Here is a 144,179-nt window from a genome sequence, read left to right as displayed (position 1 = left end):
TCCGCCAGTCAGTGCCGACTGGCGACTACGCGGAGGAGAGCCTTCTCAGTTGCCGCTCCGACATTATGGAACAACCTCCCCGTGGAGATCCGTACCCTCACCACAGTCCAGGCCTTCCGCATAGCACTTAAGAACTGGCTATCCCGTCAGGCCTGGGGATAGGATTACTCTCACCCCGCCCGAATGTTGAGTGAATGTTGTGTTTTATGACTAATTTTTCTTTAAACCACGATTCTTTTCTTTTAAGTCTTGTCTTGCACTCCCTTCCCTTCATTGTTGTAAGCCGCCCTGAGTCCCCTCAGGGAAAAGGGCGGCATATAAATTTTCAATAAAATCACTAAAAAAAAACCTGCCTAAACAACTATTGTCAGAAACCTGACATTTTGCTATCAAGCCAATACAGTTTATGGCAACAACAAAAGTAAGAACATGTTGAAACTGTTCTTACCTTTGGACTGATTTGGGGTATTTTTCCTACTCTGAAACTATCTTTGATTCCAAAAAAGTTAGAATTTTATTTTTCTCTGTCTCCAGATTTTCAGTGCAAACAAAAAGGCATCACATGGATTCTTATGAAGATTTATTGTGGCAAATTCTTTCTTTTCTCAGATATCTGAAATATAGATGTATATTCTTAGTCCCACATATGTATTTATTCTTATTTTGATTGAATCCTATGTGTATTGTTTTTCATTTTCAACATATGAATAAAGAAGTGGTGTAGTCTGTGGACAGAGGTCCATGTCTATGTTACTGTATATTTAAGTGAGCACCTGTGCTTAATTTATTATTGTGTATAGTGTTTTAGAGGACTTAAATTTCCATTCTTAGCATTGTGGTTGCAAAGCTACACCTGGTTTCAATGCAATATGAAGATGTATCAGTCAGAGATGGACAGGTCACTCTGTTCTATAGCTTGGTGTAGACTGTAATTATCAGCCAAATAGGGAAACCTCGCCAGACTGGACATGATGTGTGATTAAGTGATACTATCTGCAATTCAGTCTGTGATACAGTATTGGGGAATTGCAGCTGTGCACATTGTATTCAACATGGCATATCAACTAACACAAAAATACCACCCTCATTTCAGAATGACATCTGAGGCTGCTTTTAAAGTTCACGGATATTGGGGAAGGCCGGGAAGTAAGCTGATATAACAGTAATAATGCTTTATCTGCATTTTGATCCCAATTGAAAATGTTTGTTTTAATTTTAAAAAACAAACAACCTGCCTTTATCCAAAGCAGCTTGCATTCTGCAAGCCATCATATTGGGCTCCCAGGTAAATGATTAAGGACAAGGAGGAAGCCTTTTAAATAGGGTCCCCCTATCAACGATATGAGCTTTGGTAAGTTTTATGGAAACTTATGAAGATCAAAATGACCTCACTGGCTTTTAAAAAAAATTGGATTGCTTGTTTTACTTGTAATGGGTACTTTGAATTGACTTGTTCTACATCATTAATGTAGGGCACTATCTCTATAGAATGTCTAAAATTTATTTTATGCTTTAAAAATTCAGAAGGCTGTACACACACACATAACTGAAAGTTATGCAAAGTTTGTGTCCATACAAAACTATCATATATACAGAAATGTTCCATACCAGGATTGGAGAGACCAGATGTTTTCTTCAATCATTTTTGTAGCTTTGGATGGTCCCTGTCATTGCTTCAGAATATGCACAACTTCCAATTATGCATAGATTGTTCTGAATATTTAAACTGTAAAATAAGCTTTAGGGCATTTACTATAGATTACTAAAGGAAACAGTACAATGAAAAATCATTTGAGACACCTGCTGTAAGTAAAGCCAGCAATTTTTAAAATGCCCAAGGAAGATGGTGCAAAGAAGAAAAAGAAATAGTGATTCCAGGGTCTGACTTCCCATTTGCATTCAGGGGAATGATTTTTCCCCCAAACCTTGTCCCAGAAGTTGCAGCATAAGAAAAGATCATTTTGCCAATTAAAATACTACTATTTATGTTCTTTGGCTATGAAAATGTCAAGCTAATGAATACAGCTGAGTTAAAATCTTCACAGTTCACTGAAGACCTGGAAGTTCATGAAGTGAATCTAGCTAAGTTTATTGACTGAAGATGTTTATTTTTAATGAAGGTGGGCCTAAATATTCAAATATAACTTTAACTGGGATTGCCTGTTGCAGAAGAAACATTTGAGTTGGTCCTTTGGGTTGCATGGAGCTGTCCAGGGTACTATCTATTTTTGATTGACTTGACCTTGACTTACATTGCTTACTTTTGAATTATTTTGTGGAAACCAGGAACCTAGACTTGCCCAGATCTGCTCCACCTGTCTATGACTTTGCACTCTCCTTCAGTGGGTGGGTCTGGGGATTTACATTTGAAACAGAATATAAGGAAGATATAATATACAGTGTCAGACCTTCAAGGTAGATCAGGACAAGACACAGACTCCTCTGGAATAATTGGAAGTCAACTTTACATTATAGTTAACAGAATTTTGAAAGTGTGACTGTGCTTTTGTTCCCTCTGCTTTATACCTCATGGCATTAAGGCAGAGCCAGTTTGAGTTTCTAAAATTTTCCAGGCTTAAAATATGTTTTTGTAACTGTTGCCACATAGTTTCTCCAAGGTCATCTCTAGAGCTTGCCAAAGATGCACCAGGGAATCATGCAGTGGACAACTTTCCTCATGATAGATACTTCAGGCTCATTCAATCAAGAGTGATTGAATGATTCAGAAATGAATGGCTCAGTGCAGATAAAGGGCAGAATTATCTTCTCAGGAGAGAATTGCAAGGATCCTTGTATTTCAGATGCACAGAATAAAGACTGAGCCCATATACTAAGCAGCTTTATTGTTTCAATAAACCTGAGTAAATTGTAAAATGGCTTACTGTTAAACAGGAACTCAGCCTATGAGGTTGATTTGATACAAAAACTTTACATTGTTTAGGTGGTGAGATTCAGCTTCTTGATCCTGCTGTATCATGCTTTATGGTCTCCTTTCAGCAATACAGCAAGCTTTCAAATGCCCCTTCTTCTCCCCCTCCTATCATTGGCATTTTATGATAGGAGGGCTGTGATTTCCTGGCATTGTTGTTAGCTTGGAAATAATAGTTGCATCCCAACAATACCTTTAGGGATTGGGTCTAAGTATGGTCTATAAGTCAAAACAGCACAGATGGCATAGCACAAGTATGCAAACATTGCTTACTTGAAGACAATGATCTCTGTGTGCCAAAGCCCGAGTCTTGCCAAGCTTTTCATAGGGATCATTGCAAAGACAGAGCTAATGTGCAGAGACTGGCAAGGACAATGTGGAAATCTTGTAGATGTTTACAGGAAATCCACTTCGCTCTATTAAAGGCCAGCAAAGGAAGAATGCGTAGAAGTGGTCATTATTTGCCATTTTGAACAGGTGCTTAGTCAAGCCTGACAAGAGAATCTTATCTTTCATGCTTTTCCTTCTGCTTAGCAACAAAACCATTCTGCCATGCATCCCTTACTGCTAGCAGGAAACAAAAGGAAAGGCCGGGTGTTTCTTAGGCTTTGTCTTGTTATGTGTCACATTTCTCAAGCATCTCTAATATATAAACTCTCATAAAGGCTGGATCTCGTCTAAGGACCTTGAAGAGCCTTGGACAGATCATGCATGGAAGCTTCTTTTGTTTTGGTCAAGAACAGCCAATGTGACATAAGTTACAACAGCTTGGTTGTATCTAGGCAGAATTGGACTTCGTATCAAGGACAGCGCCACCATTAGGCAGAGCGAGAAGAATGCCCGGAGCAGCAGATCTCAGGGTAGCAGTCCCTGGCTCTTTTCTTGCATTGAAGAATAGAGTTGTCTATCCCCAGTCTCTTATCTAAAGTTAGACTATTGTCTCATTTGTGTTAAAGGATACCATCCTATCTTGAGTTCCAAAGTCAGAATCAACTGCTATCAGTTTGCTGTTGTCTATGGAATGAAAAAGCAAAATGTCTCAGGCTTGCTTCACTGGATATATGAAATGCTTGCTGGTGTGATATATTTGGTTGTTCTGTTGTTGAGGCTCACTATTCATTTTTTTGCAAGAACCAACACAAAGTTCTTTTGTGTAGCCAGCAGAGACTCTTAATATTTTTGGGGAGGCAGTTCGGCAGTTTTGCGGTTCAAATCCCTAGTGCCACGTAACAGAGTGAACTCCCATTACTTGTCCCAGCTTTTGCCAACCTAGCAGTTCGAAAGCACATAAAAATGCAAGTAGAAAAATAGGAACCCCCTTTGGTGGGAAGGTAACAGCGTTTGTGCACCTTTGGCATTTAGTCATGCCAGCCATATGACCACGGAGATGTCTTCGGACAGCACTGGTTCTTCGGCTTGGAAATGGAGATGAGCACTGCCCCCTCGAATTGAGAATGATTAGCACATATGTGCGAGGAACCTTTACCTTTATTTATATCTTCAAAAATCTTTGCATGAATCAACCCAAAGCTGACTCTTTTTTGTAGCCAGCAGAGAGTCTTAATATTTTTGCGAAGGTTGAGAACTATGTTGGATGGAATCATATATGGCTAAGAATTTGGGAGAGTTTTTACATTTTGATGTTGCTTATTTTGAAGATTATGTTACTGTCTTCACTTGTTCCCCACTTCAAAATTATCTGTTAGCAAACACAGTTAAAAGGGACTTCATGTGATTGTGTATCTCCTTTTATATATATTGCCAGCATTCCAGCTGTTGCATGTTAAAGATATGTTTTACAAATCATAGATGAGATTGGCAAGCTTGTAAATTGAATTTGTGGAGAGGGAATTTAAGTACAGTTGTTATAGGTTATAGTCCCACAGGTGCTATTTAACATATAGTTATTATCAATGGATGCTTTACAAGTATAATGCTTACTCCTCCTTCATGTGCTTTTTTTAGTTACACTTTTTCCTCACCACTTCTGTTCTGTTATTTTACTTCCCATATTCATATACCATCCTAATCATAGAAGACTCAAAGTGGATAATAATAAATAAAGTTTGAATACAAAAACCTATTTAAAAAATGGCCACATGGCAAGGATCATGAAACAACGAAGGTGTGAAAGTGTGCTTAAGCATGAGCGTTTTCACTTGCTTCAAAATGCATTGAGGCTTGCAGCCATCCCTACCACTGGGGAAAGTGCTGTCCAAACTACCATGAAGTTCTGCTGCCTGGTCCATACCCTACGAACCTCACAAAGAGGTGGAAACTTCAAGAGACCTTTTTATGTCCAGACCAGACAAACAGATTCTCTCCTGGGAAGACATTGCCAGATATATCCTGGTATGGTCTCAATGGGGCATTAAAGCAAGTAACAAAAAATTGTCACTTGCTGTAGATGGTTGAATGGAATCACCCAAAACATCTTCAGTTGAAAATGCAATAAAGACAATGTAAATAAGCTAGAAATAGTTTTCAAGGAAGCAGGGACATGAACATTTCTTATTTTTTCCTATGCAGATCTCCTCAAATTGTTTGCAAGGATTTGTGCAAGCAACAATTCTAACAGAGCGAAGAAGGTCAGATATAAACAGCTCAAAGAAAGTGTCATTCACTAAATGACCAAGGTTGCTTCCAACAATAATTATGTTTTGTTTGACTTTGCTCATCAAAATGCAAAAACAGTCCTGCTGTCCTGTTGTTTGGGAGAGATGCATAGATCACAGCCCTAGGTAGTAACACCTCAGGCCATGTTTCATAGTTAATGCATGCATTATGTTGCCATAATCATATCTTATTATACTAATGACACTGAAAATTTGCAAATTCTTAAAAATGAAAACTCTTGAAAATAGGAGGAATTGTTCTAGTGAGGGGTCTGGGTCCCATAGCACAATTTGTAGGCAGCACGTTGAGCCTGCAGTCATTACAGGCTTAGAGGCACTTTATAACCTGACTGATAAGCTGAAGTTCTGACATCCATGTCCAAGTTGTATTATTACAATTCACATTGAGATAAGAAATAACTGCAATGTTAGTGTTTTGAAGGGTCCTCTTTACCCAGGCCTTTGATAGGGATGACTGAAGTCTCTTTTTAACTTAGGTTGCTTTCTTTTGTTTTCAACCAGTTTGTTATTCTGCTGTCTCTACTCTTTTTTATTTCTTGTTTTTATGGTCATATTTCACTGGAAGTCAGGCAGCTTATACATTTCATCAATCAATCAATCAATCAATCAATCAATCAATCAATCAATCAATCAAAGCTTAAAAATAAAGATGAGGGACCAATCATTCCCCCTACATACATACCGTACAAACAAGGGTCTGATTCATAGACACAATAGAAGCAATTCAAGATTTATCCCAAAGGTGTTTTTTCAGGAGGCAACTGGACTTTCTTGTTTTTTTCTTTGAAGACAAGAAAGTCCAGTTGCCTCCTGAAAAAGCACCCTTGAGACAGCCATGGCCTAGATGACTGAGAATCTCTACAGAGTTCAAGTTTTAAATCAAGACCTGAGAAAGTGGAACCAACTAATCTTAAGATAACCTTTATTGTCATTTTTGTTTCTTCCTGTGGGCACTCTGGCACATATTAAAAATGAAATTCTGCTGCCTGCTCTCAAAAGTGTACACTTACATAACACACATATAGATAGATATTCTATATACATAGGTATATACCTACACCTTAATGTATAAATACATATAAATATTAATCACTGTCCATCTTGAATACATAGCAGAAAGAGAAAGCTTGAGAGTTCGCCAGGTTGAGATTAATGGGTCTGTCCTGCCTAAAGATTCTGATCACTTAGTCTGGGTTTGAATCCAGTGATGTTTAGAATACCGAATTAAGGTTGTTATCTCTTTTCTAATGGCATCACCTACACCTGCATATCAGTGGTGGGATTCAAAATTTTTTACTAGTCTTTCTATGGGTGTGGCTTGGCGAGCATGGCAGGGGAAGGATACTGCAAAATCCTTATTCCCTCCCAATCAGCTGGGAGGAAGAGAATAGATGGGGGGGGGGCAGAGGTGGTATTTATCGGTTCTCCAAACTACTCAAAATTTCCACTACCGGTTCTCCAGAATTGGTCAGAACTTGCTGAATACCACCTCTGCTGCATACACTGCATCTTCTTTTCATGCTAAGAGCGTTTACTCTTGTTGAATATGGCAATGCAAATGAATAAAAATGTTGCTCAACTAAATTCTGGTAAAAGCTTAGCAATTCACATTTTCCCCATATATGAGAATGAAGAACCATACTACACCTGCCTCCTCAAATCAGCCGTGTTATTTATTTAGTAGACATGTGTTCCAATTTTAATTTATACATAGTGCTCCTTCCTTATATTTTTTTCTACAATTCCATCAGATAGGTTGGTCTGGAAAACAGTGACTGGCTCAAAGACATATAGCCCGCTTCCATCCCTAAGGTAGGAGTAGAACTCACATCTTAGTTTTAGTCCAGTATCTTAACCATTATATCTTTTTGCCAATTTAATATATTGATGAACGGCTGAAGCAAACATCTAGTATATAGGCTATTAGCTTCCTACTCTTACCATAGGGTAATCAGAAGACAACGTATAGATATTTATTTCATTGCAGCTCTTATTATTTTTTTCTACAATGTAAAAACAAACTACGCAGATAAAAATTTTGGATTGGAATATTATCACATGAAGAAGTCTAGAAAGCATTTAGGAGTTTTAACAGTAAGCATTTAGGCATGTTAATCATATGCATATTCTGACTTTTGAACCTATTGATTTGTCAAGTTTGAATCAAAACTCCCACTTCAGTTAATGGAAATCCATCTTCTTTCTTAGGCTTCTAAAATTTCCACAGACAGACACCCAGTGGCAGCTTACCTTATCTTCCAATGGTGACACCACTCCAGGAGCCTCAACAGAACTGGTCAGTGCTTTAGAGTTCTATGGTTAGGCATGGAAATGGCAATATTTAATGGAATAGCTTATATTTTGCCTTTCTGGTTTTAACCCATGGTATCCTCCAACTACAGGGAGTCCTCAACTTACAATAGTTAGCAATAGCAATAGCAGTTATATACCACTTCATAGGCTTTCAGCCTTCTTTAAGCGGTTTACAGAGTCAGCATATTTCCCCCAACAATCCGGGTCCTCATTTTACCCACCTTGGAAGGATGGAAGGCTGAGTCAACCCTGAGCTGGTGAGATTTGAACAGCCGAACTGCTGAACTGCAGTCAGCTGAAGTAGCCTGCAGTGCTGCACTCTAACAACTGCGCCACATCAGCTTCATTTAGTGACTAAACTTACAACATCACTGAAAAAGATGACTTATGACTGTTTTTCACACTTCAAGCAAAGTCAATGGGGAAGCCAGATTCACTTAACAACCATGTTATTAACTTAAGAACTGCAGTGATTCACTTAACAAATGCAGGAAAAAAGGTTGGAAAATGGGGCAAAATTTAACAAGTGCCTCAGCAACAGAAATGTTGGGCTCAGTTATGATCGTAAGTCAAGGAGCACCTGTATAGGGATCGAATAGGCAGCAGTAAAAAATGAATTGGTCTTGAGATAACAGAATGCTACTGTGTATCTACAGTGAGAGATGCCGAGACTCAGAATTATGAAAGCGTATTGGTAAAGTTAACCACAGTTTGGGGAAAGGCCATATTCTGGGAAGAATTATGGTTTTTAATTTTCTGCAAAGCCCTTGAAGTGTGCTACTTACAGGGCATTGTGGGAAAACGAAACAGAAGGTTTAAACTCCCTGCCACTGTTTATGAATGCTTTAGAAGCCATAAGATGCTATTTACATACTAATAGGCTACCAGAAGGCACTTTCCTAAACTCTCTCAAAGTAGTGATTCTCCATATTTTAAAATATATTTGTGCTAAATAAAATGGGGGTTAGCACAGGCTTGTTGCTAACAAGAAATTGAATGCTGGATGTTATTTTCTTCTCGATTCTATTGGTTTTGTCATGACATTATCGTAAGTGGCAAATGGAAGAGACTCAGAGTTCCTCTGTCTTGAGTGTTCTTCTGTTAAGCGCATAGAATTACGATTCAAGGTTTGGGATTCTGCTCCCCCCATCCTTTGTTTCTGTCCTTTGCCAATGCTGTGCATAATCACTCTTTGTTTCCATTCTTCTACATTTTCTCCCCATAGACTTATCTCCATAATAGTAAGCAAGGGGAAGTCAAGTCAAAGAAATGGCCTCAGCTGGCTGGAGTTTTCAGCATGTCATCTCTCCGACTTGGAACTCCATTTCAAACATGATTAGCTCATTCACATTTCACATTAGTTTACTTATTTATTCATTTTTTGTGTAGATCTAATTTTTTCCAGTTAAGAACTGTGTAAATAGCCCTAATGAGCCTTGAGGGCTCTCATTTGCTTAGAGAAATTAAAACAAGCTGGGAAATCTCCAAACACTTGGGTCTTTAGGTAAAAATGCATTTTTCTACCTAGAGATGATCATTCTCACTCCCACCCCATATTTTAATCATTTATCTGTAGTAATCAGCTCCTGTTGTTGCTTCAAATTTGTGACATAAAGATCTTATCACACATAAATTACCAAAACTCTTTGCTGTATACTGCCTTTGCTGAATGTTGGCTTTCATCCTTGGTAATTGCTAACCCAAACATAGTATACAAATTCAGTCTAAAACCCATTTTGATTTGGTTTGAGAAATTCATAATTATCATATGAGTCTTCCCTCAACCCCCAATCCAAAATTTGCACTAGTACAACTTAATCCAACTCTTCATAAATTTTCTTAGAGACAGATATATCAGTAATATTCACAGTGTGTACTGCTTATTGACATCTAGCAGTAGATAAAATCTGCCTCCTCCCTTTCCTTCCTTCCTTCCTTCCTTCCTTCCTTCCTTCCTTCCTTCCTTCCTTCCTTCCTTCCTTCCCTTCCTCCTTCCCCCTTCCCTTGCTTCTTTTCTTCTGTCCATCCTCTTACACTATGCTACTACCTGACATAATCATTGTTTTCAGTGGTGGGATTCAAATTTTTTTTACTACCAGTTCTGTGGGGGTGGTTTGGTGGGGGTGGCAGGCTTGGTGGGCATGGTGTTGCTTGGTGGTGTGGCATGGCTTGGTGTGTGTGGCAGGGGAGGAATACTGTAAATTTTCTATTCCCATCCTACTCCAGGGGAAGGATACTGCAAAATGAGTGAGGCCCTCACAACAGTCACTCGGGCCCTTGTGACCTCTAGGCTGGAATACTGCAACGTGCTCTACATGGGGCTGCCCTTGAGGAGCATCCGGCGACTTCAGCTAGTACAGAACGCAGCCGCGCGAGTGATCGCGGGTGCACCCCGATTCACCCGCATTACACCTATCCTCCGCGAGCTGCGCTGGCTACCTGTCGATCTCCGGATGCGCTTCAAGGTGCTATTGATCACCCATAAAGCCCTACATGGCAGTGGATCTGGATACTTGAGAGACCGCCTTCTGCCAATTACCTCCCTACGACCTATACGATCTCATAGATTAGGCCTCCTCCGCATTCCATCGGCCAGCCAGTGTCGGCTGGCAACCACAAGGAGGAGGGCCTTCTCAGCAGTGGCCCCGACCCTTTGGAACGAGCTCCCCGTAGAGATTCGTACCCTCTCCACCGTCCAGGCCTTCCGCACAGCCTTGAAGAACTGGCTCGCCCGTCAGGCCTGGGGATAAGGATTGCTACCCCGCCCGAATGTTGTATGCATGTTGTTCATTATTTTATTATGTGTTGTTGTCTCAACGTTGTATCCCCCCTTCCCTGGTTTTCTGTGCGCCGCCCTGAGTCCCCTCAGGGAAAAGGGCGGCCTACAAATGCAAATAAAACCTAAACCTAAAACCTAAACCTAAAATCTCCATTTCCTCCAGATCGGCTGGGACTTGGGAGGCAGAGAATAGATGGGGAAGGGGCCAGACCAAGGTGGTATTTACCAATTCTTCAAACTACTAAAAATTTCCATTACCTGTTCTCCAGAACTGGTCAGAACCTGCTGAATACCACCTCTGATTGCTTTCCAATGATTGTGGCAATTCTTTTCCTTAGTGAGAGTGACAAAAACACCTTGTTGTGAAGGACTATCTTTTTCTAGATAAATCAAGCTCCTACTCACGTGCATGAGAAAGCTAACAAAACCAAAAATAATAAAAAATAATTGCTAGAAAAAAAACTTTAGTCCAACACATAATGTCTTGATTAAACACACAATTATGAGGTTATTACTATGTGATAGTCTCTGTTGTGTTCCTTCTGTTATTGTTTGTCTTTCACTGCTTCTGCTTCTCTGAACTTGATGCAGCGCTAAATGCTGAAGTGCAATCTTATTACCAGAAATTTATTAGCAATAGACTGAAAGAGAATCTAAACCAGTTTTCCATACAGTTTTATCATTTGATCTGTTCAAAGTCCCCAAATTACTTTTATTTTCCTAGGTCTCTGCATGCTCCGAGAGTTTGAGGTCCATGCTGGATTACTTAAATCTTTCCAAAATAGCTTTCTTCTAAGAAAATTAGTCCCTGGTGTAAGATATGTTAGGTGACACACAGCGTAAAGATAGCAGTCTCTACAGGTCAAAGTAGCAGAACTGATATTCATGGAGTGCAGGCTCATGGATTTGATGAGGGGTAGAGAAATTATGCCATAGGGATATAAAGAGTTACTTGGTGTTAGCCGTATCACTGCAATGACATTTTGTAGTTAAATGTAGTTGAAGCGAAGTTAAGCACAATATTTAATATCAAAATATCTTCTGAGCCACAGAGTGTTATTTATTTTTAATTGAATTAAATTGCTTGAAAATGAAGGAAGCCTGCTTTCATTTATATTTCATTCTAAAGTGTTCAGGAATGATCACAAAAGAAAACTTTGCTTTTGCCTCAGGGGTTCTCACCCCCCCCCCCGGATCCGTGGCCTGGTACAGGTTGCGGCATACCAGAAACAGGACTGCCGAAACAAGTGAAGCCCCATCCAAGGAATGCAGACAGCACACAAAACTACGTCCCCTCCTTTCTCCATGGAACCAGTCCCTGGTGCCCAAAAGGTTGGGGCCTGCTGTTCTAGCTGTCTCATCTTGGCATTCTGGGGAAAAAGTTACTACCCAAGACAACTGATGGCATATGATTATCTCCCTTGGGCCTAGAGCTAGTCTTCCTAATATTACAATTTCTTGTTTCTGACTTCTGATTTCTTCAAAGTCCAGAACCATTTACTTGATTGTTGTACCTGGATGTGGAATTGTTGAAATATTCAATGAGATATGAATTGAAATAGCATTTAAGCTTATAGTATCCCTGTATAGTATGCTGCAGGATTCTGTTATTATGACCAATCTCAATGTGAATAATTTTAGTCGCTCCATGGAATTGGTTTCCTGGTCTGGTCTACCTAGTTAGGCTGATAGTATCAGCCTAGGCAAATCTGCAAAATTCCCCAGAACTTGATGACATTGGAGAGATACATATATAATTCTTTGCTGACAACTATTGGTTATATGGATTTTCAAAACTCAGATTTGATAGTATTGCATTCGGGCAAGGTCAGATGCTAATTCTCCCACAGGGAAGCCAATTTGTAAAAGAGAGTTATTGTGCTTAGTGTCTTCCAATTTCCTTAGAATACCATCCCGACATCTAAATCATTTAAAACTCTTTATGCACATGATTTCCTACATATTAATGTGTGATCTTCTATTTTAAAATCACAGCATGGAATGGCTTCTATATATTTTTTTTTATGTTACACTACACAAACTAGTGATTATTTTCTAACTAATAAAGAAGAAAAGCTAGGAAGAAATGATGAAAATCTGTATAGCTCCTAGGTACTGGTTTTATCACTATCAACAACAGCAACAATGACAATACACAGTATATGTATTTTTCCAGTCAAAGATGCTATAAAACTGATTAAGGTTACTCGGTCTTTGAATGGATTCCCCATCATAACAGTATTTAAAGTGAACTCTCATGGCTAAGAAATTTTATACCTGCCATTTCTTATTGTTTAAATACTTAGGCTTATGACATTTGATTCTTACTCACTCTATATCAACATGTTGCACTCACATTAGATACCATGTGTCATCGCTTACTAGGAATAGATGACATTGAAAATGAAAATGAAAATTCTCAGAATTTTAATGATTTTAATGAGAATTAAAATGAAACAAGGAAGTAGCATGTTTAAAACTGCATAGTACGTTCTAGTGCAAATGATTCAGCTAACCAATATATTAGATTAAACCCACACAAATTCACTTCATTGTCAGGGAATAAAATAGGTGCAATTGCATTTCATTAATCAGTGGATCTAAGAAAAGCTCCTTCATCTAAGAAAAAAAAATCATCCCATTTCAGCCATTAAAAAAAAAATCATATTTAAACTATGTCATGAACTAATGAAAATTAGTGGCTTCTTATGTAACTGAAAAGGAAATTTTATAAGCTGTTTTGAATTGGCCACTTACTATGAAAAAAATATCCCTTAAAAAAAAGCATCTGACCCTTTATCGCAATACAGATTTGTCTTGGCAGTGAGAAGACTGCTCTCTCTCCATTCATTGGTGGATCCCTTCCACAGCCCAGCACAAGGTCCTTGAAGAGAGTGCAGAGTGATTCACAGCCACCTCTCTAACGCTGTGTCCCTGAGTGTGAAATTATCCATCTTTTCTGTCTTCCACTTATGGCATGGCCCAAGGCCCAGGTGGTGCAACCAGCTGCAAGATCTTTAGCTCTTGTTGGCTTTGCCCCAGCAGTCTTAGTCTTTTAGTGTTCTTTCACTTGCATTGAAGAAGGGGGAGTGGCAGGAAGGGACAGCAGGCACTCGACAGCAGCTGTCCCAGGTTGGCAATTTCCCCATGGAACGGTTTCTCAGGACGCATTTATACTGAAATGTCTCCCCAACAAGCTTGCTGGACTCAGAGCAGGACAAATGACAGAGGATTCACATAGTTGTGAAATCCTTTGGACAAACTGATGTCAAACCATCTACATCAGCACTAGGTACTGACCTGGTAGGACTTATTTCTGAATTGACAGGTTTAAGATTATTGTATGAGTAGAGAGGTCTGAGTAGAGAGGTTTTCTTTTCCAGTGAATTATTGTGATGCAATTCCAGGAAAAGGACAATTGTGGTGCTTTCCTTACATCATTAGTGTTTGTGTTCTGTGCCCCTAGGGTGTGGAACCCATTCAGGCACTATTCAGGTGACCCCAAGGACACATATAAATCTCCAATTGGCCTCAATGACTCTCAGAAAGGGTACTAATGACTATATGACTGCAAGCAATAGTCTGATCTGTATATAAGTTTTCACGAGGACAATGAGATGCTCTGAGATTTCCATTTTTGAAGTACAATCCACAGATTAACAAAATTGAAGATCTTCTTATAGTCATATATTGTTTTCTCTCTTTTTTGCCTTTGGGTCTTTTTTTTCAGTTATGCAGTCTGCATCAGCAGTAATGTTTTGTATTCCTCAGTCTTTTCTAAATCCAATCTGAACATCTGGCATCAGCTGTTTTATACAGGATTCTAATCTGCATTGAATGATGCAGCGTGTTAAATTAAAGATTTTATATGATATTTTGTGTACGCTGTTAAATTTCCTTTCTCTAGTACTGTACTGTAGATTAAATTCTTCCAATTTATTGGCCACTCTGTTGTTCTCCAGATTTGCTAGCGTAGCATAACTTTATAGATTCTTCTTCTGTTTCTTGCCATATTTCTGTGGTTATTCCACAATCACTGTAGTCTTCTGTCCTGGTTATGACCAGAGTGCTGACATAACTTGGGCTTCTACCTCTAGAGATGTTAATACATTGCTATTAACTACTACATGTTAATAGATAATATCTTTTAAGGTATCTTGAGTGCTAAACTTCTACTATACAGAATTTCAGTATATTCTTCACTCTTTTTTTATCTTTTAGAATGAGTTATTGTATGTCCATTGATATTTAATTTGAGGCAGGAACCTTCTTCTGAGTTTGGACTATCGTTTTTCCCCATGTCTATTTCTATCTTTGATGTTAGAGGTTGTAAAACTGCTTCTTGTCTCTTCTAATAACCCTCTGAGATGCTTTATTAGATTCTTTTCTAAAATCTTTGTCTTCCTTGGCATTGCTTTCTCTTCTATTTTTGGCAATTTCCACTGTTTGTTCTGATATCCAGTTGACTATTTTTGATTTTTTTAGTCTTTGGCAGTCTCCTTTCACATGTGTCTTTCAAAAGTTGTTTGATTTCATTCCATAATTTTTCTGGTTCTCAACCAATGAGTTTCAGGAACTCAAAGCAGTTCCTGATGTTCTCCTTGAAAATGGTGGTTATGTGGTCATGAGCTCTTTATTTCAGTTTCCTAAGCTATACAGTGCAATTATGTTTTCCTGCTTGATATTTCCAACCACAAGCAATGTATCTTTTTTGCATGTTCTGACAGTTACAATTTCACCATAAAATCTATCAACTTCGTCTTCCTCTGCCTTTTAATTGATATTATTTGGTCACTGATTGTTTTGTAGCCAAGTACTATTATTAAAACTTCACTAACCAGGAAAGCAACTCAGTTCCTACTTTGTTTATCATGTTGTGACTTTGTTGTTGTCGTTGCTTTTGTTGTTGTTGTTAGTTGTGAAGTCATGTCCAATCCATGGCGATCCCATGGACAACGTTCCTCCAGGCCTTCCTGTCCTCTACCATCCTCTGGAGTCCATTTAAGCTTACACCTACTGCTTCAGTGACTACATCCAGCCACTTCATTCTCTGTAATCCCCTTCTTCTTTTGCCCTCACTCTTTCCCAGCATTAGACTCTTCTCCAGTGAGTCCTTCCTTCTCATTAGGTGGCGAAAGTATTTTGAGTTTCATCTTCAGGATCTGGCTTTCTAAACAGCAGTCAGGGTTGATCTCTTCTAGGACTGACCGGTTTGATTGCCTTTCAGTCCAAGGGACTCACAGGGGTATTCTCCAGCACCATAGTTCAAAGGCCTCAATTCTTTGGTGCTCAGCTTTACTTATGGTCCAACCTTCACAGCCATACATTGCAAATGGAAAAACTGGGTTTTTCCAGTTGCAATGTTGTGACTAGTAAACTGTAAAAAATTCTGATTGTTTCTGCTCAATTCCAATCCATTTCCATTCATTTGTGCCTATAATGTCAGTGTGTAGTTGATTCATATCTTATTTCATTGTACTGAGCTTTCCTGAGTTCATTCTTCTCTCATTCCATGTGCCTAACTGTAATTCTGTTTTTGCAGCTTTGGATTTTCTTTTTCTGCATAGCAATATCACAGCTAGATATCCTGAAGGCTTTAATCTAGCCATGTCATAAACACAATTAGTACTCAGAAAGATCCTCAGCTGTTCCTCAGTAGCAAGTTGAGTGCCATCCAACCTGAGGGGCCATCATCCAGCACCACATCATCAATCACTTTATATTGTCTAGCCATGTGATTTTCCTGTTAAAATCCAGGAGTGGTTTACTACTGCCTTCCCCTATGCAGTATGAAATGATTCCTTTGCCATTGTAAGTAAGGTGATTATTTGCCTCCAGCACATTCTGATATCTGTCCTGCCCATTATAGGTGCCTCCCTGCCTTAGCTGGGCAGCTGGGATGACCTGCATGTCTTCATTGAACCTGCTGGGTAAATGTTTGTTTGGCTCCACTCTTGGCTTTTCTTTTCTCATCTCTCCCAAGAACACCTCCTGCCACAATAAGGCAGTACAGCAGGACTTGAGGGGCACCTTTAATAGCTAAGTATAAAAATAAAATATAATGTTGCTGGCAATATAACTGACCACTCTGCATCTGTGTGTAGAGAGGGAAAGGCTCTTTACTGTTTGAAATCTGCCTCTAGTTGCTAGAAAGAAGAAATAGACAAATGCTCCTAGCTAGCAAATGAAGAGCTGCTTGGGCCGGGAGAACCTCAATCTATAAGAGTTAAGGCGTTCAACCTTCATCTTGCAGATATTAATCTCCATAGCTGCATTTTGCAAAACAAGAGGATGTTATGAAGAACTAATCGCACATGACTGAGTAGAATCTGACATTTACGTCTGACCCTCACCTTGATTGATTGATTGAAGACATTGATGGCTGCATAGAATTCACAGATTGGAATATCTCTGTTCTTAATCTTAGAAGATGACCCTTTTATTAGATTCTTTCCTTATCTTTATGTTCTATTCGGTGAACAAGGGGTAAACTGATCAATGACATACCATTCTTTAACTTATAAGAGAAATTTTCCAACATAGAGAAACAGGATAAATTAGACAATTTAAGACCATTCACTTACTGACACTTGGAAATCATTACTTGGGAGTAGACCTTTTTGTCACCAGCTCTGCTTTTGAATACATATTCATAAAGTTAGACTTCTTGGTTTCAGCAAAGATGTTCAGTATGTGAATTTTTACAAGCTATTTTTCCTTGCTCTAGTGAAGGAGTGTCAAACTGGCAGCCCTTGGGCCAGATCTATCATGCACAGGTCACACCCACCCCAGCTCCACGAATGGGAGAAACATCGCGAAATGTCACGTGATGGTAACATAAGACAGTGATTTTGACATCTGTGCTCTAGAGCAAGACTGGCTCAAAATACCACTTCCTGTGATTAAAAAAAAAAGAATGTACAACAAAGCCACATGCCTGAAAGTTGAGTTTTATATCTTGGTGCTGGTATGAGGGAGAATTTTCCTTTAGATTTTCTGGTAATAGCCTCAGCACAAATGGCAAAGCATGTACAAACCCAACTTTCAGTAATTTACTGCACCCCACGTCTGCCAGATGAGGCATCTCACCTCTGAATAAAGTTAGGGTCTGCCCTCAATTCTTCAAAGTTTGACAAAGACCAGATTATACAAATCAATTCTAGATGTAACATTATGCAACATGTTAATATTCATTAATACAATGCAGTAATTCTTTCTCTATTCAGTAATCATTTTCTTGGAAAAAAATAAAGGACAAATCTGAAAAAGGCAAATCTAAAAGGTTTATAAGAATTTTAAAAAGTTTATAACTACAAAGGAAAATTCAAGAGTAAACCCAAGAAAATAAATAATTTAATTAAATAAACATAAAGGCTATCTTTCAGAAATAAAGAATTGTTTCTATTATAAAGAAGATGCACTTATAAGTATTTTAGATATAAAAGCTGGAGGTTTCTTAGGTGGCACTATGCTAGATTAAAAAAGTTATTTGATGTCTTTATTTAATATAGATGAGCACAATAAATGCATAGCATTTCAGGGGCATACATTTACTGTATTGTAGATCTCCCAACCCTGTCCAATTCTAGATGCAAGGATAGTATTTTAGAAAAATGAGAAGGCCTGGCAAACAATACCTTGACCAATTGGGACAGATTGTTGGAGGTTTGGGATCTGATATAATCTAGATATGGGGCTATCAAATCTTGAGATGCAAAACTCCAGATAGCCATTCAATGGCAGCAAAGAGCTATTTATCCATCTATTTGTTTTGAATGCAGTTACAATTGAGATATTTTCAGCCAAAATTATTTTATTATAGAGAAGAAATCTTAAGACAGGAGACATTCCAATAGTGATTTTCCTGCCTCACCCAAGATTCTTGAAAATATTGACTTGAAAATAAGCATCTTAACGGAAATGTGGCAGTAATACAACTTTCGTATAAGCTGGTCATGTTGTAATATCAGGTTTTCAAACCATGCTGTAACCTAAGAACTGAACAAGATCAAAAAAGCAGTGCACCTAGTATTTATATTATAGAACAAAAGGTTTGTATAGTTAGATACGAGATGGGCCATAATTGCAAATCTGAAACACAGATAAATGGAGATGAACAATTTCCTTGGGATTTTTTTTGAAAAAAAATTGGGGAGAAAAAGATATTAGATGGCTATTAATCAGATTTTTTTGTTCATAATATATTATATGATGAATTTGTTTGCATAAAAGTCAATTTAGCTTTGAAAAGGTGGATAATTAACATAAAATGAAGTATATATAAGTAAGTTAAAAACAAGTTAAGCAAAATGGTTGATTTTATGGACATGCCCATTTTGTTGTCTTGACAACAAATATGGTGCTAATTTGTATTCCCCTTTTCCAAGATGATAACAATGATAAAGATGGCAATGATGATCAATCTAGCCTATATTCTTGGAATTTTTTGACAGAACCAATTTCTCAATTATCCTCCAGTTTATGCTTCTGGTAGCCACATCCAGTGCAATGGTCAATGCAATGACATTAAGATAACCACATGTGTAATAGTGCCATTATACAAATATCATAATTGTATACTTGTGTCTTAACAGATATATAAGTTTATATAATAATGTGATCATATGCGTCATTTGCTTTCCTGCTCCCTTTCTCCCTGGTTACCTATAATTCCTGAAGGTTTATCTGGAAACTTCTTCAGATCATTCCTTACCCAATGCCTTCTAGGATCTTCTTGCCATGATAACAACGCACACTATCATTTTCTTGTTTTTTTTCCTGTGCTATTGGTATTCAATTCAAAAGAAAATGAGCACTTGCTAACCAAGTGATGGGATTCAACATTTTTTATTACTAGTTCTGTGGGCGTGGCATTGTGGGCATGACGTGGCTTGGTGGGCGTGGCTTGGTGTGCATGGCAGGGGAAGGATACTATAAAATCTCCATCCCCTCACCATTCCAGGGGAAGATTACTGCAGAATCCCCATTTCCTCTCGATCATCTGGGAGGTAGAGAATTGATGGAGTGGTGCCAATCAGAGGTAGTACCAGTTCTCCGAAGTACTCAAAATGTTACTGGTTCTCCAAAACTGGTCAGAACCTGCTGAATACCACCTCTGTTGCTAACTCAAGAAATCTTTCAAAACAAGGATGTCTGATATATGCTTGATACATCTATATGACAATTTCACAATTAAGTCATATATATCTACATGTGTATGTGTATATATAGTCATATATAATTATATATTTATACAATTTTATTAAATATTTTTGAAAAGGAAGATTCAAAAGTAAACAAAGTAATATAAAAAGAACAAAAGAAAATAAAGAAATCAAAGAGAAAGCTAAAAGTGCAAAAAAGGAAAATAGTAAAAGAAAAATAGAAAGAAAGAAAAAAAACTACAAAGGGGCAGTTGATAATGTTCTTTATAGCAGTTCTAAACACAATTATAAATGTCCCTGTTACGTTATGTTTACAACACAATTCTCTTCTTTCTGTAATCTATCCTATCTAATCTTCAAAACCATAAATGGCAAATTCATTTTTTCCCTATTTCACCCCAAACGGTCCATAAGGGGTGTTGAATCAGAAATATATATAGGTATTGTCTTTTTTCTGATCAAAGAAGTCAGTTTAGCCATCTTAGAATATTCCAACCATTTCTCTACTGAAGTAGTGCTGAATTTTTCCATCTTTGTGCATACAATAATCTTGTTGCAGTTGCTTTTTTATTTCTTTGTAAACCAGAAAGAATGATGACTCACCAAGTGAAAGATTTATCCTACCACTCAGAAAATCTCTTTTGTTGTAAATTAGTTACATTTGAAAGAAATGACGCTTGGTCGAACCTTATGTCCATACAGGCTATGTTATGGCTGTGAACTTGGTTGAAATGCCTCCATTCCCAATCGCTTAACTCACAAACTTCCATTCCTGCAGCTATCTGGGGTAATCTCATGAACGTTCCATTTCCTGGAGAGACTGAACCAGCTAGAATTCATTGTCTGCCCACTGATCTCCACTGATCCAATGCCATCCCTACTTCTTCAGGGAATGAATGAATGAATGAATGAATAAATGAATGAATGCATGAATGAATCCTACTAGAAACAAATAACTAAGTAAGTCCAAAAGCATATCACACATCATCCGTGAGAATTTCACAAATGCTTATATTCCCCTGAAAGCAAATAGGGAGAGAATGGGCAGAAACTACACAAGATTCTGCATAGCATTAATATAGCATGATCTCTTATCTTTCTTTATGAGCCATGGTGGCACAGTGGTTAGAGTACTACAGGCTACTTCTGCTGACTGCTGGCTGCCTGCAGTTTGGCAGTTCAAATCCTATCAGGCTCAAGGTTGACTCCACCTTCCATCCTTCCAAGGTGGTTAAAATGAGGACCCAAATTGTTGGGGGCAATATGCTGACTCTGTAAACCTCTTAGATAGGCCTGTAAAAGCACTATGGCACGGTATATAAATCTAAGTGCTATTGCTATTGCTATTAAGGCTGAAGGGGTGTGATTGGAGAGAGTTATTCAGTAGTTTTGTCTGATCAGTGACCAAACCTACAGTTCATGCTTTCCTTATGTGCCAGGAGTAGTCTGTGCTGCCAGAAATCTCACAGATCCCCATATCAAGACTTTCCTACGTGGCTGTTCCATCTCCACTGCTTTTATCCTTTCTTTCAGTGCAGTGATGACTCTGAACCAGAGAATGGCAGAAACTCATAGAAAACTCTCCAATACACATCAATATTGGGTTGTGAGTTGCCTCATTATTGATGCAGATGTTTGGAAATGGTGGGTGAGGTGTGCCTACAGTGGACTAAGAAGATGACTTAGGCCTTCTAATAAGATATTATGAGAACTTTGGATGTCATTAGGATGGGAAGGCTGATACTGTACATATACTCCCATGACTGGTTCAAAGTCATCACTGCTCTCAGAAAAAGGATACAAACAGTGGAGTAGAGCAGCCCTATAGGAAAGTCTAGATATGTACACACAGATCTAGATACACTCATCCACACTTATGTATATACATATATTTCTAAAGAAACAAAAATAAGAACTAATTGATAACTTTGTATATAAACCACAGAATATCCTTTAACATGATCCATGTAATGCAGTCCCACTCTTACTCTCCTTTACCCTCTGCCCAAATAAGGTAACAGTTTGATGCTTCAATCAGCACAATATTGAACAGTAGTAAGGAAGGATTACATTTCCACCAGGGAAGACCCTTATCTTCCACAGTCATTGCATCGCATAAATCAAGTCTGAATTAAAAAAAAAAAGCAAGTGTGACATTTGTGAGATCCAAAAGCTTTGTGACAGCAACTCAGACATCTAAACACATGTATTATGACAAAATTGCAAACTGCTGGCTTGGCAGTTTATTTTGAACAGCCGGGGAAGGTGATAGCTCGCTGAAAGTCAGAGAAAGGATCAATATTGAGCAAATCAAAACAAATATGTGAAAGGTTTTGAGAACACTATGAAAAATTAAATACTGGGGAACTGATGACAAGTCGGTTCTCAAATTATGAGAATAACAATACGGTCCTCGCAACAGTTGAAAGTCTGGTGACTGGGTGCTTGTGTGTCTAGGATGAAAGCCAAGGGGGTATTTTTGGATGAGAATATCCAGCAATCGTGCAAGGAGCTTTTATTTAAATGTGAAGGCCTGGATGGCCTTTACAAAGGGGAAAAAAATCCTGTCATTGTTCTACTGTGCAGATGGAGAAAATGAAAAGAAAGACAGACTTGGGGAGGTTATAAATCTTTTATGTGAACTGAGTGGTTGCCATCCAGTTATGCTGTTGAGTTTCTACTTGAAATTTAAGGATACAAAACACTGCTGTTAAAGCATGCAAAAAGACTGTATTTAATATTATAAGTATGAGTCCATGCTTCTAATCTATAACACACACACACACACACACACACACACACTTGTCAGCCATTCTATTTTGAAACCTCTAAGTAAGGAAGATTCGCTCCTACTCTGGAACCTCTGTGCCCAGAATGCTAGGTATTTCAAATATTGTAGATAGGAATTTTACTTTCCTTTAAGTAGAGAATCAACAAATAAAGTATGGCATGATAAGCAACTTTGGACCAATCATTGTTTCTTAGCATAATCTATTCTACAATTATTCTGAAAGATAAAATGAAGTGGGATTATGGAAAATCTACATGTTGCCTTGAGCCCTTTTGAGAGAGTACCCAATTTAAAAATATAGGTTAGGAGGGCCAGGTTCCATGAGATAGGAAAGGTAGGAGAAGAATGTAATCTTCCTTGAGCTTCTTGGAGAAAAAGTTGAATTCAAAGCAAAAGAAAACCCAGTATGCAAGTTGATTGAACCCATAGAGAAGAATTTAAGGATTTGAAAGTCCTACAAAACATGAACTGCTTGTTCATGAATATATTTATATGCCAAAAATCCATCAAGGGAGAAGTGACAGAAAAATCCACCACAGTAATATTCATTTGGGCACTATTGAGTTTGATGGATGAATATACACATGAATATCTTGGTCACACACAACACAAACAATTAGAGCCATCTCAAAGCCAGTGTATAAAATATCCAGTTAACATTAAGCATTTAAAGTAAGCTTTCCTAACTTTATGCTCCCTCCAGATCATTGAACTAGAGTTATTATCATTATACTACTATTGGCTGGAGAATTGGAGAACTGCCGTTCAATATGTCCCAAGATGACCACTGGTAGGCCGATGAAGTCTACTTTAAAGAAAATATATTTAGTGAACAATGGTTCTTCCTTGTTTTAGCCATCCATTTTATCTGAATGCATTAAAAATATTCCATCAAAAAAAAATCCATTGTTCCATCAAAAAATATTAGATCATAATAGTACATGATTACAAAACTATAACTTGCTGTGAGCAAATTAACTATGCCATTTCATATTTTGCACATTTTCATATCTTCTCTTCAGATATTTCTACTGATTGCATCTTTTATATATGACAGGTTGAATCAGGGAATACAACTTTATGTTACCAACGTAACTTTACTTTTACTATATTTTCCAAAATATCACCAGCTATGCTATGGCATACAATGGTGCCTCCCCAAATCCCTCAGCACTCACAGAACATTTTCTTGTGATCTCACCTGGACATTGCATAGAATATCAGGTGAGAGTGCTATAACCTTTGTAAACACCAGGCCAGCTAATTCTCCCATTACAGGAAGAAGGAAGGCTTTTAGTTTCACGGATCCCTCCATGAGGGAGATGGGTGTGTCTCAGATGTTTTGCCCTTTACATCTGACTTTTTCTGGGATGATGAAAGCAATTGTCTCCTGAATCTCCATCCTGCATGTGGTGGAATATAAAAAGAATAGGAAGAGGGGAAAAAAGGAGTGTCAGAAACAGAAACAAATAGGTATCTGGTCCCACCCATAACTTTTGGGCACCAGCCCCACCTGCTCTTAGTTTTAGCCCAGCCCACCATTCTTTGTGTCCCAAGGCAATTACTGCCATGAGAATATGATCCTCAAGCAGAAAGGTTAGCTACCCCTGATTCATCTAGAAGAAAGTAAAGGAGTGGCACCTCACAATACCATTAGGGTGGAACAAATCTATTAGAACATCCTGCCTCAGGCTACCTGTCTAATTAAACAGAAGTTGGGTGTGTCCTTGCTCACAGTAAATAAAATCAGCAACTTGGACAGAGGCAGCATCATAGAAGGAAAGGAGCATTTCTTCCGATGCCACCAACTAAGTAACATCCTCCACCCCAATCCCCTTGTATAGCTTTTGACAACTTATTGACATCAGAAGACAAAGACAAAAGTTGTACAGTTTATTATTCATTACAACAAACACAGCAAACCTGCCCATTTTCCAATCTGCATTCAGATAATATTTGATGGCATCCCAATTTACTGAAAACTGAGAGGTTAAAATTACAAGGGGTATATGCTAACCAATCATCTTATTTGTGAGATGAGGTACCAGTTTTATCTTTGTGTGCATTTGCATTTGTATGTCTGTTTATGTTTGAAATGTTGAACCCATCTGAGGAGGGGATCTGAAATTGCTCTTGGCCTCAAACACCTTTCAGTCTAGGGCAAGCCCTCATCCAAACGATAACACAATGGAAACATATAACATGGATTATTAGACACATTGATGATTAGAAATGCCTGTGTGCTATTTTATTGATGCTGCTAGTTTGTGTCAGCACACCCATTATTAAAGGGTCCAAAGGGCTAATAAAAGGCTAGATCTATGAATGTCTTTCAGCCTGAACTATGAAGAAATTGGTTGGCTGGGGGGGGGGGGGAGGGCACCTCCTTCAGCTGCAGAAGCACCTTGAGACCAATGGAAATTTGTCAGAGGAACTTGTGCGATTATATGGATCTAGATATTGAACATATATGTAGTTAATAAAGAAGAGCCTTCCGGCTGTCCAACATTTAGTTAATGGCAACTGCTTCATTTAAGCCTGTCAAGATGTTATTTCCCCTCCCCTCAATACCTATGTATTAACCCTAAGAAATGGAAGAATAATGGAACTGGAGTTGGTAATAGCTATTGTGAAATCAACGGCAAGCATCATTGTGTAGTGAAATCAGTCACTAGACTGAATGACTCCCCCCTCCCACTTCTCCCTCCCACTACTTTTCCTTATGCCTAAAGAATTTGCCATACTCCATCTTCAGGCTTTGAACTCAAATGACCTTTGAAAAGTGAATTTACGACCATTTCATCACCTTCTGTGATCAGCTTCCTTTCTGAACAAATAGAAAGAAGAAATATAGGGTGGGGGGGGGACTGAGGAGGGGATGACAACGACCCATAATGGTACATTTCCAGGGTCTGCTTAAAATGTCAGAGTAATCACATCCAAGTGCTGTCCTCTCCTCTGATGTGAAATCAGAAGCAGCTTCAACAAGGGCTGTTGTGCTGTTCCACTTTCGCTAAAGACTCCAACGCTTCCTTCTTTACCCTTTCCAAGGCTGCCGTTTGGAATTGGCAGCCGTGTTCCCATCAGAAATCCCTCTGCCAGCTCGGTACTGTACTTCATTAGGCAGCTCTATTTAATGGTTTCAACAAAAGCCATCATTTTAGCCCAACTGCCTTGACTAAATTAAAATTTCTAATCTCTGTTTTTAGTGTTCTGCAACTGATGTATACATAAGCAAAACTGGTCAACATCTGCTAGTGGGTTGGCCCAAAGTTCGGTAAAGATGTACTTCCCATTTCTGAAGCATGTGCAAAGTAACAACATCCTTATCCTCCAGAGAGCTCTCAGGATTTTACTTCGCCATTTGTTCAGACACACTTTAACAGCATATAAGCCGTACAGTTGATTCTCCCCTTGGTTGCCGTTTTATCTGTAGTGTCATTTTGAGTAATTGGGGTATGGTAGCTGATCAACTTTCAGGTTTCTCATTGGCAGGAAGGGACTGTATTGGCACCAAGAAAGGATATGATGGGTCCTCTCGGTGCCTGAGCAAGTGTCCCCTTTTTGCACTTGGCTACCCGAGGCTGTTAGAAAATAAGCTTAATAAAGCCTCTCAGTGCTTGCATCTTCACTATTCGCAGCCAAGGGGTGGCAAAAAAGCAAAGAAATATTTTAAAGCAAGGCGAAAGATGGTAAATGTACATATTTAGCCAGTGATCTGTGAAAGTTTTTGAATTAGTTTTTAAAGCTTTGTTAAGACCAGAACGCACAGATGTTGAAAACAAGTTCAGATGTAGCGACAGATGGTATTTGATTATGAAGCAGACTGTTCATATAATACAAAGATGCTGCTTCTGCCATACACAAGTAACTGCAGAGAGTGCAGCAGAAATTTTGGAAGCCAGAGCAGTTCAAGAGGTTCTTTGTGTGGCAATAACTTTTAACATTTTTCCAGCAGAGTTAGAAATCGGGATAATTTTCTTCTTCAATGTTTTCTCCTCCCCTCTCCTGCTGCTTCCCTGATTATTCCTCGTTTGGTTTGCAAGTGGCTTGCCTTTTCATAACTCAATACTACATTTCCACTGTGCTGCTTTGAAAGGAGCATGTTATCATTGTGTATCTTTGTGTGTGTGTGTGTGTGTGTGTGTGTGTATGTATGTATATGTGTCTACTCTCTTTTGCATTTACGTTTTACTATTGCCATTGAATCAGGGAAATGGGAAATAAATCTACCTACAATGAAAAATGAGTTAAAATCCCTTTGTAAGTTACATCTTAATACTTAAAAATGTTAAGAGTACTTAAGTCATGCCAGCAATCTTTCTTTCATGATTATTCAGAGATCCACCATAGGTTGCCATCTATTCCAGACAATGAAATGTGTGAAACACCATTTTGACATTACATCTAAACAGACTTAGCCGCCCTGAGTCTCTCGAGAGTGGGCGGCATACAAATCCTAATAAACCTCAAACCTCAAACGACTTCCTTGAATATACGTCCAACTGAATGATGCTAATGTGCTCAAAGGTTAACTGGTTAGGAGAGACTGGTTAGAATGCAGTATTGCAGGCAAACTCTGCCCACAGTCAGGAGTTCTATCCTGACTGGCTCAAGGTTGACTCAACCTTCCATCTTTCCGAGGTTGGCAAAATGAGGACCCAAATTGTTGGGGGCAATATGTTGACTCTGAAAACCACTTAGAGCTGTAAAGCACTATGAAGCCCTGTATAAGTCTAATTTCTATTGCTATTGTTTATGCTGAAAATGAATGGCACCCTTTAACTGACTACATGTCAGGTACATAATTATTACACTTCCTACTTCTTTTCAATCTAGATTTCTGCTCATCCTTTTGCAAGTCATACTAGCAAGATGTACCAATGCTAGAGAAGCTGCTTGTTTTGTCTCTCTTCTTCATCTGGATAGCAATAGCAATTAGCATTTAGACTTATATACCACTTCACAGTGCTTTATAGCCTTCTCTAATTGTTTTACAGAGTCAGCATATTGCCCACAACAATCTGGGTCCTCATTTTACTGACCTTAGAAGGATGGAAGGCTGATTCAACCTTGAGCCGATGAGACTCAAAGCCTGGTAGTTGGCAGTTAGCAGAATTAGCCTGCAATACTGCATTCTAACCACTGTGCCACCACGGAGAGCAATATAGCAATAGCAATAGCAGTAGACTTATATACCGCTTCATAGGCCTTTCAGGCCTCTCTAAGCGGTTTACAGAGAGTCAGCATATTGCCCCCAACAATCTGGGTCCTCATTTTACCCACCTCGGAAGGATGGAAGGCTGAGTCAACCCTGAGCCGGTGAGATTTGAACCGCTGACCTGCTGATCTAGCAGTAGCCTGCAGTGCTGCATTTAACCACTGCGCCACCTTGGCTCATAGTTATAGGAATATAATTCCTATAACTATGGTACTCTCCTCCCATTGCTCCTAGCTGAAGAAAGTAAACGTCACAACAGAGGTTGTGGGCAAAATGTCAACTGTTCCAGCTTAATGGTAGATCTACAATGATGACTATGAACTCAGTCAGCAAATGCTGGAGCTGAATATTTGTAACTTCATAAGGAAAAATATATCCATTTAATGCTGGAAGATTTCTGACTCCCCCATCTCTTTTAACAGGAATTTCCTATGCTAGTGTGTGAGTTTCAAGTTTTGCTGTGCTAAGCCTCCAAAATCCAAACTGATTACTTCCAAGCACAACCAAGATGAACAAAAAGTAGATCTAATTCTTTGTCCAACTGTAGAATCATATGAATCAATAAACATATCTTAGGTTTGCATAGGATTGTATTCTAGACAAGAAATTGTCCTTCCATTTACAAAATAAAGATTTGAACATATACTGAGTCAATCATCTGACTCAGAATCATTTGGTTTGGCTGCCAGCAGTTTTTCAAGGTTCTGACAGACTAATTTCTAGCTCTATACAAATCTAGCAACAGTAATATTGATACCTTATGTAGTGACATCAAAACTGCTGCTGTTTTCAATATTATTAACCCCAACCATCACACAGCTAATGCTTGTTTGACATTTTACAAACCGTAATACATTGCAAAGATAAAATACTACCGTGTTTTCCAGAAAATAAGACAGGGTCTTATTTTCTTTTGATTCCTGAAATAAGTGCTTGGCCTTATTTTTGGGGATGTCTTATTATTTTTGAGATGCAGGAGGTGGTGAGCGTGGTCACCTCATGGCTGCTGCTGTGTTGCAATATTTTCGGGGAGGGCTTATTTTAGCTCATGCGCTCTAAAGCCTGATTGGGTTTATTATCCGGGAAGGTCTTATTTTCAGGGAAACAGGGTAAATAACTTGTAATGTATGTGAAACGCTGCAAGTACTGCAAAATGTTTGTGATGCATAGTAACAATCTTTTTATAACTATCTGGAAAAATGACACTAACAATCAAAGTGCACCTGGGATTAAAAATTTATTCCAGGAGGATTTGGGCATCTCTATGATCTCCCTGAGAAACTCTTTGTAAGTTATTGCAGAGATATGGTAGGCAATTTGATCCCAGCCTTTTTTTTTTAAAAAAAGACATCATTTCAGAACCTACCCTACCTTTCAATTGATAGGGCACTCAGAATGCTCAACTGTCTAAAATGAAATATTAGCTAGCAAAAATTATTATAAATGCAACCAGAGATGCTCTGAGAAATGCATAACTGGCTGTGCTAACTCCTCTGCTACAGTTGATCGATTCACTTGGTGTTGCGGCTCAACTCTGTTCTCCACTGGCTCACAACTTTTTTGACTATCTAACCATCGGCTGTCATGAGACATACGAGCCAACTGCAGCACACCTGAAAGTACAACCTGAAAGCCTGGCAGGAGCCTTTTGCTGATCCATAGAAGCTCTTCATCTGAACTTCCTTTCAAGGTTATTGCTGTCTGCTATCCAGCCTTCTCTTCATATGTGGGTTCTGATAAGAGCAAGAAGAAAGAAAAAAAACTTTTGCTTTCTTTTTCCATTCCAAGCTGAAAACCTGTTCCCTTCCAGATGCTTGAGTATGACTTTTATAGGCCCCAACTTATCTATTATTTTTGGTACCCCACCTTCTGCTTTCAAGCTACTCTGAATCTCGGGAGTAGTCTTGCAATACTAAATAAGTTTCTTTTAAGATAAAAGAAGAGAAAAGAGACAGGCAAATTTGGAGCAAAAAAAGAGAGAGACAACCACAAGAATCCAGATGCTTTTGCTCAGACAATATGGATTTGGTTTGATTAAGATTGGGGATAAGATTGGTCTCTCTTCTTCTGATAATTATTAGATGTATAAAAAAATCCCTTTGGCTTTTGCATCATGCTGGCAGAAAATTATCACTGACGATAGCTGTTTGTACTAAAAGGTGTTAAACACTTGTAATAAATATTTTTCCTTATTTCCCCCAGGATCCAGTTCTATCTCTGGCTGGCGAAGCATAAAAAAGAACGGGCATGCCCAGTTTTAATAGGCAATAGGATTTTCAGGCCCCAAGAGTTGTTTCATAGCCTGGCAAGGCTATAATGAAACTGGCCACTGTTGCCATAAGATTTTCCCCATCAAGTGTTCTCCCTTGTCACCTCCCCCAGCTGCCCATTTGTTGTGCCTGTTACAAAGGAAAACAGGCCATTTGTATTGGATCTAAAATGCATTTTTTTTTCTCAGCATAAACATTTTCCTAGGGCAAGCATGCATTTCTAAAAATCAACAGTCGATGCAACCAGAATGATCCTTGAAGAGCACTGAAAACAAATAGTATTGATGCCTAAATTCTAAATAATTTATTCAAATAGGAACATGATTTCTTTTTACTGCCCTTTGAACGCACATCAAGTACAAAAGAAAAAATACATATGTTGTACGATAGCCATGTTGTCCAAATGGAAATCAAAATGGCAGATGAGGTTGGGATAGAATAATCTTTAAATTGTTAGCTACTGGATTCTTATAGAAAAGGTCCTGTGAAAAGATATTTTTTAAATAAGAATCAAGCATGGATTTTATTTTCCAGGCTCTAGAACATTCTCTACCACTAGGAGAATTGTCTATATTGTAGTACCGGTAACCTTGAACTAAAGAATATAATGTATATATTCTGTATTTGTATATACAGATATATATACTATATATGTGTATGTGTATCAGTGATGAGTTTCAAAAATTTTCACTACCAGTTTGGCGGGTGTGGCTAGGAGGGGAGCATGTGACTGAGTGGGTGTCCGAGCCAGTTCAGGGATGTGGCCAGCCTGCCGTCCCTACTGCTTCGACGATCCAGCCCCAATTTCCACTACTGGTTTGTCCAAACTGGTGCAAACTAGTAGGAACCCACCTCTGATGTTTGTGCATGTGTGCGTGTGTATGTATTGCTCTTTCTCAAGATGCATGCACATGTGCACATGCACACATGCATAGAGTCTCCCGGTTGTTTTGTTTTGAATCAGGCAGTGGAAAATGTTTGTATATGCTCTATGATTGGAATTCTAACCCTAACTGGAATCATTTAATGTGCTTTGGGTTATTATCAACTGCTTTGAATTGTTTAAAATGAGGTGTCATATAGACATCTATTTTTTATTTTGATGCACATTATTATTTATGCACATTGGCCCAGTACATCCCATTGTACTCCTCTGAACTTGGGAAAATCTTTCCAAGGCTACGTGTATATTTTCCAGGTATGTGCATGGAACACTTTCCCCAATAATTCCTATTCAAAAAGAAACTAAGAAGAACATTCCAATTACTCCTTAAAGGCTGTCTTTCTCATCTTGTGTAATGTGCCTACAAACCCCATGTGAACTAGAAATTTGGTCCTTAAAGCTAGAGGAAATTATAGACCAAGGAATCCCAAAGTTTCTTCTTTGGGTTTGTGGTTAGAGAAAGTAAGACGGAGACAATCTTCTTAGATTCCACCATCCCTCTGAAATCCTTAGCAGTTTTTCTTGAGCTCTTCCCAAGATTTCTTATTATAACTCTGGGTTCCATTCATGAAGTTTTCATTTAAGGAGTACATATCAATCAATCAATCAATCAATCAATCAATCAATCATTAAAGGAGTGCATTTTGAAACTGAAGTTCTGAGTGACTCGCTCATTGAATGAATCAGCAACATTGGGCGATGTGTCCAAGAAATGATTGAATTCATAGTAGAGAATAGTTAAGAAAGATGTCAGCAGTTTTTGCTATTACAATTGTGTAGGGTGCATCAAGATTAGGCCACTGGTGATTTAAATCTGTATTCCTCTGCATTCTGTCTACCATCAATCAGTAATGACTACTTCCACCACTGCTGTTGTAATTTTAACTAATGAATCTACCATGACTCTTCATTGACTAACAAAGCCACCAAGCAGCTCTACTGTTCATTTGCCAAACCTCTCAGCACTCTTAGGGCACAACCAGAGGGCTGTGTTAGCATGATCCTCCAGTCCTTGATTTGGCAGAAGACTATGTCAGCATAAATTGTGCTTTCCTCCCTCATTGCTGATTCCGCTTCTCCCTTAGTAACAAACCAGCAAATGGTGCTATTTTTACTGTTTGAATGTGGGACCAGTTAAGAAAAATGATTAGTGGATCCTCTGGCTTCATTCCTTTCTCACTGAACACCACCTGCTACAAATTGTTCCCCTTAATATGTGGAGAGATGGAGAGGAGTGAGTGTAGCTAGCCACTTGAAATTGTGTTTTAAGCCACCTGACAAGATGCCCAACTTACAGGTCATAGGTGCGGAGGTGAGCTCTGCCTCAAACGTGAGAGCCTGATTGTTTCTGAATATGGAAGTAGTACTCTTCTACATAGGAACCATGTCCTCAAAAAGATCAGGTGACAAGCCAGAGAAACAGAGGAGGGAGAGAGGGCAGTGATTGTTTATTAATTGATTTTTCATGCTACCCAAACTATTAATAAACATGGTGTCTTACAGACAACTGACTTCCTCCAGGTAGGACTCCAGGGGAATGGAGCCATTCTCCATAACATAATAGTGAAACAGTCTATGTGTGTGAAATTCCATATTGCTCCACTGGTGATGGTTCTAGCAAAACACAGGAGGTAAAAACCTTATTTTAATTGGCCTTTAGTTTAGCACAAGGCATCATTCTTTCAGGAAAACACTACTCTTGCTTTCTTTTCCATTTTTAATGTAGTTTACTGATTTTTTCAGCAGTTGGCTAAGGTAAAGGTAAATGTTCCTCTTGCATATATGTGCTAGTCATCCCCGATTCTAGTGGGAAGTGCTCATCTCCGTTTCAAAGCCGAAGAGCCAGCACTGTCCATAGACGTCTCTGTGGTCATGTGGCTGGCATGACTAAATGCTGAAGGCGCATGGAATACTGTTACCTTCCCACCAAAGGTGGCCCCTATTTTTCTACTTGCATTTTTTACATGCTTTCAAACTGCTAGGTTGGCAGAAGCTGAGACAAGTAATGGGAGCTCACTCCATTACGCAGTGCTATGGATTCAAGCCACTGAACTGCTGACCTTGTTGATTGACAAGCTGAGCCACTGAGCCACTGCATCCCTTGCAATTGGCTAAACCAACACTTAAAAAGAGATTGTCTTCAAAAGTGTGCTAAATATGTGTCTGGGTATATGTGTGTATGCTTATATGTATGTATGTGTGCATGTAAGAAAAACCTACTAGCAAGCTACACTGGATCTATGGGATAGTTTATGGTTCATACCCTACAAAAAATCCTGACCACGGGAAGCCAAGGAGGCTTCCAATGAGACAGGCATCATTATTAACCCTGATTTCATGTGTAATTTTGTTATTTCTGCAAATAACAAAAAAATTGATCAGAACCTCCTGTGTAGGTAGGCGGGGACAGACAGATACAGTCAGAGATTAAATTTGTCCATCACAGTAAGCCTACATTTTGTTTATTCAAGCCTTGCTGAAGAAACTACAAATAGAAGACTTTCTGCAATGTTCTTAGGAACCACACTTTATCAGTTGGGTTCACACACAGTAATTCATAAAGAATACATTCTATTTGAGGCTTTGGAACATCAAATGTGCTCAATTTTATATTGGATTTTATATGAAAATTCCGCGTCGGGCTCCAGAAGGAATCTGCAAAGTGGTTTGGAGCATGTGTAACTACAAATTTAGTCCCTTTCTGCATCTTTTAATTCTGCTCCAACTTTTGAGTAGTTTCACATTGGTACCTCATAAGAAAGAATTTTAGTAAGAATATAAGCCAGGAGCAATGAGCTTGTAATTTATATTTTATTTTGCACAAGCTTGCATATATACTGCACATACATTCAATTTAGAGAAGATGGAAGGCACACAAGGCAATTGAACTACTGTATCCTTTAAGTGGTACAAAGCAAAAAGGTAAAGATCTGGAGAGTATACAAAAGCTTAAAACGCACACAAAAAAGAGTTTTCCCACAACTCCTCCCCCCCCCAAAAACATTTTTTTCCTGATTTCTTTTCAATTTAGTAGCTGCCAAGCTAGAATTGTAAGTTTTTCAGTCAATTGTCTACTGCACCTTTTTTTCCCTCCATACAGACAGGGGAGTCTTCATGTTTTATCACATCATCAATTAATATTACAGTACATCCTTGGCAATACAAAATTGTACACCATCAAATAAATTAGGATAAATTAAACCAATAAATTATGCGAAGTCTTCAGAACAATAGACAACAACAAACACCCCCCACAGTTGAAATTGCCTGTATCTAAATAATAAAATTAAAAATAATCCAAAAATTGAATTCATTAATTCAGTTATTGTACTAACTTCAAATTAAAGGGTTTTTATTATAAAAGAACTTTGATAATGCTATTTACAACATATTGCTAAATAATATAAAGGCAGTGTTTTGTAACTTTTGTAACTATATACATATGAGAAGTAGCTGGGACAACAGCAATATTTATGCCTTAACCTTTGATTCTTCCTGTTTATAAAGGTACAATATTTCTCTCATTCTTGAGTTCAGATTAATATGAATATCTTCCTGATAAAAATGTATATGTGTGTTTAAATTTTTTAAATAAATTCTACAGTATTATATTAATGTCTTAACAAAGTCTAGAGTAGAAAGACTGGGAACAAAATTTAAACTGGGCATCTTATCTACATTTTACCATATATTTCTTGAACATTTTTGCTCTTTGAGTAGAGAAAATAGCTGAAAATTTTGCACTTTTCATAGTTTGAAACAGAGTTAGCCCTAAGAAGATTCAAAGGTTAAATGACAGTTTATATCCCAGGTCAAACTCTTAATATTTTCAATGGTTTATAACCAACAAAAACTGTATTTCCTTCAACAGAACATTTAAGTGCAATATAGTAACTGTTTACTAATATAAACCAGTTACATTCATTAAGGGGAGCTTTTAAAAACAATGTTTATTAAAATTTCCAAACACAGAATACATATCCAAAAGAAGTCTTTGCACTAAAACACCAATAATCACTATATTATACACATGACAAATAGAAGAGGATTAAAAAAAAATTACTTTTCATGTACAATGCTCTTTTGAGGAGATTTGCAAACCACTTTTATATATATATATATAATTATTTATTTATATATATTTTATATATATATATATATTTATATCTTTCAGTTCTGCTGGTGAAAGTCCTATATTTAAAGCCACAAAATCTTCACTTTTACTTTTCACTTAATAGTAACCTGTGGAGGAAGGAATCCATTGCCAATAAATTACATTGTGCACATAGGAAAAAAATTCTGTAACGTTATGGAAAGTGGATCACTCTTCTCCTGGATACATGATGAGAGAAATCTATCTTTAAAAAGTATTGAGCTGGGTTTTAAAGAATGCTTTCAACTATCTATGCAGTTACTGCAGCAATTCCTATAAATTTAACAGATGTTCTCAGAATGTAATTATTAAAATCATATGCCTTTGTTCAAGAAGAGCCCTCAAGCTGAATATATACATTGCTTTATAAAAATTCCCCTTGGCTATCGATGTTCACCCACATACTCAGTACAGTAACAATGATTCTGCAAACTTAAAACACTTTAAATTAAATAATACTCAGAGGCACAAAGCAAACCTCAAGAATATATGGGTGAACACTTCCTTAAATAATTGTTACCTCCTAATATCTTTCACTTTTATAAAATCATTTAATGTGAAGCGTTCCCATTACACAACCAGAGATACAGTAAGAATTAAGTGTTTTATAGCTGCAAATAGAACATTCTTCTCACAAAGCATAACAAATGTCTAAAATAGGTTCTTAATCTACACTGGAAAAATGTAAGCATTTCACTTCACACGCTTATTGTGTGTATAGGTATATATACATATACATATACATACACATACATATAATCAGCAGGTGTATATATGGTTATATATGTATGTATGTGTATATATATATATATATATACACACACACACATATATATATAATACGTATGAAATATTGCTCCTATACTACTGTTTGTTAGGCTAAGAAAACACAAGATCTGCACCGTTACAAAAAATTGGCTTCTACAAGAAATTTTCAAAATTGAATGCTGCTCAAACGATTGAGAAAAAATAGTTTGCATTATCAAACTGTTCTAAAAATTATCTTCTTCAAAAACTTATTCTCCTGCTTTTGTTTTTAATTTTCTTTAAAAAGAGACAAAATGTGCATAGCTATCAACATTGTGTTAAACAGCTGGAAAAAAAGTGGAGAGAAAACTAGTGTTTATTGCATCTGGGGAATTGCGTGAAGGAAGGAAGGTCCAAACATATGAAAATTGTAAGCCACAGAAGGCACAAGAATAATTGTACTGGTTAAGGGAGAGTAACTGGTAATTTGAAGGATTTGTTTTATCTAATCCTTCTGCTGGTGCATTTAAGGTCTAGGCACGCACTATAAGCTCCAGTTTCTGTAGTAGGGAGAATAGGAAAAGAGGAGAAAAATGAAAATCAACACAGAATTTCCAGGTCATTCTAAAAAAGTGTTTTAAATCAATTTATCTACGTCAATTTCTTTTTCCTATATTAAAAGTACCTTCTGTCTTTTCTAACTCAGTCCCATCCAATTTTGCTAACAAAAAAGTGGGGAGGGACATGGGACTGAAGGTATAAGTATAGGGATATCCGCAGGAATGGTCAAGAAAGGCAAAATACTGGTCTTAATGGTGTGATAAAAGCTCCACTCATTTTTTTTCTGTGTGTTGCATTGTATATAAACAAGCAGAGTTTTGACTATATTGCCATGGCGGGCCATCTTTTATTTTTTTAATATATTCTATGGACAATTTGAATAATTACTATTGCTGGACATGGCTCAGTTTTAGAATTGCTGCAGTGTCCTGACTTTAGAAGGAAAGCCTGCCTATGAAACCAACAGTAATCAGGGGCAGCGTTATCAAAAATTAGAATACTCATGAAAAAAAAAATCCATGTGAGATTCATGGAAATGATGTGACTACAATTCTCTCTCAAGAATCCTCTCTCTATTCTTAGAGAAATTGGATTATGGGGCTTTGCTTCATAAAATGTTGGTCTGAGATTCATGGAAATGATGTGACTACAATTCTCTCTCAAGAATCCTCTCTCTATTCTTAGAGAAATTGGATTATGGGGCTTTGCTTCATAAAATTGTTGGTCTGAATGCTTTCAAATTCCAAATCAATAAATCTATCCTCTTGTTTTCTCCTTTTCTTGTTCTTTTTAAATGGACAGGAGACATAGTAAGACAACTTCAGCGACTTGTGCTGCTCTAATGTCTTAGCATGGCAACAAAATCTATGGCACAAGGTGCTCATTTTATTCTTTAAAAATTGAATTCTAAAAAAAAATCATTGGGAGGATGAAAAAATATCCTTAAAATAGAACAAAAATGGATATTTCACACTCAATGTGATGTGCTTTGGGAGGCACAAAGGCAACACAACTAACACAATCAAATTACAATTAAATAACTAGGGAATAATCAGCTAAGGTCTTTTTTAAAAAGCAAATCAAGGTTTCAAGACAAATAGTGCTAAAGGTTACGGCACTAATGTTACTAAGAATGAACAGTCTTCAAAATGGTGTCTAAGAAATTAACTATGGCTTTAGTTGGGTATGTTTGGTCATGGCCAAGGGGATAATACAATAGGATGATAATAAAGTGAACTGCTAGAGGATTTCATGCTCTTTTGAATATGGAGAGAGCTGAAGAGCTTTCTGTAATAATGTGAGGACAATGTCTCCTTTGCAAGCCCCCCTGTACCTTTCCATAAATCTTTAGCTTCTTTCAAAATGAGACAATAAAAGGACATAATCATAACAATCATCCCCATTTTTAAAAAAGTTGGATTGCCTCCACATGGGTTGAAATAACAACTCCCAGAAGGGTAGATATGTTTTCCCATAATCTTTTCTCTTTGTAAACTACTTCTGGTAATTTAGTTCTATTTGATTCGAACTATGAAGTTCCTTGTATATATCAGGGACAAGGAATGGTTTTGTAATGTTAGTTAACTAATATTTAGGATCTTAAATTATCTTCCAATAATGATTTTAGATCCTACTTAATAACTGACCTTTAACAGTTCCTTATATCAGATATATTGGGGAGCACACTAGAATAAAAATATCAAAAGTAACGGTCAAGAAGAAAATCAAATATGGGAACCTATCCTGGATTAATAAACTGTTTTGTTTTATTTTTTTAGCTAGAAGTATTACATATGAAAAGACCCACTGGACTTTTTCTTTAACATAGTGTGTGCTTTAGTGTATCTTACTGGCTTCAGCAAAGCTTTTGCACCAAGAAAACTGCTATTCTGCATATTGAGAAACCCTGTGTGTTTCTGTCACTAAACAAAGGCCTGTGCCCTCATTTAAAAAAAAATCAGCAGGTTTTAAGGCTTTTTACTGTCAACTCTTTTCATCATTTTTGTCTCTCAAGCAATATTTATAAATGAGGCATCATCACAGTGACTAGTCAGCTTTTTTATTATCGTAATGTATAGGGGGTAAACTTTTACTCTCCAAAGCCAAAATACAATTTATGTTTTGTTTTTCTTTAAAAATCAATTTCAAGAAAGGGAGGGGGAAAAAAGGAGGATCCTAAAGAAAACTATCTGCTAAACTGTAAAACTGCTACCACGGTCAGTTAGGACTGAATCTGATTCAATTTCAAGGGGGAGAAAAGAGGTAATGATAAATACCAGTCCAGATAACAATAAATTCTTACTGCATCTGTACAAAAGACACAGAAAACAACAAACACGTAGTGCCATAACATATAGATAATTCTACTACACACTACCACTTTCCCAAAGTGTGAAAAGAAAAAAAAGAGACCTCTGAAGAAAGCATAAAAACATTCAGGGAACATTTTCTTCTTTTTTGAATTAGATTGTTGCAATTCATTTCAGCTAGATCCATACCACTCTTATTCCCGCTTTTCATTGAAATATCAACATTGTTTTTGTCATTTTGAGATGAAATTCCATTTTGGACTCCAGTCAGCATTCTTGTCCAGTAAATACCAACAATCATATCCAACAAGAAGTAAACATATTCTGTCCTTGCTGAAAATGGCAGCTTAAAATAAGCTCCTCCCATCAACAGCAAAGAACTTGCTGTGTTTGGATATTAGGACGTTTTGGGCTTGTCAGCCCTTGTGTCATCAACTGCTGGTGGGGATCTCAGTATGTAATCATGGTCTCAGTATGCAAGTAGATTGATGTCATAGAAAGTATGGAAATATTAGCAATTTTCAATAGCAGCTCTGCATTCGGTGTGTTCAGTTTAGCTTTATTGAAAGATGCCAGAAGTAGAACTCAGTGGCTCTTCGTTGCAAAAAATTATCTTGAAAATATCAGGACAACTCTGAAGAGTTCCATTTTTAATACATTATGCATGGCTCTCATGTTTTGCTTAGTTCAAACTTTTGCTATAGAATAGAAAGTATTTAATTACTTCTATTCATTGGTTATGAATTATGTAACTCTGAGGAATGAATAAAGTGACTAGCATTTATTTTCCTAGCCAATGGGACAGAAATACAAATTCTGCACAATGTTTAGGTGCAATCCAGTTCTCATGAAGCGTGCTCAAAACTTAGAAAGTTAGTTAGCACAGTTAAACAATTAACTGTATGCACAGTTTTCTTCTCCAGAGTTGTGCTTTCAGTATATATTGTGCCTAGTTTATTTCTTTAAACAATATTTTCTATAAAAATGTTTCTAATCCATTTCTAATATATTGAAAGTATTCTTGCACTCTGAGATGATGTCATTTTTGCCATAGTAATTTGAGAATAAAGCAAACATATCTTACAATGCTTTTCAGATGAAAAAGTAGTTAAAACATGTTTCAGGTAAAAATATGAAATATCAAATATATACATCACGTAAAGATTTCAGAGAAGAAGAGGAAGATTACATTTGTATCAAATGCTATTTAGAAGATGGCCCTGACCCAACTATTCAATTTGATGAAGTAAAAGGGTACAATTCAGCCAAAATAAAACATTCATCAATCATCATACTTATCCTATAAACATATGTTTAGAAATAACTTCTGGACTTAGTCCCCAAATGCATGTGCATGGGATTGCCCCTTTTGGATTCCATGGATTTCAATAGGAATTATTTCCCCATGACCAATAAAGTAATTTAAAATGCTCCACTATGACCATAGACCATACAGCAGCAACAACCCCCCCCTTTTTTTTACTATATGAAGAGTGAAATTCTATTGTGTTAAGGAGTTAACCATATTACAGAATTGTATTAGCCAACCTACAAATTATCTTGCCTTCATTTGCTTTGCACAGTATTGCCTTGCTTGAAAGGAGAAAGGGAAACATAGCTAGATAAATATAGCTGAGGCAAACATCAAAAAATGAGTGCATTCCAACTTTGGAATTTTGGGTTCATCCAGTTTCATTTCCAGTCTACTTAATTTTGTATTCAGTCCCTCTAACATATGATGAGCCCAACATAGAACAGAACAGAACATACTTTCAACTCTGTGGTGCCTTCTGAGAGAACTTGCCACTACTTTTGTTTTCCCAAACTTCCTAACAACAGAAATTGTAGGTAGGTAACTCTCCCCAAAGCATGACAGTAGGGCTCAAGAAGCTTGAACATATGCTTATAGTAGAGTAAAAGATGCCAAAATATGGGCATACATTGTTCTCATAGAAGGAAAGTCATAAAGTTTAGAAGAGATGATGTCTTTTGCTCTCAGTTGAGAAAAGAAAAGAGGATTTATATATCTTGTACAGTGTTACACAAAAAGTGCACTTCCTTCATTAAGCAGTTGAACTAAAAAGTTAGAAACTTTAGCTGTGAAAATCCCCCATAGGGTTAAGAGCTTTTAATACAAACAAAGAGTCATCACCTTTTGTAGGATTTTACCATAACATCTGGGGGAAAATCAACCAGGTAATTAGCGATAGATAGATAGATAGATAGATAGATAGATAGATGCATGAACAGTAGATAGATAGATAGATAGATAGATAGATAGATAGATAGATAGATAGATAGATAGATAGATAGATAGATAGAGATAGGCTTGTACACACTTCAAATCATTCTTCTTCTCATGGGATAAGAAAAGGGACTGGAAGGGGAAGAAAATGCCCCAATACTGTTTTTTCCCCAAAATGTTAAAAGTCACAGGCAAAAGTAAAACAAAAGCTGGAGTTAAAATAATTATACACTTATTACTGACCTAAACTTATAATAAATCACAAGGGATTCTGATCTGATTTCATATATGAAATTAATATAGAAACACATACACACACATTCACACATAGCTTGGGCATAAAAAAGGGAGAGTCTGCTACTTTTTTTTTTTAATACATTCATAAATAGCAGTTGAAAATCTCTACTCATGAAGAAGCTCTTGGAGGCAGTTTGGGGATTTGAAAATCTCAGGAACTTCACTGTCCAGCTTACAGATGACCTTGTATATGGCCTTCTTCCAGGAAGGATCAACATCTTTGCCTGCGATAATGGCATTGAAAAACTCTCGTAATGTGATCTGAGCCACTTCCAGGAATCTCTCTGGAACCTGCTGATACAAGGAGACAATGGCATTAATAAAAGTTTTCAGTTTCAAGTCTCTGGATCTTCAAAGGAAACTGAGCTAAGTCCTTGCTTTCAAAAGGGAGCTTACATAGCACCTGCATTTTCTAAATGTAGCAGGACTCTATTCTCTTAGGCAAGGCTGTTATATATAGTACAATAACTTTTAAAACATGTGTTAGCTAGCTTTGTAAAGATGAACTACAGAATGTTAGTATTACAATATGAACATCTGGGTTTAGAGGGTGCTGTTTTTATAAGATATAATTAACAAAGGAGGGAATGAGGGGGAAAGGTGATTGCCTTGAGGTTTGCAGGATATAATGCTCATATATGAATTCATTATTTTTCCCTAAGAGCATTACGCATGTGCTGAAAGTAACTTCTGGTCTTTGTCTCTGTGTGTTCCTGTGGTACCAGCTAATGCTAAAAATCAGCAAAAGAAAAGGGCACCTATGCATTGTTTCTGAGAGAATCCGATAAAGCTTCACTCTCAACAGCTTGATTCAGAAGTTACCCAATTTCTGGTGATTCCATAATTGGTCCCTCTTCAGACTTAAAGCCTTATTTAAATGAGTTTGTGCAGCACAGGACTCTGTATATGTGATGGTCATGGACCCGGAATGGATAAGATACAGCCATTTAAAATGTGTTCATTCACAACTTCCAGCAGCCCCAATTGGCATGGACAATATATAATGTTTTGAAAATAAGTGATTAAGAATGTTTTGTTTTCATAACATTTCATGACTGTTACTTTGGAGAACAGGAACTTGTTCCAAGAAGACAAGCAACCTTGAATCATTCACTATCTTATTGCTACCTTTCCATTTTAAAAAGCATGTACTGAGTGTAGATTGATGGCTGCATCAGTAAGTTGCAAGTCTGTGAGTAATCACTGGCAATGTAACTCTGAAAGCAAATATCTTTCAGCTGCTTAGGCTGAGTAGTTTCTAAACCCATTTTTCAACATCTTTTTGCAAGAATTCCTCATATTAAGATGCAGCTTAGTGTTAAAGTTGGATAGAAGGAAAATAATTACATTGATTCTTTAACAAAGCTCATGTTTTACTTTAAATAGGGGATCCAATTTAACTTCTGGCATTTTCATGAAAAGTTCCTGGCTAGCAGAAGATTGAGATTCTTTTCTGGAAAGCTTTTGCCAGAAAAGAAGACAATATTGATGAGACATATTGACAGCTTGACCCACATAAAACATTTTGATATGTTTGTTCAAAGTATGGATTTGAATGGGTACTACCTGGGACAGCTGATCAGTGAATACTAAAAAAAATACCCAAACAAAAAACAATATAGTCTTCATACAAGAGGGCAATTGCCTCAAACAGTAGTAGCCATAAAGTGTGTAATTGACATATTTTTTATTAAAGGAAGGAAAAAGAATCAAATAAAATATAAGCCCAAGAAACAATTCTGTACGTAGGATTTCTTCATACATTTCTGTAAATGGGTTAATTTTTTTAAAGGCCAAAAACACAGCTGCAAGGGAAAAAAATCCTGAAATAATATAAAGAGAAAAAAAGTGAAGTAGGGGTCAAATAAAAGTCTACTCCTTTGTTACATCCGTTAAAAAATAGTGGCAGAAGTTTTCTTTTATTTATAGGGATCAAGTAGCTTTCCAGAAAGATCCATACAAAAATTGATCTTCTCCCCCCCACTTCACACACACACACACATTGTCTGCAATTCCACATTGGCTAATAAATCCGTATGCCCTATTGTTGCAAAGGTGTTGGCCCAAATGTTTTGCATCCTACATGGAAAGCTTGAAAAATTAGCTTCTTCTACTATACACAATGCACTGAAGCTTTCTTGCCACTGTAGCAGATCAAACACAAGCACTTCACAAATAAGATTTTGCCATGAGGCAGACATGTGATCAGCAGCTACTGAAGTCCACAGTGGTTGCTTGAATACACTCAAAGGTGGAATTTGTACCCAAACACCAGACACATTTTGCAAAAATAAATTGATTTACAATGCAAAAGAAATACTAAGTGAAAACAGCTAGAAAGAGGATGGAGTCAAGACATAATTTGTTGTCACTGTAAAAAAAAAATCCTTTTAAGCAGTCAACACATTTGTTTTATTCTAATTATATAAATACTGAATCTAATGATATATGATGCTTCCAATTGCTAGAATTATAGAAATTCTTTCCTAAATCTTGACAACACGTTACCATTAAATGTTGTACTCAGTAGAAGTGCATCTGAACGCTTGGGGAAGGTGCGAGACATTTGCTAAATTTTGTTTTTATATATCTTTTCCTTTGGAACTGTGACATAGGTAAGGAGAAGGGCAGACAAATGTCAAGTTGTTTTGTGGGTGCTATTAAAAAGGCATATTTCCTATAAAATATGAAGCTGCCTTTTGTTTTTGTTTATTTAGACTAGGGACATCTACTTTCTGGAGTTGTCAAGATTGTGGTTTAATGCCGTAATGGTTTTATTTCTGATTTTTTTCAAGTGCCACTTTGGCAGAAGAAAGCAATTATTCAGAAGCATAAGTAAAACCCTCAGAAAATATGGTAAAAGATGGACTTATAAAGGAAGAAAACATGAAAGAATAGCTGACTGAATTCTCTATATCTAGCTGTAGGCCTTTAAATGAATCGCTGGAAAACCAGGGTCAAGCAGGTGTGATGAAAACAAATTTGCCAGGCCATCAGTGCTATTTTTTTGTACTAAGGAATAGAAGAGACACCAACTTTTCACAGTCTGATGCTTCTCCAAACATTTTGAACTATGATTCTGAATATTCCAGTTAACAGGGAAGTAGAGATTATCAGTCATCTATAGAAGGTAGGACTATAAAGGCAAATTCTTAATTATCCTAATTCCATACAGTATATAAAATTTAAACTTCATAAAATTCAGAATGTGTTTGCTATAGCTCCATTCATCCCCATCACCATAGACATTACTGCCTTTTCTTACTCAACTTGACTTTAAAGTAAAATCAGATTACCTTACATCATTAATCTTACATTCAAGATTGTAAGCCACCTAAAATCGTCTTTGGCAAAATGGGCAGCATAATAATTAATATTATTATTAACAATACTAATGATACATTATTAATAATATTTATAACTAATTAATAAATGTGACTATGTACAGGTAGTCTCAACTTCCAACAGTTCACTTAATGGTTGTTTGAAGTTACAACAGCACTGAAAAAAGTGACTTGTGATCACTGCAGCATGATCACATGATTTATACTTGGATGTTTGACAACTGACTCACATTTATGACACTTGCACTGCTCCAGGGTCATGTGATCACCTTTTATAACCACCTGACGAGTAAAGTCAATGAGGAAACGAGATTCACTTAACAACTGTGTTACTAATTTAACAACTGCAGTGATTCACTTAACAAAGGTGACAAGAAAAGTTGTAAAATGGAGCAAAACTCACTTAACAAATTTCTCACCTTGCAATATAAATTGTGGCTGTAAGGTGAGGACTACCTGCAATTGCTTAAGGATAATCAATATTTTGCAAAATTTATAATTGGATTGTGATTAAACATTTTTATATTTTGCTTCTGAAATCAGAATGTAAGGAACATTCTGAAAATGTAACTATCAACTAATAGACACGAGAGTAATCTGTGTAACCAGTTCCACAATTCAACAGTTCCTACAATCCTGTGAAAAACTGACTGGCCTAAGGTTAACCAATGAGCGCGCGCGCGCGCGCACACACACACACACACACACACACCTCCCAAAACACACACAAAACATTTGATAGTAAGGAGATATGGGAAGAAGATATTAAAACACATATAAACAAATGTTCTAAATGCTTTATTTTCTAAAAATAAAACATTTTTGGTGTCGTGGTGCAGGTACAGTGTCTACTACAATAAGCACTAGAACAGACCAAAAACAATAGGATTCCTTAGGAATCTAAATCAAATTTAACTTTATATAATAAATTATCTTCAATCAAAATAAAGAATTGCCAAATCTGGAGGTCACATTTATGTAGTTAACTTACATGAAGTCAGGAGGAGCATAGGTGGCTGTTACAAGTAATAATAAGTAATCCTTGCTTAATGACAGTAATTAGGACTGACAGCTCCATCACTTTAACAGTGCAGTTGTAAACTAAGAGATTGCATGACCATACCAACTTGGAACTGCAGTTGTAGCAGTCCTAATTGTTTCTAAGTGAATCACTGCAGGTCATTAAATGAGGCTATCACGTGGTCATCATTTGTGACCTCCTGGCCAGCTTCCCAATTAACTTTACTTATTGGAAACCAGGTAAGAAAGTTGCAAAGGGTGATTATAATGTTTGCAGGATACTACAATCATCATAATTATGAGCTGGGTGCCTATAAGGATGCGGTAATACCAGAACTATGAGGACTTGTCATAAGTGTCTCAAAACCTCATAACTCTGAATGGTCCCTGAATAAATGGCATTAAGTGATGACTATATGCAATGCATAGCTTCAAAAAAGATGCTTATAAAGCATGTGGTACAAATTTCTATAAACTGACAATAATCCCTCTAAGACAGGTGTGTCAAACTCAAGGCCCTGGAGCCGGAGCCAGCCCCCAGGGTACTTAGATCTGGCCCCTGGGGCTGCCCTGGAAACAGTGAAGGATCGGCCCACAATGCTTCTGCCAGAAAAAAACGGGCTCCTAAACTCTGTTTTCGGCTGCCACAGCCTCCTGCAACCCTCTGTCAGCAAAAACAGAGCTTTGGGAGGGCTGCCCACAGGAACCCATTTTGCTGGCAGAGCACTTGGGCCACCACAGGTGCCCCCAACACAAGTGACATTGAGCTGGCCATGCCCACCCTGGACATAATCCTGATGTGGACCTCAATGAAATTGAATTTGACACCCCTGCTCTAAGAGAAATATCTTAGAAAGATTCATAAAAGATTATTTCAAATTTGTGATAGCACAAATGGTATGTCATCTGCAAAAGAATGGCCCCCAACTCTAAAATGCAAAACTGTTTCAAATGTAGTAGTTTTCAGTATGTTAGTGCTTCAAAGCACAATCAGTGGTACCACTCCTAAGAAGTGATGGTTGTGAAAGTATGTATCTTTGTACAGATGGATATGTTTGTGAGAATGAAAGTTCTGGGATTAGAAGAAAAAGGGAGCAATATTTTATAATGATATAATTAAAGATAACTGGTAAAGTTAAACAGAAAAAGATAAAGCAATCTTGAATTCTTAGTAGTAGAAACTTCATAAATAATATGCTGAAGAGATTCACTGAAAAACCTTTTGGGCTCCGCATATCAAAAATTCAGAAAATGATGGTGTGTTCCACCTCTCCCTCACTGAAGAAAACTGAAACAACTACCTCTCACCACTCTATTTAGGCCACTTTGAACAGCAATACTTGGTGGCAGCAACTGAAGCCCAGGCCTCATTTTCAGCCTTATTGCCACCGCTATAACTCAAAATACTGCCTCACATGAGCCTCAGGTAATGATATAATCAGCCTGTTGCCCAGTTCTCCTCAGGATCTGCAGTGCCGCTTATCTTTAGGCGGTGTTCTCTTTCTTTTGACAGGCCCCTGAGGGCTACCCAAGACTGCTCCGTACAAGGCCTTTAGTGTTGTAGTAGCTTCAGAGAATGATCTTCCATGGTCTGAAAACCATGTGAAAGAATGTCCCCATTCTTGTGTGATTTTCATATGTTCTAGAGGTTGCGCAAGAGTACACATCATTTTCACCCAGTGGCCACAACCTGCAAAAATTGCACAAGAACAGGCATTCTTTTGAAAATAGTTGTTGTCAGATGTTGAACACTGGAGTGTCACCCAAATTGGCATGGCACCCTTGACATGTGTGTTATAGTTTGCCATCACTGACCTATAAAGATAAATGTTCCTCTCACACATATGTGCTGGTCGTTCCCAACTCTAGGGAGTGGTGCTCATCTCTGTTTCAAAGCCAGAGAGTGAGCGCTGTCTGAAGACGTCTCCGTGATCATGTGGCCGGGATGACTAAACACCAAAGGCACACGGAATTCTGTTATCTTCCCACCAAAGGTGGTTCCTATTTTTCTACTTGCATTTTTACATGCTTTAGAACTGCTAGGTTGGCAGAAGGTGGGACAAGTAATGGGAGCTCATTATGCAGTGTTAGGGATTCAAACCACCAAACTGCCGACCTTTCTGATCGACAAGCTCAGTGTCTTAGCCACTGAGCCACTGCATCCCTTCACTGACCTATACTGAATGCTTTTTGGTATCTCATGTGTAGCCAAAATAAGTGACCACATGTAATGTTGTTTTTGAGGGTTACAAAAGTTTCTTGCTCCAGGTTATTTTTTTTATTATTAAAAATCCAACAAGCTTGTTCCTGTCAGGGAACCTGACTTATTCCTTTGTATTGCATATTAACATTATGAGGACTCAGATTGTTGGGGGCAATATGCTGACTCTGTAAATCACTTAGAAAGGGGCTGTAAAGCACTGTGAAGTGGTATATAAGTCTATGTCCTATTGCTAAATTAGCCAGATTTAGTTTGTAAGCTTCACATTATTGCCTGGGTCTTGTTTTTTTTCTTCATGCTGTACAAGCTTTCTGAAGTTTATTTTCTTTCTTTTGTTTGCTTGTTGTCAAAGGCATTTAAAACCTCTGAAGAACCCTTTTCTTTCACCACAAACCATAGGATTGGATGGCATGGAAAGATTGCTAAGTCAGGAGATGTAATGAATGTTGCCCTTCTTTTACAAATTTAGCACTGCTCAATGCTTAATCTAGCAGACTGCCTCCCCTTCCCATTTCATAAGGTGCATGCCATAATTTCTTAAGAGAATGCACATTCTGAGGCAAAATATCTAATTGTTTAAATGGATGAGTGATTAGAGAGTTAGATGATCTTTTTTTTCCTAGTGAGCAAATAACCAGTCAGCTGTGCTAATTGTGTGTGTCTGGGGGCAGCTTTTCCCTGATCCTAAGTAAGAATGACCTACTAAGTACATCTTTACACCTATTAGATTGAACATCTCTCCAGCAGAAACATCTGCAGAAACAATGCCTCAGTGACAAATAAGAGCCCCGTCCAGATTTCTTTTTATAGACTCAACAACAATCCCTACTATGAACCCAGAACATTTTCCTAGCATCAGGTGGCTACAGTCAATCAAATAATAATACTTGACATTCATTGGGAAGAAAGACAATGCTGAGAGGAGGAATGAGGTGGTGGACTTCAGACACACAATCTTCTCTCAGAAAAGGAGAAGACAATGTTCCTTGTAAATTGGAATAGCCTGAAAAAATGGATTAATGTGCATATATGGAAGAGAAACAGAAGTGCATGTGACAGTATTATTAGAATGATTTCCTATGGTGGGGGGACATTATAGTAAAACAAATAAAGAACAACTTTTCTGGTGACCACTGATAAATATGGTGTTTGCTCCTATGGCTCCTACTGCAGTCACAGATTTAGCAACTGCTTATCCTTCAAGGCTTCTTTAATATATGAATTTTCCTGTCAGGAAGGAGAATAGAGATTGGTGGGAAAATCTTGATTCACTTGATCTTAACTTCAGAAAATAATCATAATATTACATGCTTGCCACATTTTATGAACAAACTCAGGCATGGTTTTGATAGAAATGCAGACTAATAATGGAAAAACTGTTGCTTCATGAGCATAAGCAAATATCCTTGTTTACAATCAGGCTTGGTATCCATCTAAGATAATATATACAATCTGGTTGTCTATGAATCATGCATAAATGATTCAGAAATAAACTTTGATTACAAATTCATTAGTTGACGTTAGAAATGTTGCAAGCAGATAAAGGTCTCCCTGATGTAATCATTTTTTTCTATAACATTACAGAATTCTCCAATATTATGTCATAACGTTCACAAAGACAACCTATCATAATACATAACAATTTAAATAAAGTAAATAAACTGAAAATCATGAAAATGCTTAAAATTAATAAAATTGGCTTTATGAACATCATAAGATACTTTATTTATCAAATTTAGAGATTCCCTATCTTCTTCTCAGACAGGCTCTAGGCAGTCTACTACTTCTACTACTACTACTACTACTACTACTACTACTACTACTACTACTACTACTACTACTGTAGTAACAACTGTAGCAGTATTGTATTTATTCAACATGGAACTTTTAAAACCAAAGTCCAGAAAATTTTAAGGAAGGAAGGAAGGGTTATTTTTCAGATGCGATATAATGCCGTTATAGCACAGTTAAACACATGCAGAAGTTTCTCCAGTGAATATGTTGCTTAATATAGAGAACTGAAAGGTACTTTTCAAAATTATTCATTGGGACTATTGTAGATTTGCAAAGAAAATTTCTCTGCAACCACATTTAGCATGATAATCCTACAGTTCCATGAACAGGACTTAGATTTGTTCACCAGTAGGTCTTTAGGTTTCAATATTTTATCAGAAAATAATGGCCACTAAACTTGAAGGAACTTCAATTTGTGTAGATGCATATAGGATTATGCTGCTAAACCTTAATCTGCCAGCAACAAAAGTGTTTGTCTACTAGATAGAATTGTACTGATGCCAGAGCTTCAAATGGGATGCTTTACTGGCAGTCCTTCACTCCCCACTTTTGTCCCTGTCTTTTCTTGGGAGGTTTATTTCTTTATTTTTATTTTTGCCCGAGCAGCAAAGACTTTCCCTCCCCCTCCTCCCCCCCAGCCCCCCTCCCTTCTCCTCCCAGTTGCTTTACCTTCAAGGATGATTTGTTTTATTAAACTGACTGTCCCCAGCCTCTGCAGTACATAATAAAAGCCTGACATAGCAGCCTGCCTGCCTTCTGTGTCCTGCAGATACTCATCATAAGTGTCAGGACATACCAAGGTTAGCGGTCACTGGAAGTGTGCTGGCTGGCTGCAGCTTTTGCCAAACACACTTGGCAGCTGAATGAATGTCAGAGAGAATAGAAGGAGAGTTACAAAGGTTAGCAAGAAGGCAGCCTTGTCTCCACTTTTTCCCTCTTCTTTCTTACATCTCCCACCTTCTCCCCTCTTGGAGACCCTGGGCCATTTTTGAAAGAAACATCAGTTTGTAGGAAAAAAAAATATTCATCAGTTCCTTAAAACTTTTTGACCAAAGCCTTTCTTTTCCCTGCCTGAAGTGTCTCTCTCTCTGTGTGTGTGTGTGTGTGTGTGTGTCAGAACTGATGTTCTTGCTATTTTTAGACACCCATGTGTCTTACCTAATTCTATTGTTCTTTATTAGCAGCAGAAATTGATTTCATTACTTTAAGGTGGAAAAAAGAAGCAACCTGCTCTGTTTAAAGGATGTTTATTTTTTGCCTTGTTAATTTTTAACAGGCAGGCTGGTTTTAAAGCCCTCTCTCTCTCTTTTTGTCTCTCCCCTGAATGCAATCACTTATGAGTTATCTTTGTATAATCTCAACCCAAAAAGGATGGGAATAGTGAAGAAAACGTCCTTGCACTGCTCCTCTTAATCCCAGAGGCGCGCGTGCAAAAGAGGCAGCACCTGAGACGTCCCCTATGCCAGGTTTGCCTCTAGACTGAATCACCTTAAAGTCAGAGGAGAGGGAAAGTAAGGGCGAAAGGAAGATCCCCTTTATGTCAAAACAGATCTCCCTGGGAATTGCACTTTGGTTTTGTTTGTGTTTCTTTACTATAAAAGGGCAATAAAATGCTGAGTGTAAGAAGACAATGTCAAGGAGAAAAGGGTATTGGTATTTTGGATACTCTTGACTGCTCGCCTTGGAGAGAGAGTTATTCTTGTCACAAACCCTTTTGTCTGCATCTGCTGACTGCTTGCCTGTAGCCAGCAGCATACTTTAACTGTTTTGTCACCTCCTAACATCACACGCATCAGCTGTTGTGCTTTTGTTACGGGTATTGTCAAACTAATCCACTGTGGCTGTTCTAGTGTGCAGTAAATAAAACAGAAACTGCTTCTCAGACAATTCTGCATGAATATTTCAGATGGCTTTTACAACTCTGATTCACAAAATAAAAAAGCACACACAACTAGGCTCAGATGCCTTAAAGCTAATTGTATGTGGCCAGTTCAATTGTTCTAGAGGAGAAGATAAAGAGCTCTTTTCTATCTATTTTTTAGCCTAGCTGGTTGGATTCAAAGAAGGGAAAAAGTCAGGGAGAATGACAGCTCAGGATAACATTTTGCTACATATACGTCCCTTCAGAAAAGACATGTGTTTCATGAATATAAGGGGGTTAAAAGAAAATAGAGAAGTCTTATCTTAGTACATAAACCAAGGGGCAGAATTTCTCAATATTAAATATGAGTGCAATGGAGAATAGCATTAGATTTTAATGCTATTAGATTTTAAAAGAGTCAGAATAAAGTGCAATTAGGCTGAAGTATTTAAAGCATATTTTGTACATATAAAATGTATTTGCTTAAAAATAATGCTGCCAGGTGCCACGCTGGATCTGCAAGAATACATGAAGAGATAAGCCTGCCCCACAACTATGGAAATCCTTTCCCATGGTAACAGATCTAAGCCTGAAGATCTTTTGGAAGAGACCTTGGAGAGTTATTGCCAGTAGTACTCCAAAAACAAGAGCAGTTTTTCTAAAGGGCAAAAGCAGAAAAGAATGTTCGCAGCATCTACCATTATTATTAATATTAGCAACTTGATATAATAGTTTCCTAAATATTTCAGAAGTATAAGATTTTTGTGAGTAATTGTTCTGTTCATCATATGTAAGGAATACTGAATCTGTGTATAAGAAGGAAGTAGAATTTTATCTACAGTAACACATGCAATCATGCAGTTGTTAGTCCTTTAGATGCCACAGGATTCTTTGTTATGTTTGTTGCTGCTGTTCTGCAAAATAATTATAACCGGCACTCCATTTCTCTGTACTACAACTGGGAAAATGAAATGGAGAAAGAATGGATTTCTTAGGCTGCCATACAGATTATAACAGAGGAGATGTTTAAAATGTAAACCTTCAGATTCACTCTCCAGTCCTTTAGCCATTTTACTAACGGAAGTATTACGCACCCCTTCTTCTCTAGGGAGAGTTGTTAAACTGTTTCCGAACATGATCACAATTCGTTAACATGATCACAGGGCAAGAAACAAAAATTGAAGTCTGAATGTGAAAAAGAAGAGAGGGAAAGAGAAACAGTGACAAACAGGAGAAGTACTTAACCGAGCATTCATTCACCCTTATGTGCACATGATTCTTCTAAACAAACTCTCCTATCCCTTGCTGTTTGTTAAGTAAATATTGATTAAGGAGAGATCTATCTCCTGACACCAGTGACACAAGCTGGGGGACTTGCACTACAGATAAAGTGGACTTAAAACAGATAAACTTGGCAGTTTCAGTAACTCCTCACATCATCTCTTAGGTAAAGGAGCAAGATGAAATGGGACTGTTTCTTTTTCCTTACCAAGGATATCAGACATAGTTATACTTCGTCTGTAAATATCTTCTACTAAATAAATAAACAACTGAAGTTATTTTTTTAAAAAAAACATTTTCTTGGCATATAAACTCCCAGAGAAACAACACAGCAGAGTATCCCAACAATCTTGAGTAACAACCTGTTATGTCGAAATGTCCTGATTTAAATTGATTTGGGCTGTAGAATTAAGTCATCTTAAAAGCAAGCTTTCTGGTTTAACTAGTTTGTGGACCAATTAAATGTAAAAGTTATATGTTGTTGTTGTTTTTGTTATTTTTCTTTCTAAACAGTGAAGTGATGACTAAGTCCATCATAGAGAAAAACTATGGATGGTCTTTCTTTAATGGATTTGCAGCCACCATAAAATCTGAATAACAAAAAGGCATGACTTTAAAATACTTCAATTATGGGATAATTTTTTTCATTACACAACAGAACTCTACAAGTTTTAAAAGGCTGTATTGCCAATGCATTCTTATTTAAAAGAAACTCCTATTTAGAGGAGTTTCACAGAAGCCTTCTGTGTTTTTCCAAATTATAGCAAATTTCTCATTCAAAGTACAGAGAAGAATTTTCTTGAATAAGTTATTCTAAAAGGACCTATTAATACGTGTCCAGATTTGCAGCCATCAATCTAGCAAGTTATAAAAAAATGAAACTTGCCAAAAGAACAGCATGAAACTGTTCAAGAAGTATAAAACATCAAAAGGGAATTCCATCCAGTACCTGCCATGTAAGAAAATGAGATGATTAAATTCAGACTTCAGTTTTCATAATAAATGAATTGGATCCCCTTTTTCCCCTTTCAAATTCATTTTTGCTTTCTCAAAACTCAGTCAAATTGCTACTTGTACATTAGAAACATTCAGCTATTTTTATTGGCTATGTTCATTCACTGTCCTTTAATAGTGTCTTGCTAACATATATCATGAACCAGCATAATTCTTTTGAGGTTGTGTATAGAAGATAATGGAAAAATGCAACTCAGTCCATAAGCTGAGTCCTAGAACCTTTTTTGCATAATGAATCTTATAACTAAAGAAAATTTATCTGTGAGTTTATCACTGGTCTAGATGGAAGAGAAAGCCATAGATAGTAGTTTCAGCTGAGCAACAGCTATGCACACAGAACCCTACAGCTCCAAACCTTGGTATTCGTGGTGCAAAAAGTCATATTGCAGGTCAGATGCCTGGAGACCTATTGCCAGATAGAATGAACAGGGCTAGGCAAGAAGAATATGGTTAGATCATTTCATTATTTTGGCCTTTTATTAAACTAGGAAACAGCAACATTTTCAGACTCCAGGCACTGGGAAAAAAATATAATGATGAAATTTATGAAACCTTGTGAAATTTTAGTTTCCCCAATTCACAAATTCATGGGTATTTATTTCTTAAGTGAGGCTGGGAAATCATTTATTTCAAAGGAATTAATTGAAATTTGTTTTAATTGAATTTGGAGTGATCATGAGTGCAATATTTCTGACCCAGAAAATATAAACTTCAGTTTTCATCAGCCTGGTATAAGCCAGGTTTTAAATTCTATAATCCTCAGCTAACAATGCACTGAGAAGTTATGAAGTTTCAGGGTGCTACATTTTCCCGCAGTAGATTTGAACAAAGATGTCATTGGTATGGACTTGATGAGCCTGAATATAGATACATGATATATCCCTCAATCAAACAACTTTACCTTGCAACATTGCTGCAAATATAAAATAGGGAAAACTTCATTTAAGACACTCATGCAATTTACACAACATGGTTGAGTTGCTTTATCATCCTAACCTTCATTGATCTATTCACTATTAATTAAGGAAACATTCAAAAATTGATTATTCAAAGTAAAATCTATTTATTAATAAAATAAAAAAGTAAAATTCTTCTACTTTAAAAGAGCATGGAGCATGATTACTGAGAATTTGAAAAATATTTATTTACCTATATAAGCACAACTGGAATAGAAGTAGAGACAGGGGCAACCTAAACAGAGACTTGATGAACTTTATTTTGACAATCTCTCAGGAAGGCAGTTCAATTACTTTTAGCTAAATTAATATGATTGTTAAGAACTTATAAGCTGCATTCATTTCAATTAGACAGTTTAAATAATACCAGGTTTCCTCTAACATATTGTCCTATATGTGAGCAGTAATGGGGAGAACAGCTACAATGAAGAAACTATATCCAGAGTTTCCTAAATAATCCTTTGACATCCTTCTTTTTCTGCAATGTAAATTGTAATACATTCTCCTTATTGAAATAGGACAAATGGGAATGTTCACCAGGAAATGCATCAAAGGAAAAATTGACATTACTACAGCAGTTTGAGTGTTTCAATATGAAAATATCAAAGGGAGAAGGATCCAAAGGGATCTTATTTGAAAGGAGTATATATTGACCATGCTGATTTGGAGGTTTTTTTAGTCCAAGCCCTCGTCTAGGCAAGAATCCTCAGACCACCCCCAGATAAATCACAATCCAAACTTCATTTGAAAACCTTCAATGGTGTATATGGGGAAGAACTCAACTTGGCATGGAGGATCAAGCATGGAGCTAGCCTAGAGTCACTATGCAATTGCAAAAGAGTTAGGGATGACTCTTCCTAAGTTTTCCTTGGAGCCTTATATAATTGTTTCAAGGAGTAGGCTGCCAAACTGTGGAAACTCCTGTATTGTAAAGTAGACCATAGTAGCGTGATCTCACATGATCTGTGCATGTGAGTCTTGCTGTTCATGCCTGACAGTGTATCACCCATGACTCCAGGAGTCAGGTAGTTTTGTTGTTTGGAACTTGCTCTTTACTTAAAGTTTGGATCTTTATTTGTAAGAGCTTCCATCCTTTAGGCCTTTGGGCACTATGGAGAGAAAAAAAACCTTTACCCTTTTCCCCATGGCAGTAGTTCGAATACAACCACTGTCAAGTCTTCTATTCTTTAGACAAAATAAACTAGAGGATTTAACCAGAGGATTTTACCACCAAGTCCATCAACATCATTGTTACTTTTCTCTGCAATCTTTCCAGTTCATCAGCATCTTTCCTATCCTGGATAGAATATTGCAGAGGGCAGTTTGACTTGTATAGTACTGATTGGAAGTATAACTTCCTGTCTCAACTGCTATGGATGTAGCCCAAGATTATATTGATTCTTTAATCAGTAGCAGCACACCTCTATCTAATGCTTAATCTTTGGTGTACCAGGATACCCAGGTTCATCTCACAAATACAACAAGGAGCCATTACCATCTATGTGTACATATGTTTGATCTCTGTGCACGTTCCCCCTACCTAAGTGTAGAAGCCTACATTTTTCATCATTAAACTGAATTTTAGTGGAAAAGACCTATTGTTCAAGTCTACTAAGAACCTTTTGGACCTCAAGGCTGTCTTCTGACTAGGGACATGTAACAAGCCTCCCAGTAGATGAAACTGGAAACTATAATTTACAATAAACCAAGCACAAATTCTTTAAATCTCTTCCTCTGATCTATACTGTCATGTTTATTAACTCTGAACCAGGTTTTGATGTTTATTATTTATACCTATCAAGAAACTGCCAGAACATTTGTGGGGCATGTGACAAATGATGTGAAACATCAAGAAAACCTGAAGATTTTCTACAAACAACTATGGTGCTTTATAGCATTTCTTTAGAGAATCAGGGCGATGACCTTGACAGAAATATGCAAGAATTGTTACATAAGTAAAGAAGGCTGGAATATTAGTTTACGTCCGGAGAAATAACATTGTGGTTAGAAGTGAGTCCTCTCTGATTCACTAGGGTATATGAAAAACAGGAAGGGAAGACTTGCAAGATTCTGTAAGGAATAGTAAAGTAAAGAATAGTTTTAGTGCTTTCTACTCTGATCTACCTAGTGGGGATGACAATTTCCTTAGGACAGGGCTTACTGTGTGATGTGTTAACCATGACACAGTATTATGACAATAAGCTCTAGCAAAGCTGAATTTCTTCATATAAGTAGAATTGACTTTAAAAAAAATCTACTTTAAATATTTCTAATTATCACAAATAAATGTGTGATGCTGTGGCTCCTTCTAATCAATATGAATGTGAATAAATGAATATAAAACTATGGACTTTGAATTTGGTGTTTTAAGTATCAGAATAAACCACAGACTTAACAAGAAACTGTAGTTTAATCAAAAGTAGAAAGTTAACCACCTTCTTACATGTACAGGAAGAAGGAGATGCAAAGTCAAACTTTATTACTTACACTATGCTTGCCTTCACAATGCTAAATCACACTGTGTGAGCCTGTATTGTGCCTGAATATTTTGTTAAAAATGAATATATTCTCATTTCTGGAATTCTGATAGCTCTGTTGCATCTAGAGATATCTAAGCAAAATAGAATGCTAGAGTCTAATGCTGTGTCACATTACTAATGTACCCAGAGTAAACATACTTGTAGGAAACAGCTATAGTTCAAGGCTGGCCTTTAAAAAAATCAGAATATTTCATCAGTCCCAGCACAAGAACTAAGAGCAAAAACAGTCTGTCTCGTATTTTACTAAGCTTCAGAAGAACAATGTCCCATTGAGTAAAATTCAGCAGCATTCTGTAAACATTAATTTAAGGAAATCAATAAGCTCTGTGAGCTAAAGGCATATTACAAGATAAACTGGCCAGAGAGCTGGTTGGTCAAACAGTTTTTAGTTTTCTCGTCCAGATAAAGATGGTTTCAAAATGGGGCTGGCGTGTCACAACCAAGGTTTGAAAGCTATGTGGCCTTCAAACAGTCTGCTTGCTCCTATTACAAAGCTGGACAAATATACTTTAAATATGATAAGGCTAAGCCAGGACAGGTTTGCTTAGCAATTTTACAGAAATGTAAGATTTCTAGAATGGCAGGCTACTCATGCTTTCCCTGGCAATCAAGGCTTTCTCCCATGCCTTGAGAAATTGTAATTTTAACAAGGCAGCATTTTTATTTTTAATAGAAAAGCCTTTCCACTTTTATTCAGTCAGTGGCCTATCTTGCCAGAAAGACTAGTTCCTATCTCCTGAAGATTTGAGACCAGAGATCTCGGGTTGGTGAAAACTACTTAAACTACATAATTATATCAATAGGTGGTAAACAGGTTCATGAGGGAAGTTGGTAATTTCCTTCTTGTGTGCTGCAATAGGAATTTCCCTAAACACAGATAACAGTACATCAAGGTATATGATTTAGAATATTTACAGCATTGGAAATATGAAACATAAAAGATAATTTCTTTATGTGCCATTTCAAGGAGTAGCCTTATTTCAATACAATAATACAGGGAGAAGATAGTGCATCTAGCCAGTTGTGGAGAAAATCAGGAAGATCTCTTTTCTACTCCTTCTCCAAATCAATTGGAGTTGGGTTGCTTTGCTAATTTGTCTTCTAGTCAAGAAATGCTGCTTATAAATGCCACTTATAAATGCCACTTATAAATGCCACTAATAAGATAGCTCTCACCTAGTCAACATATCGATTATGATAATGTAGAAATAAAGGTTCCCCTCGCACACATGTGCTAGTTATTTCCGACTCTAGGGGCCGTTTCAAAGCTGAAGAACCAGCGCTGTCCGAAGATGTCTTTGTGGTCATGTGGCTGGCATGACTAAACACTGAAGGTGCTGTTATTTCCCCACCAAAGATTTTTCCTATTTTTCTACTTGCATTTTTACATGCTTTCAAACTGCTAGGTTGGCAGAAGCTGGCACAAATAACTGCTGACCTTTCTGATTGACAAGCTCAGTATCTTAGCCACTGAGGCACCGCGTCCCTTACTGATTATGATAGATGTGTCTTATTCAACTCTTTTTCTAAGTATGCACCACAACATGACAAACACTGAAAGAGCAACCTTCCTCCTCACCACAATATCATTGATTTAGATTAGGAATTCTATTGCTACTTTGACCACCTATTCCTGATACTGCCTGCCTGCCTGCTCCCCCACACTCTCTCACACAGTCACACAAACATTGTGGGTTTACATCATCATGTTTATATGTCAAAGGATATAGTCATGTTTTTGTGACAATTTGAAACCGGTAGTTCAAAAATGAGAGAGACTACATACTGTAGTAGAATTTTGACTATATTAATCATCCTCCTTTACAAATGTGGACTAATTCAAGATGGTCTGTTTTAGGAGATGTTTGTAATCTGAAGGGCTTCTGAATATTCTTGGAGAGCTTCTGATTAGCATAGATAATACTGAGGCCTAGTTCTGGAGTGCAGATAATGCAAAAAGGTTTTTGTCTTGTCAAGGTAAAAAATTACCTTGTGTGCTTGATGTGACAAAGCAAAAAACACTCCCATTATGGAATACCCACCCTGTGAAGATTTAAATACAATATTTTTAGTGCCACCTCATAATCTTTCTGTTCATTCATGCATTTAACTAGCTGATGTGTTCTGTTTATTGTATTGCATGCCCATTTCTGTTGAAGTTTTGTTTGGGTCATATCTTTGTACAGTGTCCTAGTAATTGCAAAGATAGTCTGTTTAAAGATATTCAAACACAAATAAAAATAAAACAGATCTAAAACAAATTTATATTTACATAAATTTATATAAAACAAGGCAGGTAAAAAGAGAAATATTAGAAACGTTATAAATTTAAAAAATACTTTAAGAAGACCCTGTGAGAGAGTATGTCAGTCCTTTACAGCCTAGTTTAGGCTTCAAGAGCCAAATATATGCATATATTGTAGCACAAGTATTTCCTTCCATTTTTAAAAACCCAAAACTTCAGTCTAGATTTCTAATTTCAATAGGAAATTATACCAATACTCTGATTCAGCATTTTTCTAAGCTTTACTTTACATCACATGCAATTTCTGCTGTAATTTATAAAACCCTACCCCCATTATTTTGGTGAACCTTGATGTACTGAATTTGGTACATTTTTCCTCCCATGGGGGAAACAAAGAATGTGGAATGATTTACAAGGGAAAAAAGAAGAAAGCATGGTGTAATATTTGTTCCTGAATGATATTGTACCTAACCTATCTGAATAAAGGGATTCTGATTCTTTTGCAATGCTCCTTTCCCTCCCCCCACTGCATTCCCTAACTTATACATCCCTGCTGGTACCTACTTTCTTGGCAAGCTAATTTCATACCACAGGACATTATTTGTGCTTCTTTTGGTGCTATAATTTATCAGTATAAGTACGTCAAATACAAGCTTACCTGTATTTTTAAAATACAGGTTTCCCTGTATGTTACCCTCACATGTTGAAAAAGTTCTCATGCCTTGAGATACTATGATTTTGAAACAATCCAGTGCAGGATGTAAGCAGGATGTAAAAAAACTAAATATTAGTAAGGGCATCTGCCTTTGTTGGCTTCAAATTCTATATGAACATTTAGCTTTATCCATGGCTGTTACTCATGGCACTAGAAATAGAGTGTCCTTAATCAGTTGTTGTATATTTTCATTTGCACAGAGAAGCCTCAAGGAATAACTGTATCCCCTACAGGTTTTGCCTGTGCACTTCCAAATAGTGAGATTTGGCAGGTCACTGTGAGACTCTATCATCAGCTCATCAGGCCTGTGGCAGGGCTGATTTCAGTCACAGCTTTGCTTCAGCCTCAAAGGCTCACCTAACTTTTAACTCCTTGATCTTCTCCTTTTAAGCTGATGTGCTGGTTTATGTTGTGTTACCTTATTGATGCTGCTGTGAATCTGCAAACCATTTGCCTTGCAGATTTAATACAGGAATGAACAATAACACAAAATAAAGAGTCAAACCAACAAAAATGCCTGAGAGAAACAAGAAGAAACAGGATCTGTTTCTCCACTAGGTGAGCCTTTTGCCATGCATTTCACTAGAGCCAATGCAACATAGTAGATTTAAAAATCTACTAAAAGGTGGGTAAACAGATGAGTACCACCAAAAGCGAAGTTGAAGTCTGCCCTAAGCCAAGCACCCTGGTGACTTTGGACCAGTTTTCAACCCAGCCTACCTCAAAAGGTTATTTTGAGGTAAAATGGGAAGAAGGGGTTTTATGCTTACTACCATGAGATCCTGAAGGAAAGGTAGGAAAATAAATCTAACGAATAAAAAAAGCCTCTAATGATTTCTTTACCAAACAAGATTCATTGCTGTAGCAGATGAGGAAAAGACTGTAATTACTGCATCCCCTTTTATTGCTTGTAAGCTTTTAAGAGGTACTGACAAGATCTGTGGATTAAGCCACTTAAGAATCAGTGCTCCTGGCTTTGGAATATTGATGTTCCTAAACTGCAAGTCTGACTGAGTGATCTTTAGTAATTCCTTCCTCTGCCTGGAACCAATGACTATTAAAAATTTCTACAAAATTCAAAGGAATAGCTGCTAATGTCCAATGAAGTTTCTATCTGCTTGTTTTGCGAGAAGAATCAAAGTGTCCTTGGCCCATTTTCATCCTTTATTAAAAAGAAAGAGCGGGAGGAGGAAGAGCCCTATTTACAATGGTAAAACATTAAAGTGTGTTAAAATGTTATTTATGTTGCAGAGAAAAACAGATCCCCTGCTCAGAAATCTTACACTTTAATTAAGATAGCAAAAGCAAAGTAGCTAAGAAGGAAATGGTCTTTTTTTAAAGGAAAGCAGGAGAGATAAAGCTTGGATTCGGTGCAGATAAGAATGTTAGCTTAAGCATAGAGGAAATGCTTTGCAGGAGGACTAAAGCACACTGAAATAAAGAAGAGATGAAATGAGAATATTGGTTTAGAAGTAAAGAATTTTAAAATGTAAGGATTAGAGTTGAAGAAAGCAGCAGAAGGCCCAGCTATGGGAGAGCACTGATTTTAGCAAAACCCATCCAAATCCACCATGTTATGGAGCAGATCAGTTAAGAGAGGACACGGTATGACTGGGGAGTCTCTAGTTCAAATCTCAGCTCAGCTAGTAACTCAATGGGTGGCCTTAGGCAAGTCATTATTTCTCAGCCATTTGCAATATGGGGATGGGAACATTAGCCATCAACTCAGCACTCCCAAGATAATATTTGTGAGGGGGAAATGGCTTTGAAAACAGACAGCAGCTGGATGAGAACTATACTAACTCCCTGATATTTTCCTAAGCACTCTTCAATGTTTTGATCTAAAGGGTTTGCTACACTGTTATCTGCTTAAACTTATGATCCTTTTCTTCTCATCCTCTTTATCTGCTTCACTGGAATTAGAAATAGAAGGATGTCATTACCATGCCGCACACCGTATTTGATTCTTTAAAAGATCTCAAATTCCATCCTATTATATGAAGAATGTGTGAATTTTTTACACATTATTTGTTTTTTTTACTATTCCTTGCTTTTTAAAATTATCCCCTAACAAACAAATTCTTTTCTATTTCACATACTGAATTCAGTGGATAATACAGCCCTAAAGACCATGTCAAGAGGAGAAAAAAGAGGAAGCAAGTCCAATTTAGCTTTGCACGTATGGATAAATATGTAGATATCCAAAGGCAGACTTAAAAAAAATCAAAAAGATCTGAGTGCACAAAGCTCTCTGCTTCTTCTATCAGTTTTACTTTCTCCCATAATCCATGTTTAAAAGGGAAATCTGAAGTAGACTTTGTCATACATTTAAAGAAATTATAAATTTAGTAAGTTCTTATAAAAATTCTCATTCATCTCTTGCTGGTGCCTTCGCCTATCTATAACAGTTCTCCCTCATGTGAAAAAAATTGTGTGACTATGCTGGCCTATTTGTAAGGAAAGATGGATTACTGGCCTCTCTTGCTCTTCTTATTCCCAAATTGGGAATAAAGTGGGCAATCTGCAGCCTTTTTTCTTCCAGACCAATTTTTGTGAGCCTTGGAACACTTCTACAGTATAAAGTATTTAGCAGCACCATTTTTGGATTTAAAGAAAAATGAAATAAAGGCTAAGATAGATGATAGATTTTCTTTTATATCATGAAACACTAAGCATACCTATCCACCAAAAAGAGGCAAATTCTACCTTGTCAAATTAATCCAGTACTTTAAAATGCAGATTTATAAATTTCATGTTGCAGGAGTCTTTACATATCCCATACGGCAATATGGCAGATTACAGTTGCCTATCATATTAAAAGTGCTGGCAGAAATATTATATTACTACCATAGTGCTGACACTCATTATATTGTCATGATTCAGGGGAAAAAAACCCATTCAGTTTTCTCTGACGATCTTCTACTAATATATGCCTAGACTGAAGATGCCCAAGACAAAAGATAAATTGTACTTAAGGCAAGCAAGAGATTCAAGTAGGATTAGTTCTTGAGGGACAAACAAATATAATTCTGGTTGACAGGATTTAACTTGTACTTAAAAATTAATGAATGAAAATAAATGAACTTAAATAGTTTGAGTTTGTGGTTTCCCAGCTTATTAAGACTTATGCCTCCAAGAACAGTCAGATTTAAACAGCTTTCTAAAATGCCTCCTATACTGTATTCAGTATACATAAGGAATGGGTAGAAGAAATGTTTGCTCTCAAGTCCCATGTTTGAGCTTTCCAGAAACACCTGGTTAAGTATAGGATCTTGTGTTTTTTAAAATATTGGAATAAACATAGGATGCACTTATTGTTACAGATAGAATGAGTAAAAGACAATGACTTATCTAAAGTTACTTTGTTGTTCATAATCAACTTACAGTATCTACTAACTAGTTTCATAGTGCCCTGGACTCAATTTCACTTCCAATTTCAAAAGTCTTTGAAAGTATACATTTAAAAAATAATAACCAGTCCTAAAATTAACACTTACCCAAATTCAGTTTCTCTCTCTCATGCATAAAATATTATTTTACCAAAGCTGTTATTTAAAATATTAGGATTAGAGAAAAGGCACAATATAACAATATACCAACTATAAAAGCGTATTTTAGTTTTACTTTCATATCAGGGCCTTTATTCTCTTTTTAATGTGGAAGTTAGTTAAATATTATGAAAGAAATCTTGCTATTTTTAAATATATTTAATTATTCAAGGCTACTGATTTTCAATCCTGCTACATTTGATTTTTAGAACTGGTGACAAATGAAGATTTTTTTAAATTCTATAAAAAGAATAGGACAGTTATACAGCCTGGGAGAGACATGACTTCTGTGGCTACTAGACTTAATTCTAATACCCCAAATGACTCATCAGATTACTCTTTTGAACTCTGACTGGCATTGGTCATTGCAATTAATGGGGATAAATGTGAATTATCCTTCATAAATCTAAAACATCTAAAATTTTTAAATCTAAATTAGATTTACTTAGAAAATAGACAAGGTCTCTACTGTTAATCCCATTGATAGAAGCAGTATATTAGGTCTAACAGATTGAGTTGCCAAAATCTGAATATCCACTAGATAGCAGCAAAGTTTTTCTATATTTCTTTGCTGTGGATGTATGGATTTTTCCAGCCTACATCCCATAGACTTAATTTTACATTACCAGAATTTAAACTCAATGTGTTGATAAGAAATAGTTACCGATGAAAAAAATCAGTACTGGATTTCTGCTTTCAAAAATTAAAACAAACATCTGAAAATTTATATGCTTCATTTTAATTTGGGTAAATTCATTAAATAATAAAGGTTAAAATGCCTTTTTCTAATGTTAGTACCCTGATTGAAAACAGTAATGAATCAAAGGCCAGAATGTTTTAAGGGATTAAAGTTTCAATGTTTAATAAATTTATTGATTAGTTTCGATTGATTAAACACAACACATACTTTTGAAAATTGTAGACATCAGACACCATTTTAGAATAGACACTCCTATTTTCTTCTCATGATAGAAGGTACAACTTTTCAAAAGCCGTATACAAAGAAAAAGACACACTCTTTTTCTTCAACATTACAGTTTAGTCACATGAGAATTTAATTTACCATGATATTTTAAAATAAGATTATAGTTCGGCAACATGCAAATAGTGAAAATTCCATTAAGTGTAAATTAATTGAATCAGATTCATGCATGTAGCATTTTTACTTATAAAAGTAGAAGGGAGAGCCAAAGCAATGTATAGTAGCTAGGGAGAACAGGGGTAATAACTTTATTATAAATAAATTAACTACCAGAATAGATTTTGGATTAAGATGTTCACGATGTCAAGGATAGTGATACAAGAATGGTGGTACCCAGCCCTTGTAATTGCTAGCAAATGACATCAAAGAGCACTCTGGAGAAAAATTATTGTACATGAGAAGGAGCTTGTTTCACAGTACTAACAAGCTTCAAAAAAAGATTAAAAACAAACAAACAGACAATGGACCACCACACATATCTAAAATTGTAAGTGAGGCAGAAGCAGAATGCAAGTTTACAAATCAGCAATTGCATGTATGGCATTTTTCCTGCTCACAACTCAGCAATGCTCAACAAAATATGACCCTTTCTGTACACATATGTTCATGCGTTCTATAAAACATAATATCATTTATATGCTATTATATTAGTAGGTACTGGAAATTATGCTTGAACTGAAATGTGAGGCTTGATTGAGTTCTATAACAGGTGAAGAAAGGGAGGGAGGGGGAAGGGAGGGAGAAAGAAAGAAAGAAAGAAAGAAAGAAAGAAAGAAAGAAAGAAAAGAAAGAAAAACAAGGAATGAAGGGAGGGAGGGAGGGAGGGAGGGAGGGAGGAAGGAAGGAAGGAAGGAAGGAAGGAAGGAAGGAAGGAAGGAAGGAAGGAAGGAAGGAAGGAAGGATCGCTTTAATAGAAAGGGCAGGTTTGCTATCCCAGAAAAATTGCTATGACTCAATTTTGCAGATCATGGGTTTTGTTTTGCTTTGTTTAAAAAAACTACAGGTAGTTCTTGATTAGCAATCACAATTGGGAGAAGCAACTTGGTTGCCAAGTGATAATATTCCCATTTCAAAGTTTATATTATACAGATTGCTAATTTTAATCTCTCCTTATAGCATATATGTAACCTGAGCAAACCTGAGCAAACCCTTTATCATAATATGGTCTTTTAATTATAGTTAATATGGTCTCTATGGTCCTTTATCTATTTTTTTCTAATTTGTATGTACTTTTCCTAACTCTCCTGACATAGTCAATTTAATTTTGGATATTTTGGAAATCTGCATAGCATATCTTTATTGATGGTCATTGGTCTCAATGAAGTTAGCTGATCTATGGTCACTAAGTGAAACCAGTTAGTTACCTGCCAGCTTCTCAAAAAGAGATCTTAAATTTTGTCATCACTGAAATAATGGTTCCAGTGGGGAGGTGAAGCCTTACATTCCAACTTGTTGAGCAACCACTCTGGTTGCTAAATAAGGACTACCTGTTATACATTCTGCATTCTGAAGAAGTTTGAACACTCCTGATTTAAATCATTTATAAGCAGGAGGCAATATGGGCTGCATTAGAGAAGTTCCGAGGGAGAACGTGCCATTTTAAGTAGACGGATGGTTCCATTCTCTTGAGTCGACTTCCAATTATTAATTAGTCTCACATTCATGTCAAACTGCACTAGAAAACCAGACTGAGAAAAACACTTTTGGTCTTTGATGACACACCCTCATAGTACTTTGAAGGACACTGAAACCTGAAACCAAAGAAGTATAGACCTCCTGCTCCACAGCATTGCGGCTTCTTTTAGAGGCAAAAAAAAATATTATCCTCCAGCAGTTGCTGTTTATTAAATAGGGGCATGTCAGGATTGTCAAAAGAAGTTTCTAAAAGCCTGCCAGCTCCTCAAAAAGAGCTCTTAAATTTTGTCATCACTGAAATAATGTGGGCAGATAAAGCTTTACATTCCAACTCAAAAAGAAGCAAGAAATCATCCCATCTCTCACATGACCTACTGTGAATCATCAATGTGTTACCCATTACATTCTTTCCTCTTCCCTCATCTATCCCTGTACGTAGGGATGTCCTGCTCACCTTTAAAGCATTATCCTCAAATTATCTTTGGACAGTAACGGTGTATGTGATCACATGAAGCACAAGGCAGCTCCACTACTTATACTCACGCATATCATTAAGGCCTAATGTTCTCCGAATCTTGTTCCTGCAGCTCCAACACTCAGGAGGAAAGCAGCTTGTGTGCTGTCTATTGTAACTCCTAATCAAACACTATTCATTTTCAAAGCACTTAGCATAAGTGTTCATATCAGGTCCCTTATTACAGCCAGAAGAACAAGATGCTCAGAAGTTTTCTTTTTTGGGGGGGGGGGGAGTATGAGGAAGCTATAAAAGGCAGCACATAGAGACTATGTTCCTGCAGCCAGGAGCGTTTTCAAATGTGTGCTAAGCATGATTATAAAATGAAAGTCTTTCTTTTTTTAAGTGACTAGGGGGAAAGATATTAGGGAGCTCAGGCTGGGGTACAAAAGGTTAACTTGCCGTCATCTCCATTTTTTGTCACAATTCTTTTAAGGGAGAGTCATGAGCTCAGGACATCTGGAGTTCAGGAAAACAGGGAGGAACTGGGAAGATGAATAAAGGCTCATCATACTGCACAAAAGAACACAGCAAAAAGAAGCCTGGGTTTGGGCATTCTTGTCTGGCAAGGCAGGCAGGCAGGCAGTAAGGCTAATGAAGCATTTGCAATATGGGATGTATGCCAGCGTAACAAAGATGTGCATCAGCTCTGCAGATGTGCCAAAGCCCCCAGAGCAAAATAATGACATAATCACCATCAGTGTCATAGGCCAGACTGTACACAAGGTGACATGGGAGGGAATAAATAAGAGTCTTTAGAGGCATATAGCACACAGAGGAAGGAGTAGCCATAGCTGTCAGGGCTGCCAATACAGAGATACTATCTTATAAAAGTTGAAATTGTACTATGAAATGCTAGCAAAAGAAACCTTCAACCGAGCCAACCCTGGAAAGTGTGGCTTGTCCTCAGACTCCTCCTGATTTGTTAATTCTCCTTGCCCGGCATTGCACACAAAATGAAATGTCAGCAGAGTTTCATAATGTTTGCCAAGTTCTTTGTATGAATGATGGCAAGGAGAGAAGAGAAGGAAGGGAATGGAGTATTGAAAATAATTTTATGTCTAATATACATCAAAGACTAATATATATATCAAAGACTACTCCAAGTAAAATAATCCCCCAAATCAATTTAGAAAATGAGTCATTATTTTTAAAAATATGATTTTCCAAACTACACCTTAATTATGTTTACAAGGCCATACATTCTGGGCAATTCTGACTTCAATATATTTAATAAGATCATTGGACTTCTAAAGTCAGCAAAGGAAGTTTATTTTCAGTAAAATATAATATAAATTCAGTAGAAAACATTTAACCATGTTCAACTGAAAGAAATGGCACTTAAAAAGAGTTACAGGAAATGTTTTATACAGTATTGTATTTAACCAGTAACTACAAGTTACCAATTCAAACATGTAAAATTTTAAGAAAAATATATTATGTAAATTAGTGATTATGTTCATATCAGAGAACATAATTTTATATTTTTAAATAGTTTTTATTAAATATTTTTACCTTTAAAAACAGGAAAAAATGCAAGAAAAAAAACCAATTGTGGGGTGGGGGGGGTTAGAACATAATTTTATCGAGCACAGTATTTCTTAACCTTGACAGCTTAAAAAAGGGTTGACATTCAGTTCCCAGAATTTTCTAGTCAGCATCTTCAAGATGCCGAGGTTGAGAAACTCAAATATAGAGAGTCACGTTCCCTTTTGAGACGGTGTAGTCAATCAAAGTGAGAAAAATTGGAATTAATATTAGGCAGATTCAAAGAATAGATGGGACCATCTCTTTATTCCTTTTCTTGTCATCCCATTCTATTTTATCCCATGCTTTCCAGCAGGATAATATGGAAGGATTCTATTCTTGGCTCAGCATCTCAGCTAATTGTATGCCAAGTAATCTCATCCAATTTTCCATTTCAGATCCTCCCAAATCTATTTTTTCATCTTTTTCTTTTCCCTTCCCCTTGGAACTTCAGGGTGCCCACCTATGTTAGACAAGTTATCATGGAAGTATAAGCTCCACTAAATTCATGCTTCTTGATCCCATGTTCATTAATGTATTGACCAGCCATAGGCAAATAGTTATTTCAAGCTAAGTTCCTGATAAGAGTTACCTAAGTAATATACTTGTTATTTATACAGGATGTTATCATAATTACATTGTTAAATAATAAGTTGTGGGTTTTATAGCATAAAATGAAATGATACTTTATTAACATGCTCTGTAGAATTCTGAAGTCCTTTTGGAAGGCGAAATGTTGATGTTTGGTTTCCCCAACCTTATCTCCCCAACAGATTGATCAGGCATTATTCATCTATACAACTCTGAATTCAAAAATATCTGCTCATGTATGTAACTACTGTGACGCAGCATTTAAATTGCAAGGGAGATTCCAAGCTAAGCTCTTTGCTTCACTAGTGGCTTTTTTTTTTTTTTACTTCTGACTCATGAAAAATTCAACTGTAACTTTAAATTTTTATGATACATTTTGCTTCACTCTGCTAGGAGTGCTTGCTTTGCATATAGAAAAATAATAATAATAATAACCCTTGGATAAATCTGTTGCAGAATGCTTTATATAATTGGAATTCATAGCGAGCTCAGAGGTACAGACTGTGTGCTCTTATACATGTGTAATCAGGAATAAATCCTACTGAATTCAACTGGGATGGGAGCAATTTTGCAGGTAAGTGAGCATATGATTGCGGCCTTAGTGTTAAGCCAGCTACTTCACAACCATTTCCCTGCTGTAATTATGAGAATTTAACAAAATGTCTAAAGTTCCACATGGAAATATTTTTTTTGAATGGACAGCTTATCTGATACATTATTTAACAATATGCCTGTTGCCAATCTGTTTTCTTGATGTAATCTTCATTGTTATACGAACACTACTACTGTACTCCAACCCATATTAATATTGTTTGGATATACTTTTACATCTTCTCTTCTGACCAAACCTTAGCTTACTAAATACATCAGGGAATACAACTAAATATGTATATCATTCTGTTATGTTGTTGTTCATTGAAATAATTAAGCCACAGAGGATTCTAAATTAATCACAGAAGGTAAAACAGTATTAATAATCTGGTTAGCAAACTCTGGTTCTTTGCTGTTTGATAGATATTATTAGGCTATTATAATTTTAATTAGGAGCGCTTTTCTCAGGAAACCTAAATAGCAAAGTATTTATCGTTGATAGTTTCATTAGCTATGATAACTGCAAGAAAGACAGCTATGCTCCTTCATTGTAAGACACCCATTTCCTCCATTTTTTGAATGAAATTGTGCCCATGTAGTTTAGTGACTTACAGTGAATGCATTTGGGTAGCATTTCCCCATATTTCCCCACTCATTTACAAGAAACCATGTACTGAAGAAAATAGTTCTATTTTCATGCACATTGGATTATTTCTATGCAGGGACGTGCAGTCAGGGGAGGCTGGGGAGGCATAGCCTCACCACTGTCATCATGAAAAGAAAAAAAATGTAAAAGGAAAAAGGCAAGAGCTGAGGTCAGGCTGAGCTAGTTGCTGCCAGAGTCACCGTAGATGACTCTGCTTAGTGGTTAACTGTTTAAAAAAGCACCCTCTACAGGAGGAGGCAGGAGAATGACGTGCCTCCTCTATCCTGACTTTAGGCGTTTTATGATCACTCGAGCAGAGTTAAGCAAGGGTTAAAAGCCGAAAAATTCCTGACGTAGGTGAGGCACATCGTTCTCCTGCCTCCTCCTGTAGAGGGTGCTTTTTTTAGAGGCTTTTTTTAAACAGTTAAGCAGAGTCATCCACGGTGACTCTGGCAGCAACTAGCTCAGCCTGACCTCAGCTTTTTCCTTTTTCCTTTTACATTTTTTTTCTTTTTACGATGGCAGGCAGGCAAATTCTCTCTGAAACAGCTGGAAAAGATACATGTGGGTTGGAGGGAGGGGAAGGAATTCAAACTTCATCCTCAAGTGTAGATCCCTACCCAAATGTAGTTTGATTACAGGCAGAGCCACGTTGCCTTTTCAAACACACACACACACACACCTGGATAAAACTATATAAGCCCAGCTTCACTGATTACAAGTTTGAAAAGGCAACGTGGCTCCTCCTGCAATCAAAGGCTTCTCTGCCTCTTCTCTCACCCCAGCCTGCAAGCAGGAGGTGAGTGGGTGGGTGGGCTTTATTGTGTTTCAGGCATTTCCCACCCAGACAGCAGGCTGCATTTGCAATGGTGGAGACTTCTCTGTGTACATGTGTCTGTTTGAGAGAGGGAGGAGGGAGGGAGATAGGGAGGAAGGAGAGGGAGGGAGAAGAAAAAGAATCAAGGAAACTTTTTTGCAAAGGAGAAAAACAAATGCTGAGCATGTCTGGCTGTGGAATTCTGGGAGTTGAAATCCACAAGTCTAAAAAAATTTGAAACCCACCACTGTGTCAGTGCCTCACCAGCCATAAACCTCACCGCACATTACTGTTTCTATGTACGTTATAGAGGCAAATTCAGTGACGTAGCTTATCAGCAACCAACCATCTTGGTTGTTTGGGCTGTTGTTCATTCACTACAAATAATTTGGATCAAGAGTGTCCAGGGGAGGGGGCAAGATAGCAATTGCTGCAGTATGATCCAAGCCCATCTTTTTTCTATGTGTGTCAATGTTACTTGAAAGTACACAGGGCAAGTCTTCAATTACGCTGCAGTAACTGCCATCTTGCCTGATTTGAACCACTGGTGGGCCCTACTGATTTGGACTGTGATCTTCTCAGATGAAATCTCTGAAGAATTTTGTGGGAAGTTAAATTTTGAAAAAGCTAACAAAAACAACAACATGTGCAATCCTTTACCAACTGGACAATAGATCCTTACTTCGGACAGAGAAAGTAAACTATTTACTAATGGCAGGTTTTTTAAAATATATAAACACAATATTTCCCAGTGGGCAGTATCACCACTCTGTCTTTGAACATGGAATCAGGACAATTCATTCAGAGCATATATATAGTAAAAAAACCTCCATATTTTCTGTGATACTTCAATGGCATTTTGGCTATAACAATGAATTTAAGCCCTAGTATTTATGAGAGCAGCCTATCAGAGAGTCTGTCTACCTGTCTATCTATGTCAGGCCAATGCTTCCATTAATGAGCCATTATTTCTTTCCTGCCACCTTCGACCACCAATCTATTTTGAAGGGATGCTAAAAATAAGAGAGAAATAGTGCTTATTCAGCAGTAAATCCCCCTGTACTGGCTTAATCCTGAGAAAATGCAGATGGGATAGGAGAGGCACCACAATGTTTTACCTCAGAAACACCTGAGTGGGAAAGCATGAGAAAAAGTTCTAACGATCAAAGTTGCTGAAGAGCACACAAAATGGGTCTCCTGGAGTGCCTACGAAATGCAAGACAGTTCTGAGAAGGGCTGTCAGAACTTTACAAGGCTATTTAATCCACAGACTGTGGCAACACAATGATAGATTTCCACCGAATACAACACCTGCCACCTGTAGTTATGAAAAGGCACCCTCGCTCTCGGCTCCTATTGATAAGCCTTTTGGTGTAAAGAAAAAGAGCTGAAGGAAAGAGAACCGAAGGTCAGACAATAGGTCTCGTATCTGAACTTTCCTTAGCTTGGAGGAACCATTAATTATGAAGGCCTTAGGGGGAGATCTACGCAAGAGGAAACTCGCAGCAGCCCAGATCTCCAGATCTGGCTTGCCCTGTTTGTTCAATGGCCTTTCCGGTTGGGCACCCAAAACAACCCAGAGAACCTGTGGGTGAGCAGGACTCAGGGCACAAGAGTGAGGAGACAAAGAATAAGGAGCTTTATTGCCTGCCAGGCCATGTATCCTTCTCTGATCAGTGCAAAACTCTCCAAATGCAGAGCACGCCTATTCTGCCTTCTCCCTCCCTCCCCCTTCCAAAAAAAGCCACAGGGTAGGTTACAGCTGGAAACAGCCTCAGAGTGGCATTTTAAAAAGGATGGTCTTTTTCTTTGCTTCCCCCTCCCCTTCCCCTCTCTCCACCAAATCACTTCACAGAGGCAGAAAAACAGACAAACACAAAGGAGTTTGAGACTTTTTCTCCTACATTAAATAGAGTAACTGATAAGGTCAGACATATGATACCTAAAGACATGAATCTGTGAACTCTTGAAGTCAAAGGACTTCTCTGTGCAAAGGAACAATCTTTCAAAGGAAACAGATCACAGAACTCCACTGAATCCCCTTTAAACTTTATGAAGCAGGAGGAGAAAAAGCTCTAAGTAGGGAAGCCTGACAGAAGAGCCTTGAACTCTTTTCTGAAGGAAAGATGAGACCTTCGCTAGGCTGCCACAAACATCTTTTTTTTTCCTTCCTAAAGGCTCTTCTGAACTTTGATATGTGCCAAGACACCACCATTGAAAGCTGTATAATTATGTGCTATAACCACTGTAGAAAATGCTTTGTTCACCTCAACAAAGAACAATAAGCCAAGTAAAGTGACATTACACTGTATCTTTTTCTTTAAGAATGTTGAGAGAGGTCACGGAGCATTATAAGTAATAGAGCTGTTGAGTAAGGAGGTTTAAAACTTGATCTTGCTGTGCTTAAATGTAACTCAATGACCAAAGAGGGAGGGAATTGTAGGCAGTTATAAAATGTAATCACATCAAATCAAACAAACCAAGGATCTGGGGTCTCTTTCGATGTAGTAATGAACACCTTTATTCCAAAGGGAGAAAACATCAGAAAAAGCTCATCATTTTGGCTCAAAACTTTATCAGATTTGGTAATCGACAAATAAGTATGAATATATGTAGTTATACAGTATGTATGTATCTGTAATGTATGTTTTTCCATCATATGCTGAGCCTGTTTCAGTTTAGGACGATTCTATTTAAACAGTAATTTATGCTTTATACTACTACTTCATATCCTTGAACACTTTTTACATCTTATCCTAGTAAGAACTTGGGGATAGCAATATAATTAGCTGACAGAAGAGTGATTCATATTATATTATATTATATATTATATTTTATATAATTTTAATGGAAAAAGAAGGGCAACCAACAGCTGAAAAAAAATTCAGTCTGTCATTTTTCTATACCTCAATGTTATCCATTATTAATTTATTAAGGAAAATATATTCACAGACTTCAATATATGAGATTTATGACTTCATGGTGTAGGTAACAGGATTCTTATTAAGAATAATAATAACAATAATATGTAGGAAATAAATGACAGCTGTTAAATTACCCTAAAAGCACTGAAGCTATCGAACAACATGCTTTTCAGCATATCTGATACATATACTGTAAGTATTCCTGATAAATTGAGGTTCATGTTTAATATAGCCTTAAACCTGACATTATGACATGTTTAAATCTAAAAAGGCAGGAGTCTCACTTTCACATTTGGTTTGCATTGATGTGATAAATCAGATACCTTGGTTTTCAAGTCATATAGTTTCTAGCTATTTGTATTTTAAAATCTTCCCTACTTCTTGTAATTCTAATATTTCATATTTCTACTTTTTTAAAGATAAAAAGTAATAGCTATTGCAGACAGTTAAACTATGTTCAGAGTACTTAAAGGAGAGGTGGGTTGTTAGCGGTTTGGGTGAACCGGTAGCGGAATGTTGGCCTGGGTCGCAGAACTGGCAGCGACCCAGGCTGGCCACACCTCCGAACCGGTTCCCTGGTCACCACTGCCATTGCCGGCATGTTTTTTTTGTCCTTTTTTAATGTTCTGCACACGCTCAGAACTATTCATAGGCAACTGTGCACATGTGCGCAGTGAACCAACAGTAATGCAGGCAGCAACACACCCCTGACTTAAAGCTCTCCAAAACACATTCAGATCCTAACATTTTATTGGTGAACATAAATGCATATGAAAATGAATTTTTTTTGGTCTAAAGATGTTCAAAATATGTTTAAATATATGTATTTTCATTGCATTTCAAATCTTCTTAAGCACCAGTAGAATTATCACTTTTAAGACATGTACAAAGGTTGAAAAAGTAGGGGAGTTCTAATGGAATTTTAGTGTTTAATTTGTTATAGCTACATATGCAACCTGGGTTTGCCTCTTTTCAATTTACCGATTCACAATTTTTTTTTCATTTTATCTTCATTTTAAAGAAATTACAAACCTCTCTTTAATAATAGCAAAAACTTAAAAAAAACCACATCCTGCAACATGATGTTGTATAGTGTATATACAATATATATTACTATGTTAATATATTGCTGTAATAAACTCTGCATATTTTAAAAGTGTTAAAGTAATGGTATTATTGTTTTTATGCTTAACAAGCGGATGGGAAGGGAAATGAGCGCACAAAAGTTAAATTTGATTTAGTTTAAATAAAATATATTAGTACTACCGTATTTTCTCCAAAACAAGACAGGGTCTTATTTTCTTTTGACTCCCGAAATAAGCACTTGGCCTTATTTTCAGGAAGGTATTATTATTTTTGAGGTGCAAGAGGTGGCGAGCATGGTGTGTTGCAATATTTTGGGGGAGGGTTTATTTTAGCACATGCGCTCAAAAGCTTATTATCCGGGGAGGTCTTATTTTCAGGGAAACAGAGTATTAGCCATCTCGTTTTTGGCAGAAGAACTGGAGGCTGCATTCAAAGCTTTCAGAAGTTGCCAGTACCTCTGAAGCCATAGACTGAGTAAGCACTTCTATGTATGAAGATAGATTCTGTCTGTAGCATCTCCAATTGTTAAATAGATTAGAAGGCAGGAGTGGGGGAAACCTCTCAACTGATTATGAAAAGCACCAACAAATCACTGGATTAACAAGAACTGTCTTTGTAAAGGAAACTTCATTACCTTCACAATTGTGAAAATTATGACACCTTGGTATACATTTTTAAAAAATGTATTTATACCATGTAAGCTGCCTAGAGTCACACTTGTGATTGAGTAATAAATCCCTGTTATTGTGCAGTTCAAAGATGCTGTATGTTTTGATATTTGTATTTGGTTTTATGATATAACATACATGAATTGGCCTGGAGATCACTAGAAGCTTTACTATTTTTAATTAACAATTCCCTAAGATGGATAAAAATATAGTTCTTCTCAAACACAGAAACTCAGTTTCCAAATTAGAGTTAGAAAGGAGGAAATATTTCTTTAAATTTCATGGATTTTGCTGTTTTGCAAATGAATCACTTAACTTTAATGAGTGGTCACAAAGGTCACTTATTAAAACTACTATGTCCTTATCTTCCTCCAACTATAAGGCTGAGTCTATTCTGGTAGAGCCAAAAGAAAAAAGAAAGAAATGAAGCATTTGACTTGTTAATACAGTAACTGATTTAAATTATTGATATCTGCAAGCTTTTGTATGTCATAGTAAAGTAAAAGTTCCCCTGCACATGATTGCTAGTCGTTTCTGGCTTTAGGGGTGGTGCTCAACTCTGTTTCTAAGCTGAGGAGACAGTGCTGTCCAAAGATGTTTCCGTGGTTATGTGGCCGGCATGACTAAACACCGAAGGCACATGGAGTGAAATCAGAGTAACATCATGCAATTGACACAAATCTGTATCACTCTTCTCATGTGAATTATGTAATCCATGTCATTCATGACACACATTGTGGCTCCTTAACAGATGCCCAAGACCTGACTTTATTAAAGCTTTTTGTGATTCTGAAATACACAACTACATACTATATCCTTATTTCTTTAATATTGCATTAAAGTATCTATTATAAACATTAACTTGGCAATAGAAGAAGTAAAAAGCATTTATGCTATTTAAAATGGAATGTATATCAGGCCTCTATTGTGTTAAAAGATTAGCAATAAAAGAATAAGGAGGAGAAACTTTGATGATGCTAAATATAGAAAATGCTCCCTTTGCTCAGAGTAGTCAGATCCAATTTCTGCTGATGTGGCAAGAATGTATACTTCCAGATTCAGTAATATGCATTAACAGTCTCTTTAGGACAATTGAAGGTATCGTTTTTTTTTTAAAAAAAGCAAGTTGCCATGTAAAAGAACTGCATATTTCAAATAGTAATGGCAAATCTTTGCCATGTATTTAAGTGTCTCAGTTCCAGTAAAATTACTCGCATTGTGGGTTACTGGAACTATATTTTCATGGGACAGAGTTCAAATCTCTCATTCATGATATTCTCTGGATGATTTGAAGTCAGTCCTTGTTTCTAATCTACTTCACAGGACCATAAGACTAAAATAAGGGAGGAGGAAAAAACTGCATGCTACCTTATGATAGTTTAAAGCAAGCAGCATGTATAAAAAGAGAATAAATAGTATTTAATATAGTGAATTCTACATTACACTCTAGGTTTTGCTTATTTAAAAAAATGAAATTAAAATATCTTTGCCTGAAACTGAAGCAAAGGAGATATTATATGAGTAGGTCAAATACAAAAAAAATGGCATTTCAGTATTTAGTTAAATATAATCTTGTATCATTTTCACACGGAAGAGTTATTTTTAGAATAAATCCTGCCAAGTAATGAATACAGCTTTTATTTTCCACAATTGTTTCATCTCTGAAGGTTGCACATAATGGGTAGTGGGTCATTCTCCACAAAGTCATCTGTATGCACATGGGCATAAATTATGCACACATGCATTTTGTGTACGTAGAAAGTGTCCCCCTTCTATCTAGTTACTTTGATATAAGTGAGGTTACAGGAAGGAAAGTTAACATCAATATTCTCGTCCCAATGCTTCTCTCAATATTTTCTGACTCATGAATATTGCAGCTCCATTCTCCATAGATTCTCATCAGAACTATTATATTTTAACTGCAAAATTCTGAACAACCAATAAATAATCAATTTGTGACTAATGCTATCATATCTAGGCTGAAAAAATCTGGATGACCACCTACTTCCTTGTAGGTGGTGATCCAGATTTTTTCAGCCTAGATATGCTAGCATTGGTCACAAATTCCTTCAGGAAAAATGACATCTTTATGACATTTATGGCTTTTGATTATTGCAGTGTCCAGCAACAATGTCTGCCCCATACGAAACCTATAGCATTAGATATTCTGGATTTGCACTGAAAAACTCCATGGTTGCTTCTCCTTGCAGAAAACCCAATTGCAAGTGGAATATTGACAAATCAGGATTAAAAAAATAAGTAAGATAGGTAGAAAACAGGGGACTTGTGCACACATGAAGAACAATGTTTTTTTTCCAACTATGTTCTAAGGAATACAGTGTTCTATGAACAGGTGGAAGTTAAGTGTACATGCTAGCTATACTTTTACAATGCCTGTGTGATTAAACTCCCTAGCCAAGTAAAACTCTGTTTCAACAGATGAAAACTAGTTAGTATTCATTTAGTTACAGAGAAAGAAGTCATAGATGTTTCTTTTTAAAAAGTGTAGGCTATTCTGTGAACACAGCTATAGATGGCTATACTCAATCTCCTGAGGAATTGTATTTGATCTTAAAATGCAGTCATTGCTATACTGTGAGCTGTCCTTTTCATTTTGACAGGGTGGGTTGGGATAGGATGGGAGTGGAGGGAAGGAGAGAGGGAGGGAGGAAAGGAAAGGTAATGTCTTACTTTCAATTTTGGCCTTTTCTCGTAATAGTTTGTAGTTATATAAGATCATAGTAATTGCCTACCAACTTCTACTTTGGGATCTATCTACCACAGAGCAAGCAATATAAAAAGTAGAATCAGAGAGTCTTGGGTAAATAACCCTCTGAAAATAACTATGAGACAAAGTGGCCATATCTTCAGTGGAAAGTTCTATGGTTTAGATCACTGAGGGAAAAAATGCGACTGGAACAACAGTGCTGCCTCCATTAGTGTTTTCAGACTCCCTTAAGTGGGTAGGAGCAAATTATTTGAATGTGGGTTAAAGGGCTATTTATACTTTAACTGTCCCCCATAATCAGGTCCTGAAGGACCTATTTACTTTGTGTGACCTTTGTACTGATGTAACTTCAGCATTTTTGGTTTAGGCTGTGCCATGAAGAAGCAACATTAGCTATTTATGCTAGGTATTGGTATAAAAATATATATCCGTTAAGAACTTAGAGCAGTAGATGGTCCTTCAGTTGTGAAACAAAAGTCATTCATCGAAAGTTTACATTATTATTAAAAATTACAAATATGCTCTCTTGAAAAACAAAAACACCTTTGATTTCATTTTACAAATGTGATCCTCAAGAGAAGCACAGTTGATAATTGTAAGATCATAAAGTAGGATAAATTTATGTATAAATATCATTCAAATTCAATTGTATATGATTGACTACATGCACCGTACTACCTTAAATGCTACATGCACTGAGACCATTTTAAATGACTAAAATTGCAAATGAAATTTAGACTATTTACCCTTTCCTTTCAATAGCTTTATCCCTTTTTCTTTTATAAAAATAATCATTGATCAAGTGTCATCAAGTTGTTGTTGATCCAGGCACCTATACTGAACAGCAGCAATATAGGAGGACCCTGGAATCAGGTGATCACTTTAATGACAATGGCATGGACGTCAATTAATACTATGTGAAAGAAGGCACTGCTAAATCTTTCCTATATTTTTATCAAGGAAACCACAAGGGTAGAAAATATTAAATGTATTGGCTGCTCTTAAAACAAATTTTTGAATTGGCCTTGGAAAGATATCAATTTCAATCTTAGCAATTTCAATCTCGGTAGCAAAAATAATTACATATAAACATAACAACATACATATAAGATTTCAGTTATGTTGACGATGGCCAATTTGAAAGAGAAAAGTTTCAGAGAAAGTGTAATGCCTAACACATACCCTACTTCCATTAGAAACAGAACCGAATCAATATCACCTTCTGACCACCCTATTGTGAAGCTTAAATTCCAATATAACATTGTACATTTTTACAATATTGTACAATAAATACAATATTTAACATGTTTGATTAGTTCATGTTAATATACTGCAAGAAGACCTCATGGCCATACCCTTACAACTCCCAGAACTCTCCTCTTGCCTTATCTCTGCATGAATCTATCTGGATGTAGCAAAAGGGCATTGTCAGCTTTGAGGAATTTGCTACTATGGGTCAGCACATTTGCAACAAAACCTGCTGAGCTGTTCCCTCAGTGGCTAACTCATGCTAACTGATGATTAGCTTATAAGGAACTTTTACATTGACAGTCATCAAGCAGCAAAATGTATTCCAGAAATTTCAATATAATTCTCCAATGATTTTGATAGAACTGAAGGACAACCAACCTTTTCTGCCTTATGTTACTTTCTTTATTTTGCAAATCTTCCCCACTCAAAATATTCATTTCCAAGAAAAGCTCATGAAGACTGGCCTTTTAGATAATAATGTAAGCACACTTATCTGGCATTCAAATAGAAAATGTTGGAAAGGAAGAAGGAAGTGAAATCACCAAGTGTGTGCCTATAACAAAAGAGAACGTTCCCATATTCTGAAAAGGCTAGGCTAATTAGGTTTGTCTTTATGGATCCATTTCATCATTACCCAAGATGAGCTATATCCAAAGAAGAGACAAATGAAAATACTGTGAAATCCTGTAGTTGTCCCCACCCCCATTAACCATAAACCCAGGGGAAGGGGGAATAGAAAGATCAGTGCGTACCTCAAAGTCATTTGCTTTATTGTAGTGCATGTTGAGGGCTCTGTACAGCTCACAGTCTCTGGTTATAGACAGCTCTTCAGTGCTTGTTACACCATCATTGATGGCTTGACGTGCATACTTCTCCATCTGAATGTAGTAGAATTCACGGAAATTGCTAAACCACTTGATGAGCTGAGAAGTAATACATCTGTTGAACTGTTAAAGTGTAAAGAGTTCAAAGGATTAGATCATTGACATTTCCTCCTTTTCTTCCCCACCGCATTCTTACATCCCTTCCTCTTCCCTACCCTCACAAAGCTCATCTTCAAAAGCTTTTAAACCTGAGGGATAAGGAGATACAAGGGGTTGAGTCAGATGATATAAAAATATTGCACCAAACTTTTAAATAGCAAAATACTCTTTGAGTCTCATTCCTGAAGTTGCTATCCAATGCACTACTGTTCTACTAGACACAGCATCAGGCATGGAAAATATTTCAAGATTTCTAGGCACCACTATCAAGATTCTGGCACTTAACCTAGCAGGTGCCTTGGATTTTCAAGCTTTGTACAATAGCCAAAGCATCACTATCAATAGTAAATTAATACAAGATCCTATTGAGGACATTTATGGAATGATGTAGAGGGTAAAGGAAAAAACATGAGCTGCCTATTATGTCATTTTTATGGTTGCCCAATTAATAAGAGTTGAACATTGAGTCTAAGATTATAGACTCTGATTTTGAAAGTTAAATGATGTATATGTAAGGCAGATTAGAGAACATATTTTTCTGATTAGAATAATGTGAAACATCAAATTTTGTCCTTCTGCATATAAAATTTAAATTTTGTTAGCTCAGTAATGCATCACGTTAACTCATAGGGAACAAAGCTAACATGAAAAATGTTGGTATCTTTCAAGATGAGTTTTCTTACTATTTCCTATGACCTTTGAACTGAAGATGTCATTTAGGCTATGCTGCAGCTGATACCCTCTTATTGACAGCCCCTCCTATGTGTAAAAGACAGATGCAACTCAACTTGCCAAGTTAAAGCCAATAAATCCATAGCTATATATCAAGCAAGCTGATATACTATCCCCTGCCTTTTGTCATCACAGGCATTCACTTCCCCTGGCCCCCAGAAAGAGATGTGCATTAATCAAAAATCAACAAAGAACACTTATCAAATGCTGGCCATGAGGACATCCAGGCCTCCAACAAGATGACAGCTAAAGTGTGCATTGGGGCTGTAATTACTACACAGAAAGTTGTTTCCATGCTAGCAAAGATAATAAACGAATGAAAATTTATGGCAGAGAATCTAAGCAACAAGGAAACAGAAGCAGGGAGACTGGTGTTTCTCCCAAAAGGCCAACTTGCATCATAATTGCCATGCAGTTGCAAGGGTCCTTACAGATAATTGACCAGAAAATGATTAAGTCATCATCAAATCGCTTCTGCTTGCAAGAGTTCAAACATGTACTTAACCTATCCAAGAATTATATTTTCACTGTGTGTCTGCTCTGTCTCTATTCAGCCCTTGCGGGGAACCTGATTAAAAAGACAACTGAAGGACCCCTGTTATCTGATCTTCTGGTTACCGATTTCAATAGAACTTAAACCCATTACGATTTGCTGAACTTGGAGTTCTTTCCATTTTATCTCAGTAGTAAAATACACTGTCCAAATTTCCAGACACGGAGATAAGGACTACAGGCCCCTGTGACAGCTTACTGTTCCTTTTTAATTCTTTTAGAATAAGAAACAAAACATTACAAAATGATAGCAGGGTGTGCACTGGGGAATGAAAATTGCTTTGACATGGAGATTAGACTCTTGCATTGTTACAAGACATTGTCTCATATGGACAAGAGTTCTGGAGAGAGGAAAAATAGAAAGAGGAACCCCCCTCCACCCCCTCTAGAATGGTCGTGAATGTGGATAGCAAAAACAACAAAAAAGTAGGTGCACACATATCATTATTTAGCAACAGGATACAAAGGGAGATTTAATATTTATTGTTGAGACATGAAAATGGGGAGGGGGAAGAACTAACGACAATAGAAGTATAACACATGGAGCAATTACACACATACCCACTAAAGAAACAAAGACAATAATATAAAAAACATTTGAAGGATAAGTTAACACAAATGCATGTGGAAGATAGACAGACACATATATACATAGACAAACATGCACACACATACACCTCTGCCCTTGCCTCAACATTTTAGTAAAGACACATTGGGCTTCTTTAAATTGCCAAACTTTAAAGAGTTAATTATTTCATGACACCCCCCCCCCTTTCTGCAGCGGAGTACAAGAAAGGGATCAATTGTTCTATAAAAGAAAAGCTCTGTAGTGCGTTAATGTGTTACTGCAAAAACTAATCGCTACAATAAAGAGTCTGTGCTTCCACAGTGTAAGAGTCTCTGTGACTTTGATTAATGCTTCCCACGGGATACCTCAGCCTCAATATGGGCTGAAGAAACTTCCTAAATATTCAATGAGCATGGTCAAAAGATGTATAAAACAAATCAATCTGACACCTTAAGCTGGCTAGGCAGCAGTTGACTCAAAGGGTGGAAGGAATGAGATACATCATTTAACACACTGAGTTGAAAAGCCTGGAAGCTCCTGTTCTTCAAAGCTAAAATGACACTGAATCTGTTGTATTTAGCAGTCTAAGAATTATTAGTTTACACATTAAAATCGGCACCAAGTGAAGCGAAAGAACTGGATACAGCTGGTATTTCTTTTTACAATACCAGTTAAGAACATGTTCACCTCAAGTTAAAAATGGTGGTTGCATCTTATTCGGCTCTATTTAGTTTAGCTCCTTAACTAAAATAATAATAAGAAAAAGTCACAGTGCAACTGTGCATTATAACTCAAAGGGCATCTCTCAGAATTCTAAGTGCATTGATCCCCTGGAACCGTTTGAATTTATTTTCAAATAAATGTGTTGGGCTGGTTTTTGTAGAAAATATTCCATTATTTCATAAAGTTTGTTAAATTAGCTCTGATTTAAACGAAGTTGCTTTAAACATAGGACCTGCATAGGCCAGCACATGGCATTGAACTGGACTTTGTACATTTATTGTGCAACATATTAGGATAAATTGCAGTGTGTGGGCTGTGATCCAAAAAGCCCTTGTATATTTTCCAAGCATTTGGTTCCAACTCAAGCTCATGTTGTATGAGAAATGACCTGAAAGAGTCTCTGATTTTTTGGAATTAATTTTTAATGGGTTTTGAAAGCAATGTTTAATGGCGAGTTCTTACATATGGAAAGCCAGTCTATGATTTCCTGGAACTCTACCCATGAATTGCAAAAAACCAACCAACCCATCCATCCAACACCCCAACTTCTAGTTTTTATAGCCACAATTGATGATAAAACATTTTTGAGTTCTGCTGCAATATTTTATTAGTAATTTTAAATCCCTTCCTATTAACTTTTAAAGTGATCCCAATAATTCCAGGACTAATTGCACTACATTGAAGGCAAATATTTTTCTCTACCATAAAAACTTGATTTTCATAGCCCAAGATATGCTGATGCCTCAGGCTGAGACGCAAATGACACTATCATCAATACAAGATGTATACAACCCAAAGCTAATTTTTCACCTTAGGCATTTATTCTCCTTTCTGAATATAAAAATGTAATAATAAATAATAAATTAAATGCCTAACAATTTTTGTTGTTTCAAAATAACTCCACATTATCTCCTCAAAATGGTTACCTAATTCTGGCTAATAGTAAGACCAAACCTTATATGGTTAAAGGGACTTCTCTAGTTCAACCTAATTTTTGTCCTTTTTTTCTTTAAATGTTATATTTAAATTGATAGTTAAATTTATACTGAGCTTCTGCTCTCACAACAAACTACCCATGTATCTGACAATTATAGTGGTTTATGTACTATTTAGGTACTAGCAAGGAATTCAGTAGTTCTAAAACTCAGTTGAAAAATCTTGCTACAGAACATTTTACTATAGAAAAGTAGCAAAATGTGATCTTATGTCTTTTACTTAATTATTCTTGCATGAAGGCAATGCTCACCACCACATTATATACACCAGATCAGACAGTGATAGTTTGCTGAAATAATGATTAGTGCATCATATAAATTTCTCAATATGGTGCCTTCCAGATGTGTTAAGATTAAACATTTCCAGAATCACACTTGGAATTATCAGATTGTACAGAAGTAACATATGCTACCCTAAATAATTATCTCCCAAACACTTTGTGTGGAAATTATGATTTATTTCCTTGCCATTAGACATAAGTAATAAATTATACTCTTTTGTACTGTCAATTTTCCATTAGTTTTTAAATTAACATTGTTTCATATAGTTTGGCTAATGAGCTGATATTAAAGTTATTGGGGCATGGTATCCATTTGGGGTTCAATGGGAATTGTCTGTAGTGAATGGACAATACTGCGTTACCATGTATAGACCATGGCATATGAATGCCATTATAGCATTTTATTTCCAAACAAAATAACCTGAAAAGAAACTCATCATGGGTCCCCAAGCTATGTTTAGATCACATGACTTTTTGGCCCTCTTACACATGGAAAAGCCTATTCAAAGGAATTACAGGCTTTCAGCATTGCACAACATTGCACTGCTCATTCTAAGCAGGATCTATTTGGTGATATGTCCAATCCTTGGCGCGTTTGTTTGAATTTCAGTTAAAGAGCTTTGAATGAACATGATTCAATATTTCATTATAAAGATAGAACCTGTGGCTCTTCAGATTTTGCTGGATACCAGTCCGATATGTTCCTAGCTAGCTTGGGCAGTTATGGCTGAATTTATTGATTTATACGTGGAAGTAAATAATCTAGAATAATTCCTAAGGAGATCTAGTAAAACCAACAAAAATCACTTTCTTGTATTTTTCACCCCATTTGGAGTATTCACAATTATTGTACTACATATTCCATTAGGTTACTACATTTCCCACTTTTTCTTTAATTTGAGAATGCAAAGATTGCTGTTGTATTTGAGATAATTTCCACCCTCGATAGCTTGTTATTTTTTTTAAAAAAAATACTATCTATCTTCCTATCTAAACACAGAAACATTCACACAAACAACGAGAGATTGAGACAAAGAGAGAAAAGGAAATGATGGGCACAATTACACAAGATTCTACTCTGTAGATTGCCTAAATGAAACAGGAGCTAAACCCAGGTCAGTCTGAACAAATCTGCAGAGCAAATCAAAAGAGAAGCTGATTTCACTCAAGAACTGTTACATAAAATAAACATCCCAAATGTATCAACGTGGAAACCCACCCTCCAACCCCACTCCCCAAGAAAAGAGGAATGGATCTAATATTTACATCTACTGGTGTGTGATGTTGCTGACCCCGAATGGCTGTTGCCTTCCACCACGGAAGCGGTTGCCTTTCTGTGGTGGGTGAATGATCCCTATATTGGCTGTTTGTAAAGCACTTTGGGCTTCTTCTGGATGAATGATGCTATATAAATATAAGGTGGCATAACATCAAAATGTTTCATATAAACTTGGCAACATTGTAAGAAGACTAAGTTCGGTTGTCACATGCTGAAAAAAACAACAGGCACCAAATACTAGTGAAATGCTTCTGTGCAACTGCTTGAATTAGCATCCACTACAAAACAGAACATTAAGAGAGTCCTCATGAGGTGCTCTCAAGCCATACTGAGGTCAAGCTGTAGTGATGGCTTGAAATCTCCACAGAGATCCTTTGCATTGTTACATTGCAGATACTACTTCCACAGAAGCATTGCTTTTCTTCAGTTCGTTGCATACAGTTCAGAGACAATCATCAGGTGTGGTTTAAGTATATAGGACAAACCATTTTTAAGAGGCCTGAATGGCCAATGTGGAGTGGTCACTGACCATTCTAGACACATTCATCCTATACACCTTCACTGGTTCACTTTCTAATCAAACAGCTTTTCAAAGTATTATCACAGCGGGCTAAATCAGTTTCTCCAGAAATTCTCATTGGACAGAATAGGTTAACTCTATGTACCATGCAAACAAACAAACAAAAACCATATATTAATCTAGCACAGAGAATGATATTAACAACACTAGGACAGCAATGGTTAAATTAAACACAATTTTAGTTACATTGAATACAGTATTGAGGTTTAGTTTATTAAACCAATTAATACAATGTGAAGGCTAATAAAAAGAAGGAAAACCCTTACTTAAAATACCTGCTTTATTTTAGAAGAGCACATAAGGAGAAAACCATAAACCTGCTCTATTATAGAGGCAGGGCATTCTTACAAATCCAGATTTGCTAGTGTCTGGAGGTGCGAATAGAGTTAAACATGCAGAGCATTTCGGAGAAAGGGACAGGAGGACAAGAAGAATTTGAATACAGCAAATTTAAACTAATATGATGTTTATTTTTAAAGGTTTTCAGAATTATTCCATGTATGTCATTATAATAATTGGAACCCAAATTAGTTTTTTTTTAAAAAAAAAGATGATTAACACAAAAAAATCAAGTTGATGTGAAGAAACAATTACTTTAGGAAAAAATATATCAGGAGGTCCTAATATTCTTAGAATGAGGGGAGGATGCAGCTGTACGTCGACAGCTTTCATATTCTCATTTGAATAATGTGGCCTGAATCTGTCAGTTTATTCATCCTCCTTATGTTCAGTGTACTCTGCATCAACAACAAATTAAGTTGTAAATAAGAGACAATCATCACTTTTGTTTTTAAGCAGCTACTGCATGGAGAATTTAAATGTTGCATTCCTTTTTTGATGGGAGAAAAAGAGATCTCCATAGTGGGCACTAATATAAGCAGAATATTAGAAACATGCCTGCAATGGAACAATTAAAGGAGAATTTTAAATCTGTTCTCCAAAATGCCCTTAGATAGTAAGCTAATGTCACTAGTAGAAATTTTCGGCATTTTATTTCCCCCCCCCTCCTTAATATCCATGTCATATTTGAGGGCAGAGAGAAACATTAGAAAGAAAGTACAATTCATAAATACATATGTAAATCAGAGGAAGGAAGAAAGGAAGGAAGGAAGGAAGGAAGGAAGGAAGGAAGGAAGGAAGGAAGGAAGGAAGGAAGTTTATAAAACTTTGTCAGCATATTTTATTAGCAAAATTAAATGAAAATTAATAGGCATTCAAGAAATTCAAACATGCAATCAATAGGAAGAGAATAAACATTAAAATAGCATTTCCTACCTTTACATCTGAGAAGTAGGTTTTCAGCATATTGGAACTTGGGTACCGAGTATAAAAGAACATAAGCTTGGCCTTTTTTAAGTGGTTTGGTGACAAACCTTCCTGCATGTAGGACAAAACGAGTTAAGGAAAAATATTTGGTTTGAATGACAGCTCTCAATATTAAGGGCTAACAAAGTTCTCTTGGAATAATTGTATTTCTACTACATTAGTATTCAGTTATCATAATATGCAATTACTTAGAACGGGGAAAATTATGAATCTGAGCCTGCGATATAACTTAGAGATCTCAAGTGGCACAATTCCTTGAGCATAGTTCCTATTCAACACAGTAAAATATGGATAAGATTTCTCTTTCTTGTTGAGAAGAAGAATTGGTGGAAGAAATATCTCAATTTGAAAACATGTATGTTCATTTGTTGCTAGGAAAACAAATATGCAAATAGGTGCATGTAAAGATTCGCCTTTCCTTATCTGCTTTCCCTTTCCTTATGCATCACATTGTTCACATGAATGTTATGCAGAAAATACCAGCAGAAACTTTCTTCTAGAGATACACCAAAGTGTATGGGGTCACTTAACCTATCTAAACATTGTTACCTTTCAGGTCTGCAATCTGAACAACCAAAAGAGTTCCCAGGAGAATACGGAGCTAACTATAACAATCCCAGTATTCTGGTGCTCCTCCCTCTCCCCCCCCCCCTTACTGCTTCTTGGCACTCTTTGTGTACTCTGTGCTAGGGCGATTTTGGTCACATCTGTGAAGCAGGCTGGCCCTGCCATTTCCTCTGTAAATTAATGGCTTTATAATGTATGAGAAATGAAGAAGCACATGACAAAAGTCAATGTGGCCCCACAAGGTCAATTAAGATAGCTCCCAGTAGCTTCTTGGAAGACTGTCTCCCTTAAAGACAGTCAGTATGCACATATAAATATGTCATTTATTAAATAGCAACTGCAAGGCAGGGAAAGGTCAAACAAATTCAAAGGGTCCAGAAATTGAAGCACTTTCACTAACGACATGGTGAAAAAATATATATTAAAAGGCAATATTTGTCAAGTTCCCTGATACAATTTACAGTGCACCACAATTAACTTTTTATTGTTTTTAGGTTATTGGTTTGGATCATTTTTTTTAAAAAAAAAACCCAAAGCAGTAGCTTGTAGAATTTTTGTAACATGAAGTGTATGCAAATTGCATTTGTTTGTTCTGTTGGCAAATGGCTTAATTTAAATCTCCAATGATACAACCCTTCCCCCCCCATTTAAGGTTGCTGGTTTCCCTAAGCACATTTCAGACCATGCTCAAAAATGGGGGGGGGGAGATAACTTACGATGGACATACATTTTGTGCCAAAAGAAGAGTTTAAAGGATCTTCATTAGTTTAATAGAGAAAACTAAAGGAGCATTAATGCCTTTCTGCCATCTCTCAAAATGTACATATAAAATAAAAGTGGCAAGCTGTCCCCACCTACAATAGCAATATGAGTTATGGACAAATAAAAAGTTTTCCAATAGAATCCATTTTATTACGCAACTCACTGAGAGGAAGGAAAATGTATTCACACACGTGGGTATGTTCTCACCCCTAAATAACAGTTAATTGTGAGGCAATTAACCTTGGAAACCATTTGTTGGGAATTTTTCTGATCCATTTTAACAAATGACAGGCACACAAGAAAACGAATGTTTTCTCACATGGCTCTCATTCATTTCAATAATCTTTGCCAGTCGAGTTTCCTAGCAAAGTAATGGCTGTTGTTATTGTTTCATTATTTTGTTTGTATCTTGTTTCTCCTGAAAGGAACTCAGACTGATATGTAAGTTACTTTCCATATATCCTCAAACCAGCCTTTAAGGATTAAACAGAAGGATGGTAGTTTGGTCCAAAATCAATTGTATATTTTATTGACCACATGGGTATCGGACCCCATAAATGTCAATATTATTAATCATAAAAATATCTAAATTCTTTTAAAACTATGGGATTATTAAGATCCCGCAAAATATTTGTTATGAGCAAATTCCATTTTTTTCAGTTTATTTTATTTTATTTGCTCTTCAAAACCTTGCCTGGCACTTTTAATGCAATTTTATTTTGCTGAGGTTTTTTTTTGTTGTTTTTGTTTTGTTTTTCAAAATACTTTGTATCAGAGATGACATTATTGCTAAAAAGCCTCACTAATAGCAACTATTAAAAATAGATAGCAAAACACTTAAAGGCCAATAGTGAGATGACCCTCTGCTAAAACTGAGTTGACCAATTGGTTAATTTTCCTTTTAAGTGCTTGTGCTGAAAAGCAACCGTTCTTCCAAGAAAGCACGGCCTGTTTCCAGGATACTTACACACGCACAATGAGTCATGATGGAATAGATTCAGTAAACATACAGCTGTACCGAACACGAGCTAAGCTCCATTCAAGGCCAGGAAAGAAAATGAGCACAAATAAATATTAAGGAGGTGAGGGGAGGGGAGGAGAGAGAGAGAAAAGAGGTAGGAAACCAGGGAGGACAAAAAAGCCAGGAGAAGGCAAACACACTCTGCCCCAACAGCTGATGTTGCTTGCCTCAGTACTCTGCCATAGCTTTGTGAAGACAGATGACATTCAATTGTATGTCTAATGCAAAAGACAGTAACTGCTGAAACCTGAACCAGCTGCCAGGTGTAAAAAAAGGGGGGGAGGGGTAAAGAAAAGAAAAGATGATAAATCCATAAATTAATGAAAGACATCTGCTCAGGAACATAAAAGATCAGAGGAGCCGTGTACTGCAGCTGAACTAAAACAGTGTTCAAACAACCCGAGGATCTGATTGTTATATATTTACAAAGCATAATGTATTTCTGCTTAGAACAGCAGCAGCAGCAGCAAAAAGGAATATGTGAAGAACAGGCAAAAAGAAAAAAAATAAAGGAAGGAAATACATATATGCATCTTTGAGGTTCTTTTTCTTTTTTATTTGCAAGATAGATTGTTCTTCCTGATTTGAGATGTTTGGAGATTAAAGCATGGGATAGGATGCGGCAATATTTTTTCCTCCGACTAGAAGCTTTCTCATCAGAAATGCTACAAGAGGAGGTCTTTATTTTTATCCCTTCCCTTTAAAATCCTGTCAAAGGTTACCTGTCAATTACACACACGCACACACGCACACACGCACACACACACTATATACACATGCATATAAATATACACAAAGAGAGAGAGAAATAAAAATAAATATGAATATAGGAACAGACAAGTCCTTCCAATATGTATTATCTGCTTGATTCAATACATGTCCAAATTTATAGACATTATGTTTGTATTTAGGATTAGGATTAATAATATACTGGAAAAAAGCTTCTGTTGATTTAGTCAAAGTGCATTGGATGATGTACAGGTGGTCCTGGACTTATAACAGTTCATTTACTGATCAGTCAAAGTTATAATAGCCCTGGAAAAAGTGACTTATGGCCATTTCACATACTTCTGACCATTGCTGCATGTCCATGGTCACGTGATGAACATTTGGATGATTAACAACTGACTCATATTTATGACGGTTGCAATGTCCCGGAATCATGCGATCTCCTTTTGCAACCTTCTGACAAGCAAAGTCAATAGGGAAACTAGATTAATTTAACAAGTGTGTTACTAATTTAAAAACTGCAGTGATACACTTAACAAATGTGGTGAGAAAAGTCGTAAAATGGGGCAAAACTCACTTAACATAATTTCTCACTTAACAACCTACATTTTTGGCTCAGTTGTGGTCCTGACTTGGGGACCACCTGTACAGTAGCCATGCATTTACTGCAAGTGATTTTATTTTACTCTGAAATAGTCCTGATCAAAGCATTGCCATTTGTTAAATGTTGCTGCTTCTTAGTATGGCTTCTTAATACTCCCTACTGAAACAGCCTCATCTTGCTGAGGAATTATCTGCCTCACTTTCAAAAAATTTCAATGTTATAAAACTACTTTCTAGAAAGGTAAAGATTACAATCTTTACATGGGAAGAAAAATAGATGTATTACAATAACAAAACTACACCCACAATCTACTGTTGTGGCTTAATATTCTGTATGCAAATGCCCCGAGGCTGAACAAGGCTACTTTTCTTGAGATGCAAAGAGGGTGCCTGACAAGGAAGATCAGGCTGTAAAACAACTAGCTGTCTGTTTCTTTGGCAATTTGAATAAAAACTTCAGTATTTGATTAAACATATTTAGTTTGCAAAGATACACAATGCATTCATGAAGCAGGCAGGAACTGGGAGGCAGGTGCAGGTGCATCTTTCTATGTTGCTTAATGTGGCATATGAATGCTAACTCTTTCCCTTCGTTTTTTTTTTTAAAGTAAGATAATGGTTAAATATATATATTTTACAGTAAAAGCAAGATATACCAGGAAGGGCTCTTGCTCCCAAAACCTGAACTTGGCTTTTACATACTTGGTTTCCATTCTTATCCTGGGTACCTTCTCCAAGGAGATGTGTTGTTTTCTGTTCCAAAGGGAAAAACTGCTATTCTTAAGAGGGGAAAAAAAAACTCTTGATATAAATGCATGAATATACATATGCATGAACACACATGCACCATGTAAAGCAGGGTGGAACAAAAAACTGATCAAGAACAAACTCTTACATCTTTCTTATTTGTTTTTCTTTCCTATGGACTAAGCCTCTAAATAAGCCAGACAAATGGGCAGTTGTCATAAATCAAAATAGTTTCATGTTTTAGAAATAATTGCAGCCTCATTGGAAATACAGTGCTTTTAAAGATACATTACTACAAGAGGGATCTGCAAGATTACCTGAAGAATAAGATTGTGAGCTGTGTCATTTTTTTAAAAAAAAATTAATAGAACACCTGTACCAAAAGTTCTAGGACATTCTATAACGTTTGATGGATATATGGAAGATTTAAATTTCTGATAAGGACCTAGGTGAGAAATACATGGGAATCCTATGCATTTTCTCTTGTCAAATTTTATAGAGAAGTGCAGAAAGTTTTTTAAAAAAATGTATTCAAGCCAGCAGAATTAAAGATAAAACCAGTCCTTCACTAAGTACTTGGATCTGCTCAGTATTTTATTACATCATGTTTTGGAAATTTCAGATGAATAATATAGACAGGTGATTATTAATGTCCTTATGTTGCATATTTACTTGCAGAAATATGGAATATTAATTTTAATACCAAATTCTCAAAGTGCATTTAATTATAGCCTTATGAGACAATTGGTATCCCTCTCTGTGTGAGACATTTGGGGATATTATTTCATGGGTGGTAAAGAATAGGTTTATGTCTCTAATATTGCATCCTCCTTAAAATATAGAGCTCTGAACGTGGTATAGATCAAATTTCACCAATGTGAATATCCTACTAGTTTAGAAAATTCATCTTCCAGTATTCCCCTGCCACCGTGCCTGCTACTGAGAATTATGGAGTTGAAGTTCACACATCTGGAAAGTGCCAAGGTTGGAACAAACTGTCAGATCATAAGACAGAATTTTTGAACAGATAATAGGTTTGTTCTGAGCTCCATGATAGAAAATTAAAGTTGGATTTCATAAACAATAATCTCAGAGACAAAATGCCAATGAGCCTGTAAAATCGTTATTCTTCAAAAGTGTCATCCTGAAGTAATAGTTGAATTTGAGAAATGCAAAGAACAGAAAATATGTAGATGGATGAGCAATGAATCAGAAAATCCTTAATTCAAAACTCACCTTTACCATGAGCTTACAATATTAAGTAGCCTTAAGGCATGCCATTCTCTCTTGGATCTGTTTTAATCTCCTCTCCCTCCCCACCCCAAAAAATACAATGCAGAGAGTTATAATACTGATATATTTTACTAAGTTGATATAAGGATTATTTCTACTTATATAGTCCATGTGAAGTGCTTTGGACACATGAAAGCACTAAGCAAACATTTTCTTTTTTAAAGTATTATTATAACAAAAGATAAGCTATGCAAAGTAATAAATCCAGATATACCATGGAGAGAATTTAGGATCTATTTATATCAATACCACATTACAGAATGCAATCAAACCTGGTGAAATTAAGGAAACCCATTACTAATCAATGCAGACCTACAGTACATATAAGAATGCAAACAGGTAAACTAACATTTTGTATACTGGCTGTATTTTACTGGAAAGCCATTTAATGTATACAAAAGTAAATTTACAATCAGATTTGCAAGATTTTCCTGTCAAGTGACAGAAGTTGGAACTGAGATGGTCATTACCCCTGGATCCCTGTGTTCTTAATAATTACTGCTATAAGCCTTTATTTATTTGGTATGACTAATAACAGCTAAGAATGACTTTTATAATTAGGTCCATATAATAACCAATTTGTGTGAACAACTCATACATACACATATCTGTGGAAAAAGAATCCTTTCTCCATTTTGGATTTTCTGGGCTTTTGCATATCTGCCACTGAGTGTTAACATAGATTCATATTCGTCCTTTTTATCTAATAAGGAAAATCTGAGAAAACAGATAATACCAAAGGATGGTGCTTGTTTCATTTATTTCATAAACAAAGTCATCCACCATACAGGGATCATGTAAAAAAGTAGAGTCAGATTAAGCAGTGGGCTGCACTGCCTTTAACTGCAATAGCTGCATCCAGTGCTTCCAGCGATTGGTGATCAATTGTTCACATTACAATTGATTCATTCCCTCATGGAAAACTGTATTAACTTAGTCATATTAGAAGGTATTCTAGTATGCATTTCTAATTTTGAGTCCTGTCCAAACATGTCTATGGAGTTTAAGTCTGAAGTCTGTCTTGGTCATTCCAAATATTGAATTTGTTCTTCTTTATTGATTCTCTAGTAGAGAAGTTACAAAAGTAAAATAGTAATATGTTGGGAGCACTGTCTTGTTACCCAACCACTAGTGCTTCAACTTTAGCCAACAGAGATAAATTGATATTTTCTTATAAAATCTCTGGTAGGAAGCACAATTCATGCTTTGTCAACAATGGCAAAATTTTCATATCCTGAGGCAACAACCATCCCCAAACTATATACTATCACTTCCGTACTTGACATCTGGTATGGGGTTACTGTAGAATTCAGACTGATTTCTCACAGACTTAATGATAGCTACATGGCTTCAAACATTTGATTTTTAACATAACTGTCCATCACACATTCTTTCAGAAATATGGACAGTTATCCAAAAGTTTTGGCAATGTTCAAATGAACATCAGTGTTCTTTTTAATGAGTGATGGCTTCTACGTTGTTATGAATCCTATTTCCTTACCCAGTGCCTTCTATGGTTGGAATCATGAACACTTGGCTTGGGCCAAGTTAAAGGAGGCCTGCAGCTTCTTAGAAGATGCTCTGTAGTCTTTGTGATTTACCTGGATAATTTTATGCTATGAGATTTTTGACAGGAAACTACAATTTCAAAAATCTCAAATTTCAAATTATAAATCTGTCTGTGGATTGGTGGGGACCCAAAACTGAAATATGGTTTCATATTTTTTTTACATACAGTTAAATGTTAATGACTTTTTAACAAGGTCTTTGGGAATTCATTTTGACCAGAGCACTGTAGATCTTAAAATCTATTTCTTGAGAACTTCACTGTGACAAAGAGCCAAGGTTTGTCAAATTTATGTAAGATGGGGCTGGCCCAAATCAGCCCTGGTTGTTTAATGAATTAATTCTATAACTAGTCCTAATTATCCCTTTAATTGGCTTAAATGAAATAGAGACTGGATTTCCCCCATCCTGACACAATCATGTTGAATGACTTCATTTATTAAATGATTTTTTTTATTTGTTAAACACTATTATATTCCAGGAAGGCCCATATAAATCTCAGAAAACATTCAGTTGCAAAGCTATATAATTCAGAAACTTCAATCAGAGAGAATGTTTCCTCACAGAACTGTAGATCATGATCTATAGGAAGGCTTCTTATTAATAGTAGATATGCATAAGCCTCTGTATCCCAGTTCTTTTAAAAACAGTTAATGAAATATGTTCCCACCTAAAATAAAGGAAGCAGGATAACCAAGAAAAGGCTTTTATGATGTCTTTGTTTTTAGCATAATATTGGTTATGAAAACATTTTTTTAGATTTCAAACATGGCCAGGGAACATTCTGCTCTTTTATTCTTAATATACATTTTGATACCTTTCTTTAGATCTCAAATGTTAGTAAAAATAATAATAATAAAGCAGATCTGACAAGTGATTAAGTCCATTACTGCCCTTTACTGTGTTGTAATTACAGGTATTGGGTTGAATACGTAGTTACTTTTGCTCTGTTAATATGTCTGAAGATTAGATTTCAGAATCCAACTCTTCTACATAAGAAAAAGATTCAGTTTTCTTGTTTAATTTCCTTTACTACCATTAAGATTGCTAGTCTAACTTTTGCAGGGGTAATGTCAGCACAAGACACATATCAAATTTTTGAATGTCCACAGAATTGCCTTTAGAAGTGGCATTAAAGCTTAATATTCCTTGCCATTTCTAGTTAAATCTTAATCAATGTGTTAATGATTAAAAGTGCTGTAGACCAAATTTTTCAGGGGGAATTATAAGAACATCTTAAAATAATATATAAAGGAGAATACTATGAGCTGCCTAGGATAATTTTTATTTTGTTTTATTTTAAACAGGATGATTTTTTTTTGCCTTCTTAATCTATCTACGATATATACTTTTGGTATTCCCTGTTAACTAGAATCAAGGTTACTTATCTTTGAAACCCAAACCAGTCTAGTGCAGCAACTTTCTGAAATACTATATATTTTTCATTCTGCAAATCAATCTATGCTTTGCTAAATTCTTTTTATTATGCAGAAAAGTCCCTACACTTTCGATTCATCAGACGTCACGATGGTCTTAAGTAGTGCACCAGTACTGTTAATACTCCTTTATAATGAAGCTATATCATCATTTAATAATGGCTTTTCCCCCAGTTTATTGAAACCAGCCACTGTATTTAAATCTTTCTCAATTGTAATCTCAGGTTGATGAAATTTGCCTTTATTTCAAGACTTCTTAGGTCTATATTATGACTTTCTATAGAATGATCAGATTTAACTAACATATTTGACTATATTGGAAGTGAGTTGGATGCATAGATAGGAGTAGGCTAAAAAAAAAAAAACCAAGGTGGAGGGTCCCAATCCTGAACATATTTCTTAAAAGTATGTCCCTTTGAATGGCAGAGAATTCCTTCCCATTGAACATGAATTAATTGGAATGCCAATGATCCAGTGTCACATATGTGTCTTCTTTTAGCATCCTTGTGATAAAAGAGACATAGTAGGCACAGGGTTCTTTTTATAAAATATTATTTAAAGCTTTCACAATTGAGGACAATTTTAAGGATGGGGAAAAGAAAAAGATGTGCCCTATAAGATTAATCCAGCTGAAGTTCTATATCTAATTGTGCTCTCAAGCTTTGCCAAATGATTTGCTTTTTGTATATTAGGACAAAAGATTTTCTGTGTATGGCTGAGCAGAGGTTAACCATGCATACCCAGCAGCTGCACAGGAGCTGAGAACAGGACTTGCAGGGGGGGGGGGGGAGACAGGGAAAAGGATTTGATATTAGCTGAAATTCATCAATACTTGTATCTTTATTTTGTCTGGTGTCACCTTTTTATATCCACCTGAAAAATGTATACAAGATTTTCAAATGCTTTACTCATTTATTTGAGGAAAAGAAATATTGGCCTTATATTCAGAAGTAGTGTGATTGTGTTTTATAAAAAAAATATTATGAAGATTATATATTGGATTTTGAATATCACCTGAAATAAGTTGGCCATTACTATCCAAACTGCCAAATAGTTTTGAAGCAGTTGTGTGGAGCGTAGAAATCAATATGTTGAAATGTTTCTTTCAACTTGAAAGGTTTCCCTTTTCTAAAAAAAATATATTTATTTAATTATGAAATTAGGTGGCGGTCTATTTGGAAGTAAGACTTACAGATTTCAGTAGGAAATACTAGATGGTAAAGATCATAGCTGCAGGTGACCACCAGAATTTGAGAAATTATTTGAGAGTGCTTACAACTACTTTTGCCACTATTTCATTAATGGTAGTGGGGAAAAAAGAAAAGTTTACAAAGCTGCATTAATGGAAAGCAGCATTGTTGTTGTTGTTGTTTTAAAGTTACAATACAGTATTAGCCAGCCTTGACCCCTTAATATATGTTATATAAAATTAGCTATAGGTTTTTGAAGACCACTAAATTAGCACAGAGGTTATTTAAACATATATGGCAATGCTTGCAAATACAAGTTTTCGACTGTGGAACAATTTATACAAGCAGCTGAAGCCCTTACCAAGAAATTCAATTTCTTTGGATTGATATTTTGCCTTCAGGCAGGTTGGGTTTGCAGGATATTCTGCACAGATTAATTGATATTTGGTGGTCAATAGATTCAATAGATCAGGACGTAATTAGAACAGAATCAGGGATATTGCATCTCAAAACTTAGGGTCAAGATGGCTCTCAGGCAGCTCCCAAATTTGCTTTCTTAGCAAATCCTATGAAACATACATGTTAACAGAAATTTTTTTTATGGGGATGGATATTTCTTTTTCATAATTTTTTCCTGTTTTATGGCTGTGGTTTTGTTTAATATGTGGCAATGGTGTATTTTTGCTGCTTCTTAAAAGCCAAAGTTATTCTGCCTTACATTGGAAATTTGTCAACCTCTTTATCAAGATTAAAGTCAAGCATCTTACTAAAGATTATCTTCAGATGGACCCATTTAAAACTGCATCAAAAGAGAAATGGATGAGATTCAGCAATTAACATCTTCATTGACTATAAAACGGGAATTCTAATAAAAAAATAACAGATTAAGAATGATGGATGTTAGGGCCCACCTATTGCACTCCCAACATTAGTAGTTATTAGTACCCGTTACCAAATAAAAGCATATCAACATGCAGAATATGGGCTATGTATTGTAAAGGATATGGCACTCCCAGAATAAGGTGAGATTTCGGAAATATCTTGAAGGTCACCACACTCAGACTTGATGAGAGATATTGAGAGGCTTTCTGCAGTGCTAGGAGGATGTGCTGGTGAACAAGGGTGATGGTTCATATGATGGGATGACATCTTGGTCCTCAGACTTGTGGTCTCTCTGGTTAAATCTAAGGATTCTGGAGAGGCTCTGTCTTTCCCAGGGAAGGAGGCAGAAGGAGCCGCTAAGGGGTTCTGAAATGGGTACGCCATAAGGGGCAGAGGAAAGGGATGGCGAAATGAAGAGGAAGTGAACCCTGTGGTGGCAGACAGTGGAGATTGATGGAGAGCAGCATGATGGCTGCCGGGAGGTGGGACAGAGGCAGGCTGGTCTGATGAATTTTTGCGGACAACTAGGGGCAGTGCTTCTGTTTGGTCTGTGGAATTAGACAGTGGCACATTCCCAAAGGTATCTAGTGGGTTTGGAATGATGATGTCCCCAAAGCACTGGAGGCGCTGGTTTGCTGTGTGGAAGTTGTGGTTCTCCCCATTGACAGCAAATCTTGCTTGGGGGATCTGAAGAGGTGGGAAGACCTGAGGAAGTTGACGTACAGGCTTTGAAGAGAAAATCTTGACCACAGTGTCCACAACCTGAGACATGGCAGTGTTCAATTCCTGCTTTAGCGTCTCAGCTAAGTGCTTGCCTTCTGGATGAAAAGAGTTGGGCCCGTGATCTTTTTCTCTGGGCCCATCTTTTCTGGGTTTGTTCTCCGCTATCTCCTGTTCTCTAATCAAAGCTCTTGCACGATCAATAAATTGCCCTGGGTCCAATTCACACATTTCATTATCCGACCTCCCCACAGAATCTCTCGCCCTGACATCCAGTGTTTCCGAACGCAGGCTGTCTTCAGAGAGGTTACCAGCATCTTCGTCATTTTCAGAATCTGTGCTGTCATAGATTTGGTAGAACTTTTCCTGAAGCTGGCGCAGCTGTTTTTGCATGTCCTCCAGCTGCTGTTTCAGCTGTCTGCGCTCCTCTCGCTTCTGTTCTTTCCTCGCTGAAACCAGCTGCTGGAAACTCTGTTGCTGCTGTTGAGGCAGCTTTTGCTTGCGCTTATTTTCTCTGTAACTTTCTCGGGGACTCACAGACTGTGGAGCCATCTCTCTTTCATTTTCATTGCCCCTTAATGCCACACTTGGGGAATGGCTCATCCCTCGAATGATATTCTCAACCCGGGCACGCTTAGCTCTCAGGTGCTCATCGCATAACCGATCCATATCAAACTGGCTCATCGTGGGTCTGCCAAATGGAGAAAGACACTCTTGGGGGCTGTCTCTTGAAGAGTTGCTGCACACATCCTCCTGATGTACTTCTGAGCCTGTGCTGGAGAGGCCACTCGCTTGAAAGCTGGGCTCGTTGCCACCATTTTTGTTCATGTTATTTTTCAACAGCTGGGAAATTATAGTTGCTCCTGGAAAAGGCATCATGGCATCTTCATAGGAGTTTGCCCTCTTCAGCAGCTTGCGAAGCACATTTGACTTCTCCCCATCTGCATGCTGCACCACTGAATACTCCACATCCTGCTCGGAGCCTTGGGGATTCATGGCACTAAAAAACGATGCTCTTGCCTTTGCAAAAAAGGCAGATGCTGTCCCTACCGTCCGTTTCACTCCAATGTCAACTCTTCTTCTCTTGGTCTGCCTACTTAAGAGGGCTGTGCTGTCATGGTCAGGCATCACTGAACAGTTATTGTGCCATCTTCAAAAGCTTGTCAGCTGGGCACAGCTCAAGAATCCTGGGACCCTGGCCAACAGAACAAAAGGACTGATGAATCATTTTCTTTAAATTTCTCCAAATTTCCTGACCTCAATCCTGAATCAAATGCAAAATGCATAGGCTCTGGGATTTATGGCACATTACAATTATTGCAATTTATTATGCACTCTGCTTGAAATGAAACACTTTAAATATTTCTGCTCCACTGGTTTAAGATGGATTAAGATTTTTTTTAAAAAAAAAAAGAGGAAAGAGGAAAAACTGCTTAAGCACCAGTAATATATGGTTCTTTGCACAAATGCCTAAAATAATACTGTTTATCTTTAGAAAAAAAAACCTAAACAGTAGATTAGAAGAACACAGACACTGACAACCAATTGATTAAATTTAGGGTTTGAAATAATGTCACAAAATAAAATGAAAGTAGGTCTTGTTTCTTAAGTAAGGCTATCATATATAATTTGGGCTTTAAAAAATCAAATTTAGTTGCAAAACAGATTTGCAATTAAAACCAGAAATTTTGTTTCATTTTATAAGAGTGTTCCAGTATATCTGTAAGTATGAGCAGGTGCAGTGTGCATACCTATAGACACGCATGTTAAATATAATGATACAAACCTTAGAAACCATTATAAGAAAACTATTTAATGAAGAATTTACATTTTGGTTATAAAATACATGTCGTGCTGCATTTTGCAATAAAAATAGGAGTTTTGAAAACATATAATTCCCGTGACATCATTTTAAACATTTCAGAAAGGGATAAGATGGGGTGGGGGTGGGGGGACAGAATTTATCATCCTTGAGGTTTCATAAACTATGCTATGTGGCATCAAGTTCTTTGCATGAAGTAGAAACAAGGCACTCAGCACTGTGTCATTGTCCCTTAAATCAGCTTCCCAAGATAATATCTCAGGTGACTTATTGAAATAATTATTTCATGCAACATTGTACTCATATAAAACCTTATTTCCTGCAAAACACACACGCACACATGCACACACATACAAAGAAAGGGAGGGAGGAAGAGAAAGAGATTCTGAAGGAAAGAAACGGAGAGATGAAAGAAAGCAGCATCAAGCAAGAGCGTGAGAAAGGCAGATATCTTTTCTTTTATAGGAACCATCGTTGTTTCCCAGGAATACAGAATTTAAAAAAGAAGACTGATAACACATTTCTTTGCATTTTATAATAGGCTCTTGACATCATTCATGACTTATTAACCATGATGCTAAACTCACATGGTATATGAAGCATTACAGACGTCTTCCGGTACCTTCAAGTTGAAAACTATACCAATGTAATATTAATTTTTCCCATGCTATGTTTATCTAATATTAAACTCCACATTAGCTTAACAGTGCACAGTTTCCACAATAATAGGGTATCTTGCCAAACGCAGCATTCAGACTTTTGGATCTGTTCCCATCTGTTTCGGTTCACCTGTAAAAACATCTACGTGCTCCCTAGGACTGCATCTGTAGCTGCTTTTAAAGAATGACTACCCATGCAAATAAGCATAATTTCAGCCTGAAATAATCTACGCTATCAGCCTGTATAGCCTGGGTTTGTAAGTGTAACACTAAAAAAAATTAAAATAAAATCCTACAAAAACTTTTAGAATGAAACCTATATTTGTTTGTTTATCATTCAAAGGCTATGCAATCATTTAATCATTTTGGAGGTTATAAAATAATTCTTAAGAAATGCTGTACAAGCTTTGGAATATACACCTACATTTATTTTATTTTTTTGCAGCGTACTCCAAAGGAGGCTACACAGTTGTTAGTAGGTTTACTCAGAACTGCTACTAAGAAACACAAACACACATACAGAATTTTGCAATAGCAAGTATAACTTTGGGCCAAACGTATCTGATTGGCATCTTAGTATAAATTCAGTTTCACCACAGCAATCTTATGCAGTGTACTGCCTTTCTTCATATATAGTTTCCACTGAGATAAAAAATATTCAGCCTCAGATTATATAATAGAACTGAATTTACATAAAGACCTAAGGATCCAATAGTTAATAATTAGAATATTTAAAAAGATACCTTATTGTATCATGTCATACATGGAATTATGTGAGAAATTAAATGATTCCAATTCCCTGTGAGATAAAAGGAATTTCACTACTAGATGGCAGTGGCCTTTTTCTTTCTGTTTATTTCGTATGATTATGGATCTAGTTCAGATCCTTTGTGTATAAACAAGTATCGGTGTATTTTCAGATATACGCTGCTTCATTTAATTTAATGGGAACATTCCACTTCACAACAGAAAGTCATTTTTTTGGCTTCTAGGTTAATTACAACTAAATAACCTTGCCCATAAATAAAAGGCAAAAAAAAAATGTGCAGGGGTGAAAGTCCCCTACATGGGAAAGATTTGTAGCCTGTCATTATATGCTGATGTAAATACCTTCTAAGGTCTGCCTCTACTTTCAAAATCCGTCATCATTCTAAGTCTCAAAGAGATTGCTTGTTGTTGGGGTGCATTAATGAAAGTGCATCATTTTAGCAGGGACATAACAATATTAGCAGAAAGGAAAAGCCAGAGCAATACAAATTTTAACTTTTAACTTTAGATTTCAACGGACCTCTGATATATAACACAGTATTCCCAATATGCTTTAAAAATTGTTCTTTCCTAATTACTTTCTCCTTTCATTGTATTTCATTTAAGGGTGGAATGAGGCATAGGATGTCTGCAAAGCTCATAAAATGTTGAATTGAGAAATGTCATAAGGTCAATGCCATGGATCTATAATCCAAAGAATTCATTTTTCTTCTACATCTTTGCTTACAGTGGAGATACCAGAAGGGGAAGGCCAGACTATCACTGGAAACAACAAGTAGTATTGCTTATAAATGATACGTGTTAATTGATAGTCTACTTTCCTCCTGTTTCCTTGATTCCCGCTGACACTCATGCTATCTCTTTATATGACAAACTTTATATTTTGCCTTCAGATCTTAAATAATTATTTTATGTTATGTTTTTACCAGGGCTGAAAAAATATCCCGGGATTAGTTTCTTGATTTGAGACGTGCCAGAATGCACTAACATTCTGAGGGAAAAGAAAATGCTGCAGAAAAATCTTAGATTCTGAGTCATCAAGAATCAGATCTTTGGATAGGATTGTGGTGAGATTTTCCTACTAGATATGTGGGAGGGGGAGGAGAATACATATGCAGAGGGGTAAACTGGTCATTGAATTAGAGAGTGTGCTCCTGTCCAATTTAGAGGAAAGCAAATCTGCTCAGCTTGATTTATTTCTTGTTCAGAGATAATTCAGAAGTCATTTAAATTTTAGCTTTCATTATGGTTCGCATAAATATCGTTGATTAGTTTACTGGTTTGAGCTTTGTACATTTTAAGTTATTCTTGACAAGTTCCTTTTTGCCAAGTTTTCCTTATTTGAGCCTTCAACTTATATAGGACTTCATAAGGACTCAGTTTTTCAAAGTTGCTGAGAAGTATAACATAAATAGCCTGATTTTACAGCTTCTGATACACAATGTAATGAAAAAAAATATTCTCTAAACTTGGATTATAACTTGCACTTCTGAAATCAACCCTCTGCTCTATTCCACCGAATTCCCAGTCCACCACACCCCACCAAACACACACATTGCAAAAGATACGAGTAGCAAATATTATCACACATAGGTATATAAAAATACCCATTGGTCACAAGTACAAACATTCTATTTCAGAAGGCATTTCAGTCTTCCATATCTTAAATACATAGCACATGTGGGTTATATTGTTTTTGGTGATACTACAGTGAAGCAATTATAGTGTATATTATGAATTTTCGCTAAACTGCTTTTCCACTGGTACAATGTAGATTGATTTAAAGTAAAGGATAACCTAAAATAGGTAGAATGGAAATTAGGGGGGAAATTATCTGGAAAAAAGAAGTATATTTTATAGGAAGAATTTCTAATACATTTTTTAAAGTTCAAATTGATATAAACTGCTGATTGTGAAAAACAGCAATGAACTTTTCAAAGCGAAACTGCAAAATTTAAAATTGTTAGTTCTTCTCATAGAATGTAGCTAGACTTTTTCTCCTTCATTGCACATAGCACTTGCACACTATGCGCAAGTAGAGAAATTCAATGACATCCTAAAATTCTAGATATGATATTGAATTTTTAAAAATTAAACAACATTTTTCATCCAATAAGATTGGATGAATCACTAAATGATGTCAGCAATCCATATCAATTGTAAAACTTAAGTCTATTACATTGCACTGACTTACTTGGAAGTATAAAATATTTTTGCTACACTTCAGAGAAGGGCAAAGCATGGATATGTAAAATTTGCATAGCTTCACTACCCATACAATAGAATTATACAGCCTTCTGAAGCATTGTGATGGAATTTAGAAGTAAAGCTGATTTTTCTACCACTGATTTTTAAAAAATAAATAAATATTGAGATTATATAAAAATGTAAATAATACAAACATCGTTATGTTATTTTAAAAAAGCACAAAGAAATTAGACAACTGTTTAGCATCATTGGCACAGGGAGGCCATGGCAAGGTATTGAAAAGCTACTGTGAGATATTTTGCATTCTCTCCCTCCTACATAGGTATGTAATACCTTGATGACTACGAGTTCTATCTTAGTGGCTTTGGAAGACATTGGCAAAATGTCTCCTGGATAAATGCATCCACCATTTATCCAATTAATATCAGAAGTATATAAAATATTTTTTTTTAGAAATCCAACATTTTAATATAACATGGAAAAAAATTACTACCAAAGTCAACAACTATATACAACTGCTCATACATAATTCCTAACCTAAGGTCACCCTACACTTTTCCCCTCCTCCCTAAGGTTATGGGATATCCAATCAGAAGACCGAATCAACTCATCCACAGCACATACTTGAGAAATTACTCTAGCATGCAATGGAACACAGTCAAGTAATCCATGACCAAACACTTTGAACACTGAAATCCGCTACAGAAATCCTCACTATCAAGACCCAGCCACCTGAGAGATGCCAATTTAATTCTGAACTGATCATTAAAGCAATTTGCAATGGTAGGAGAGCATTCTCTTTCCCATATTAAAGTGCAGAAAGTTACCTATTAAACAATAATATTAAATAGGTTGTACAAGCTAATGTCTAATGTTAATATAATTTAACCCTAAATTAGTAAATTGTACGGCTTTAAAAAAAAAGTTTATCTTTTTAAAATATGAGATATCAAATACCGGTACTTAATACTTTTTATAGGGGGGGGGGGTAAGTTTCAGAAGAGAAAGTAATGAAATGGGTTAGAGAAGAGGACTTACGGGAACAACTTATGAAAGGCTCAATGGCAGAGTTAGCAAAAAACAAGTCAAGAAACAAAGAATATGGGGCTACATGCAAATTCATTTGCAGACTAGATGAATATTAAAATGTATTAAGCCTGCCAAAACAGTGGAAAAGAGTATTAAAAACAATGCTTTCAATTTTTTTTAAAAAAAATCTAGCAGTAGATGTTTCTCATATCCCCACTAACCTAGCAGATGGCATTAAATTAAAGAAATGACAGGTTCGCATATATCTGCATTTAGACTGTCATCTCTAAGCATGCAGATTCCAGTGCAGACCAAAGACTTGCAAATTCAGAGGCATGCATTGGTTTGAAGGAGGAAAAAAAATAGGATTTTTTTAAAAAAAGAAAGAAAAGGAAAACAGCATTTTATCTTTGATGGATGACAACGTCACCTTTAATGGTGCTTGTTCACAATTTCTCATCCATTACACAAAAATATATCACAGGTTCCGTTTGTGCCATGACAGCACTTTGACATATTCTTATGTCAAATGTGTCAAAACTTGCCTAGGTTCCTTGTATCATACTTACTGTTTTTCATCTTGATTAAGACATAAGGCCCAGTCTTAAATACATTCAAAAATAACCACCAGCATTCAGTGGACATTGTTCCCAAAGAAGCACACACATAATTCATTCTTTGAATAGCCTCCCCCCACCTCGAATTTTGAAGGGCTTAATTTCTGAGGAAAGGGTGAATAGGGTTAGGATGTTAAATAGTTTCAATTGGGGCTAGGTGTGTGCCTTATTCTGCAAAGTAATTCCTATTTAACTTTGAAAAATATTTCATTTGGAACAAGAGGTAGCTAAGTTGCAAATGAAATTCAGGGCTGTTTGCTCCAAATAAATGTACACAGAACAATGCTCCAATTACCACAGCAAATGATTTTAACAAACTATCAGTAGAATCGGAAGATAAGAGGCAGAACAGCAATTCACCGGTTTGCCTCCCCCACACTCACACATGCACTGCCTTACACACCACACATTGCAAAAGGTGCCAGTTTTTTTTTTAAAAAAAAACCAATCCCTTTTCTGTGTTCTTTTGGAAATTCACAATGAAAACAACCTGCTTTGCAGCCCTCAAGATTCCAGCTAACAAAAGAGCTCCGGGCTTCCGTCCTTCCTTAACCCGGCCACCTCCAAACAAAGCGCCATAAATTCATAAATAGACGTTGTACTCAGGCTCAACAGAGGGAAACTTGCACCTGTCTTTCTTGACACAACACACCTGTCCGACACTGCCCATGCGCACTTAGAGCCGAGCGCCCCTTGTACAGTTTCAATGCTTGGGAGCTTTGTCAGGCGGAGCCAGAGAGAAGCGCACGAACAGTTCCCCCGCTTCTCCCGTCCGCCCTTGTTAGAAGAGGCCACCGGGGGCTGTTAACAACAACAGCTTTATAGCCCAAACCGATGTTCGCTCGCCGTTTTACAACCGGTTCTCCCTCCTCTCCTTCCCTCTCACACCCTTCGCTCGCCCGCCGAAGGCCCTTAGAAGAGAGACCAAGTTTTTCATCTAGCGGCACTTGGACTGGCAACTTTTGCACTGCGCGCTGAAAGTTTAGTGCGCGCACGGGAGAGAGACGTAGAGCAGCTCTACCCGTGGGCACCAGAGTTGGGAAGGACAGTCGTCTCTGGAAAGGCGAAGCGGGGGGAGGGGCGTGGAGAGGGAAAGAGAGAGAGAGGGTCTATCTTTGCCGTATTGATTTTGTGCACAAAGTGGACATAATCTCACAAGTTAATCTAAAGCTTTTGTAGGGGGGGGAGGTGGAACCCCGGTGTCCCATCATTAGGCTTCTGGTGGCAAGGAACCCCCCCCCCTTCATCTAACTGCAGCATTAAAATGAGTGCAGACGTTCTGCTCTCTCCTGCTAAGTCTGCAGCACCTCACTTCAGGTCAGTGGCACAACTCTGGCAACAACTGGCTGTAAATCGGGAGACCCCGAGGTGATCCCCCCCCCTTCGTTCGGTATTAAATCGTTTTAAAAAATAAGAAGAATCCCAAAGAGTGGGATCCTTGGCGTCGATAGGGAGTCGGGACTCGAGTCAATCCCACCGAAGACTGCGCGGCTCATGCTAAACCTGGCCTCAGTCTGGATCCACAACAATACACGCATCCCCGCAGACGGGGCAAAGTGAGGCAAGCGGGACAGCCGCTCCACAAACCGCAAACAATTCTAATTAATGGGGGACAAGGCGCACGCCTCAGTCACTAGTCTTCCTTGGGATAAAGCGGTCCCAATCTCTACTCGCGTTCTCCACTATAACACCCCCCACCCCCACCATCACATACATATTTATTGGATCCAGAATAGACTCTCTATGGGTTCAGGGAAAAGGGGCTTTCATAGAAAAGTGACGGGGTATAACCAAACCCAAAAACCTGGCCTCAAAACTTCCCGTGCGTCCCGCCACACATTCTCCCTAAACAGCTTCTTTCCGCAACCCTTCTCCTAGCCCTTGGGTAGATCAAAAAAGAGACAGTGTTCAAATACGCCTGCTTTATCTAACTGGTGCGTGTGGTTTCTAAACTGCTCTCCATCGCTGATTTAGAGAGAGAGAGACGGAAAGAGAGGAGAGAGGGAGGGAGGGAGGGGGGGAGAGAGAGAGGGGGGGAGCGGAGAGAGCGGAGAGAGAGAGAGCGAGAGAGCGAGAGCGGAGAGAGAGAGGAGAGGGAGAGAAGTACTCAGGGACATGCAAATAATAAGCAAATCAGAGAAGACAAAAAGAAAAAGGCAGCGACACAATACGAAGAAGAAAGGCCGGACTTGGGGAGTTGAGAAAGGACTAATTGCGGGGGGGGGGGGTTGACAGAAAGGAGAGAGGTAGGAAAAATAGGAAAGAAACCTCAGGACTACAACTAAGCTGTTTTCTCATCTTTAAACTATAATAACACAAAGGATCAATAAAGACTGGGGAGAAGAGAAAAGGAAGAAGAAAGACAGTCTCAGGAGAGGGTCGAGAAGACATTTTTCGCACCAACCTTGTCCTTTCACACCGACCAAACTATTGTGATGAAGCTTCGGAATATGGACCATCTGCCGGCTGATTTTTTTTTTTAGTCTAACAATCTTACTCCGGCCACAAACTCAGCAGAAGGGAGAATCCGGGGAAAAGGAAATGTGGAGAGAGAAGGGAGGATATCCAAAGACGAAAAAGGGGGAGAAAACCCCTTCCCGAAGCAGTCTTTCAAACAAGCCCGTTTCAGTGTCAAGAATACCCCTTTCCCCCTCCCCTTTCCCCCCTCCCCAAAAGAGAAAGCAAGAAAAGGGAAGGGAGGAAAAAGGTACTTACTCAGTTCCAAAGGCGAAGAAACTGAGTCCCCCTCTCTCTCTCTGTCCCCCCCCCACCCTTGCTGGTTAGAGAGAGAGAGAGAGAGAAAAGAAAGAGAGAAAAACGCGCTCCTACAAAATGCTCAGATCGCCTTGATAATCTGGCTGCTGATGAATATTGCAACTGGACGAGGGAGGGCGAAAGCAAGAGTGCCCGCGTGCGAGAGAGAGAGAGAGAGGGAGGGAGGGGGGTAATGAGTGGGAGAGAAAGGGTACGAGAGACACAGAGAGAGAGAGAGCGAGAAAGAGGAGAGGGGAGGAGAACCAGCTCTTCTGCGGCGCTCTTCGCTCCCCGGCTGTAATTGTCTTTTCTTTCTGCAAGCAGCACAGCAGCCTCGCTGAGCTGAGGGCTCCGCACCACAACAAGATTTACTTTAAGACACAGCTGAAGGAAACAGGAAGACTACACGTCACGGTCTGAGTGACGTGCCTAGGCCCAGCGCCCAATCGGGAAGCTCCTTCGGATTCAAGGGGGATAGCGAGCGCAGAACTTGGGAGGAGTAGTGGGGGGGGGGAGGAGGAGGAGGAGAAACTGAATCTCTGCTTCTCCCCCCGCTCTTCGCATTCCCTCTATCCCCTTTCTCCACCCCGCGCCTCCCCCCTCTCAATTTGCTGATGGGAAGGAAACTTCATCACCAAATTTGGGGGCAAGATGACCTTGGCAGTTATTTGTGCTCAGTTCGGAGTTCAACTTTGCCGGATGGTTCAGTTGCTGTCACCAACACCTGGTGGGGGTAGGGGGATCTGTGAAAGCCCGACCCACCACCACCACCACCAACAACAACAAATAAACTGGCCGAAAACACGGGAGAAGTACTCCGGCGCGCGATCTTTCTAGGCACTACTTGTGTTTACGCGCGTGTGTATGTCCGTCCTCCTCTCTGTCTCTGTCTCTGTCTCTGTCTCTCTTTCTCTCTGGTGCAAACGACCCCACTGCATACCCAGAAATAAACAGGCGTCGAACTTGACTCCAAAAGGAATTCACCCCTTAAGTCTTAGATGAGCGCTTGGACACTATCTCCAAACAATTTGCGCTCCAGGCTGCCGCTGCCGGTTAAGAGCGAAAGGATCAGCTCCGGAGCGCAACTCGTTTCGCCCGGCAGAAAATTGCGCGTGTGAATTATGCGGGGGGGGGGGGGGGGCTTCTGTTCAAGGTATCTCTGAACCGTCCCACACAGGGAGTAAGGTTTTTAAGAAAATTGGGATGTCTTTCCCTTGAGTAAATCTGATTTAAATATCTTTTTCTTCTTCTTTCCAGTTCGTTAAAACTGGCGGATCGGACGGCGCGGTCCTGCTAGGGCTGCTGAGAGGGAGGGTTGCGCTGCGCGAAGTCAAGGTATTCTGGGCGCACGCAGGCAGCCGTCAGTGGGTCCATCAGCCAGTAGCCCTCGCTCGCCTTATAAGAAAACCGTTCCCTTATCAACATTAAAAGGTCCCTTGAAATCATAAAAGCGCCCTTTCTTCCCGCCTATGTCTATCTCCTCTGTTTGTAGCGCTGAATCCTTATAGCTTCAGATTCGGAAAGCTCTGAAGGGTATAGACAACGCCAATTATCTTACTATACCTGGTCACCTTTGCTAACAAAACCCCTTCAAAACTTTAAAGAGAAATTCGCTCTCTTCCGCACCTAAATTCAGCGTGGTTCCCCCACGACACGCAAGTTCTACTTCTTAAGGCATGCTCAATCTTAAATTCCTCCTAAGTGCAGCTTTATTCCTGTTTATTACAAGCGTTTTAATATGCAGAAATAATCAACTCGTCCATCTAAAGTTTAGAGCAGTGGCTTTCCGCAGGTCATTAAACAAAAGCCTTAATTCCTGTTTTAAATTATTAGAAGGTGGACATTGGCCGTATCTTTCCCCAATATATCAGGAATATCAAGGAGTGCATTTTTTTAAAAAAAGAAAAACAATAACCATATTTATGAACTATGGTCATGCCTCACTCTTCTATTAGAAACGTTTTCTTCAACTAAGTCGTCGCTTCCTTCTTAAAAAAGATTATAAATTGTCTTTAAAAGAAAAAAAGAAGGAGGAAAATGTATTTAAGAACAGACACCGCAAGCACAGAAGAAGAGAGACTGTCCAGAAGGTGCCAGATTAAAGTAGGGAGGGGGGGGGTTAATTGTTGGGGAAAAGGTAAAGGGCACCGCGATGTTTTCTTTGGATTTGAACTCTCATTCAAGAAGCACGCTCCTTTTTCTCTCTATGTAAAATATTTACAAATATAGACTTCATGCGCGTGAGTTGGGGCCTCCATTAAAAAAATAAATAAATTAAATCATGCCGAGGTAGAAGTTTATTTGGATTTCTTTAATATGGTACATTTAAGGGACTTGGAGGACGCATTCAACAGTCTGCAACACCTGAAATAAAACTCCCGTTTTAATGCCTCGCTACCATATTTCTGGCGCTATTAGGGTTGCTGTTATTATTAATTCTGCATAAGCCCCCACTCTATAAAACTTCACTCCCTTTCTCCCCTTCTTTCTCCCCCTCCCCACCCAGGCTTTAAGAAAGCTAGCTCACTGCCGAAGAGGATAGCACACTTTTAATTTCCTTTTTAGAAAAAAAAGAATGGAAAGGCGATGAAAAAGAAACGTCTGAAAAGCTTCTTCGAACACGTTTAAAACAAACAAACAAATCCACGGGAACGCCAGCAAAGAGTGACCTCCACTCGGGGAAAAAGCCAAGGGCGGTCTGGTGGAAAACGCCAGCGCGTTTCGCTCGCGCGCGTGGAAACGCGGGGAAGAGGGGAAAGTGCGGACAGCTTTTTTGGAGGCCTCGTCCTCGAGGGAGAAGGACGGTGGCGATCTGGCCCTTTCGCTCGGCTTCCAGTTCCTTCAGAGCAGAGTGGAAACCGGGAGGGGGGAGGGGACAGACTGTCTCTGGGAGGGGGCCACGCCCCTTCCTTCCTGACACGGACTCTAGCACTGGGCACCATCCTTGGGTCTGATAAACTGCGGCCACCCCTTCCAAAGAATGTTTTCCCCGTCCCCAATCACCCCTTTTTCAAGGTTTGCTGCCCTAGACGACCGTCGTCGCTGGATTTCAGCTGGGCTGGCAACGGCCCTTAGGATGAAGGAGGTCCATCTCTCTCTCTCTCTCTCTCTCTCTCTCTCTCTCTCTCTCTCTCTCTCTCTCTCTCTCTCTCTCTCTCTCTCTCTCTCTCTCTCTCTCTCTCTCTCTCTCTCTCTCTCTCTCTCTCTCTCTCTCTCTCTCTCTCTCTCTCTCTCTCTCTCTCTCTCTCTCTCTCTCTCTCTCTCTCTCTCTCTCTCTCTCTCTCCCTCCCTCCCTCCCTCCCTCCCTCTCTCTCTCTCTCTCCCTCCTTCCCTCCCTCCCTCTCTCTCTTCCCCCCCCCTCTCTTTCTCTCCCCGGCCTTTTTTCGCCACTTCCTTTTCCCTGGAGAAAACCTCCTGAATATCTGATGCGCTTCTCCCATCTGTCTCCTAATCTGTTAGGTGAGGCAGAAGAGTCAGGCGGCGTGAAGTCCTCGGTATCGGGGCAGTTCCCTCATTCCCCTTGGGAGCGATTCCCTTCCCCCTCCTTCTTATCTTTTCATAAAAGAGGAAACCAAAGATTAGTACCTCTTGAGAGGGGGGACGTTTTCAAAGAAGGGAAGGGAGGGGAGAAGCAGAGGGAGGCGGCCAGGAGTTGGACTTTGTAAGTTCTTCTGCGGACAACTTCTGCTTTTCCCTGGCTTTTTTTTTAACCCCTTCCCTTTGCCGCCAAGAGTTGCTCCTCGCCTTCCAGCCGCCCACACGCCACCCTTCCCAGTGGGGCATCCCGTTGATTTATCCCTCGCAAAATCTCCGCCGCGCTGGTTTCTTAGATGGTGGGGCTGACTCCTCTTAGTACGATTAGCCAAGCGATAAAGCCAAAAGTCCAGGGGCAACTCCCACTGTCCATGATGGTCTTCGGGTATCCCCGGGAAACCCTCAGCCCGATTAAGCGCGACCTGCCGGGCACTACCTCCCTGCCCTCCCCTCCAAGTTAGCCCCCACGGCGGAGGAGGAGCTGGGTCGCTTCCCCGCGCCCCCTCCCATCCCTAGTCCGCGCCCCGCGAAGCGGTCGGCAGCTGCGGAGAGGAATTCCCTCGCGGGAGTCCCTCCGCTGCCTTCTGACCCTTCCGAGGAGCGCGGTTTGTTTAACCGACGGCTTCAGCATTGACAAAAATGCCCGGGGAAAGTAGACAAAGCCAGGTTTGCCCGCGGCGTTTGAAACTGAGCGCTCAAAGTTTCTCGGTCTCGAAATGACCGAGTCCTCCCTTCCCAGCCAACAGCCCAAAATAAGAGGTATCCGGTAATTAAAAGGTCCTTGTCGATAAGATCCTTGCGAGTTCTTAAGGCGCTTCGAGCAGTGCGGCTCAGCGCAACTATTTCCCTTTATTATCGGGGGCCCTTCCCCAAGTCCCGGCGGTGGCACCGGCACAGACTTTAGTTTTACACATCTTACTCCTTTACAGGTAAAGCTATCCTTAGATTCTCTCTCTCTCCTTCCCTCTCCCTCCGTCTCCCTCCGCCCCCCTTTCTCTCTCTCTTCATTCTAGATCGCTTCAAGGACGCTCTCCCCCCGCCCCGAGCGAATATAGTTTCCGATCCATTGAACCCACGTTATGGATTAAGATTTAAGACTAAAGGTGGAAAATAGGAGATGGCGTAAAATAACTTCCCTCTTGTCCCCATGGCAGCATAGTTCTTGGAGCCATGGAGAAAGGCAGCCCAGTACTAGGAAATGCTTCCCTCTAGGTTATATTTGAAGCCAGTTTCCTTGCCTTTTAGAGGCCCACAACGCAAGCTGGGCAGAGAGACTGGCTGCAAAGACAATTCTTAGTGGAACATTTAGAAGAACTGCACCTGTTGAACTTTAAGAGGTGGGTGACATTCCAGATTAGCTAGGCACTCTCTATTAGGTAAAGGACTTGAACTCGCTTCTCATCTCTATGCCCACGGCTTGGGGAGAGAAGGGACAGGGGGGGAATAGAACATTTTTTAGCATGACAATAAAAGAGCCACTTGCAATTGGCTCTTAGCGGAAATCTAGCCAAGGCTGGCTTCGCCTCAGGCAACCAAACTTTCCAAAAAATCAAGACATTAACAGATGGTGGCAACCACATGGAGAGATGGTGTTGCTTAGAGAGAATCTAGTCATTTCACTCAAGCCGAGAAAAAGAGTGAATCCCAGAAGGACACCGTGTATTCTGAAGAGTTCTGCACTTGGCCCATCCTTATTCCTCTCCCTTCTGCTCCCGTTTCAGGCAGCTTCAGTTTGGGAGGAATGGAAATAACAACAACAATAGGAATTTTCGCCTGCTTCCGAAAAAGGGACGGTGGCTTGCCAACTGTTTACATGACATGAAGGGGACTCAGTGATCTTTATTTGTGCTGCTTCGGAGGGCTGTCTAAATACTAATAAACGGAGGGATATATAAAAAGAGGAAAGACAATCCAAAGGCAACGGCTGTGGAAATGAATATCAAGCAACAGTGGCTTGTAAACTGGAATAGTGGAATACAATCTTTCAACCCAAGGGAATTAAAAAAAAAAAAACAGTCGTCAAACCTTTGGTTTGTTAGGAAATATGAATTTGCAGGATTCAGTATAATTCCCCCGAAATCTTTTCAATAGGATCCATATCTTGTAGATCATTTGGTCTGATTCATGAAGGAAGGAGTTGTGCTATAGTTTTGAAAATGATTGCAAACCTTGGGATGCTTTGGGATTGTCCAGGGAGGCTTATAATGGGGTTGGGGGAAGGATTTCTTTGGTTTTATCCCCACAACTAAAACAAAGCTGTGAAGTGGGCTGACTTCTGAGTTTCCATGGTTGAGGGTGGCTATGAATCTGGATGTTTTCTCCTCCTAATCCAATATTTTAAATATTATTTTTCACTTCTCTTCATTACTTGTAATGAGAAGACCCAAAATGACTTCCTGAAAGGGAATGGAGGGCAGTAATTAACACCCTGGACTAAGAGAGTTAACACAGTTAACACCTACAGAAACTTACTGAATGCAAAGGGAGGCAATTTGGAAAGATATTTGGGGAAAATATCCCATTGGTATATTCAACTATATTCAACCATTATTGCTTGCAGCTTTTTAACCCACTGCCCTTAAAAATGTTAAGATTACGAATGCCAGAATCCCAAATCAGCATAACCAGCATATATTCTGGGAATAAATCTTAAGGATATCATATTGGGAGAAGTGATATACCAAGTCTATTAAAACATGTAAACTTCTGAAATATAAACAGGTTTTCGTATCATCCCATTTGTATCTGGATCCATGTTATTTTCATCTGGACATAGTGAGCCCTACCCTTCTTAAGAACGCCCACTTACATAGATCTACTGGGATACAAAATGAATAGCTGCTAATTTTATGTAATGCTGTGTTGTATAGAGATAAGAGTATGAATGCCTCAGTTTCACTTTGGACTTGAAACCAATTTCTGTTGCTTAATGATTAGCAACTGAATGACTTTGGTTTTAGTTCAGCACTGGGTAAAAAGCTCTTAGCCTTCAACTTTCCTATCCAAGAAACTGTGCATCCTATGGGTTTTATTTACTTATTTATTTATTTGCATCCTGCCTTTATTATTTTTTGGGAGGATGCGGTGGCTCAGTGGCTAAGATGCTGAGCTTGTTGATCAGAAAGGTCAGCAGTTTGGCGGTTCGAATCCCTAGGCTCATGTAACGGAGTGCGCTCCCGTTACTTGCCCCAGCTTCTGCCAACCTAGCAGTTTGAAAGCATGTAAAAATGCAAGTAGAAAAATAGGAACTACCTTTGGTGGGAAGGTAACAGCGTTCAGTGCACCTTGAGCATTTAATCGTGCCAACCACATGACCATGGACGTTTTCGGACAGTGCTGGCTCTTTGACTTTCAGACAGAGATGAGCACTGCCCCCTAGAGTTGGGAATGACTTGCACATATGTGTGAGGGGAACCTTTACCTTTACTTTATTATTTTTGCAAATAATGCAAGATGGCAAAAATATTCAACATATCTTTCTCATCTTATTTTTCCCATAACGACAATCCTATGAAGTGGGCTGAGAAAGAGCGATTGACCCAAAGTCACCCAGCTGGCTTTCAGGGCTAAGGAATTCAAGATCTCCGTCTTTCTACTAGTCTGGTTCCTTAACCACCTAAACCAAATTGGCTCTCAGATATAAATCCCCACCCCTTTTCTTTTGGTTTAATGTCCCCTTGCTATTGTTCCTTCCTTCCTTTCTTTTTTAGAAATGGCCATCTTGGTTCTGTTATTGTAATACCAAAAAAAATGAGGGCTTTGGTAAATTCATCACAGAATATTCTCTGATGGGGGGGGGCGATCTTGAGTAAAATAAGCAGATGCCCTTTATCACAGGCTGGTCTGTTTGCCATCTAGCCCAGAATGGTTTCCTGGACTCATTTTCACCACCTGCTGTCCAATCTTTTAACTGAAAGATCCCCACCATTCATCCAAGCACATGGTCGGGGCTGGAAATGGAAATTAAAAGGAAGATCCTTTCCTTTATTCCCATTTTACCCAATCTGCTTTCTCTCCAGATATACTGTATTGGGATTATTATTAAATTCTCTGTCAACCCCAATTCGCTCCTATGCTTGAAAGAATGGGAGACATGCTTGTGGCATTTCCATTGTATGACACGTGCCCATTATATCTAAGTTTCTCTGTAATCAAACATGGCTTAGATTCAGAATTTTTGTCCCTGCTGTTCATATTCAGTTTATCAAATTCCTCTATATATGATTACAATGCTTTAATTGGATGATCAGCAATTGATAAGGAGCAGTGAGAAGAATGGATTTGGAAGCCCAGCAAGTTCAAAAACTAATAATTTTCATTCCTTATCAGAAAAAGTGTTGAATGTTTTTCAGTCCCGGGAATCTGAAAGTTGCATTGGCTAAAAGGTACATTTGATTTGAAAATGTTGCTCATCTGTATTTTTCCCCATCTTCTATCTTTTATACCTACCTGATGAAAACAGACCCCCTAGCTTGGTTTCTAGTTCCTTAAATAGCAAAGCAAATTTTTATTGCAAAAATTTCTGTTGACCCAGAATAAAGCCCTTTGCTCTCAATCTGGGACCTTCTTGATGGTGCAAAGTTGGGAAAGGTTCTTCTAGCTATTAATTGTTCTATCCAGCAGCAACTAGGCTTAATAAATTAGCTTTTTCCCCAGTATAAACATCATTTTTCTCTTTTCTTTTTTTCAACTTGTTATTTGTCTTCTGTATTACTGTATTACTGATACAAGTCAGTCTTCAACTTACCACAGTTCATTTAGTTCATTCAAAGTTATATCATCACTGTAAAAAGTGACTTATAATTGTTTTCCATACTTACGGCCATTGCAGCATCCCCATGGTCATGTGATCAAAATTTGAATGCTGGGCAAGTGGTTCATATTTATGACAGCTGCAGTGTCCTGGGATCATGTGACCACCTTTTGTGGTTTTCTGACAAGCAAAGTCAATGGGGAAGCCAACTTCGCCTAAGAAACTTGCTACTAACCTAACAGCTGCATCGATTCACTTAACAACTGTGGCAAGAAAGGTCTTAAAATGGGGAAAAATTAACAACTGTCTCACTTAGTAACAGAAATTTTGGGATCAACTGTGATCATAAATCAAGGACTACCTGTATATGAATCGCTTCTACCTTGAAAAAGAAGAGAAAGAAGACACACTAATATAGATACTGGATCTTTCACAAGTATGTGCCTAAAATATATTGAAACTCTGTTTCTGACTTGGCCATCAGTCTGGGCTCAAAGGACAGGAATTTGGATGAATACCAAATTCTAATTGAAGGAAGAAAGTTCTCTGCGGAAATATCTTCTATTTTATTTGTAGTGCTTAATAGCATAGGTAACATGAAACAGCTTTTAATTAGATCTGATCTCCTTTTCTTCTCTTCTTTGTCTACCTGGTTTTATCAAGCATGGAAGATAGAGTTGTTTTACGATTAGAGTTTGGAAAGAATATGCTTAGTTTCCTGAAACAGGACTGAGTTAAATATTGTAAAGCAAGCTATCAAGTTATTATTTGTAGAGAGGTTTCTGGAGAAAAGGTCTTCAATATTTATTCTGACTGACTGGCACTGGTTTCCAAATTTTGGACAAATATTCTTTCTGTATCATGTTAGATTTTTTCCCCTTTCTATTCAATCATATCTGATTCTTGGAAACTACCTGGAAACGTCCCTGCAGTTTTCTTGGCATGATTCTTCAATGGTTTGCCAATGCCTCAACTCTAGGGCTGAGAGAAAATGACTGGCCAAGGTTACTCAGCTGGCTTTGTGCCTATGGCAGGATTAGAACTCATGGTCTCATGATATAAGAGAAGGCCTGCCAGAACTTGAGGGTGGAATCAAAAGAAGAATAAGCCTACAGTCTCTACGTAGCCACAAAGTCCAAGTCCTCTTGAATTCCATTGACCCTCTAGCGCCAAAATACTTGTATTTATAATTGTAATAAATTAGTGTACAGTAATTGTAACTTCACCTGTGGTCCTGGTCTGTTGTGAGTGATATCTGGTTTCTAGTATGATGACTTAACAACGACACCAAACTGGCCCTATTTTTGCTAAATAGAGGCATGTAGATATTGCAGGCAGATATTTCATTCAATTAATTATTACAATAATTTGGGGGAGCAAGTTAAGATACTGATGTTCTTCTGGGATCTATCTTTACATAATTTAAGTGAAGGGCTGTCTTCTAAACTTATGTGAACACTTAAATCGATAGATACCTATATAAATACCAATGTGGGGTAGAGATGAAAATGCTGAAATAGGAACAGGCAGCTTCTACATTGGAGCTATTGCTGTGGAATAGGGGGCGTAAGGCTTTGGCATTCTGAATCCTATCTCAAATATTACAGTAATTTTAAATGCAATATTTCACATGATTTTGGTTCGGTCTGATTTCGGACAGGCATAAGGTAAAATCTAGTCTTGATGCAATGAGAATTCTTCAGTGCAATGGGATGTTTTGGGAAAGATGAATCCATTCTTTCTTTGCCTTATTAAGGCAAACCACTCAAACAGAGGAAGAGGCTAATTAATTAGGTGTAAATGGGATAATAGTCTCAGCAGGTGAGATGACTTTCTCTGGCTGTGGAAGCTAAGCAGGGTCAGATCAGCTTAGTATTTGTATGAGAAACCATCAGATTACACCAGGACAGTACATCTAGATTGGGAAGCATGAAAAACATTCCAGATGAATGCAATGGCAAACCACATCTGCACTTTTGACACCTGCATGTTACATTCCTGCACTTTAATCTCCAGGAGACAACTAGATGATATGTTCACAAATCGAAAATTTTAATGCAAATGTGATTGGTATATAAAGACAGCCTCCATCTCCATCCCATCTATTTTAACTCAGATTGAATCAGAGATTTGGGACTTAAACCTGGAGATACAGTATAGGTACCGACTAGTGTAGGAAAGCCACACATTATAATAAGCTTTTGGGGTACTTTTTAAAAGATTGGAATGGAATTTGCAGGCAGATGAAGCCTGCTGAGTCTCAGATAAATACTGTAGGTACAAAGGTTTCCAAGCGAGGCGCTTTAATTCTATCTAGAAAGTAATGTGCCAGAAACTTTTTCTGTTTTTGAATGGAATTAAATGATATTTGTGGGGAAAAGGATACTGTAACACCTTCCCACAAGGCACTGTGATTGAAGAGCTTCTGATGACCCATTCTCTTTGATTAGAAGGTATCTAATGTGATTCACACCATTCCTCTCTCTCTTTGTAGTTCTTGGAATTGCCAAATGGTTCACAAAACCTCCTGGTAGTCCTTATTACAGTCTGGATGTCTCTATAAGGATCCAACTTCAACAGTGGAGATAATGAATCAACTCAAGAATTAAATGTGAATGAATCCAATGCATATTTCCCAAATCCAAGCTTCTGGATTTTCTTGTCAGTTGTATTTTATGAGTTGTTTTCGATAGAGGATATTCAGAAATGACATGCTATCAGCTCGTTAATAAAAGCTAAGTAAACCTTTGCTAATGGAGTGCATGGCTCAGTGGCTAAGATGCTGAGCTTGTTGTTCAGAAAGATCAGCAGTTTGGCAGTTCGAATCCCTAGTGCTGTGTAACAGAGTGAGCTCCAGTTACTTTTCCCAGGTTCTGCCAACCTAGCAGTTCGAAAGCATGTAAAAAATGCAAGTAGAAAAATAGAAATCACCTTTGGTGGGAAGGTAACAGCGTTCTGTGTGCCTTTGGCATTTAGTCATGTTGGCCACATGACCACGGAGATGTCTTTGGACAGCACTGGCTGTTCGACTTTGAAACAGAGATGAGTCAGGAACGACTAGCACATATGTGCGAGGGGAACCTTTACCTTAAACCTTTGCTAATGGACAGCTAAGATGTAGCTCAAGAACATAAGAGTTCCAGTATGATTTTTACATAGCTTATTCCATGATATTATTGAAATGCAGGTATAACTACTTTAGACATTGAAGTCAAGTGTCTTTTAAGTTTTCAGAAAAGTCTTAGAAAAACATGTAAACTTCATATAGTGAACTGTGAACTGAATGATCTAGTGTCATTTTTTAAAAATCCTGGATTGCTTTGGACTGGGATCCTCAACATGGGATGTGAAGTAAGATAAGATCACATTTTCTTATCTCATGCCTGGGTTCATGGGAGTTGAAAGAAGTCAAAATGGTGTCTGTATCAATGTGATTAAAAGCCCATCCCCATCATGATGACTGTAAAGAAGGGGCAAGGTTTCATCTGCATTATTTTGGCTGTCCCCTGCCCCCCCCCCAATTGTGCCTGCTTCAAAAAAGATTTCACAACATCGTTTCGGATTTTGTACAACTATGAGCACAGTCTTAACCCACTTTTTCAGGAGTTAGCAGGAGCCTAAAGAAAATAGATGTTTCTCCCTTAAATTTAATGTGACTCTGTCATGTTTGTCTCCTTCTCTGGGTTATTATACTAAAGCTTGAACAAAAAGTCAGGCTGCTTTAATGAATAGCAAAAAGATTGAGTCCTGGGCACTTCTTCCAATTCATTTTCAAGCAGAGAACAACTGTAATAATTAGCTATTTAATTCAAGAATGTGTTTGTCACGCCTGTCTGCTGCTTTGTTATGGACACTATGGGTAATTTTCTCTGCTTCACACCTCTTCATTTACCTTCCATCTTTCCCTCTGTACTTCCCAAGGGAAGCTCTACGTATTTATATGCTACTACTCTCATGAATCTATTGCATGAAATGGGCTCCGATTTACAAAAGCTTATATGGTAATAAATGTGTTTATCTCTAAGCTTCCTATGTCTACTTTTTACAGACTTATTGTCCCCAATGGCTTCTTTTAAACAAGTAGGAAATAAGGTATCAGGTGCACAGAAATATACAGACAAGTGAACTGTGTACAGCCACACAGACCGAAGGAGTTTATTTCTACCATCACCTCTCTCTTCATTCCCACCCTGGTTGGCTCTTTGGATATTTAATTTTCAGAATCTTCAGTCTGGGGGGAATTAATACAGCTAGAGACAAATTCCTACTTCTGGGAGAAGGTGAGAATGAGTAGGATCATGAAGATTTAGTCAAAACCAGAATTTAATTTGTACAGAAATTCAGTTTTTGAACAGGAGATCTAGGCATTTTAGCTGTAAGAATTATATTACCAATAGCAAATGAAACAAGCTAAAAATGAATGGTTAGCCAAACACCCCATTCAATCCTACAGCTTAAACAGGAACTTTCTTTAAAGATGAGCAGTGTCTCTTTCGTTTATTAGGTAGACCTGCCTTATCTCCAGAATAGTCAATAAAGTGAAACTTTGGCCAGCTATAAACTCACTGAAATGTAACCAATAAGTCTAAAATATAAAAACAAGCGTTTTACTGATAGGATTATTTTGACAGAAATGACAAAAATACCTTTTAAGGATTGTTTGGCACAAATAATGAATAGCCTTAGTATTCCTATTACAAAACATCCAGGTTAAAAATATATCCTATCACCACCGGATGATACCCAATTGTTAGCCAGCAAGATAGAACCGGATCAGACTTTCCATTTCCCAAACACACTCCAGATTTCTTAAGAGGGTTCAAAGCAGATCTGGGGATATTTATGACGTGCAGAATGGAACCGAGGAAGAAAAACTTCCACTGCCTGAGCAGAATCCAAACAGCATAACCTGGCCAGTACTGTTAATAATGAAGAAAATTCCTTCCACATGTTTTACCATCTCCTCCAGGAACCTTATTGGTGTGTGTGTGTGTGTGGGGGGGAGGTTCTTGAGAATGATGATTCAAGGGAGATTCAATGTATAGGAAAAAGCAGACTCTTGCGCTGGTGAAAATAGATTTGTCAAAGGAAAGGGGATGGGAAAGAGGAAAGAGCTCATGAGAAGGGAAAGTGAACTCCCCTAATCCTATTAAACGCAGTAGCATGTTTCTGTGGACCGCAGGGAGAGATTAAGCACAGGAAAAGGGATAAGTGTTGCTTCAGTTTCACTAAACTAATGTGACAACTTGTCATTGGAAATCTTTACAGCTTGTTAGTAGATGACTAGCTGATTCAGATATGTTTTCTACCATTTCCTTTGTGTCTGGCTATGAATGCCACTTCCCCCCTCCCCCCACTTTTCCTGTCCCTTTCTTATCCGGGCCGCTTCATTTTGGCTTTTTCCCCCTCTTTTTAATCCTTCATGTTTCCTTCAGTCAAAACATTTAACTTGCTTTAATCAATATTTTGTTTTGAAGATGTCCTCTGACCTTTGTTTGGACAAAGGTAACCTTCAAGGGCATCTCATTCATTCATTAACCTAAGTTGGATGCTGCGTTTCTTTCATGTGGTCTTAGTAAGACATGAAATGTTCATTTTTCTAAATGCTGCAGAAAGACTCAACAATGTTTATTTCATTTGTTGTCCTGATGTATGTTGGCTAATGAAAGAAGGGGAGCAATAATTTAGATAAGAAAGGAACATAAATCACTGATTCTGGAAAAGCTGGATCTTTTTCTTTCCTTCTTTCTTTCTTTCTTTCTTTCTTTCTTTCTTTCTTTCTTTCTTTCTTTCTTTCTTTCTTTCTTTTTTCCTTTCCTTCCTTCCCTCCCTCCCTCCCTCCCTCCCTCCCTCTCTCTCTCTCTCTTCTTCCTCTTACTTCTGAAAGCAGGTTTTGGAAATATTAATTAGTCTCCCTTTTTCTGCTGTCAATTTGCCCTGCTCCTCCTCCACTCTCCCTCTGCTACCACCATAGGCATTATTGTTGCATAAATGGAAAAAAACATTTTACAACATTAAAAGAAGACTGTTTACAAAAGGAAGGCCACACTGAGGTATAGAGGAAGCCTGTTTTTTAACACTGGACGCCTCTTATCTCAGGCAGCTCCAGATTGATTCCACCCGCAACCCCCCCCCCCCATAATTCCTGGTCTGCCAAATGGGGTTAAGGCGGGTGGACACCTTGACTTGGGTAAAAGTCTTTTAGAGAGATTTTTCTGTTTACTTGCTTTTTCTTCTGGGTTTTCTCCCCTTTCACCCATGGGATTGCCTGCAGCAGAGTCTTTTGCAGATCAGTTGCTGCCAAAAGGGTTGGCAGCCTAAGAGGAATACACTGCATGGGAGAGGGATTTGGCTGTAGCAACAGGGGCAAATTATGTGAAGCATTAGGAAAGGAATAAGTCACACTAAAAGGCACGTGGATACATTGACTTTTCTGACTATAAATTGCACGCTGTTTGGTCTTGGTCCAGCTTTTGATAGAAAGATAAAGTTGTCCAAATCTGTCAATAATTAACTGTCAGCCAATTAATAGTTCCTTCACAAATCAAGTTCCTTTCCTGAAGGTGCAGGCTCTCCGTGGGAAAATAATGGCTGGTTAGACGAGGTGTTTGGTTCTGCTACTTTTCAAAGGTGGTGGCTTCAGAATCATTTTCTCAGAATCATTTCCTTCCATTGGAACACACAGTTCCAATGGAAGCATTTCCTTCCAGGAACTGGAAATTCAAGGTCAGCCTTTAAAAAAAAATATCTTGAAGAAATAGATTTTAAAATGCACAGATTATAGATAGATAGAAGACATGAAATTCTGTGGCAGGTCTGTACAATTTATGGCCCCTTAGATCAATATGGTCCAAAAAAAATGAAGGCAGTAAATGCAGAAAGGAAAGAAAGAGACATCAGTTTTGTTGGGGGGAAAAAAGCAATTGATTAACTAATGCTATTCTTCCTTGAAGGTGACTTTTCTTCAGTCCTGTCAAAGAAAAACCAAAATACGCATTATGGGAACATAAAGCAAAGAAGTACATTTATTTATGTAAGAAATTTATTTATTTATTTATTTTATTTAGTTTGTCAAAACATGTATGAAATATAAGTATAGACATGGACATAAGCACATAAAATGAATACAAATAAATGGGGACAGTAGGACAGGGACGGTAGGCATGCTGGTGTGCTTAAGCATGACCCTTTACGGACCTCTTAGGAATGGTGTGAGGTCCACAGTAGACAGTTTAAGGTTGAAGCTATGAGGGTTTGAGGAGGTAACAACAGAATCAGGTAGAATATTCCAGGCATTGACCACTCTATTGATGAAGTTGTATTTTCTGCAACCGAGATTGGAGCAGTTTACCTTGAGTTTGTATCTATTATTTGCCTGTACATTATTGCAGTTGAAGCTGAAGTAGTCATTGACAGGTAGGACGCTGTAGCAGACAATTTTGTGTACTATGCTTAGGTTAGATCGTAGGCGGCATAGTTCTAAGTTGTCTAAGCCAAAAATTTCAAGCCTGGTGGCATAAGGTATTCTATTGTGAGCAGAGGAGTGGAGTACTCTTCTCGTGGAATAGCACTGGAGCACTGGAGCCGCTTAATTTTACTAATGTCTGGAGTACTCTTCTCGTGGAATAGCACTGGAGCCGCTTAATTTTACTAATGTCTGATATACAGTCTGGATTCCAGGTAGCTGTATTCGAGGATTGGTCTGGCAATGGTTTTGTATGCCCTAGCTAGCATTACAGTATTACCAGAGAAGAAGCTTCGCAAAATTAGGTTAACAACGCTTAATGCCTTTTTGGATGGCTGCCTGCTTGCTGACAGTAAATCTAGGCAGCTTACAATATAGAATATATATATATATATATATATATATATATATATATATATATATATATATATATATATATATATATATATATATATATATATATATATATATATATATATATATATATATATATATATATATATATATATATATATATATAAAAACAATAACTGCTCACTGCCCCCACAGAAAGTTCATGGAAAAGGAAGCAGAAAAGGTAAAGAGGGAAAATTATTAAGAAACAAACTAATTACACAAAATGTTTTTTTAAGATAAGGAAAATATTAAACATTAACCTCATTTGTTTCTATCCTTCTGAACCTCCTGGCAGAGTTTAAAATTTTTCACTCCATTTTTCTCCATGTTTCTAAACATGATAAAGAAACAAACAAATATTATAGCAAACTTAACCAACAAGCTGTGAGCAAGTAACAAGAGGAAGGTAGTAATGTGATTGGTGGAACCTCAAGATTTACAGAGGAATAACAACTATTGGGCAGAAAACAATTACTAGAAACTTATCCCCTATAGTCCAGTAAGAATCACAGGCACTCATTGGCCACAGAAGACTGAAAATCTATTTGGGGAAGTTTAGAGGATTAGAATAAGATGGACCCTCAAGTGAAGGACATGAGTTACGGTCTCTAAATTTGATAAATAAATAAACAAGGGTACATCCTATGCTACAGGAGTGGGTTCTAGCCAGTGTTACTGACAGTTCACTCATCCGTGTGATTTGCGTGTGTGTGCTGGATGCGCATGCATGCGCAATTCAATGGAAATTGCACAGAACTAAAGAAAAAGATGGAGACAGCGGCAACCGGGGAACCAGACTGGCATACCACTACCAGTTCAACCAAACCGGGCCAAACCGGTAGCAACCCACCTCTGCTATGCTACATAGTGAACTACGTCTTAAAAGTAAAAATGCCCTCATTCAGTATGTCTCCTGATGATGTTATAGTCACAACCATGCATTTTTAGAAACTGGAAAGAGGATTGCCACCCTGGTCTTGGTGAATGCTTTTCAAATACCATCCTATATCTTGGTTATTTCCTTGAGATTTAACCATGCAAGTAATACCATGAACGATAGTCGTTAGGTTAGGATTTGAGGAATCACATTCAACATCTCATTCCATCACAATGTTCACATGATGACTCTGATGTTGTCATTATATCTCTGCCCCCTCTGCCCTACAGAGTTGCTCCAGTGAGAATGAGAAGGTAAAATGATGGGAGGCACACCCAATGTTCCTTAGGTTGGAGCCCTTATAATAATATTGTAAGGTGAGGGAAGTCTTATGATATCTTTGTCCCTCTGCCTGGAATGACTAAGAAAAATGGGAAGCATTAATGTTGCTGCCCCCCTGAATCTACTACAAGTTGTCTCATTAAACTTAATCAGTAGAACTGCTTCCAGAATGAAGAACCCTAAAGAAGGGTTGCCTGGCTGCTAAAAACCAGATGGCTTTTCATAGTAGCCTATTCCTTTTGTGCTTTCCAGGTTAAAAGAAAAACAAGGAAAAATAAAAGTACTAACATAGATCAAGTAATAGGGAAATTGTTTTAGGAAACAGAATAGCCTGGCCTCAGGTTTGCCATGGATTATTCTGTCTCTTGAGAATTTCCTATAACATTACTATATATTTTCCTCTTTTTTAGTTTTCATTTATTATGCACCCTCCCACATTGCTAAAATTACTTTAAGCAGTGTACATTCCATATCACTACAAAGTTTTAAAATAATATGAATAATACTATAATCAGCCCATTGTGTGGAGAATACATTAACAGCTATTTAACTAATAATCAATTAGTTTATTATTAATAAGTAATAATAAATTTCTTCTAATCCTCTGTAGAGGAACTATACCTGTTTTTGATTCCTACAGAATTCTTGGACAACAGGTCTTAATGGCCTTCCTGAATCCTAACAGGCTTGAAAATGCTTTAATCCCAGGAGGAATGTTTCCTTCCTGGGACTGAGCTGAGCCTGTGCTTCCTCAGCCAGACCTCATCCTTTCCAGGCATTGGGACATGGTCAGGGATGGGCTTCAAAAATTGCAGCAATGTGTTTGCTGCCCTGTTGCTGCTGATGTGGCTATGGTGGGCGTGGCCTATCGGACACCTGCACCATGGTCTGTGTGGGGGGGTGTTTTGCCCTCCCCAGGCTCCAGAGGCTTTCCTTGAGCCTCTGGGAGGGTGAATACTGCTTCCCCTGGGCTCCAGAGGCCCTCGAGAGGCTGGAAACAGGCCCATTTTCAGACTTCCTGAACCTCCAGTAGGCAGGTTCCCCCCCCCCAAGCCTCCGCATGGGCCCTGCACTTACCTGGCATGATGAACGGGCTGCATGGAGACTCCTGGGATGGTCGTGGTGGGATTTGGGGGTTTCACCAAATCATGCAGAATCTTCACTAGAGGATTGCCCAAACCCATGCAAACCCCCAGCAGCCCACGCCTAGATGTGGTCTTTTCTGTTCAGCCCTGGGTTGGAATATGTATTTATCATCTACATATTGATGATTCCGGTCCCCATGCTGGCAGATCACCTCCCCCTAACTTTATGTAACTATTAAATGGGATAGGAAAAAGGGTACAGATTTGAAGCAACCAAAATAGAAGACCTTAGGATAAAAGCTCTTCTTCTTTTACTACCCAACTGAACTATACTCAGAGGAATGAGGATAACTACTGCAAAAAGTTTCTCCTACTCCCAATCTCTATAAATTGTCCAGGTTTCCATGATTTTGTGGTGAGGGAAGGGACTCTTGAATTGTAATTAACATCTATGTACTTCCACCTGGGAAATAGATAAAATAGGATAGTTAAAGTTTTTATGGATCCCCTCTTCCTTCTAGGGAATAGTTTAGGTTATGCTCATCTCCTCTCAATCATATTTGTTTAACTTTGTTTAACAGAATGTTTTTGAAGGTGTGAAGAGAAGCAGCCTATAGACTTCCAAGAACTTCCGAAAGTACTTAGAACAATCAGCAAAAGAACACCCCAAATGAATACCGGTATATTGTTTTATTGACATGATTTTATTGGCAAAAGGATTGGCATTTTTGTCAATAAAACTCCATTAAGATGTATACGTGTGACATAAATTTATTAATAAAGTGATCCGTAAGCGTTTTATCTGTTCCTTTTTCCTTCTGCCTTCCAGCTAGGTGGCAGCACCTAGATTACATTGGCTGATTTCGAAAAGCTAAGCAGGGTTGTAGTGGGCTATTAGAGCGGAAGTACTGGAAATCTCTGGGCTCAATTGGGAATTTGAACAAAAACAAAATCTAGAAGAAAACAATGGCAACCCACTTTAGTATTATTGTAAAAAGGCATGCCACTGTGATCTTCATGAAGACATCAAGAATCAAAATGGTATCAAAGAAGTCTTTTTCTTACTTTGTCTTTCAATGATGCAGCTCTTCAGAGGAAAGGGATAATGAGCCCATGCAGAAAAAGCTGGAAAGGAAGGACCTCCAGAGCCTTACAGAATTTTTCTCATCCTTTAATTGGATTAATCATACTCTAAGCTTCTACCCTTAAACATTACAAATATAATTTCTAACATAAGATATCTGGCTTTGGATTTAGCATCATTTAACTCACAACAAAACATCTTCACATGATCAGGCTCTGGACAATATTTTATTATTTTATTTTATTTTATTATTATTTTATTATTATTTTATTATTATTTTATTATTATTTTATTATTATTTTATTATTATTTTATTATTATTTTATTATTTTATTATTTATTTTATTATTATTTTATTATTATTTATTTTATTTTATTATTTATTTTATTTTATTATTTTATTATTTTATTATTTTATTATTTTTTATTATTTTATTATTTTATTATTTTATTATTTTATTATTTTATTATTTTATTATTTTATTATTTTATTATTTTATTATTTTATTATTTTATTATTTTATTATTTTATTATTTTATTATTTTATTATTTTATTATTTTATTATTTTATTATTTTATTATTTTATTATTTTATTATTTTATTATTTTATTATTTTATTATTTTATTATTTTATTATTTTATTATTTTATTATTTTATTATTTTATTATTTTATTATTTTATTATTTTATTATTTTATTATTTTATTATTTTATTATTTTATTATTTTATTATTTTATTATTTTATTATTTTATTATTTTATTTTTGTTTTTTATTGTATTGTATTATATTTTTTAAAAAAATATTGATTTATTTAACCAATTTATGTAGCTGCCCATAGGTGACTACAGATGGCTTACAGATTTATTGTTGTTTTTGTTATTAATCTCTGTGTTTTTTTTGCTGTAAGCTTGTTTAGAGCTATTTGGAGTGGAGTGACATTGCAATGTCAGGATATTATAAATAATTAAATATTTGTTGGAAATCAACATATTTCCAGAGGTTTGTATTTTGTTTGCCAGCATGCAAGGCTTTTTTTTTACTTTCAGGAAAGGAAAATGGCTGCCAGAATTCTTTTTAGTCTAGAATTTAGGCCATAGAATCAAAGGGCTGGAAGGGACCTCAGAGAACTTCTAATCCAACCCCTGTTCAAGGCAGGAGGCCTGATACCATCCTGGTCAAATGGTCATCCAGTCTATTTTAGAAAACTTCCAGTGATGGAGGATCCACAATTCTGGAAGGTAAACTATTCCATTGATTAACAGTTCTCACTGTCATTTTTTCCCCTTACTTCTAGGTTGGATCTCTCTTTAACAAACTTCCATCCATTACTTCTTGTCCTACCTCAGGTGCTTTGGAGAATAAATTAATCCCCTCTTCTCTGTGACAAGTACTGGAAAACATTTATCATACCCCCCTCTAATCTTTCTCTTCACTAGGCCACTTCATTATCAGTGGACAAAGGAGGTATATGTATCTCTTTCTGTATAATACATAATGTGTGACAATTGCATTGTGTGTCTGGATTACTGTTCCCCTCCGTGACCCGTCAAAAGCGCGGACGGCAAAAGCGCGATCGACAAAATCGCGCCTTTGACGTCATCACAGCGCGACGAAAAAGATCGAAAAATTCAAATAAAAATTAATAAAAATTAAATTAAAGCAAGCCGATTCGCATAAAGGTAAGGGTTAGGGTTAGGGTTAGGGTTAGGTTAAGGGTTAGGGTTAGCTTTAGAGCGTTAGCGTTAGCGTTAGGGTTAGGATAAGGGTTAGCGTTAGGTTTTTCGTTACTTTAACGGTTAGGTTTTGGGTTAGGTTTAGGGTTAGGTTAAGAGTTAGGGTTAGGGTTAGGTTTAGGGTTAGGTTTGGGGGGCTTAGGGTAAGGTTTTCGCTTTATTTTTACAATTTTTCGATCTTTTTCGTCGCGCTGTGATGACGTCACAGCGCGCTTTTGTCGAGCGCGATTTTGTCCTCCGCGCTTTTGTGGTGGAACCGTTCCCCTCTTATACTGTATTTGTTTGTATTCATATACTGGGAAGCACAGGATAGGCTGCCCTCAGGTTCAGCAATTTTAGGAGATACTACTTGGAAATTTTGGGAGTCCATACTTCTTAAATTGCTGAGATCGAGAAATACTACTACTGCAATTATCTGTTCGTAGTCATATGACAAGGAGGGAGGGGACTTGGAGTGGAGCAGTTGCCCACATTCCAAACTGTTATCCAATGACCTCTTCCAAAAAGATGTGGGAGGGGGATCCACTCCCATTTTTTGGGTCCACCAATTTTCCCCTCAATTTTTCTTTTGGTTCTTCCCCCTCTACACACACTAAATTTAATTGTATTCCATTCAGTTTTCAGAGAGTAATTTGTCTGATTATAACAGACATAATCTGAAATCCTTTTTACATTCTTTTGGGCTAACAAATAATATAAATTAAAAATTAGAATATAGCCTGAAACTCAGTAGACACCAAAAATAGGTGTCTAAGACCACATTTGGATCCATGGGTGCCATATTTTAGAAGCTAAATCTTCAATTTTGGTACTGTCTTATTACAAAAGGCTAACTTAAGAGTGTCATGAGTTACATTTGGAAGGACAAATTGTCCAATCTTTTTTTTCTTAGGTTAAATCTCCAAATTATCAGAATTTATTAAAGTCAGAAGGGGAGCCATTACTACACAACTGAAGCCCCACCTCTCTTGATGTGTATTGCAGGCATGACATATGTAAAAAAGGGGGGGCAGAGTTCTGTCACACAGTCACAGTGTCCCCCTTGACTTTCTTTGACCAGCCGCTATGGATGCCCCAATTAAGAACAGATAGAGTGATTCTATGGAGTTCTTCTAAAATCTAAATGTCCTATTTAGTTCAAGAGCAGTTGTTTTTGAATTAATCAACCATGGTTTGGAGAACAATGAATGACTCTTGCTGAAAGGCCCTGGTAGCATGGCTGTTAAGGGGAAAAAATGGTTCGTGCCCTCCCCAATCTCCTCCCGCTTCCCCATCTACTATTATTCCTTCTTGCCACTTTCTATTAACTGATGGTGACATCTTATCTCTTGCTTGAAGGGCAGGCAAACAGATTACTTTGGAGCTGATGTAAGTGACACTCGAAGGATTGGCCGGCAGCCGGTTCAGTAAGAGCAACAGCCCCCCAAGCTGCACAGTTTCTGTATGTCAACTTCATGACATGCCCTGAATCCTTGATTTAATCTTGAACTGTCCTGTTACCCATAACAGTTGGCAATATTTCACTGTAAGTCATTTGATGATGTGTAGAAATCTAAGCACATCAGTCACCCTCTTCTCTGCAATGTTGTTTTCAATCATTCCCAAAGCCCTTTTAATTTGCAAAGTGCTCTTCAATTGTTTGGGTTGCCCACCAGTTGCTGACAGCAGCATCTGGCTGACCTTGGGTGGTCCTGAAGAAGATAAGAGGGGTCACAGCTAGCTAGGACATGGATGATAGGCCACCAGGAAATCCAGAGCTGTAGGCCAGACAGGCCTGTCTTGCCAAGAAAACCACAAGGACACTTGCAGAGTCCAGCTCAAGGGATTCCCATTAGAGCAATTAAAGAGAAATTGAGAGAGAGGGAGAGAGGGGGGGGGAGCTAAGGTTTCCATTGATTCTTTCTGACATGTTAAGTTGGTCACTATAACATTCAGAGAATAGCAGATTTTTTTATTGCTTTTATATTTACTGTTTAAAAAATAATTGCTTGTAGGAGAAGAGCAGAACCGGGGGAGGAATTAAAGGAAAGATAGGTCTCAAATCCCTATGTAGCCACAAGTAAAGTCCAACCCCTCCCAATTCAGTTCACCCTTAACTAACTCCAAGCAAGTGATAACTGTTAGTTGAGAAGATTCCTGAACATAGATTTTTTTAGCAATAAATCAATTCAATTGGACCTTCACGTGTGAGCCTAATTTTTCATGCCTGACATAGCTGTTCCTATTCTTGTTTTACATACTGCTCCTATTCTTGCTCCTATATATTTTAGCTTAGGGGGTCTGTGCTCAAGTATGGCTGAAACCACTGCAACCAGTGGTAATACCAACAAATCATTGCCTAATTCATTTATTTATAAAGCAGAGTAACTCTGACTCAAGACCATTTTGTGCCTGAAGTCAATGGGCCATTATTACTCCTAGGGCATAATCCTTGCACAGATGAAAGTTTGGAAAAGCACAACATTTTTGAAAAGTAGAGAATGTGAGATGGATTCCATACTGGGATATTGGACAGAAATAAAATTGATCCATGGGACAGAATAGACATTTGTGGAAGAAAGCAGGTTAACTGTTCTAAATCCTCCAGCTAAGAAATGTGAATTATCCTTCCCACATAAAGATCATCCTTGAAAGAATCATTGGCTGTCTATAGGGACATGAAAGAAACAATTTATCTCATTAATCGGATCTTTGTCATTTTCAAGGAGTATTATCCAGGAATAATTGAAGAGGGCAATGTACATTATAGTAATATAATAAATGACGTTACATTAGCAGGAACTCGACTTCTACTTCTGTAGTTTTCCATTCCCACCCACTGTGCAGTATTGCTATATTTAGTTGTTTTCCACAGTGCACCCAAAAGCAGCAATCTGAGGTTTTTTTTGTATGTTTGTGTGTTTTAACAGCAAGTAAAATAATACAGATAAGGCTGCAAGGATTTTCCGTGAAACCCGAAAACATGCCTTTGCTGGTTACATTCCCAATTTATTATTTAATTTGCATTCTGCTGTTGGACTGTAACTTAATTAGTTTCTTAAAAAGCCTATTTTTGATTTGCAATGAAATGGAGAAGATGAACTTGCAAATTAATATTTTGGAAATTTACTAGAGGAGATTTTGACTGCTAAATTACTCCTATAATGTTCTCAGTTTTGGCACTGTTTCTCAGCAAAAGAAATTATCCCTCTATCCACTGTTCTGTGATAAACGGATATCTACATTTTGTAAGTGAGCTTCTAGTTTAAACTCTGCGTGTTATAAAGAAAAAAAGGCTAAGGTTGAGATTATGAACAGATAGGTTCTGTTTACCTATTTGAAAGAGGTCAGGATACAGAGTTCACTGACATAATTCTGCTTTCCACATTCAGATCTATGAATAAGTTGAATTTCTAGTGCTTAGCTATGGTGGTTTCCTGCAAAGAATTGGGAACTGTAGTTTTGTAAGGAGCTTGTAAATGCATGTTGCTGATTTTTTTTATCCTGTACTACTCTTCTATATCTCATTAATCTTGTATATGATGGTTTTGTAGCCTGATACTGGAACTGCTATAACTAATGATTACTTTTAAATGAACTTATTGATAGAAAGACTTGTATTTTCCTTTCCTTTCAGTCCTAAATCCTAAAGGCTGTGAGGATGATGAGAACTATTTGTTAAAGATCTTTAACATACATTCCTGAATTTCAGAGCTCAGGGATTCCTGGGGAGAAGTAAGAATTCTCAAAGGTTTATAGTGTATACGACTGTCCTCTTGCTGTTATTTGCTGGAAATAAGAACACAGTCCCTGATCTGGCCTGAGAGCATTGTGTGCAGTAAGAAGCTTTAAATCTGTTCCCTGATTGCTTGCATTCTTAAATTGTTCTTCGAGATTTTACAAAAGAGGGAAAGGGCTCCATAATGGAAACTGCAAGATAAAAAAAACATCAAGATGCAGACACAGAGCTTCCATTTCAGACCCAAAAGTGCTTTTCAAAAGGCAAGTGGACTTTCTTGGTTTTTTTTCTCTGAAAACCTTTCGCTGTCATCGAAGAAGGTTGTTCAGTTCACTTCAGAACTGAAGATGCTTCTAGGATGAGAAGTGAAATATTTTCAAAGAAACTCACCCCTCCCCTTCCAAAGAAAGTCCAGTTGGCTTTTGAAAAGCTTCTTTAGGAAAACCATGACCTGGATGATTGAGAATCTCCATAGACACTTCCATTTCAGTGTTACAGCTACTTTAAAAATAATAGTTTAAGCTTATGAAAATAGATATGGGTATAACCCTTGAAACTTAGGAGACAAGGAGTGACCATGGAGAAGTAAAAAAAATAAGTTAAGATGGCGGCTCTGATTGTGTGATTGAAACTCTGCCCTCTTTGATGCGGCAGGGTTTATCATGTTAGGATGAGAATGCAAAGTTGATTTGTTTATGACTTAGCAGGAATGTTGGTGATATTCTTTGCTTTTAAGAAAGCTATATTAAACCTCTCTCACGGTTTCCTGTCCTGCTTTCATAATGTCTCCCACCTCAAAATGACAGAAGATCATGACATTGGCCTCTGGCGCCACAGAAGAGAAACATAGTTGCTCATTCCTATCCAAAAGTTTTGAGTAGCTCCCAAGCTTTATCTTTGCCTCATGGATACTGTTAGTCACCCCCATCCAGGGGTTATATGTAGAGCTTGTCTATTATATTATAAGGCATCACATTTTTTCCAAGAGTGATCAGCGTAAGAAGGAACTATCAAATAAATATACAGTACTGGTATGGCTGTACAGTTTATTAGCTATGGCACAGATGCAATTTATTTCCATGGTATAGACAACCATGTTTGGTGTATTGAATTTTTGTTCTTCAGCTGTCGCTATCTCTGTTTCACATGATGCCAATACGTTCAAAGCACATATTGCTGTTAATCATAGCTACACAAAGAGGAACTTTGAAATATCCAGCCTTTAGAATCCTAAACTCTGTTAAGCCTGGGATCTAGTGGAATAGCTAAAAGAGAACCCACAATATGTCAGGGAAAAGTTTTCCAAAGTTGCAATACATTTGTTCATTCAAAACCTGCTGAGTGGTCCATTTTGTATTCTATAGCTGAAACCCTTTCATTTGCTGCTTCAGGGGTCAAGCTCTGTGCAACTGCTGTTATTCAGGATACTTGGCTTTTGCTTTTGTTGTTGTATGGCATCGTCAGCATACTTAGTCCATTTAGTGGTTGCCTGTCTTCTCCGTGCTAGTTTTCTAGAATAAGTCATAGATCAAAACTGCTTGTTTCCCATTACTAGTGTTCCTGTACCCAGACAAGGAGTTGTTTCTATGTTTGAGCAATCTACATGGATGGGAAATGTCTGAAACGTGAGAATACACAACTACACACTAAATTGTAGCTTGGTGGTGCAACATATGGAGAAACAACATCCATAGCTTGATGTTCCTAATTCTGAGCTTATAGCTTTTGACAATCTTTTCATCAAACTGAGCCAAATAGTTTAGGATGCTCTTCATCAAGGGCTTCATCTCTCTCTCCCTCCCTCCCTCCCTCCCTCTCCCTCTCCCTCTCCCCCCCTCTCTCTCTCTCACACACACACATGATATTCAGGTTCTAGAATGTTGAGCATACTTCCATTTCATTCTTCCATGTTGTGTGTGTGTATATTGGGGAGGAAGCAGCTTATCCCAATGTTTTGTTCACTTTGGAAAATTGTTTATGAAAACTGGAACCCCACTTTCCCATTTTGTAATATGGACAAAGAAACATGAGTGCTAAACAGCATTTATTTCTCTTTGTGAAAACAAAATGGTATGAAATCTTTGAGAAAGTGTAGAAAATTTCAAGGCATATTCTTTTGTAATCTGTTTTTAAAGTATAAAAATATTTCTGCTTTTTACTTAGAAACATAATAAATTTTAGAAAAAATATATAGCAGTATCAGGGGACAATGGATGCTGGATTTGTTGAAATCCACACAGGTCCCCCCACCCCCAAGCCTTGTTCTTTTGGTTAGGGCAGCCAGTTGTACAAACCAGTTTTGAGTGTTTCCAGTAATTTCCTGTCCATGCAATTGACTAAGATCCCTACCCCTACTTATTCTCCTTTTTTCTATGGAAAATTTCTTCTATACTAAAACAGGGACCTCTTTCAATATAACTAGAACAATTCAAATAGTCAGAGACATACAACTTATACAGGCATGAGACACATTATATATTGTGATATGATATAATGATATATTATTTACAATTGTTCACAACAAGACTAATAATAGGAAATTGAAGATCTGTGGAAAGGAGAAGTGGATGATACATATCTCCCACACTACTGAACACTGTTTTCCAGAATATTTAATATGGCCTAGACAAGGCAAACAAGCCTTGCCTTCTGCATCCTTTGACTGAAAATGTCATAAGGAATGGGCGATGCCCCCTGGCTCTAACTCTAACAACTCTTAAAGGAAAAGATATAATATATATAGTTTTGCACATAAAAAATTACTCACATTGCCTCAATTGTGTAGATATTCAGGATCAGGACTGGTGTGGCCTGTAAAATGATAGAGCAAGCACAATTCTAATCTTTTGCTAGCAAGGGACCAGGAGTTAACTAGATTAAAAAGATGGTAATGCATTCTACAATTTTATCCAGAGAGTAAAGATTTGCTAACAAGCATATTGTGACAAATAAGATTGCACAATAGTGTGTGTAAGTATAAGAGCATGATATTATATGAATGAGAAGGTATATTGGCAACTGTTGTCCTTTCAAAAATATCTTTAACAGCTCTGTAAACATCAGCTTTACTAATCAGGGAGCAACAGATGATTGATAGATGGGTGATGCATGATCTAGTTTACATTTTTTTAAAAAAAGATTCATTTTGCTTACATGCTGTACGTTGAATTAGTTATGAGTGTCTAGAAGAGAAAGTGATGAGCCATTGTTCCTGTAAAATTATAATGACAGCCTTGCTAACTACTGTATATTTATTATGCGAGAAAAGAAATGTCTAGTAAAATTCAGCATAGGTTAATAACACCCATAGTCTCTCTTTTCTACTATCTTGAATAGACCTCCAACTGACTTTTACTGGATTATTAGCGTTAATTGCATCAATTGCAATATAATTGATTCTTAAATACTATGTAGAAACCTCAAACAATTATGGAAAAACAAAAGTCATCTAGACATCTCAGATTTAGAATTCCTGCACATTTAATTTCTGATAATCACCAGTCAGTTTGGATGTTAAGATTGTAGGGTCTCTTGTTTTCTTTCAGATAGGTTTTGACAGAATTGATAGTTTTACAACATTTAACACATTGTACGTGAAAATAATATGTAGTTTGTAAAAAGGTAAAATAATTTCATTTCTTAAATGTGTGATGGATTACCTGAACACCTCCATTGAAATTTACCATAGATAACATATACAGGTATACTCTTCCTGTCACTCACATGTGGATGATCTGTGGGAAAGTGTGGGGTTTGCCCACAGCATATGGAAGCAATTATTTCATGGTAATGTGAGCTGAAAGAATCTGCTTTTATGGCACTTATGCTTTTCAATATGGAGATGACAAACATTGCCAATCAAGATTCTCATCTCAGAATTAGTGATTCCATCTCATCAATGTATGATGTGAGGATGGCCTTTTTACACTGAAACAAACTGATGCCCCTTAAGATTGATATAGATGGCCAGGGTCTCTAACTGCAGGACCTGTGAAAGAGAAATCCTGAAAGTTACCCACACTTCATCCATAATTAATAGGTGGGGATAAAAATTTTCTATCTTGCTTAATTATTGAGATAATATACCGATAATTCCTAAGGTTTTAAAAAGAAAAAAAATTGGATCAACAAACAGGAAAGTTGCTTTGGATTTGAGAAAATTAATATTTAAATTTTTTGATAAGTCCAGATGAATAAAGCAAGAAAGTCCACTTTTGGGAAGCCCTATAATTCAGTGGTGGATCACATTCTTTGCATGCAAACATGATTCAATCATTGGGTGACTTCTTATATCTTCTATAACTTATATTTTATAGCACAGGTGCATAAAATGCAAGAAGCTCCAAAGAATTACAAAAAAAATCCTTAAAGTTTAAGTTATGGCTTCCAGAATCCTTCCCAAAGCTGCTAACAAATGGGATTTTTAAATGTGATAGAAAAGGAAACTTATGAACTATGTGGGCAGTTGCTTATATTTATAACTTTGATTCAATTTAAATGAAACAGAATCAAATTTAGGTTTTGATATGCCTGCGTACATCTCTTTGTTTTTCCTTTGACCTCTGTTTTTGGGAATGTCATTCCTCTGCCATTCATCACAACATCCCTGTCTGCTTTCCCTACGTAGATAAAATGTGCCCAGTGGTTCACAGTTCTGAGCTGGTATAAGACAGCTCCCTACTTACACAAAAGCAAAAAAGTACACATTTACTGTTTTTTCTACTCCTTTATTCTTTTTTGGTGATTTCTATTTTGTTATTTTTTTTAAAAAAAAATATTGCACTGTGGAAAGAAATGGAAGGTGCTCAGAGTTCCGGCTTGGAGTGACACATAAGTCCTCAATAAAAAAAGCACACTGTTTAGAACGTCTACTTTTGAAAGATTACAAAACCCTTGTGCTACCCCTGTGTAAAGTCTCATTGCTTGACTTGCTCCTCAACTTTGTAGCTACCTTCAACTGGATTTTGAGAGACCCGTGCTATGCTTTGTGTTAGGATTGTGTTACAGGCCAATTTATTTTTTTTGTCTGTAATGCATGTGTAGATTGTTATATGCAACGGCATAGGAATAAATTTAACACTGGTCCCACATTTGTTTCGTTTAACAAGCTGATTCCAGGTGCCAATAAACAGAAGAACCTTACATGTATCAAAACATGCCTTCTATTCCGGTAAGCAATTGGTGAAAACTAACTGGGTGGAACAACATTATATTTTTGTTTGGGATATTAGTTTGTTTTTTTGTTTAAAATGGCACAACTTCATTTATAACACTTAAAACATGTTGTAAAGTCACCTGCCATCAAAAGATTTCCCTAGGGAAAAATTAAGTGCTTAGAGCCTTCAATTATTCAAAAACTACAACTAAGGGCATCATCCACCTTGTCCTTCTGCTTGCCTTATGTGTTCAATAAATCATAACATCCTGTTCATCATGCCATCAGTGAAGGCAAGAGAAGTCACTATGAAAATATATATTTAAAAAAATCAAAGGCTAGAGCTGGTTCCAAGTTTTTGATTGCATGAAGTATCAATCCCAGCCCTTCAAGTTCTTCAAGGAAAGCTCTCTTTCGCCCCATTCCAATGACTTCCTGTTCAAATGGAATGGGGAGGAAATGAACATTCAACTCAAGGAAGTGTCCACCCTTTTCCAGTCGTGTGCCTAATTTATCAGGGGCAATTCTGGCACTCCAAGGCTTGTTTTGGCTCCTGTTCTATGCCTAATGAGGAAGTATCAAAATACTTATAACACGCTGTGTTAGAACTTCAAAGGCTTCCATCCCTAGAGAGGATTTCAATCATAATCTTAAAAAAGGAAAGGAAAATCCTATGACATTGGTGTTACAATGAGCAATGAGCAAATGAGAAAGGAATTTGTTAGCAAGTGTTAGCAAGTTTAGGTGTGTTGCATCAAAATCTTGATCTCTTGATTTTAATTTAAATATTTGACTATTTTTGACTAGCCATACATCAATGTACATTTAAATTTTGCTGCAGAAGAAAATATTAACAAAATACATTGAACACTAATAAATTTACTAGGATACAACTTTTATTGATTCATGTCCATTTCATTCATTCATTTGATGAAGGAGAGTGCCATTCAATTCATGAAATATATACCAGACTGTTAGGTTACGTTACTTGTTTATTCTTTTCTTCTCCTTTTGCAGCTTTTGCTTCATTGTGTTTTATTTCCAAATTCAGACTGCCCTTTTAGATGCTGGTAGATTTACAAATGGTATGAAATTTAATTTCAGTATGAATTGCCTTCATGGTATGGAGAAGAGCAACATGGCTTCTTAAATTCAGTTGTTTATTTTTTATTTCTGTCTCCCCATGGATACCTAGTCTATTCACTGCTATGGAAGTTGAACCTTGTCTGTAAAAGATATAAACAGTTATATCTATTTGCTTTAGGCTTTATAATATCTTTATCTCCTTTGAAGACTGATTACATTTTTTTAAAAAAAAATATCAGTTTCTCTTTTTCCTTCTCTTTGCAGGGCAGACAGTGAAAAGGCAATGCTCTCCCTTGTAAAACATCTCTTATAATGCAGATAATTTAGTCCTTGTCATTGTACAGCACAGCAGAAGATAGCTGCATATGAACCATTTCATCTGTGTCTTTTCTGCAATGTCCTTTTCTGTCATGTCAATCATGGCAGTTGGAAAACCTAAATAAAAAACAAACCTTTAGGGGATTGCCAAAAGCTACAGTGGTTGCCACCTGCTTATGTTCCTAATGATATAGAGTTCATTTTAGCTCTACCATTTATTCAGTATGTTCACCAAATCTTGTTTCCAAAGCTAAGTGAAAAGTGATAGGAGTTGTCCTGGTGCATTTGTACCTGTTTGGTCTTTAATAGATATTTATACCTGTTGAAAAGACCCAGAAGAGACCTTGCACCTTTCTGAAACTTTGCTTCACAGACTTTATAGTACATGTGTGCTTTTTAAAAATCAAATATAAGGAAGCCAAGCTTCAAAATTTGGGCTGTTAAGAAGCAAAATAGAAAGATTATTGATACTTTTGGTATAGAGACTTTCAAGCATACCATGGATAGCTAAGAAAACATCAGATAAATCAATCCATAGTTCTCAATCAAGGTACACATGATCTGGTTCAAATTATGCTAGTTCATAATGCTGGGAAATGTAGAAGGAAAGTGAAGAAGTTGACAACCATTTATTATTATGTGGTTAATCTTGGGTGAGATTCACAGCCTTTGGGACTGGTTGGTAGCTCAACAGCTCGAGTCCTAACCAAGGACCTAGGAACTGTTAAGGTAACGTTGGAGGATATAAGCTGTTCCAAGTAGTTGGAACAGCTTATATCCTCCAACGTTACCTTGGTTGGTTTTTTGTAGAATCAGAATGTTCAAGTCTGATAAATTTAAAATTTCCAAATAGCAAGGTAGCCCTTTAGGTATTGCTCCAAGGGCTCCAATTACAAATGGGACAACACACAATTTCTTTTTCCACAGTCGCTCAACTTCAATTTGCAAGTCCCGGTACTTTGTGATTTTTTCTTGCTGTTTATCTTCAATTTGTGCATCTCTAGGTATTGCAATGTCAATGAACCATACTTTTTTCTTTTCAACTATTGTTATGTCAGGTGTGTTGTGGGCCAAGTGCTTGTCAGTCTGAATTCTGAAGTCCCACAAGATTTTGACTTTTTCATTCTCTAAAACCTTCTGAATCTGATGTTCCCAGTGGTTTTTGCTGTACTCAAATCCAAACTTTTGGCACAAATTCTAGTGAATGATCTTAGCAACAAGGTCATGGCATTGTAGGTAGTCTGTGAAATTTTGCTGCACCCACTGATCAAGTGGTCGACTGTCTAGTCTTTCTCATTACAGAGGCAACATTTGCTGTTGGTGGTAACATGCTGAATTTTTGCCTTCATGCAGTTTGTAGCTAAAGCTTGTTCTTGAGCTGCCAAAATAAAGCCTTCTGTTTCTTTTTCTAAATGCTCCTGATCTTAACCAGTTCCAAGTTAGCTTTTGGTCAGCTTTGCCTTCAATACTTTTCAAGTATTGGCTATGCATAACTTTGTTTTTCCAATTTTCAGTTTGCTTCTCAATTACTTCTTTCTTATATTCAGCTTTTGACTTAGTTGTCTTTAAAAGGCCTCCTTTATTTACTTCCTTAAATATTGGTTCTTCACTTTTCTGGATGTAATTATTCAAGCAGTGGTTTTCTTCTTCCACAGTCTGTTTTACTTGTAGGAGTCCTCGACCACCCTCTGCTCTTGGTAGATATATTCGGTCAGCATCACTTTTAGGGTGCAAAGCATGATTCATTGTCATAAGCTTCCTTGTTTTTCTGTCCAAATTGTCCAACTCCATCTGGGTCCAGTCAATTATTCCTGCAGAGTATCGAATCACAGGTATAGCCCAGGTATTTATGGCTTTTATGATGTTTCCTCCACTCAATTTGGACTTTAATATCTTGCAAATTTGTCGAATGTACTTGGCTGAAGTTAATTCCTTGACTTTATTATGCATTGTCAGAGGCCTCTAAAAAACCCAAATACTTGTAGCCTTCTTCTGGTTTTACTGCTTTTATCATTTCTTCATTCTCAAGTTCTATTCCATCATCTTCTATGACCTTGCTTGCTTTGGTTGCCATTGTTGCACATTTGTCAATTCCAAACTGCATACCAATGTCTTGGCTAAATTCTTTTGTGCTTTCAATTAATAAATTCAGTTCAGCTTTTGTTTTACCAAATAGCTTCAAATCATCCATGTACACCAAGTGCGAAATTTTCAGTCCTTTCTTTGCAAGTTCGTATCCATAGTTCATCTTCTTCAAAGTGATTATCAGTGGTAGCATTGAGAGTATAAAAAGTAGGGGTGAAAGGGAATTTTCCTGGAAAATGCCTTGTTTAATTTCAACTTCACCCAGTACTTCTTCATTAGCTATAAACTTCATTTTCCAGAGGTTCATTGAAGTTTCCATTAATTTTTGTATGTTGCTGCTGATGCCAAAGATTTTCAGGCATTTCTTGATCCAGCTATGGGAAACTGAATCAAATGCTTTCTTATAGTCTGTCCAAGCCATGAACAGGTTGGTTCGTCTTTTCTTTGAATTCTTTAGGATTAGTTTGTCAATCAGCAGTTGGTCCTTTGTTCCTCTTGAATTTTTGCAGCATCCTTTCTGTTCTACAGGAAACAAGTTATTTCTTTCCAAATATCCATAAATTTGGTTTGCAATGGTACCAGTAAGGATCTTGTATGTTGTTGGCAAACAGGTGATTAACCTATAGTTTCCAGGATCCTTTCCATTTTCTTTATCTTTTTGGATCAAAATAAAATCTATTACAATAAAACTTTAAAAAGAGAAAAAAGAAATAGAAGAGAAAAACAAGAATATAATAATGAAAGAGGAAAGAAACATATAAAGAAGTGATTTCCAACTGTTACATTTATCTCTTCATCCCATATTCCAACATTTATCTCTTCATCCCATATCCCAACATTTATTTATAAACAAATCCGTAAAATCATTTTTTAAATCTTGATCTCAGCAGAAAACCTGTAAAGCATTGCCAGAGATAACAACCTATCATGTTTTAACCTTGATCAAAAAGCCAACTTTATATTCTTCCCTTTTACTTCTAGCAGTCTTAATCTTTAGTTCATTAAAATATTGTTTTAGGATTTGATTTCTCTTAATTTATTTTTTGCCCCATCACACAGAGTTCTTTGTTGTAACAAACCTCTTTTGTAAATCCATAGGAAACAGTTTTCCAGGTCACTTTCTTGGTTTATCATTTGTATTTATTCTTTATATTTCAAAACCTCATACAGTTTCCTTTATAGATAGAGCAAAAGGTCCTTTTTAAGTCATTCTCTTGTTTTGTCTGTTGTAAATCTACTTTTGATGCCATTTCTATCCTGTTAGCTAAAATTTATTCTATATCTGTCATTTTCTC

At 37.4% G+C, this 144,179-nt stretch overlaps 1 protein-coding gene and 1 long non-coding RNA gene across 6 annotated transcripts; one reads left to right on the top strand and one right to left on the bottom strand.

Annotated features, from left to right (window-relative positions):
* Positions 1-38,550: 38,550 nt before the first annotated feature.
* PROX1 (prospero homeobox 1) lies at positions 38,551-109,603 on the bottom strand. 5 transcript variants are annotated; one of them, XM_087717778.1, is made up of 6 exons: positions 109,211-109,602; positions 98,797-100,587; positions 87,826-87,934; positions 85,958-86,095; positions 80,610-80,804; positions 38,551-41,652 (listed from the first exon to the last, which is right to left on the bottom strand). In XM_087717778.1, exons 2-6 carry the CDS (start codon positions 100,518-100,520, stop codon positions 41,464-41,466), a joined length of 2,355 nt encoding a protein of 784 aa, XP_087573904.1. In that variant the 5' UTR covers positions 100,521-100,587; positions 109,211-109,602; the 3' UTR covers positions 38,551-41,463. The 5 variants fall into 5 exon arrangements, with proteins under 5 accessions (XP_087573904.1, XP_087573907.1, XP_087573906.1 ...); XM_087717781.1 differs by having other exon boundaries at positions 38,551-41,649; positions 109,211-109,600; XM_087717780.1 differs by lacking the exon at positions 109,211-109,602 and adding an exon at positions 108,900-109,137.
* A 2,658-nt stretch (positions 109,604-112,261) lies between these two features.
* LOC148044964 (uncharacterized) lies at positions 112,262-114,699 on the top strand. The gene is made up of 2 exons (XR_015697148.1): positions 112,262-112,334; positions 114,505-114,699. It is a non-coding gene; the product is annotated as an uncharacterized LOC148044964 (long non-coding RNA).
* Positions 114,700-144,179: the final 29,480 nt, after the last annotated feature.

This window comes from Thamnophis sirtalis, unplaced genomic scaffold (assembly GCF_051295495.1).
Source record: "Thamnophis sirtalis isolate CommonGarterSnake01/CBP01778 unplaced genomic scaffold, rThaSir2_p1.2 scaffold_6, whole genome shotgun sequence".
In the NCBI taxonomy this organism is placed as follows: domain Eukaryota; kingdom Metazoa; phylum Chordata; class Lepidosauria; order Squamata; family Natricidae; genus Thamnophis; species Thamnophis sirtalis.
This window is presented reverse-complemented; position numbering and strand designations above follow the sequence as displayed.

Bases quoted from the DNA above. Each gene is read 5' to 3' on its own strand.
- PROX1 (XM_087717778.1), bottom strand. From the start codon at position 100,520: ATGCCTGACCATGACAGCACAGCCCTCTTAAGTAGGCAGACCAAGAGA. The intron at 80,805-85,957 runs GTAAATATTAGA...ACACTTTAACAG, and splicing joins AACATCACACACCAGTAGAT to TTCAACAGATGTATTACTTC. The intron at 41,653-80,609 runs GTACGCACTGAT...TCCTTGTATCAG, and splicing joins ATAAAGCAAATGACTTTGAG to CAGGTTCCAGAGAGATTCCT.